Genomic DNA, 144,179 nt, shown 5'->3' on the forward strand with positions numbered 1-144,179 from the left:
TAAAAATTGTCAGACTCCAGCCACCCTAGTCATAGATTGTTCTCTCTGCTACCGCACGGCCAGCGGTACCGGAGCGCCAAGTCTAGATCCAAGAGGCTTCTAAACAGCTTCTACCCCAAGCCATAAGACTCCTGAACATCTAATCAAATTGCTACCCAGACAGCATTGCAACCCTCCCCCCTCTTCTACGCTGCTGCTACTCTCTGTTATTATCTATTCATATTCACTTTACTAACTCTACCTACATGTACATATTACCTCAATTAACTTGACTAACCGGTGCCCCCGCACATTGACTCTGTACCGGTACCCCCTGTATATAGCCCCGCTATTGTTATTTACTGCTGCTCTTTAACTATTTGTTATTCTTATCTCATACTTTTTTTGTTGGTATTTTCTTAAAACTCCATTGTTGGTTAAGGGCATGTAAGTAAGCATTTCACTGTAAGGTCTACACCTGTTGTATTCGGCGCATGTGACAAATAACATTTGATTTGATTTGTTCTTAATGTTATGTACACGGGATGCCAGTACCGAGTCAGTGTGCAGAGGTATGAGGTAATTGATGTAGATATGTACATATAGGTAGGGACAAAGTGACTAGGCAACAGGATGACAATAAACAGTAACAGCAGCGCATATGATGATTTCAAAAGAGGGTCAATGCAGATAGTCTGGGTAGCTATTGGTTAACTAACTATTTAGCAATCTTATGGCTTGGGGGTAGAAGCTGTTCTGGGTCCTGTTGGTTCATTTTAGTCATTTTACATTTTAGTCATTTAGCAGACGCTCTTATCCAGAGCGACTTACAGTAGTGAATGCATCCATTTCATTTTTTTTCATTTCATACATTTTTTTCGTACTTGGCCCAACCCGTGGGAATCGAACCCACAACCCTGGCGTTGCAAACACCATGCTCTACCAACTGAGCTACGGGGAAGGCAAGGTTCCAGACTTGGTGCAATTTTTAGGGTCTTCCTCTGACACTGCTGGGTATAGAGGTCATGGATGGAATGGAGCTTGGCCCCTCTGTAGCACTTTGTGGTCGAATGCCAAGCAGTTGCCATACCTAGTGGTGATGCAGCCAGTTAAGATACTCTCAGTGGTGCAGCTGTATAACCTTTTGAGAATCTGAGGGCCCATGCTGAATCTTTTCAGCATCCTGAGGCAGAAGAGGCATTGCCATGCCCTCTTCACAAATGTGTTGGTGTGTGTGGACCATGATAATTCCTTAGTGATGTAGACACCGAGAAACTTGAAGCTCTTGACCTGCTCCACTACGCCCCATCAATGTGGATGGGGGCGTGCTCGGCCCTCTGTTTTCTGTAGTCCATGATCAGCTCCTTTGTATTGCTGACGTTGAAGGAGAGGTTGTTGTCCTGGCACCACACTGCCAGGTCTCTGACCTCCTCCCTGTAGGCTGTCTCATCGTCGTCGGTGATCAGGCCTACCACCGTCTTGTCGTCGGCAAACTTAATGATGGTGTTGGAGTTGTGCGCAGCCAAGCAGTTGTGGGTGAAAAGGGAGTACAGGAGAGGAGTAAGCAAGCACCCCTGAGGTACACCCGTGTTTAGGGTCAGCGTGGCAGAGGTGTTGTTGCCTACCCTCCCCAACTGGGGGTGAGCTGTCAAGAAGTCAAGGACCAGGTTGCAGAGGGAGGTGTTTAATCCCAGGGTCCTTAGTTTAGTGATGAGATGGAGGGCACTATGGTGTTGAACGCTGAGTAGTAGTGCATGAACAGCATTTTCACGTAGGTGTTCCTTTTGTCCAGGTGGGAAAGGGCAGTGTGGAGTGCAATAGAAATTGTGTCATCTGTGGATCTGTTGGGGCGGTATGCGAATTGGAGTGGATCCAAGGTGAATGGGATGCTGGTGTTGATGTGAGCCATGACCAGCCTTTCAAAGCATTTCATGGCTACAGATGTGAGTGCTACGGGGCGATAGTCATTTAGACAGGCTATCTTGGCGTTCTTGGGCACAGGGATTATTGTGGTCTGCTTGAAACATGTAGGTATTACAGACTGGATCAGGGAGAGGTTGAAAATGTCAGTGAAAACACTTGCCAGCTAGTCAGCGCATACTCTGAGTACGCATCCTGGTAATCAGTCTGGCCTTGCGGCCTTGTGAATGTTCTTCTGTTTAAAAATCTTACTCACATCGTCTACGGAAAGCATGATCTCACAGTCGTCCGGAACAGCTGGTGCTTTCATGCATGGTTCAGTGTTGCTAGCCTCAAAGTGTGCATAGAAGGTATTTAGCTCGTCTGGTACGCTCGCATCACTGGATAGCTCTCAGCTTGTTTTCCCTTTGTAATCCGTGATAGTTTGCAAGCCCTGCCACATCCGACAAGTGTCAGAGCCGGTGTAGTCGGATTTGATCTTGGTCCTGTATTAAAGCTTTGCCTGTTTGATGGCTAGTCGAAGGGCATAGCGTCCAGGTTAGTGTCCTGCTCCTTGAAAGCGGCAGCTCTAGCCTTTAACTCAATGCGGATGTTGCCTGTAATCCATGGCTTCTGTTTGGGATATGTGCATACGGTCACTGTGGAGATGATGTCATCAATTCCCTTATTAATGCCATCAACTGGTCCCGTGTGGCTCAGTTGGTAGAGCATGGTGTTTGCAACGCCAGGGTTGTGGGTTCGATTCCCACGGGGGACCAGTACGGAGAAAAAAAATTATGAAATGTATGCATTCACTACTGTAAGTCGCTCTGGATAAGAGCATCTGCTAAATGACTAAAATGTAACTGAGTCCCAGAAAATATTCCAGTCTGTGTATCTTAGCATCCACTTCATCGGACCACATCCCTATTGAGTGTGTCACTGGTACTTCCTGTTTGAGATTTTGCAGGAAAGAAGGATTGAGTTAGGGTCAGATTTGCCAAATTGAGGGCGAGGGAATGCTTTGTCTGCATCTCTGTGTGTGGAGTAAGGTGATCCAGAGTTTTTTGCGCTTCTAGTTGCACAGGTTCCATGTTGGTAGAAATGAGGAAAAACAGATTTCAGTGTTCCTGCATTAAAGTCAACGATCACTAGGAGCGCCACCTCTACATTAGCATTTTCCTGTTTGCTTATGGCCCTATACAGCTTGTTGAGTGCTGTCAGTGCCAGCATCGGTTTGTGGTGGTCAACAGACAGCTATGAAAAATATAGATGAAAACTCTTGCTAAATAGTATGATTCTATTTCCCCAAATACTTTCCAGCCTACTCATTCCTATGTGGTTAATTGCAAATTGCAATGTCAGATGCCCATTGCCAGTCAATCTCAGGCGTAGTTCATTTAGATTAAACTGCTATGGACAATAAACTGCTGTGGTGCTTCACATTTCTCATGTTTAACAGAATGGTGATATACAGTACCAGTCAAAAGGTTGGACACACCTACTCATTTAAGGGGTTTTCTTTGTGTGACTGTACCGTCACACAAAGGTGACATAATGCTATTGGCGAATTCAGCCTAGATAGATAGCTCCCAACAAGCTAACAGCAGGTTTGCTAACCTGAATCAACAGATTCCTTGACTGTTGCTATAACCTGTTATTGATGACATGCCACCAGCTTTACCAACAGATTGTATTATTTGAGTAGCGGTGTCTGTGTGTGAATGGTACAGAGGGGGAGCTGAGGATGGAGATTGATCAGTCCTGAGACAGTGGCCGTGCCTTTCGTCGAGTGTTTATGATTCTTAAGGTCACCCCTGGCAGCGCCAAAAGGGCACATACATTTTAGGGCCCTCATGAGGAGCAACATGTCTTTTCCTCAATCACTCAGCCCCCCTCCACCCCCCACCGAGCAGAGAGAGCTGCTTTCATCAACCCATCTACAAAGCATTCCTTCTTGATTTGTGTAAAGAATGAAAATTAAAATAAAGACAAAAGGAGACACAATTTATGTGACACAACTTATGTGAACAGATGAAGCTGAAAAGAGGACTTTTATCTTGTCATGGCCCTGCCTACGCTGTGCTCACTGCCTGTCTGTACGTACAAGAAAAGCAAAGCAATTGAACTGCTGTACACCCTTCTGTGTTCAGACGTTCATATGTTTCATTATGTTACGTCTCGCCTATAAACAGGAGGGTGTTTTGTTGATTTTATTTACAGTAAGAATATGAATCATGCATAGATCTAGAAATCACATGCTAACAGGGCTCAGTATTGTTCAGTCCTGGTATGACAATGACATTTAGGCTCCAGCCTGCGTGTTGCTGGGAGAGGATAAATTGTCTTTAAGTTGGCATTGGCCTGCTGCTGACCTGTCCTCCTTTCAAAAGGGGCTGTGTAGGAAACAGCTAACCACCCTGACTAGGCATGCTGTGTTGGAAACCAGCACAAGGACAAAAACAATGAGCTGTTCATCCCGAGACAGCTTCAGGGAACAGCAGTGAGTGGGAGGAGAGTGAAAAGATAACATCACAAAAAAACACAGAGACGAGGAGGAGGAGAACGAAGGAGGAGGAGAACGAGGGAGGAGGAGAGAATGGGCAAGCAGGGATCAGGGTGACCCTGCGCAAGCCACTCGGGAACATGTTCTGCTGAAGCTGGAGAAAAGCCTTAACAAAACTACGCCAATGAGTAATCTCACCACCACCGTCATAAACCCTGGGAGTCGGCCTTGATGCCGACCGACCTCTCTCCACAGAACACGTTGCTCTCCCAGTCCCACAACACAGAAGAATGGGATGACTCTGACTCTGAGGAACCATGTGGTCAAAACGCTCATTAAAGCAGCAGCAGCAGCTCCATCCTGACCTGACAGCAGTCAGTGGGATTAGAGAGACAGGGCTTCCTGTGATGTCCACCTGCCCTCTCATAAAGGCCCCATTAGGACCATGTGAAGAGAGGCAGGAAGGAACATTCGGACAACCACGATCAAATACGCACTGTCTGTCTGTCTGTCACACCTGGGATGACAGGCTGGTTTAGAGGGTCACTAGATGACTAAGCTACCATGTGATGTTTACACCAGGGTTGGGGTCAATTCCACTTCAGTGAGGAACATTGATATTTTTGCTTACTTCCTGAATTGACTGAATTAGAAGGGAATTGACCCTAACCCTGGTTTCCATTGGTCGCTTTGAAGTTCATTCCAAATTCGACGTCATATCAGCCCTTGCATTGTATTCACTCAGTTGATGGCATTTTATTGGCACTGTCTGTTTATATACTGTATATGAAAACAAGATTAACGGTGAGATCATGTATGTTGTTGTTGTTCCATAGGATCCATGGATAGTCCCAACCCATCTAGTGTTTAAATCCATCTAATTGAGATTTAATGCCAAAGCCATCTATCCTCCCTCCTCCCCTGGCCCCTTGTAAACACTGCTGACTTCTCTCTCAAGTCCTTTGTTAGTATAGCAGTGGTTCAGGGTATACAGTCATTTGCATTTTACAGTTGTTAAACAAATACCCACCCATGGGTCACCCTTCTACCACCCACTGTGACCCTGCACGCATTACTAGCCATCCAAGTCACCTAAAGATAAAACCAGTCACATGGTGGTACTGTAACACATACTACAAGAAGGAATACACTCAAAACCAAAAATGTTACTTTAAATAGCCAAAAGATTTAATTAGATATAATCTATGGCACGTGTCAAACTCTTTCCACAGAGGGTCAAGTGTCTGTGGGTTTTCGCTCCTCCCTTGTACTTGATTGATTAATTAAGGTCACTAATTAGTAAAGAACTCCCCTTACCTAGTAGTCTAGGTCTTAATTGAAAGGAAAAACAAAAACCTGCAGACACTAGGCCCTCCATGGAATAAGTTTGACATCCCTGGTCTAAGGGGAGAAATATACCGCTAAAGTACTGAATGAACACAGATCACTCCTCCATAGTATCATGGATGTACCAGGGACCATTGAACTGAGTGTGATGAGACATTTTATGTGGAGCCATTTTGTTTAATTCGTCAAATGGCTCGCCGAAACATTTTGCAGACGGTAGGGCCATAAAAAAACGTTTCACTATTGAACAGAGAGGCCGTAAGTACGGACCAGATGCAGCATAGATTGTCTCATGTACATTAGCTGATGATGTCCGTAGGGGAGTGGGAAAGGAGAGGAGAGGGGCAGTTGTCTAGCACCACAGCCTCTTGACATTATAGGAGATCTTTGTACTAGTATACTATAGAGAAGCCTGTCGTATCGGGGTGTTTGATGTGTTCGACTGGAGATCAATAACAGTCACCAGGCAGTGGAGCAAGTAGACTTGTGTGCTGCAGTGTGCTCTGGGAGTTTCCTCTGGGGAGGAGTAGGTCACAGGGGTGTGTTGCGCAGGGCTGCTTGTGTTGTTTAGGATGGAAGGACAGGCAAGTAGAGTTTTGTGTGTTTGTGTTGCAACTGCTGATGCGTGAAATGGAACTCAGGTAGCCAAGCGGGCCTGAGGCCTTCCCTTTTTCTTCCGTCCACTGATTACTTTACTCCATAGATTTCTTTTCTCCTCTCCTCCAGTGATCTGGGACAGAGGAGAGAGAGGGGGGAGAGGGAGAGGGGTGCAGAGAGAGAGATTGATTGACCTGCATGGTTCTGAGGTTTAACGATTGACAGCAGAACCTTGAGCTACATATGCTCCCTCTTAGTGTGACAGCTAGACTTTATGACCAACATCCTGCTTCTACCAGTAGCTTTGTTTCACAAATGCCTTCAAATGATGCGTTCCTAGACAAACAAATTGAGATGCTAGTAAAATAGGAGATTACCCATTGGTATCATTTTGAATAGCGCATTAAGAATAAATATCTAATAAGTTCCCTTATTATTACAATAATATGCTATTTCACATAATGGTTGTATGCATGGTGTGTGTTTTGTTTAATTTCCCATGCTTTTATCAAGGTCTAGTGACCTGACAGAGCAACAGTTGAAGTCGGAAGTTTACATACACTTAGGATGGTGTCATTAACTTGTTTTTCAACCACTCCACAAATTTCTTGTTAACAAACTATAGTTTTGGCAAGTTGGTTAGGACTTTATATAATGTTTTCATAACCTACATTACTCATCTCATATGTATATACTGTACTCCATACCATCTATTACATCTTGCCTATGCCGTTCGGCCATCACTCATTTATATATTTTTATGTACATATTCGTATTCATTCCTTTACACTTGTGTGTACAAGGTAGTTGTTGTGGAATTGGTAGATTACTTGTTAGATATTACTGCATGTTCGGAACTAGAAGCACAAGCATTTCGCTACACTTGCATTAACACCTGCTAACCATGTGTATGTGACAAATACATTTGATTTGATTTGATTTGACATCTACTTTGTGTATGACACAAGTAATTTTTCCAACAATTGTTTACAGACAGATTATTTCACTTATATTTCACTGTATCACAATTCCAGTGGGTCAGAAGTTTACATACACTAAGTTGACTGTGCCTTTAAACAGCGTGGAAAATTCCAGAAAATGATGTCATGGCTTTAGAAGCTTCTGATAGGCTAATTGACATTAGTTGAGTCAATTGGAGGTGTACCTGTGGATGTTTTTTAAGGCCTACCTTCAAACTCAGTGCCTCTTTGCTTAACATCATGGGAAAATCAAAAGAAATCAGTCAAAACCTCAGAAAAAAATTGTAGATCTCCACAAGTCTGATTCATCCTTGGGAGCAATTTTCAAATGCCTGAAGGTACCACGTTCATCTGTACGAACAATAGTACGCAAGTATAGTATGCATCATAGCGCTCAGGAAGGAGACACGTTCTGTCTCCTACAGATGAACGTACTTTGGTGTGAAAAGTGCAAATCAATCCCAGAACAACAGCAAAGGAGCTTGTGAAGATGCTGGAGGAAACCGGTACAAAAGTATCTATATCCACAGTAAAACGAGTCCTATATCGACATAACCTGAAAGGCTGCTCAGCAAGGACGAAGCCACTGCTCCAAAACCGCCATAAAAAAAACAGACTACGGTTTGCAACTGCACATGGGGACAAAGATCGTACTTTTTGGAGAAATGTCCTCTGGTCTGATGAAACAAAAATATAACTTTTTGGCCATAATGACCATTGTTATGTTTGGAGGAAAAAGGGGGAGGCTTGCAAGCTGAAGAACACCATCCCAACAGTGAAGCACGGGGGTGGCAGCATCATGTTGTGGGGGTGCTTTGCTACAGGAGGGACTGGTGCACTTCACAAAATAGATGGCATCATGAGGATTGAAAATGATGTGGATATATTGAAGCAACATCTCAAGACATCAGTCAGGAAGTTAAAGCTTGGTCACAAATGGGTCTTCCAAATGGACAATGACCCCAAGCATACTTCCAAAGTTGTGGCAAAATGGCTTAAGGACAACAAAGTCAAGGTATTGGACTGGCCATCACAAAACCCAGACCTCAATCCTGTAGAAAAGTTGTGGGCAGAACTGAAAAAGCGTGTGTGAGCAAGGAGGCCTACAAACCTGACTCAGTTACACCAGCTCTGTCAGCAGGAATGTGGGAAGCTTGTGGAAGGCTACCCGAAACGTTTGACCCAAGTTAAACAATTCAAAGGCAATACTACCAAATACTAATTGAGTGTATGTGACCCACTGGAAATGTGATGAAAGAAATAAAAGCTGAAATAAATCATTCTCTCTACTATTATTCTGACATTTCACATTCTTAAAATAAAGTGGTGATCCTAACTGACCTAAGACAGGGAATTTTTACTAGGATTAAATGTCAGGAATTGTGAAAAACGGAGTTTAACTGAATTTGGCTAAGGTGTAAGTAAACTTCCGACTTCAACTGTAGATAAATATATTCATGAGATTTGGATGGTCTCTTCTCATAATACGGTTCGTCTTGCACTGAGACATCTCTTTACATTCATTGTCATCCAAAACAGATTTTTTTCTTCAAGGCATATAATATACATATATATACATATACACAATATTCCGTATGCATAAAATGCATGTCATTACCACAACCTATAGCGATTGCCAACTGTCACCTAAGTGTCAGGGACTTGGCAGTGCAACACCAATTTTTAATTGATCACTAGGGTGCCAGTGAAAAATGTTTAGCTAGTCACGTTTGTTTTTGGTCCACAATTAGCTTTTTTAGAGTAAGTTAGCTCCAAAATGCAGGCTTTACAGCCTAGCTCAGTAATTTCTGTGGTGGTGGGGCAGCCAGTGGAAAATGTGGAGCATAGGGGTTGGTAATGTTCTCTTGTTGCACCGTGATTGGCTCAGTTTTCTGTCACTCATGGGAACACTACGTCACCGCAAAATCTACAGGGAGAGCTCAAAAATTAAAGCCCCTTGGGTGCTGCCATAGATTTACATTAGAAGTGCCCATCCAAGAAGTCTCAAGGTCATTGGCCACAGATAAAATTACATCAAATCATGTTTAGCTTTGATTGGACTGATCATGTCAACATCATACTTTCAAAATCTTAGCTAGCAAGCTAGACAAGCAGTCATCTTCATGAATCAAGTTGACAATCTACTGGCAAATTCTTTTCAATCCTTGTCATATGAAGACAAATTATAAATAAAATGTCTCGGTGCTCATCGGCCATTGGACATAAACATTACAAAACAAGTTGGAAATCGCAAATTCAACAATGAGTGGTTTGGAAGGAATCAGTAGCTAACTGCATGCGTTGCAATAACTAGCCTGCTATTCAGTCGAATGGGTGTGTGGTCCAAGTCTGGGTTTAAGGGTCTCCATTCCAAGCTTAAAAGGATAAACATTCACATGCATCACCATGGGCCAGAAAAGTTTGAATACATTGGCCTTGCTGTCAATCCAGCATGACTTCTGCCACATTCAAAACAAGTGGAAACTTGGAACTGGGAAATCTCAGACTTCAGTGAGTTCAAGACAACTGGGAACTCTGAAAAAAACTAGCTCCGACTGGGAAAATACATTTTGAAAGGTCATCCAACTCAGAATTCCAAGTCAGGAACTCAGGCCTCTATCTAGAGCTTCGACCTGAAGATCACTGACGTCATTATTCAATCATGTTTTTTTTAGAGTTCCCAGTTGTCTTGAAAGCACCATAAATCCAGAGAATGCCAGACTTTGATGACGAAGTTTGATGACAAAATTTGCCCACAAGAAGGATCGCCGCACCACCTTCATGTTCAAGTGAGCAAGTGAGTCCAAAAATGTATTGTATGCTGCTGCACAAATTATGTAATATGCCAGGGAGATATGCATACTGTAGCTAAGAAAGTAATACTACATTTATGTTGTGTAGTAAGCTGTTAGTAGCCCATGTGCCTCACCCTAATAATTTGGTCCCTTTCCCCCTCATAACTTATCCTATGGTTCTGACTTGGTGTACAGGGAGAATACTGTAAGAACAGCCCATGTTCTGAATTCTGTCGCTGTACATTTCAAAAGTGCTGAACAAATAGTTATATTGACTACGTCCATCCTAGCTCGCTCATTAATGTCTTCATCGAAATTACAGATTGCCTCTTATCTGCTCGTCGTTCCCTTATGCCATGGTTTGTACATCTCAATTGTCAGTAGTAACCACGTGTTTAAGTAAGTCAGCCATATCAGCTATGTTTTTTAAAAAGGCAGTAAATGAGGCTGAATGAACTGTTTCGCTGCCAGACAAGGCTTCACTGATAGCCATGTGTAGTGGTGGTAGGGATTCACTCCATGGTGCTGAAATGAAAGCTCTGCTTTTGGGACACCTTCATGTTTGCCCTAACAATTTGTGGGCACCGTTTGTCACCGTTATAGAATAATTAAAGTATTGTTAAGTTTTTTTTTGCCCCACAAAGATTTACATACTAAAATCACCACTGGTAAAACCATTGACAGCCTTTGCAAATAACCATCTCACAATATGGAAGTGGGAGCTAAAGGTTCATGGACTCCAAACCAGTGGTTCCCAAACTCAGTCTGTCTTTAAACTTACTGCTGAAAATTGTAATAGTAGAATGCACTAGGTGCAGTTTCAAAATTGGATAGTGCATCAACAGTTTTCCTCTTATCATGTCAGTCATTGCAGACCTTAGAGAGCTATCTCTGCTACTGAAGCGCCAAATCTAGGTCCAAGAGGCTTCTAAACAGCTTCTACCCCCAAGCCATAAGACTCCTGAACATCTAATCAAATGGCTACCCAGACTATTTGCACTGCCCCCCCCCCCGCCTTTACACTGCTGCTACTCTCTGTTATTATCTATGCATAGTCACTTTAATAACTCTACCTACATGTACATATTACCTCAATTACCTACACTAACCGGTGCATTGACTCTGTACCGGTACCCCCTGTATATAGTCTCGCTATTGTTATTTTACTACAGCTTTTGAATTATTTGTTACTTACTTTTTTTTTTTTTAGATAATTTTATTAAAACTGCAATGTTGGCTAAGGGCTTGTAAGTAAGCATTTCACTGTAAGTTGTATTCGGTGCATGTGACAAATATTTTTTGATTTGATTTATTTATAACGCGTCATAAATTTCCAGATCAACTAGCCCATGTCAGCTAACGTTTTTTAGCTCGGTTTTTTTGCCCATTGATTTTGTTCTAATGTTCGAGTCACTCAAATATCACATGAACAGACATGAGACATAGCAAAATGTGTAGAATTGCAGGAAATTAGCTTTAAAACTGGAAAATGTTCTCTGCAACCCATGACAAAATGTGTAGAATTGCAAAAAATGTGCTTTAAAATGGCAACAAAAAGTAACCATTACATGGCAAAATGTATAGAGATGCAGGAAATAAGATTTTAACCTGTACAATTGTGTAAGGACCGATGCCGGGGATGAGAAGCAGGTACGGGGAGTCAAACATTTAATAGGAACAGACAGGTAACAGGACAGAAACAGCGTCAGCACACGTGTATACAAGGACATATGAACATTAATGCAGAAGCAGAGTACAGAGCGGGGAACCAGACAGATATAGGGATGGTAATGACAGAGGTGATTGAGTCCAGGTGAGTCCGATAATTGCTGATGCTCCTGACGGCGGGAAGGCAAGTGTGCGTAATGATGATGGCAGGAGTGTGCAATGCTGGGGAGCCTGGCGCCATCGAGCGCCAGGGGGGAAGAGCAGGAGCAGGCATGACAGTACCCCCCCCCTCTAGGGGCGCAACCCGGCATCCCACCTGGGCGAGCCTGACGGGCCGGCCGAGGCACGTGCGCTGGACAAGCCGGCTGGGCGTGAACCCCCGATGAGCCGGCAGAGGCGTGAGAGCCTGGCGAGCCAGCTGAGGCATAGGAGCCTGACGATCTGGCTGAGGCATGAAGGCCTGTTGATCCTGCTGAGGCGTGGGAGCCCAATGATCCGGCGGAGGCGTAGCAGCCTGACAAGCCGGCTGAGCATAAAAGCCTGACGATCTGGCTGAGGCCTAACGTGGGTTGAGCGCCTTCCGAGCCAACCGGGGCAGGATTCCTCTCGAGCCAGCTAGGGCGTGACAGCCCGACGAGCTGGGTTAGGCACCACCGGTTCCATTGGTGTCGGGCCCAGGACCCGACGTCACCACCAACCGGAACGTCAGCACTCCCCGATGGCTTCTGCATTTTGTAAGCACCGACGCCGGGGATGAGAAGCAGGTACGGGGAGTCAAACATTGGTCCCATGGTGTTTATACTTGCGTATTATTGTTTATACAGATGAACGTGGTACCTTCAGGCGTTTGGAAATTGCTCCCAAGGATGAACCAGACTTGTGGAGGTCTACAATTTATTTTCTGAGGTCTTGGCTGATTTCTTTTGATTTACCCATGATGTCAAGCAAAGTTTGAAGGTAGGCCTTGAAATACATCCACAGGTACACCTCCAATTGACTCAAATGATGTCAATTAGCCTATCAGAAGCTTCTAAAGCCTTAGCCAAATACATTTAAACTCAGTTTTTCACAATTCCTGACATTTAATCCTAGTAAAAATTCCCTGTCTTAGGTTAGCTAGGATCACCACTTTATTTTAAGAATGTGAAATATCCAAAATAATAGTAGAGAATGATTCATTTCAGCTTTTATTTCTTTCATGTATACTTCTTATTTCTTTGTATTAGGCAGCATTGGGTAGCATTGCCTTTAAATTGTTTAACTTGGGTCAAACGTTTTGGGTAGCCTTCCACAAGCTTCCCACAATAAGTTGGGTGAATTTTGGCCCATTCCTCCTGACAGGGTTTGTGTAACTGAGTCAGGATTGTAGGCCTCCTTGCTCACATACGCTTTTTCAGTTCTGCCCACAAATTTTCTATAGGATTGAGGTCAGGGCTTTGTGATGGCCACTCCAATACCTTGACTTTGTTGTCCTTAAGCCATTTTGCCACAACTTTGGAAGTATGCTTGGGGTCATTGTCCATTAGGAAGACCCATTTACGACCAAGCTTTAACATCCTGACTGATGTCTTGAGATGTTGCTTCAGTATATCCACATAATTTTCATTCCTCATGATGCCATCTATTTTGTGAAGTGCACCAGTCCCTCCTGTAGCAAAGCACCCCCACAACATGATGCTGCTACCCCCGTGCTTCACGGTTGGGATGGTGTTCTTTGGCTTGCAAGCCTCCCCCTTTTTCCTCCAAACATAACAATGGTCATTATGGCCAAAAAGTTATATTTTTGTTTCATCAGACCAGAGGACATTTCTCCAAAAAGTACGATCTTTGTCCCCATGTGCAGTTGCAAACCGTAGTCTGGCTTTTTTATGGCGGTTTTGGAGCAGTGGCTTCTTCCTTGCTGAGCGACATTTCACCTTATGTTGATATAGGACTCATTTTTCTGTGGAAATAGATACTTTTGTGCCTGTTTCCTCCAGCATCTTCACAAGGTCCTTTGCTGTTGTTCTGGGATTGATTTGCACTTTTCGCACCAAAGTACGTTCATGTCTAGGAGACAAAACTCTTCTCCTTCCTAAGTGGTATGACGGCTGCGTGGTCCCATGGTGTTTATACTTGTGTATTATTCTTTGTACAGATTAACGTGTTACCTTCAGATGTTTGAAAATTGCTCCCAAGGATGAACCAGACTTGTGGAGGTCTACAATTTTTTTCCTGAAGTCTTGGCTGATTTCTTTTGATTTTCCAATGATGTCAAGCAAAATTTGAAGGTAGGCTTTGAAATACATCCACAGGTACACCTCCAATTGACTAAAATGATGTCAATTAGCCTATCAGAAGCTTCTAAAGCTATGACATCATTTTCTGGAATTTTCCAAGCTGTTTAAAGGAACAGTCAACTTAGTGTATGTAAACTTCTGACCCAATGAAGTTGTGATACATTGAAATATAAGTGAAATAATCTGTCTGTAAACAATTGTTGGAAAAATTACTTGTGTCATGCACAAAGTAGGTGTCCTATCCGACTTGCCAAAATTATAGTTTGTTAACAAAAAATGTGTGGAGTGGTTGAAAAACTATTTTTAATGATGTATGTAAACTTCCGGCTTCAACTGTAAATTCATCAATATAGTACCAACCAACCTCTTTTGACCTTGGGGGTTTATTTATTTAATGCATTGTACCTCCATTGTACTATTGTAACTCACAATTAATAAAGATGCTACCACATGATCATTTGACCATTTTTCATAATTGTGTGTTACCATGGTAGAATGTATAATTCAGGTTAAAACCATGGTATTTGTCATAGGCGTCGTAAGGATAGGACCAAGGCGCAGCAGGTAAAGTGCTCATACTTAATTTATTCGATGAAAACACTTAAACAAAATAAACAAACGACGAAAAACAGTTCCATAAGGCATCCAGGCTATACAGAAAAGAACCACCCACAAAACACAAGTGAAACAAAATCAACTAAATATGGCCTCCAATTAGAGACAACTACAACCAGCTGTCTCTAATTGGAGGTCATGCCCAAAAACCAACATAGAAATAGAAAACTAGAATTTAATCATAGATATAGAAAACATAGAACAAAACTCAAAAACAGCAAAACACACAAAACAAACACCCCCTGCCACGCCCTGACCATACTATAATGACAAATAACCCCTTTTACTGGTCAGGACGTGACAGTATTTCCATGATGCACACTTACCATAGTGTTAATTAAGCTATACCATGGTATTATGTAGGTGCATGGCAGTATCATCATACTTCAAAGCTAAAACCATGGTACATTTCCATGAATCACATCTTTACCATGTTATAAATGATGTAAAACCATGGGAATGTTTAGGTGCAATGGCAGTAACATGGTAGTACCATCATACTTCAAAGCTAAAGCAATGGTACATTTCCATGATTCAGACTATACCATGGTATAAGTGAAAGTATCATAGTAGTACCATGGTGCAGTACGTTTTTGTAAGGGTTGCTGTTTAGTAGCTAGCCCTATTTAGGACAAAAAAATAATAGGCTTCAAGATACAAAAGATCTCCAATGGTAAAACCTCTTCTATTTTTAGTAATAGATATGGCTACCGGTAGTTGTTTAGCTAGCTACCTAGCTAGTTACATAGCTAGCTAAGTTAGCAAACAGAAACATTATTTGATTTCCCCCCACTGTAACACAGTACTATATTAGACAGCAATACCAATATACGCATCGGCCCCTGATTCAAATGTTTAAGATATACCCCAAACCAATCCAAATGTAACATGCATCGGTTAGAAAATCAACTCAAACGTTTTGAATTGCTGATTCACTATTATTTGGGCTGGTCCAACTCAAGGTTAAACAATTGGATGCAGTCTATCACAGTTTTGTCACCAAAGCCCCATATACTACCCATCACTGCAACCTGTATGCTCTCATTGGCTGGCCCTCGCTTCATATTCGTCGCCAAACCCACTGGCTCCAGGTCATCTATAAGTCTTTGCTAGGTAAAGCCCCGCCTTATCTCAGCTCACTGGTCACCATAGCAGCACCCACCTGTAGCACGCGCTCCAGCAGGTATATTTCACGCCAACTCCTACTTTGGACGCCTTTCCTTCCAGTTCTCTGCTGCCACTGACTGGAACAAATTGCAAAAATCACTGAAGCTGGAGACTCATATCTCCCTCACTAACTTTTAGCATCAGCTGTCAGAGCAGCTTACAGATCATTGCACCTGTACATAGCCCATATGTAAATAGCCCACCCAACTACCCCATCCCCATATTTGTTTTCTTCTCCTTTGCACCCCAGCATCTCTACTTGCACATTCATCTTCTGCACATCGATCACTCCAGTGTTTAATTGCTAAATTGTAATTATTTCGCCACTATGGCCTATTTATTGCCTTACCTCCCTAATCTTACTTAATTTGCACACACTGTATATAGACTTTTCTATTGTGTTATTGACTGTACGTTTATTTATTCCATGTGTAACTCTGTTGTTTGTGTCGCACTGTTTTGCTTTATCTTGGCCACTCGCAGTTGTAAATGAGAACTTGTTCTCAACTGGCCTACCTGGTTAAAGAAAGGTGAAATAAAAAGGTGCCTTAAAAAAATGATCCACTCCCCTCCCCAACATAAAAAAATATTTTCACATGACATTCCCCTTGTACTTAAAATGTTTTTGCACACCCTCCTCCTCATAGAATTAACTCAAAATAATGTTTATGACCACAAATAACAATAACTGTAGCGACCCCGTTTATTAAAAAAAATCGAAATCGACTTTGCTACTTCAGTATCAGAAGTAAAAATACAGCCAGACTGGCCTGCTACTCTGCATTTGTAGACCTTATAAACTGTTGAGGGAAAGGGGATACCTAGTCAGTTGCATAACTGAATGCAATGTGTCTTTTACATTTAACCCAACCCCTCTAAATCAGAGAGATGCAAGGGGCTGCCTTAATCGACACCATCGGCCCCCAGGGAGCAGTTGTTGTTGTGACAGAACAGCTCATTTTTCCATCTTGCCGGCTCAGGGATTCAAACCAGCGACCTTTAGGTTCCTGGCCCAACACTCTAGTCTAGACCCACAACTGATCCAAATGTGATGAAACATTAAAATAACAGGGCTTTTGTGCCATTATTCTAATGACATTTTCACTGCAGCCTATAGTATGATTTTGTACTCACTTTAAAACAATAATGCAATTATTCACAGCATTGTGTTGTAGGCTAGTATAGGTAGGATAGTTGTATTGTCCCCAAACAAGATCAATAGGGGAGCTTTTTGAGCTGCATATCTCGTCTTCGGTGTTCTTTCATGCACAATGTTGCACCAGGCCTCTACGCTGCTATCAGCTATTCCTATTTGTTCTTGTGGATTCATATTGGAAATTGATGCTGTTGTGAATGCTTTTATGTGTGGTATGTGTTGCTAGTTAGTCTATTGCAGATCTGGACAAACGATCCACCTACCACTATTGTCATTATGAATGTTGGACAGTGGAGGAGGTGGTGTAGTGGTGCCAGGAGAAGTGGGTAAAGTCAGTTCTTGCCAAAAATGTCCCAAATGGCCACCCGGCGAAGGAAAGGTGCCCTGTGTGAAACATTATATTAGAAACAATGGCATACACCCTGACTGAACTAAAATTATAAATTCCATATTGGTCTTTAACCTCTACGGGATCGGTGCACCCCCCACCCCACCCCAGGACGGCTGAGCTAATGGCTAATGTGATTAGCATGAGGTTATAAGTAACAAAACCATTTCCCAGGACATAGACATATCTGAAATGGGCAGAAAGATAAAATTCTTGTTAATATAACTGCACTGTCCAAATTACAGTAGCTATTACAGTGAAATAATACCATGCTATTGTTTGAGGAGAGTGCACAATTATGAACTTGAAAACTTGAAAATGTATTAATAAACCAATTAGACGACAAATTAGATGTTCTAAGTCCATAACTATGCTTAAACCACTTTAAGAGACCACTTTTGAGGCCCGGAAAAAATCTAAGAAATGTACATTTCTTAGTGTAGTTGGCACGGGCGTCGTATGAATTGGACCAAAACGCAGCGGGAATGTGAATGCTCATTATCTTCTTTTATTAAATAAAATGAACACTGAACAAAAAGAACGACGAAAACAGTCTTGTCAGTTGCAACAAACACTAAACAGGAAACAACTACCCACAAAACCCCCATGAAAAACACCCCTACTAAATAGGACCTTTAATTAGATACAACGAGGAACAGCTGCCTCCAATTGAAGGTCAAAACAATAAACTAGACATAAAAATAGAAAAACTAGAAAATAGAACATAGAAATACAAAACATAGAACACTACCCAAAAACCCCGACAACACAAAACAAACACACCCCTGCCACGTCCTAACCAAACTACAATAACATATAACCCCTTATACTGGTCAGGACGTGACAGTAGTTACCATTTAATTCAAGTATGCAGGTACCTAGTACTGTTGTTTGGTTAGTGGTATTTCTGTAGCACATGAGATGGAGTTTGCAAAACAAATGGCCACTGGATTGATGAAAATAATCATGATATCATTCTGCCAGGTAGGCATTGTGTCACGTCCTGACCATAGTAAGTTGTTATTTTCTATGGTAGAATAGGTCAGGGCATGACAGGGGGGTTTTCTATGTTAGTTTTTCTATGTTGTTATGTTCTAGTTTTGTATTTCTATGTTGGGTTGTTCTAGTTTTTGTATTTCTATGTTGGGCTTTGTTTGAGATGATCTCCAATTAGAGGCAGCTGGTCATGTTGTCTCTAATTGGAGGTCATATTTAAGTTGGTGTTTGTCCCACCTGCGTTTGTGGGAGATTCATTTTGAGTAGTGTATGTTTCACCTCTGCGTCACGGTTTGTTGTTTTGTCATTCAGTTTATTTATGTATTGCATAGTTTCACAGTATAAATAAAATGTGGAACGACACACACGCTGCACTTTGGTCCGATCATTCCTACGACAGCTGTGACACATTGGCTATTTTGTAGCTAGTTAACATTTAATTGAGAAGGTATTTGGGAAAGCAGTTAATCTACCAGAAGACAGTTATTAGCATCGCTATATTTTTTTCTGTTCCTTAATTGTTTTAAAACCTGGACGTTTTACTTCATATTATGAGGCATGTCTTACCTTGCTTCAAAGTAGCCTATAGCCAAAATCCCACCATAGAAACATAGTGGCAAAGACTTCCTCATATGCGTTCTCCTGTTCTGTCGGTTTTCTTTAACCTTTATTTCATTGTCTAGCAGCCAAAGGCATTATCTTAGTCATATTAGCAACCCATGATAGCTGTTGCATCTTTAGACCCCCCCACACACACACTTTCTACATTTCTTAGGGATATTTCCCATCTCAGTCCATGAAACTGTTCGCATGTGAGTTGCGCATTTTAGAACAGTGTTTTCCTGCAAATTGCTTTTTGGAACATTCGAGGGTAGGCCAACCACTGTGTGCACATTGCTGTGGCTAAAATGTGAATAATGAATAGTTTATCAACATTTTAAGCTAAACATTCTAATCTGTTCCATCAACCTCATTAATTGATTCGGCGTATACCTCCACTACACTGCTTTGATACGCATATTACGTGAGTATACACAATGCCCGCTGAAAAATAAGTGGGTATACGGCATATACCTGCGTATACACTCTACTGCACCACTTGGTAGAGGGCAGGATAGACAGTTCGACTGGTAGACTATATTGACCTATTGTATAGTAAAAGTTAGCGTGCGAAAAAGTGTAGCGCATAAGGGAAGTACCAAAACAACCTTGATATAGGGGAAGTGCATGCAAGCAGATGAGGAAATGTGTCTAGGATGATAGAAGTTATATAGTAAAAGAGCAAATGTAAACCAGGGGAAAAACGCACTACCCTCCCCTGTGCCCAACAAAAAACTACACAAGACTCCCCAAAGCAAAAAAAAAAGTTTGACAACCCTCTCCTATTTTGGACTACCCCATCAACAAATAATTGAAGCTTTCAGTTGGCACTGGTCCGGTGTGCCACTGGCAAATGTATATGAATGTCAAGCCCTGCAAGAGCATGCTAATTTAAAATATGGTTATTAGCTTGGTTCTGTATGGAATGCAGGTCATTATTGTCGCGCAGCGGTGAAAAATTAGTGCGACCAAATCATATGCTGGTGCCATCAACTGAAAAAGTAGTGTAAAGAGTTAGTCTAGAGCCCTGATTATAGAAGAGAAAATCATGACTGTGCCATAGAGCTTCCATAGTAAGATAGTGTTACTGCACATGGTATGTGGATAATACACCAAGGCCAAGGGAACTTCTCACCATTGACCACTAGCACTCACAATCTAAATCACACTATATGGACAGAGTATATAAATGGTAGATGTTGTTCAATGTTACAGAGAAACACATATCAACTCTGTTAGCTAAAATATTGAACTATACGCTGTCAGGCATGCAGGGTGATATTAATCTGATCCCATGCATTGGTCATGCAGCCAATAGCTAAGGTCAAACGCAGTAGTATTATTGGTCCATCATTAGGGCAGGAACCCTGCGAAGGCCACTGTTGTAATTAAGACCTGAGACCTGCGCTTAACACTGGCACACTCTGGCTCTCTAGAGTGATAAGTGCTTGATCCTGATCAATAAGACGCACAGCACTGTTGCCACTTGCAAAATCAATATTGTTATATTTGCTGTTACAATAGGCTTGTCTGGTTGCAAATGAGGTCAGAGCCGCAGAGTTACTTTGGAAGTGTAGCCCTTACCCTAGAGGTCTGCCCCAGTCCACTTTAATGAAGAGGTCAATGATTGTCTGCACTGGTGGCCTCTCCAGCCTTTATAGTATCTCTAGCCTCACTAGCCCCACTATACTGCTTCACTGGTAGCCTTTATCCTTGCTATGATGCTGGGGTTACCCAGAGGAGAGAGGACCTATGGCTTGACTACAGACTACAGACATGCCCCCAGCCTTCCTCTGTGTTGGTCAGACAACATGTTATTATTAGTAAAAAAAATGATGTTAACTCTTATTGTAGGTGGTCAGTCATAATAATCATAATAAAATGAATGGCACAATCCATGCAATAGTAGGGCTATGCATGCATACCCATAGTAATAATACTTGTTTTACATGTAATACCAGGCAACTTTGTTCTAATGCCAGCCAGGGTCAAATAAAGTGTTACCACTATTTTGATTAGCATTTGTAAGAGGAAAGACTATGTAACTATTGTGACCTCAAAGAAATAGATAATGAAACTCATTTTGTCCTCTATTGCCCTTTATACCACGATATACGCTTGTGCTTATTCCAGAAATCATACCAGATATACCCTGGCATTATGTAGCTGAGTGATGAGAAGAAATTGAAATGTTTTTTTGTCCATTGTGTATTTCCGTTTGTGGAATATTTAGATAAAGCCTGGAATAAAAGAAAAAGGGCTACCTATAATTAAATTGTACAAATATTTAGCTTCTATGTGGTAAATGGCATGTGTGTATATAGATTGTGTATAGGCTTGTCTCCCATATGAATCTTCTCTTTGTGCCAGACTGGGTTCAAAGGACTTCTGTTTTTCAGTATTTATTTATCTGTATATGTTATGTATGTATGTATGTATGTATGTATGTATGTATGTATGTATGTATGTATGTATGTATGTATGTATGTATGTATGTATGTATGTATGTATGTACAGTTGAAATCGGAAGTTTACATACACTTAGGTGGGAGTCATTAAAAATTGTTTTTCAACCACTCCACAAATATCTTGTTAACAAACTATAATTTTGGCAAGTCGGTTAGGAGATCTACTTTGTGCATGACACAAGTAATTTTTCCAACAATTGTTTACAGATAGATTAATTCACTTATAATTCACTGTATCACAATTCCAGTGGGCCAGAAGTTTACATACACTAAGTTGACTGTGCCTTTAAACAGCTTTGAAAATTACAGAAAATGATGTCATAGATTTAGAAGCTTCTGATAGGCTAATTGACATCATTTGAGTCAATTGGAGGTGTACCTGTGGATGTATTTCAAGGCCTACCTTTAAGCTCAGTGCCTCTGCTTGACATCATGGGAAAATCAAAAGAAATCAGCCAAGACCTCAGATAAAACATTATAGACCTCCACAAGTCTGGTTCATCCTTGAGAGCAATTTCAAAATGCCTGAAGGCACCACGCTCATCTATACAAACAATTGTAGGCAAGTATAAACACCATGGGGCCACGCAGCCATCATACCGCTCAGGAAGGAGACGCATTCGGTCTCCTAGAGAACGTACTTTGGTGCGAAAAGTGCAAATCAATCCCAGAACAACAGCAAAGGACCTTGTGAAGATGCTGGAGGAAACAGGTACAAAAGTATCGATATCCACAGTAAAACGAGTCCTATATCGACATAACCTGAAATGTCGCTCAGCAAGGACGAAGCCACTGCTCCAAAACCGCCATAAAAAAGCCAGACTACGGTTTGGAACTGCACATGGGGACAAAGATCATACTTTTTGGAGAAATGTCCTCTGGTCTGATTAAATAAAAATAGAACTGTTTTGCCATAATGACCATCATTATGTTTGGAGGAAAAAGGGGGAGGCTTGCAAGCCGAAGAACACCATCCCAAACGTGAAGCACGGGGGTGGCAGCATCATGTTGTAGGGGTGTTTTGCTGCAGGAGGGACTGGTGCACTTCACAAAATAGAAGGCTTCATGAGGAAGGAAAATGATGTGGATATATTGAAGCAACATCTCAAGACATCAGTCAGGATGTTAAAGCTTGGTCGCAAATGGGTCTTCCAAGTGAACAATGACCCCAAGCATACTTCCAAAGTTGTGGCAAAATGGCTTAAGGACAACAAAGTCAAGGTATTGGAGTGGCCATCACAAAGCCCTGACCTCAATCCCAAAGAACATTTGTGGGCAGAAGTGAAAAAGCGTGTGCGAGCATGGAGGCTCACAAACCTGACTCAGTTACACCAGCTCTGTCAGGAGGAATGGGCCAAAATTCACCCAACTTATTGTGGGAAGCTTGTGGACGGCTATTCAAAACGTTTGACCCAAGTTAAACAATTTAAAGGCAATGCTACCAAATACTAATTGAGTGTATGTAAACTTGTGACCCACTGTGAATGTGATGAAAGAAATAAAAGCTGAAATGAATAATTCTCTCTGCTATTATTCTGACATTTCACGTTCTTAAAATAAAGTGGTGATCCTAGCTGACCTAAAACAGGGAATTTTTACTAGGATTAAATTTCAGGAATTGTGAAAAACTGAATTTAAATATATTTGGATAAGGTGTATGTCAACTAAGACTTCAACTTAATGTATATTGTTTTACTGCTCTAGGAATTTAAATATTGTTTGGATAACCTTATTTACTATCATGTATTGATTTTTAACTGACTTTTTTTTCACTCTATGCCATGCGCACTGCAGAGAACACCAGAAGAAGAATTATCATTTAATTACCATAGTGAATTATTGTAATGTTTGTTTCTGTGTTAATTAATCCCATAAGGGATGGGTTGCCAATTGGAGATTTGACTCAAAAATAAAATGTAATTCATTCATTCATTCATTCATTCATTCATTCATTGTATAGCCATGAGCAGTAGGCTACTTACTGTAATGTAGTACTTAAGATCTACTGTAGCGGTGTTCACAGTCTGAAATATGACAGCCACTATTGTCTTCATTAATCCTCTTCACATTTTCTATGGAAGTGTTGGTGGCCTGAGTTAATCTGGATTTAGCAAACATGATGTCCAGTATTGAGAGCCTAATTGTAGTGATAGAGAAATGATCGCAGAGGAACAATGATTTATAGATAGAAATCAGCAGCGTTATGGATGGTGGGCAGTTGAGGGAGAAGGTCAGGAATAGAAGGTCGTTATAGACTCTCCAAATGTATTGGTTTAATGAGAATGTACTGTGTCTTTCTTCAGTGTGATCATAGATCATGCTAATGTTCTTCTTGCTAATGCAAATTTCACCTCTCGTCTCGCCGTACCGTCTCCATATGTTTATTCGGAGTGATATCGATACTGTTCAAATGCTTTCACTAACATACTGTAATATAGAGCATTTTGCAGTGTATATGGGCATTTTGCAGTGTCCCTTTTTCCTGTTATTTCATCTCATTCACATGTCATGGCACTAGATCAAGCCAGATGTTGGTTATTCAATGTATCTGATCCTCTACCACCAGTCTCATGATAATACCTACATAAGCATAGTAGTCTTCCCTGTGGCTCAGTTGGTAGAGCATGGTGTTTGCAACGCCAGCATGGTGTGTGCAACGCCAGGGTTGTGGGTTTGATTCCCACGGGGGCCAGTACAAAAAAAAATGCATGAAATGTAAGTCGCTCTGGATAAGAGCGTCTGCTAAAATGTAAATGTAAGCATGACAACACATTACAACGTGCAGTAATGCCTTTACTCTGAAGCAATTTTACTGAAATAATACTCCTGTTATTTATGTTTACATATTAAAGCATACTAATGCGTTTAGTAAAATGCTGCAGAGTGATTATGTTGATGTTATCTCATGTAGGCTACCGTCTCATGTGGACAACCCATATATAGCTGTAAACACCACCTTTCTCTGACCTCGTCATGCAAAGTAGTCCAGTCAGTCAGAGGACAAACAGGACACACACATGCAGCAGCACAGCCTGCTACCCTCATCCATCTGTCATCCCCTACCCAAACACACACACACCCTCCATTATCACTGGACTTTCATACATTCAAATCAATAATGTAGCACTTAAGACACGAGCGGCCCAAAAGATTTAAACCCTCCATTACCGGCACCTCTATCCTCACAATCTGCCCCAACTTAATTACGACACTGTGCCATAAACTATTTGCTACCTTGAACCATAATGCATTTCACCATTCCCCCATAATTCACCTGTGTTTGCTGCTGCGAGTTGGTGCTTCATCGTGGCAAAATGGCAGGGCTAATAAGGCTCGATAGCTCTCCTTGATTATTATCAGTGACGGCTCGGTCAAGAACCAGCACCCCTCTGCTGGCCCCATATGTGCGTGGGACGCTGTGGCCCCTTGGCCCTGTGGCAGAGCAGCCTCACCCCTCTGACACACACACCACCATGCAGAGAGGAGAGGGGGCTGAGCTGGTGACAGTAATAATGCCCACAGCCACACCCCAGCACCATGGCTCAGCCGCCCTCCGAGGCCCCCAGGCTGTTCTGTCTGTTCAGCATCTCCCTTTAACCTTCATCTGGGAAACAATAAAACAAGAACAGGGAGGAGGAGGGGAGGTTGGGAGGGAGGGGAGTGTGAATGTGCACATGTGTCTGTGTGTGCGTATCTGGTGTGTGTGAGATAGGGAGAGATGCTGGAGACATTTGACATATCTCCTGAAGCCAATGTCTACTTTATTATCTTTGGCAGCCCTTATTGGTCCCGCTAATCAAGTGGAAGGGGGTAGCACTGTGTTGGGGGCTAACACACTGCGTGTGACAAATATATTGTTAACTGGAGGGAGATGGGCGACCTTGCCCATGTCACCTGGGGACCCCACCGGCGCTCGGTCTGCTAGCAGGAAACAACCTTCATATTAAATCTCTGTAGAGGTCAATAAACTAAATCATTCACAAAGGTTATTCGCTTTGCGTTGAAGTCTGCTTTAAAAATAAAGGAGAGAAAGGAGCTAGAAAAGAAGATAGCAAATCTTTTAACTCCTCATCGGCCAAACGAGGCCCGTGTGTGTGTCCTTGTCAGTGTGGAGTCAATTTATCATTGGGGGTTTATCAGAGGAAGATGTAAATCCTGAATCTCTCTCTATTTCCTCACCTCTGTCACTCCGCAATCGATCCATCACCCTGTGTCTGTGTCGGCGTCTGTGTTCGTGTGTGTGAGAGAGGGGGGGTCCTCCAATAGATCCTTTTTTAACATAAAAGGACACAGCTCCACCTACAGTACCAGTCAAAAGTTTGGACACACCGACTCATTCAAGGGTTTATCTATATTTTTACTATTTTCTACATTGTAGAATAATAGTGAAGACATCAAAACTATGAAATAACACTTATGGAATCATGTAGTAACCAAAAAGGTCTTAAACAAATCAAAATAAGTCGCCACCTTGATGACAGCTTTGCACACTCTGAGCATTCTCTCACCCAGCTTCAACTGGAATGCTTTTCCAACAGCCTTGAAGGAGTTCCCACATATGCTGAGCACTTTTTGGCTGCTTTTCCTGCACTCTGCGGTCATCCCAAACCATTTCAATTGGGTTGAGGTCGGATGATTGTGGAGGCCAGGTCATCTGACGCAGAACTCTTATCACTCTCCTTCTTGGTCAAATATCCCTTACACAGCCTGGAGGTGTGTTGGGTCATTGTCCTGTTGAAAAACAAATGATAGTCCCACTAAGTGCAAACCAGATGAGATAGCGTATCGCTGCAGAATGCTGTGGTAGCCATGCTGGTTAAGTGTGCCTTGGATTCTAAATAAATCACTGACAGTGTCACCAGCAAAGCACCCCCACACCATCACACCTCCTCCTCCATGCTTCACGGTGGGAACCACACATGTGGATATCATCTGTTCACCTACTCTGCGTCTCACAAAGACACGGTGGTTGGAACCGAAATTCTGAAATTTGGACTCACCAGACCAAAGGACAGATTTCCACTGGACTAATGTCCATTGCTCGTGTTTCTTGGCCCAAGCAAGTCTCTTCTTCTTATTGATGTTGTTTAGTAGTGGTTTCTTTGCAGCAATTCGATCATGAAGGCCTGATTCACGCAGTCTCCTCTGAAGAGTTGATGTGTCTGTTACTTGAACTCTGTGAAGCATTTATTTGGGCTGCAATCTGAGGTGCATGTAACTCCAGTGAACGTATCCTCTGCAGCAAAGGTAACTCTGGGTAACTCATGAGAGCCAGTTTTATCATAGCGCATGATAGTTTTGCATCTTCACTTGAAGAAACTTTCAAAATTCTTGAAATGTTCCGGATTGACTTACCTTCATGTCTTAAAGTAATGATGGACTGTCATTTCTCTTTGCTTATTTGAGCTCTTCTTGCCATAATATATACTTGGTCTTTTACCAAATAGGGCTATCTTCTGTATACCACCCCTACCTTGTTACAACACAACGGATTGGCTCAAATGCATTAATTTGTGGAATTTCTTTCCTTCTTAACTTTGAACAAGGCACACTTGTTAATTGAAATGCATTCCAGGTGACTACCTCATGAAGCTGGTTGAGAGAATGCCAAGAGTGTGCAAAGCTTTCATCATGGCAAAGGGTGGCTACTTTGAAGAATCTCAAATATAAAATATATTTAGATTTGTTTGACACTTTCTGGGTTACTACATGATTCCATATGTGTTATTTCATAGTTTTGATGTCTCCACTATTATTCTACAATGTAGAAAATAGTAATAATGAATAAAAACCCTTAAATGAGTAGGTGTGTGAACTTTTGACTGGTAGTGTATGTTTTGCTCTATAGAGGCTACCTGCAGTAATGTAATTAAGATATCACATTATTAGCCTTTCACAACAGGACCAGAGCAGACATTGTGCTTTTGAAAACTGTTCTGAATCTTCTTTTCCCCTTCAATTTATGATGGTAGTCACCTATCCGAGGCATTCTATGTACGTCTATGTACGTCTTATGTCTCCTTTGCTATTTCAAAGCTGTATTTGTATCCTGTTATCCTGGCTATTCCTGTTTGCAGAAGCTATAGCCATCATGGATAAAGGTCAGGGTTAGAAAAAGAAACGTCCACTGTGTCAATGGGGCCTGGCCGGGGGAAGGTGGGGGGGGGGGGCGGCAAGCCAGTCATTTATTCTGAGATAAAGTCTTGTAGTGTCAATCCCCAATCACTGGAAATCTGTCTGGAAATTTGACCGATTGCCAGGCCTGTGAAAATACTAAGTATCAAAAGTAAAGGTTTTGGTTGAGATGGGTGGAGAAGTAACATAGATCTCTGTACATTTCACTTTTATGAGTTCTGTCCATCTATTCAGCATGTTCTGTCCTGTAATGTCCTCAAACATGTCTTGTATGTGTGGATCGTTTGAATTCATTTAAAATGTCTCTTTAGTGCATTTTATGTATTATATGGGTGATTTTGCAACGAGGGGCACTTTTGGCATTTCTTATTTTCCCCCAAAAAAGGTTTCTTGAAAAAACCTTTATCAACAGAAATACTTTTCTAATTTTGTCAGGAACCATACACTGGTATTTGCTGTGACTATTTCTTCAACAATACATGGATTTTACTCAGTTCTCCCAAAACACCTTCTGCAAATGTCATTACCATCGCATCATAGAACATAACATTTTTGTTTAACACTGAATGAAAAACACTATGTTTTTATTGTATTATTTGGTTTATCCGTCTATAGGATGTGATACTACCACATTAAGAAATAATACAATAAAGCTACAGTACCATCAACAATGCAATTTCTTGTTTAAATTGTTTTACATTTATACTTTTTACAGTAGTTATGTTGGGAACAAGTAAGTGCTTTACACTTGAAGCAGACAGAAGTGTGATAACTAATGTGTAAATATATTTTTTATTAATAAATATGTGTACATTGTGGTGGAAATGGATATCTACAATATCATTGATTGTTATAAAGACAGTAAAATATCATTTGATAAGCAGTATTGAGCAGGCATAAACCCATTTTATACAAAACGTATTCAAAAAGTTGCTACTTTCTGATGGAAATAACCTGGAAATTGTCATTACCAGCACATTTTGTCATGGTTATGACAGTGCTGGTAATGACAATTTGCAACATTTGGGGATTTAACTGCCAGGTTATAAGGTTTACTTGGCTAATATGATCAGCTAACGTTTGATAAATTCCAACCACAACATAATGAGATGTATTATTTAAAATAGAGGACAATCTAGATTAGTTATAGCCGTTGCGGTAATGATACAGAATATTCTCTTATCTTGACATATTCAAAGTGACTTTTCTTGAAGGTGGAGATATAATATCATACAATGTCATATCCTTGTTTTTCAGTGTCACTTCCCAGTTCTTGTGTGACTTGATGTGTAAAATGTTGAAAAAAACACTATCATTTATAATTTTTTTCAGAGTAAGGGTAATTGCACAATAATGTGAGACAACTGTATTTTGTGTAAAGAAAAGTAACAAATGGCTTATACACATCAAATAGTTATATAGTTTTAAAAAATGCACTCTTTTTCTAAACATGTGCGTTTAATATTTTTAAGTTATCAACACAAAAAATGCTAAGTTTTATACATAGCAGAATATCAAGTCTGGGTGTGAGACAAGGCAAAAACTGTGCAAAACAGTGAAATCCAGACATTAAATGCTTTAGAAAATAAACAACAAAAAAACAACATTTAAAGCTGAAAAAAAGTTTAATGTTATTTTGGTGTCTACTTAATATATGTAAAAGAACAAATATAAATAAAACATGTTCTTCTTTCTTGGTACACAAAAAAAAGCTTATAGTTGCAAAATCGGCCACATATTGTATATATTCTATATTTATGGGATTTCATACTGTGTATATATAGATTTTTTTATCTTCCGTATATAACATTCTATAGTAATCCTCACTCTACAGTAGGTGTTGTAATATTCTAGAGCGCTTAACCATGTGACTTGTTTACCCCGGTTAACCACTGACGCTTTAACAAATCCTCTCATACTGTATAGAACATTATGTTTGTCAATCTTGTGTTTTCCTCAGCTCTCATTCAATCACTGGTATTATTGATTAAACAGTAGGAGCTACAGCGGTACGGTAGGTTAGATTAGTAGGGGCGGACAATGCTGTCCAGATGGTAGTAGAGGTGAATCACAGGACAATGGTAGCTGCCTGGCTGGTGTTGTTCTACCCTTGAGCAAGGAGATCCCAGCGGTTGGTTAGCAGCACAGGGTAAGACCAACACACAACACAACACACTGTCCTGAGAGGTGACTTACAGTATGTTAAAGCAAATTCCAAACACCTCGTCAGTGGTGATTTAGCAGGACATGTTTTCCCATAAACAGAAATATGTCAGTTTGAAATCTCATCTCCATGGAATTGACATTCACGCGCACGTGCACACACACACACACACACACACACACACACACACACACACACACACACACACACACACACACACACACACACACACACACACACACACACACACACACACACACACACACACACACACACACACACACACACGCGCACACACACACGCACACAGTGAGTATTGGACTGGCAATGCACCTCTGCAATTAGACATTGCATAACTGACACCAGGAACTTGCTGACACTCTTGTAATTTTCAGCTAATGCAGCAACTTTTGAGGCATCCTATACATCAAGGGGCTTGTGCTGCTCACCTGGCAAGGCACCACTCCTTTAGCTGCTTCCTTCTTTAGCGTCAGACATTTCACAACTCAAAGAGTCGGGGAAGTGTTTAATGTGACTGTAATGTCTGCTCTGTATCTCTAGTGTTCTCTGGGCTTTGAACAGGCTGGGGTATCAGACACATCAGGGTCATCCCGGTGTTGTCATGAGGAACGCACGCAGGTAGCAATGCAGCTTTAAATTACACTAGCAGACTAGCGTGTGCAAGGAGCCTGACGTGAAAGGAAGACAGAGGTATCAAAAGAGTTGTTGAATAAATGTTACTCCAACGTTATTTTCTGTAGTGGCACATGTAGACACCGGCTGTTTTGCATAGAGAGAAAATGGGGGGAATGGCAGAAACATAGGTATTGTAGGTGGAGAAATGGAGAGAAGAGGAATGCAGATGGACAGATACTAAGGGAGACAAATGCTGTAGCGAAGGGACAGACAATAGAGAGGGGGAAGAGAAGGAGGGAGAGGCAGCACAAGGCTTGGATAAAGAAGCAGTGAGAGATAGGCAGGGAGAGGGGGATGAGAAGTACTTTAACAGTCTGAAGGACGAAGCTAGTGACCCGCGGATCATTCAGAGGATTGCCTTTCAGTTTCACAGCAAGGTCAGGCTGCTTATTTTACCTCGGTGTTTTCACTAATCTGCTTTTTGTCTGACACACACAAACACACATGCAGCAGGCCATGCACACACACAAACACACACACACTGTATACAAACACACGCGCACTCGCTGAAACTAAGCCTGTCTCCTACTGTTTTAAAATAATAACAGCCTTGGTAATATGTATTGTATCTATAAACATTAGAATTGCACACAGAGTCTGTGCACCTACATGAGAATTACAGTGCAGTACATGGCACCTGCCATGAATTTCAATTGATTACCACACATAACACATTCCTCTGTTTGAATTAGAACGGGTTTGATAGCATTTTCAGTGTTTCTTTTCACATTATTACATTACTGTTACACATTTGACTTGAATTGTTAAATCATTTGTTAAAATCTTAATATCATAATAGAATGAGCAACAAAAAGAAAGTGTTCCACATCCAGTATAATATAATATAATATAATATTGACAGTCAGTCCCTTATTAGAGGGATGACAGTGGATCCTGGCTAGCAGCTCATTAGGAGACACACTACATTTCTGTCAACACGTTTAGTAATGATGATCGGGGGGGGGGTTGCTGCTAAGCACTGGCAGTCCCTCAGGGCCTGAAGATGGTGCTGCTGAAGGAGACTGTCTGTGGAGAAGACACGAGCTAGTGCTATGGCCTTTAGGCTTTCTCTTTCTCTCTCTCTCTCTCTCTCTCTCTCTCTCTCTCTTGCTCTTTCTCTCTATCTTTCTTCTCTCACTCACTATGCCTCTCTGTCTGTTTTGTCTCTCTCCCTGTCTCTGTTTCTGTTTCTCTCTCTGAATCGCTCAGCCTCGAATGAAAACCCTACATAGAGAGATTAGCATGTCCGTCCTACAGTCATTACAGTACGAGCACGTATTATTATTTTCCAATGAGGCCAAATCATTCCCGGAGCACAGTTAGTTATCTGGACCCAGTGGGTGTATACACTGCACTGTGGTGTGTTGTTTAAGTTCCATGGGGTGTGTGTGTGTGTGTGTGTGTGTGTGTGTGTGTGTACACTGCATGGCATGTTGTTAAAGTGCCCCAGTGTGTGTGTGTCCAATGCTGATCTGATAATGACTGAGCAGGGTCAATAGTTAACGGCCCCGTGGGAACTGCTGCTGGTGGATGGAGGGGTGGAGGAGGGATGGGTGGAGAAGTGGATGGATTGGAGGGTGGGTGGAGGAGAGATGAGGCCCCAGCTAATCAGCCAGGGCTGGGGAAGTTTAGTCACTGGGTGCTCACTCTACTGTGTCTGTGGGAGGGAGGGAGGGAGGGAGGGAGGGAGGGAGGGAGGGAGGGAGGGAGGGAGGGAGGGAGGGAGGGAGGGAGGTGCCTCTTTCCCTGAGATTTGACAAAAACTCCTCTCCTTCACCACTTCCTCTCATTAAACATCCCTCCACGCTGACATCCCTCCACGCTGGCATCCCTCCACGCTGGCATCCATCCACGCTGACATCCCTCCACGCTGGCATCCCTCCACGCTGACATCCCTCCACGCTGACATCCCTCCACGCTGGCATCCCTCCACGCTGACATCCCTCCACGCTGGCATCCCTCCACGCTGGCATCCCTCCACGGTGACATTTAGAAAAGTTAAATAACATAGTGTTGTTGAAAATATGTTTAAGTAAAAAAATGATGCTGGCAAATCTAGTTCAATAAAACATTATTTGAAAACAGCTACAAGGATGTTTTAAAAGTTTTCTTTCACTCATTGTTGCTAAACTACAGTAGGCGTCATCCAATTGACTTTAAGACAGATTTGGCAATGTATCCTTTAATAGTATATCTATAGCTCATTATACTTGCAAATAGCCTCTGGTGAGTGAGTAGGTTGAAGGCCATAAAGCACAAGGTGAAAGAGTAATTGAATCACCCAAACATAAGTAATTAAACCTCACACACACACACAAGACGGCAGGTCACTGTGTGTCACTGAGAAAACTTCCATTATACATGCAAGGTGATAGGATAGCATTTTTAGCTGGGTTATCTGTGTTGGAGGGTTAGGTAGACGCTGGTGCTACACGACCAGGTTCATGTGGGATATAATATGTACAGTACATACCGCTCTCACAGTGGCCATCCTACACACACGCAACACATTAACACACACACACACACAGCACCCAAGAGGAGAGAGAGAGGGCCATGTGACCTTTGGTAAACAAGGCCAGGGAAAAAGGGAGGGAAAAAACACAATAGGGAACATGCCATGGTATTAGTTATATTGTTCCTGTAGTGAGCTGCGGTGTCAGTATCAGACCTAACTCAGCTAATAAGATGGCTGCAATTCAAGCCTAACAAATAGGTGGAAAAGAAGTAAAGGTGTTGAGATCACGAGACAAGGGCTGGCTGCCACAAAGGAGAGAGAGGGAGGGAGGGAGGGAGGGAGGGAGGGAGGGAGGGAGAGAGAGAGAGAGAGAGAGAGAGAGAGAGAGAGAGAGAGAGAGAGAGAGGGGTGTGGGGTCCACTTGCAAAACAGGATTTCATCAAATGGGACAAACACCCCCTTGAAACCCTGGCATGCAGAGTTCTGTAAGATTCTCCTACATGTCCAGAGGAAAACTACAAACAATGCATGCAGGGCAGAATTAGGCAAATATCCACTAATAATAAAAACTCAAAAAATATCAATTAAGTTTTGGAAACATCTAAAATACAGTGACCCCCTCTCATATCATTACCAAGCCCTGCAATGCCAAGAGCTGAGCAAAGAAAAGAGTCCCCTCATCCAGCTGGTCCTGGGGCTGAGTTCAGTAACCTGTTCTACTAACACACTGAAGCCTCAGGACCAGAACATCCAATCAATCAGAATAAACCAAATTACAACACAGTCAAAACAAAACTACATTGCTTATTGAGAAACACAAGCGCAAACACAAATCAAAATGCAGTGCTATCTGGCCCTAAATCGACAGTACACCGTGGCTAAATATTTGACCATGGTTACTGATCAAAACCTTAGAAAAACCTTGACAAACTACAGGCTCAGTGAGCACAGCCTTGCCATTGAGAAGGGTAGACACAGGAAAACCTGGCTCCCTGTAGATGAAAGGCTGTGCAACCACTGCACAACAGCAGAACCTGAGACGGAGCTGCATTTCCTGACAAAATGTCAAAAATATAAAACAATTAGAGAGTGTCATTTTCCCAAATTTGAAACCCCTATTCAAGGTTTCAAAGACCTCTCTGATGAGGATAGGCTACCCGTCCTGTTGGGGGAGGACGCAGAGAGCTGTGGGTTGGCAGCGCACTGAGGGACAGTGTCTGACAGACCAATCAACCTGCACATGTACTCTACTGTATGCTTATTGTTATTGTTGAATGTATGGTTATTTTGACCCTTGGTTATTGTTGTTAATGTTGTCCCGTTGATAATTTTGATTCTCATTTTTATTTATTTTTATATTGTAAATATCCAAAATAAGCTTTGGCAATATGTACATTGTTACGTCATGCCAATAAAGCGAATTGAATTGAGAGAGAGAGAGAGAGAGAGAGAGAGAGAGAGAGAGAGAGAGAGGGTAAAAGAGAGAGGAAAGGGGTAGAGAGAGGGAAACAGAGATTGGTAGAGAAAGAGACAGTGAAGGGGCACTGAGAAAACATTCCGTGTTGTGTTGGCAGGAGTTCCAGTCAAATCCCTTGGCAGTTTAGAGATTTTTTCTGTGAGGCCCCGCCTTTTCCATCTGATATTCAAATGCAGGGGAACCCGGAGCAGAGCTCCTCCCCATGCCACCTGCAGAACCGCCAGGGATTAGTCAAAGAGCACCAAGTAGGTCAACAAGATGCAAGGCCACTGCACGTACAGGGGGACAGACAGGCAACTCACTCACAAACAAATCTGGTCTAGGCCTGCTTGAGTCACTCCTCAATTCTCTCACACACACATTCATGCGCACACACACGCATGCATAAGCATTTAGACAAATAGTGAACTGTTTTTCAAATTTTGACAGGGATCCGGAAAGGTGCATGTGCATCAGGCAAGAATTTCAAATAACATTTCTTCACAAGCAAGTCTTTATTTCAGGGACAACCATAAGATGGTTTCATGCCAGATGGCCTTGTTTAACTCAAACCAGAGCACTTTGTGTTGCCTTTCCATGCCAATACCACAGGGGAAGTAGAAGTGTACAAAAATAAATGACACACCAACCCCATTGTGACCCGAACATCATAATATCCCTCACTGAGCAGCGAGTGGAGTGCAGATCCTTTCATAGAGATCAGTAACCCTCAGGAGAAATAAAACACGCAAAAGCACCCATCACACAGAGAATGGAGTCTTGAGCCTTGACATACCATCCCACTGGGTACAGACGTCAATTCAGCTTCTATTCTACGTTGGTTCAACGTCATTTAATTTAAGTGATGTGGAAACAACGTTGATTCAACCAGTGTCTGCTCAGTGGGATTAACTTAGAAAATAGCGAGACATTTCATATTTTGAAGTATAAAGCTATGGTGATTAACTCCATATCAATGTGTTGAAAAGATACTTGAAAACATATATAATTTTTTTTAAATCACACAGACTCGTATGCTCCAAAGGTATTTTGATGTATTTGACATGTCGTCGTAACAAACTTGGATTCCAAGACATGTGTTATACATTCCAGAAACAACTGATAGGGATTCTTGTGCAAAGTCAAGGCTGACCTTTGTTTTGCTTCCTACCAGCTTAGATAATCAAATCAAATCAAGTTTATTTGTCACGTGCGCCGAATACAACAGGTATAGCAGTGAAATGCTTACTTACTAACCAACAGTGCAATTGTTAAGTAAAAAATAGGTATTAGGTGAACAATAGATAAGTAAGGAAATAAAAAACAACAGTAAAAAGACAGTGAATAATAACAGTAGCGAGGCTATATACAGGCACCGGTTAGTCGTGCTAATTGAGGTAGTATGTACATGTAGATATGGTTAAAGTGACTATGCATATATGATAAACAGAGAGTAGCAGTAGCGTAAAAGAGGGGTTGGCGGGTGGTGGGACACAATGCAGATAGTCCGGGTAGCCAATGTGCAAGGGCACCGGTTAGTCAGGCTAATTGAGGTAGTATGTACATGTAGGTATAGTTAAAGTGACTATGCATATATGGTAAACAGAGAGTAGCAGCAATGTAAAGATGGGTTGGGGGAGACACACACACATTGCAAATAGTCCGGGTAGCCATTTGATTACCTGTTCAGGAGTCTTATGGCTTGAGAAGCCTTTTGGTCCTAGACTTGGCGCTCCGGTACCGCTTGCCATGCGGTAGTAGAGAGAACAGTCTATGACTGGGGTGGGTGGGGTCTTTGACAAATTTTAGGGCCTTCCTCTGACACCGCCTGGTCTAGAGTTCCTGGATGGCAGGCAGCTTAGCCCCAGTGATGTACTGGGCCGTACGCACTACCCTCTGTAGTGCCTTGCGGTCGGAGGATGAGCAGTTGCCGTACCAGACAGTGATGCAACCAGTCAGGATACTCTCTATGTTGCAGCTGTAGAACCTTTTGAGGATCTGAGGACCCTTGCCAAATCTTTTCAGTCTCTTGAGGGGGAGTAGGTTTTGTCGTGCCCTCTTCACGACTGTCTTGGTGTGTTTGGACCATTCTAGTTTGTTAGTGATGTGGACACCAAGGAACTTGAAGCTCTCAACCTGCTCCACTACAGCCCTGTCAATGAGAATGGGGGCGTGCTCGGTCCGACTTTTCCTGAAGTCCACAATCATCTCCTTAGTCTAGCATACAGTGCATTCGGAAAGTATTCAGACCCCTTCACTTTTTTCACATTTTGTTATGTTACAGCCATAATCTAAAACTGATTACATTGTTTTTTATACCTCATCAATCTCCACACAATACCCCATAATGACAAAGCAAAAACAGGTTTTTAGAAAAATATTCAAATGTATTAAAAAAAAAAAACTGAAACATAGTATTCAGACCCTTTACTCAGTATAATGTTGAAGCACCTTTGGCAGCGATTACAGCCTTTAGTCTTCTTGGGTATGACGCTACAAGCTTGGCACACCTGTATTTGGGGAGTTTCTCCTATTGATCTCTGCAGATCCTGTCAAGCTCTGTCAGGTTGGATGGAGAGCGTCGCTGCACAGTTATTTTCAGGTCTCTCCAGAGATGTTCAATCAGGTTCAAGTCCAGGCTCTGGCTGGGCCACACAAGGACATTCAGCGACTTGTCCCGAAGCCACTCCTGCGTTGTCTTGGCTGTGTGCTTATGGTCGTTGCCCTGTTGGAAGGTAAACCTTCACCGCAGTCTGAGGTCCTGAGTGCTCTGGAGCAGGTTTTCATCAAGGATTGCTCTGTACTTTGTTCATCTTTCCCTCGATCCTGACTAGTGTACAAGTCCCTGGCATTCAGGCCAAAAAGTTCAATCTTGGTTTCATCAGACCAGAGAATCTTGTTTCTCATGGTCTGAGAATATTTAGGTGCCCTTTGGAAAACTCCAAGTGGTCTGTCATGTGCCTTTTACTGAGGAGTGTCTTCTGTCTGGCCACTCTACCATAAAGGCCTGATTGGTGGAGTGTTGCAGAGATGGTTGTACTTCTGGAAGGTTCTCCCATCACCACAGAGGATCTCTAGAGCTTCGTCAGAGTGACCATCGGGTTCTTGGTCACCTCCCTGACCAATGCCCTTCTCCCCCGATCGCTCAGTTTGGCCGGGCGGCCAGCTCTTGGAAGAGTCTTGGTGGTTCTAAACTTTCATTTAAGAATGATGGAGGCCACTGTGTTCTTGGGGATATTCAATGCAGCAGAAATGTTTTGATACCCTTCCCCAGATTTGTGCCTCGACACAATCCTCTCTTTGAGCTCTACGGACAATTCCTTCAAAGTCATAGATTGGTTTTTGCTTTGACATGCACTGTCAACAATGGGACCTTATATAGACAGGTGTGTGCCTTTCTAAATCATGTCCAATCAATTGAATTTACCATAGGTGGACTCCAATCAAGTTGTAGAAACATCTCAAGGATGATCAATGGAAACAGGATGCGCCTGAGCAACATTTTGAGTCTCTTAGCAAAGGGTCTGAATACTCACGTAAATAAGGTATTTCACGTAAATAAGGTACCCAAACAAGGGCACTGCGTTCATCCACCTCTGGCCTGCTGGCCCCCCAACCTCGGCGGAAGCACAGTTCCCGCTCAATCCAGTCAAAACTGTTCGCTGCTCTGGCACCCCAATGGTGGAACAAGCTCCCTCACGACGCCAGGACAGCGGAGTCAATCACCACCTTCCGTAGACACCTGAAACCCCACCTCTTTAAGGAATACCTGGGATAGGATATAGTAATCTTTCTAACCCCCCCAAAAAAAAATATATAGATGTACTATTGTAAAGTGGTTGTTCCACTGGATATCATAAGGTGAATGCACCAATTTGTAAGTCGCTCTGGATAAGAGCGTCTGCTAAATGACGTAAATGTAAATGTAAATGTTGTACACTAGTCAGGATCAAGGCATAGATGAACGGGACTGTGACAGAGAAGTCCGTCACTGGCCGCGGGCAGAGTTTGGTACACCAACACACACACACATTCATCGCACCTCCCTGCTCCGTTATCAGCTACGTTAACAATGTGGGTTGACACACAAGTTAACTTCCCTATCTTAGTACATACAATTCACACTTAATTCTTACCTCCCGTCAGTAACAGTTTATGGTATAAAGAATACACAGACAAGCCTTCCTGTTTAATTTAAACAATGTTTATTGTACTTATCAATGTTATGGATGAGTGCGTTGTTTGGTTCTGTTCCTCTCTCTCCATCTCTGTAGCTTCTGGGTATGCTAGGATAAGGACCAGAGCTACGGTAATCGGGCTGGCTTTGTAGTGCCTGTCCTGAATGGCTCGTTCGTGTGAATGGGCATATTGGAAGACTCCATGTCAGTAGGGATGGGATTTTGTAAATGTTATATTGGTATATTGTATCATGAGAAACATGTTGCAATGTATATAATTCATTATGTTTCGCTGAGTGGAAAATGTAGGCTTTGATGAAGGTAATTGCTTAATTAATTAGTGCTGGGTATGTTCTGATGGGAGGGGCTTCCCCTACAAAAAGAGCCTCTCTTTCAGGTCAAGGGGGAACCATTTTGGATTGATCTGTTGATGGGGCAGCATTGTTTTTAAGCTGTCCCCATAATGTATACTTTGGATGGCAGTACTGTTGTTTTTCTTCTGGATTCACTATGTAAATAAACACCCTTGCACAATAGTACTTTTGTGGCTCCGCCATCTTTTTATTTGATATAGGTTAGGTTTTTCAGTTAATTAAGCCGTCTGGCCTACTCTATGTGACAGGGACAAAGTACAGAGAGATCCTTGATGAAAACCTGCTTCAGAGCGCTCAATACCTCAGACTGGGGCGAAGGTTCACCTTCCAACAGGACAACGACCCTAAGCACACAGCCAAGACAATGCAGGAGTGGCTTCGGAACAAGTCTCTGAATGTCCTTGAGTGGCCCAGCCACCCGATCGAACAGCTCTGGAGAGACCTGGAAATAGCTGTACAGCAACCCTCCCCATCCAACCGGACAGAGCTTGAGAGGATCTGCAGTGAAGAGAAGACAGGTTAAAGAAGGATTTTTTACATTTGAGACATGGATTGTGTATGTGTGCCATTCCGAAGAAGAATGGGCAAGACAAAAGTTTTAAGTGCCTTTGAATGGGGTATGGTAGTAGGTGCCAGGTGCACTGGTTTGTGTGTGTCAAGAACGGCAACGCTGCTGGGTTTATACGCTCAGCAGTTTCCCATGTGTGTCAAGAACTGTGGGAAGCATTGTAGTCAACATGGGCCAGCATCCCTGTGGAACGCTTTCGTCACCTTGTAGTCCATGCCTCAACGAGTAGAGGGCAAAAACGGGTGCAATCCATATTAGGAAGGTGTTCCTAATGTTTTGTACACTCAGTATTGGTAGGGGTAACGTGACTAGGCAACAGGATAGATAATAAATAGTAGCAGCAGCTGATGTGATGAGTCAAAAGAGTTAGCGCAAAAAGGGTCAATGCCAAGAGTATGGGTAGCTATTTGGTTAACAATTTAACCGTCTTATGGCTTGGGGGTAGAAGCTGTTCAGGGTCCTGTTGGTTCCAGACTTGTTGCATCGGTACCGCATGCCGTGCGGTAGCAGAGAGAACAGTCTATCACTTGGGTGGCTCAAGTCTTTGACCATTTTTAGGGCCTTCCTGTGACATCACCTGGAATAGATGATATGGAGGGCAGGGAGTGCAGCCCCAGTGATGTACTGTGCCGTACTCAATACCATCTCTAGCGCCTTGCGGTCGGATGCCAAGCAGTTGCCATATCAAGCGGTGATGCAGCCAGTCAAGATGCTCTCAATGGTGCAGCTGTAGATCTTTTTGAGGATCTAAGGGCCCATGCCAAATCTTTTCAGCTTCCTGAGGGGAAGAGGCATTGTAGTGCCTTCTTCATGACTATGTTGGTGTGTGTGGACCATATTAATTCCTTAATGATGTGGACACTGAGGAACATGAAGCTTTCTACCTGCTCCACTACAGCGATGTGGATGGGGGCGTGATCGGCCCTCCATTTCCTGTAGTTCACAATCAGCTCCTTTGTGTTGCTGATGTTGAGAGAGAGGTTGTTGTCCTGGCACTGTCACTGACCTCCTCCCAATAAGCTTTCTCATCAGTGATCACGCCTTACACCGTCGGGTCGTCAGCAAACTTTATGATGGTGTTGAAGACGTGCACTGCCATGCAGTTGTAGTTGAACAGGGAGTACTGGTGGGGACTAAGAACGCACCCCTGAGGGGCCCCGTGTTGAGGGTCAGCGTGGCGGATGTGTTGTTGCCTACCCTCACCACCTGGGGGCGGCCCATCAGGAAGTCCAGGATCCAGTTTCAGAGGGAGGAGTTCAGTCCCAAGGTCCTGAGCTTAGTGATGAGCTTGGAGGGCACTATGGTGTTGAACGCTGAGCTGTAGTCAATGAACAGCATTCTAACATAGGTGTTCCTCTTGTCCAGGTAGGAGAGGGCAGTGTGGAGTGCAATAGAGATTGCGCCGTATGTGGATCTGTTGGGGCGGTATACGAATTGGAGTGGATCCAGGATGTTTGGGATGATGGTGTTGATGTTAGCCATGACCAGCCTTTCAAAGCATTTCATGGCTACAGATGTGAGTGCTACTGGGCGATAGGGCTGGGCAATATGGCCTAAAAATCATATCTAGATTTTTTCTAAATGATGGGCGATTCCCGATATATACTGTATCTTTATATTTTTATGTTGTCACGGATCCCCCCAGTACTGCTGCTCATTCTGTTCACCAGTTCCGGAGGTCTACATCACCAGCTTTCTAGGCTTCAGTGAATGGTATTCATTATCATCAACCCCGGACTGTCTTGTCTGATTACACACACCTGGTTCCCATTTCCCCTGATTAGTATGTTATATATGTGCCCTCTGTTCCCTCGGTCTTTATCGGTTATTGTTCCCATGTCCGTTGGTCGTGTGAGCACCTATGCGTTGGTGCAGCTGTTATGCTGCGTTCTTTATATATTGTGTATTACGGGTATCGTCCCTTGTCGTTCAACGAGGTTTCCCCTCACATTTTTGTTTGGGTACAGCCCAGTGTTCTTGTATACGTGTTTGTTTTGGGTGTATTAAAAACCCATATTGTTTATTCCTGCGCCTGTCTCCAAATCCTTTATACCAGCGTCACATATGTTTTCTCTAAATAAGCTTTCTTGTACAATTAAAGGTCAAATACACTGCATTTCAAACAGCAGCAATAATCTAATGAATTCAGGGCTTGTGAAATTATACCTAGGCTAAATATAAGCCTTCCACAACCATAAGACCCAGTAATAATGTAGTTATTTTATCAAAATAGTTTAACCTGCTTGTTTTGCAATAATCAATGATCTGGCTTTCAAGTCTGTCTATGAAAATGCCATTTTTGTTATTTAACCAGAGCCATGCATAATGCACATTCACTAATAATGACTAACTTCTTGTAGCAGCATTATAGAAAATGAACACCGGTCACATAAACAATTTCTCAAGCACAAGCCCATGTGCTAGTGAGTAGCCAGCTTATCTTTACATTTCAAGTTTAGCCAACTTGGATATTTTTGTTAGCTAACAAGGTATCACAGTTTAATTGTTATGAACACACCCTTCTGTCTGTCGCTAACTGTTGGAACACTATGCTAGCCTGTCCACTTTATTCAGATGTTGAAATCAAGTGGCCTACCTTATTTCTCAAAATGAGAACAAATTGCCAATTCCTTATATTATTGTGTTTTATGCACATTGCACATTTATAAAACACAGACTAGACAGCTGGTACATCAGTCTTTGGCTAAAATGCTGCGAGCGGTACGTGGTACCACACACGACAAACTGAGAATTAATTTTCCAGAATCAATGTTTATTGATACTCCTGTTTTAGTAGTGTCTGCTCTGCTCGCAATTTGAGTAGTTGAGACATAAAACGGTATCGTTAGAAAGGTTAACTTCTCTATTACAGTAAAATAACGTCTCAATGTGTTTCGGTGTCCATATGACCAATTATGTTGGACAAAACCTCAAATGACAATAGCGGGTTGAAACCACTTGTCAGAGCTCTCATCTTTGTAGTTGTGAGTGGCAGGGAGAGGGGCTTGGTGTGTGTGAGTAAATTGCAAGGTGCATACAGCACAGAAGGAGTGAAGGAGACGAGACCAAAAAGACAACATGAGAACAAGTGGACATAAACAGTCATAAAAACTCAAAACAAATTTTGTGCTAAAACATACATTCGAATTAATCAAATTAATTTGATATATCGTTACTTTGGTGTTCTTGGGCACAGGAACTATGGTCGTCTGATTGAAACATGTAGGTATTACAGACTGGGTCAGGGAGAGGTTGAAAATGTCAGTGAAGGCACATGCCAGCTGGTCAGCGCATGCTCTGAGTATGCGTCCTGGTAATCCATTTGGCCCCGGGGCCTTGTGAATGTTAACCTGTTTAAAGATCTTACTCACATCGGCTATGGAGAGAAAAATCACACAGTCGTCCAGAACAGTTGGTGCTCTCATGCATGGTTCTGTTTTGCCTTCCTCGAAGCGAGCCTAGAAGGCATTTGGCTCATTTGGTAGGCTCGCGTCGGAGGGCAGCTCGCGGCTGGGTTTACCTTTGTAATCTGTGATAGTTTGCAAGCCCTGACACATCTAACGAGCGTAAGAGCCGACGTAGTAGGATTTGATCTTAGTCCTGTATTAACGCTTTGCCTGTTTGATGGCTCTTTGGAGGTCATAGCGGGATTTCTTATAAGCGTCTTGATTAGTGTCCCGCTCCTTGAAAGCGGCAGCTCTGGCCTTTAGCTCAGTGTGGGTGTTGTCTGTAATCCATGGCTTCTGGTTGGGTATTGTACGTAAAGTATGGTCACTGTGGGGACGACGTCGTTGATACACTTATTAATGAAGACAGTGACTGATGTGGTAAACTTCTCAAATTTATTGGATGAATCCCGGAACATATTCCAGTCTGTGCTAGCAAAACAGTCCTGTAGCTTAGCATCTGCTTCATCGGACGCCGGTCAGTGTATCTATGAAAACATTTTTACTTCAAAGAGGGAGAAGTAAAAAATTCAGAACATCTAAATTCTAGATGATTGTGAAACATCTCTGCTAGTCAGTGTTATATCATCTTTGTGTGTTTACTCTGAGCAGAGGCTAGCTTTTCTCTTTCCTGTCCTTTGTTTGTTGCACCAATAAAGTCAGTTTAACTTGTTAATGAGTAATTCTCTCCTTGTGGGATCTGGAACTGTAGAAATAGGGTGACAAAAAATTAAAATGGTTTGAAATTGATACAGTCAGTCAGTCAGTAAGATTGAATTCCAGCCAAATTTAAATAGGTTATGTTTTTTTAAATAAAAACAGTACCTCAGTATATTATATTTCCATACCCAGGCTTTTGCTAACTCAGGTACAAAGGTCAAAGTACAGCTCTATCCATTCTGTTTCTATACATGAGACCCTAACAACCATTATTTACTCATTTGAGTCCGAAGGTTACAGTATAGTGTGACTTCCAACAGTCCTGCTCCTATCCCAGTTCGCACCTGCCTGCCCTTTCAAAGCCCCTCCCTCCACTCCAAACCTTAGGAGACGTTCCGGATGAAATTGGGGAGTAGAGGTTAAAGGTCATGGGTTAATGTCTGCTGACACTCTGGCTCTCTCCCTCAGAGACAATCAGGCGTCTGAATCTAAACTCTCCTCTATTTGCACTACTGGGTTCAGGAGAACAGCCGTGGAGCACCATAGAACTTTGCACTGGGATTCATATCATTCTATGTCTCTTTTTTGTCTATTCATTGAAATATTCAGCTGGAATTAAATTGCATAAAAAACATTTGAGGGACTTGGGGGTTGATTGGATTCTTTAATTCCTGGATGAAAGAAAAAAAGATTCTGATAATAATCTGCCCCAGTAACTGCTCACTGAACCCTTGCTCATGTGTAAGGTGAATCACAGTTGAATGGCTATTTTCAAGTATTTTATGGATGAGAAATTCCACAGTTTAGACTTAGAAAACAACCAGGCTAGTTAATTGTCTAAAGCAATTTGTCTTTTTGACATTGGTAGGTTGGCTACTTTCTTCAAGTTTTAATTAATTGATGAGCAGGCAGTTTGTTAATTAGAGAAAGACTGATACAATTCTACATGAGGATACCAATTATCTTTATGTGATTTCCACATTTTTTATTTTTTTTATTTCATTTTGTATTAATCTATTATTGTTCAGCATTCTTGTATTGCTTTCTTTGGTACCACGGTTATTTTGGTAATGTCTCATGATACAACATCCAAACCTACTACTTTTGGTTATTCTGCATGACAGAGTAAGTCATCTTGGGTGTTAACAAAATTTTAACTAGTGTGTCCAGTAAAACATCAGAGTGCATTTACAAAAGGCCCTTAAACGCCTTGTTAACCAGCCCTCTTAAATGCACCATGCGTTCTCCTCTTTTCTGTCTTTTGTTGTTCGTCAGAATCGCCACACTTCTTCTAACTTCACAGTTATCCTCATGGCTGCCCTGACAGACTTTACCCTTACCACTTCCACCGTAGAATGTAACACACAAAGCATCGTGTCTGTTACCAGAGACTTTGTTTTGTGTGTGTGTGTGATCCTTTTCAGTATTACTGTGTTACATGCAGAGTTCTTAATACAGCCACAAAAACAGCCACAGGCTGTCCTTCCCTTAGGGTCAAAGGTGGAAGTTCTGTGAACCACATTTCTGTGAAAAGCTTGGGGGCAGAGGTCAGGGCAGTTCTGGTGGGGGAAGGAATAAAAGGGAGGATATTGAATCTCCATTCATGTGGCATTTGAGGTCAAAGTTCAAAGATGAAAGGTCACTTAAGTTCAGAGGTTACGAGGGTAGATACCGTAAATTGCTGAGGCCGTTTGCTCCCCCGAACCTAAAGGCTGACATCTCAGTGGTCAAGAAGAACATTCTTGATGTATGGTGCACGTTTAGTAAGACAAAATAAATAGCACAAAAGGATCTCAAAGTTAAGCCTGTTTTCATGTGTAGTATCTAGTCAGACAGTGACAATAAAAAGCCATCAATTTAGACAATACAAGGTTGATATGAGTGCCAATTTGGACTGAACTTTAGTCTCTGAGTCCTACATTAACCTCAGTTACACTGTAAAATGCTAATTAAAGGTAAGACATGCCGTGAACAATGACCTTCTAAGGTGCTATACAATTTATCGCAGTGACAAGTTGAGTGTCAGTTCTGTTTATTAAACTAACATTGAATTAAATGACTATTTAACCATTATGGCGAGGTTACATTCAGTTATGAGGCACATTATCCATTGGTTAACCTAAATGCTGTAGCTGTGTGTGTGTGTGTGTGTGTGTGTGTGTGTGTGTGTGTGTGTGTGTGTGTGTGTGTGTGTGTGTGTGTGTGTGTGTGTGTGTGTGTGTGTGTGTGTGTGTGTGTGTGTGCGCGTGTGTTTGCGTGTGTTTGCGTGTGCACCTGTGTGCGTGTATGTATGTGTCCTGTTAAAAATCTGTCTAACCAATAACATGGAATTAAAACAATAGTGAAAATCAGTGTGGTGGGAGAACTGTATTGCCCCCCTACACACCCACACTCTCACCCTCCAGGCCCCCAGTCTAAAAATAAAAAGAGTTTCTCTGGAAGAAGGGCTGTGCAGAAGAGAAGTAGGTTATGTTGTGTTTTTATTCATGACAGAAAACAGAGATGTTCCCCAGGTCCTCTGAGACATTTTGTTCAAGGCCAAATGAGATAGAAGACTGTGGGCCATCATAGTAGATACCACAGACATTATATCACAGAAAAAAAGAGCTACGGCTAAGTAATAGTGGAAATTCATAACGTACTCTACTAAACTGCCCAGACTATCAGTATAATGTAATACAACCATTAATGTAAAAGCCTGATTGTGCTAATTTTTAAAAGGCAACAAGTTTTTTGTTGTTGATTGTTACATTTTCATTCTATTTCCTTTGATCTCATCCTTGCTGTCTTTCAGAGGTTGCAAAGAGTTTGTAAGTAGTCCCAATTTATAGACAGTTCATTATTTGATAATTATGTATACAACATTAATAAACACATTATTTAAGTGTCTATAAACCATAGGCTATAAAACTGATTGTATACTACTTTTAAACACAATAAACCGCAAACGTTTTCACTAAGTCTAACGATACATTTGGAGAGGGGCAGGGATCGGTCGATAATGCCACTGCTCCTTTAAACTGCTCCTTTAAGGGTGGTGTCAGTGGCAGAGAGGAGGAGTGTCGCCTCTGCTGAGTGCTCCGGAGCAAGGGGATTCCGAGAATAAGCAATTCCGTCTGATTCGACTTCAGGTCGCAGAGCCTGATCACTTCGATCCAAACCCGAGGCATTTTGGAATAAATCATCAATTTTTCATAATTAACCCGCGTTCGAGAAATCCGACCTTTTCACCGAGACTATCCGAAGGATTTCCTCCTTTCGAATGATAATGCACCTTTTCGCTTGAGTGGGGTCCACTGTCAGCCAGTGGGGTAGACAAACCCAAGCAGGTACGTGCCGAGCTAAATGTACAGAATAGGCTGTGAAATGAACGACTCTGTAAAATCCGCGAGGGCACAAACGGGGTGTGTGTCATGGATTTAACATGTTTACAGCATGTTTTTGAGGGTTGAAGGATGTTTGTGTCTCGAGCCTTAGTCTCTGGGCTCATAGCGGTGTGAAAACGCTGCGTAAAGAAGTCGTAATAAACCAGCCAGTGCTGTGGTAATGTCGTTTCCATTTTGTTAAATGGCATCGGGGTTACATTATAGCCAGTTTGAGATTATTTCCTTGTCGACCTTAACAAAACGCATTACCGCACGTAGACATGTAATAGCTATTTGCCATAGAAAGCGCCAATGTTATGTCGCCTAAATCTAATGACTCAAATACGAATCATGTAGCTTGTTCGTGCTGGCTACTTTGCTATTCCGTATTTTTCTCACATTGTTACATTGTCCATTCATTGTTGTGACACTGTTCATTTGTTGTTATAGTGTTTGTTGTTACAATTGTTGCACTGTCCTCGCTGTAGTCTAGCCTACGTGTAAAAATTATAGCCTACAAAATGATAGGCCACGAATACATATGTTCTGTTTAACCTGCATTACAATGCTGCATAGGACTAGTACTAAATGAAAGGCGCATAGCCACTGCCTACTAATACAGATAATGAATATTATTTCTATGAGCATTAGTAAATAGACCCGGTATTGATATTATGACTGTCAACATCAATTTGGCTCTTTCGTAGTCTGCTCCAATGTAGCCAAATTAGTAATCATTTCAGAGTTTTGATTGGTGTAGTTTAACGTTATAAATGCATTATAATGCTTCATAGTTAAAACTGGATGCTGATGATTTTCAATTAATCTGTTGTGCTTCCTTGTTCCTTGTCAAAGGTGACAAAATGTTTGGCATTGCACGCCTCAAATGTTCATTCATCATTGGCACAGTGTCTGGAATAATGTAGGCCTACCGTAGTTTTTTAGTCACTTCATTTTTTGAGTTTTCAATATTCAGTTCATATACCAGATTTTAAATTAGCATTGTGGATTTCTACACAGAAAGTACTGGTGACATTGTATTACTACTACATTATTATTATTATTATTATTATTGTTGTTGATTATTATTATTATTATTATTATTATTATTATTATTATTATCTACATCTTATATATTCTTTAGTTTGCTATGGTTTAATTCAATATCTTAGCAGTAGGCTACTGACAATTGACAGGTAGAATGGATTTGAACTATTCCACTGTTTGGAGTAGTCATCACCAGATGCCCTGTAGCTGCATTTGACCATTAACCTAATGTAGCAGGCATGAAAGAAACGCCTGAAACTAGATCCCCTACATACTGGTCTTGATGAGAAAAAAATGTCAGGGAACATTCTCTTCTGCACTGTTCAACCAATCCAGCAAATGTGGAGGAGGAGTTAATATGGAGTGCCGCCTTGTTAACTTCCAAATGCGGAAGTCCTGTCACAGGCTCTCTTTCCATTTCCCCTGAAAACCGGAACATCCGATTGTTGGGGACTCTGCAGAGGCTATTTGACCATGGGATCGGTGGAGAGGCAAAAAGTCAGGGGTTGAAGATTAGCCAGCGGAGTCACAGGAGAGAGAGAGAGGGCATGACCTCACTGTTATTTCAGGTGTGCTTAGCCACCCTGGCAAAACTTCCCCCCCAACAACAAACCTGTTTACTTTTCATCATTTGGAACACATCAACACATTCAATTGTGTACTAGGCCTACTTTTACAGCAAACCGGGGTGGATTAGCCAAATATAGGCCTGAGCGTTGTTGAAGTGAACTTGGCTGACTTTTGAAAAGTTTAAATACTCAGCCTGTCTGGGGGTCTGGCTTTTAGCCCTCCCTTTCTGGAGTGTTTCAGCTACTTAATTATTTGACCTGATCTTGTACAGGATGTTCAACGGTAGCTGTGTATAGTCCTCTGTACTGGAGCCATAGATAACTAAAACCTCCACATTTAACATGTTCTTGCTCTTGAATAGGCTAATCTGGTGCACATGCCAGCCATATTCCTCCTACACTGAGCTAGTGTACTGTACTCTACACAACTTGTTTTGCTGTAGCCGTGGGTTGTTGTCTAGGGAGCTACTGATGATGATTGATGTGCGGTATCCCGCCACAGAATCAGAGGATATTTAAATTAGAAATATGCAAATGATGTTACATCTGCTGAATGCTCACAAGACTGGACTCTGGACCCTGGTCTAACAGATCAAGGTTCTGTTTCCCCAGGACAACAAACCATCTGTCGTCCCCGAAAATGGGTGTTACAGTGTTGTAACAGTGTTGCTACAGTTTTTGCAATTAATGCACTTTGCTGTAGTGTATGTATTAAAATTAGGGCCAACCCAATTTTGTCGACTGGTTGATTGTTTGGTCGATAGGCTGTTGGTTGACCGAGATTTCTTAAGTCGAGCAGTCGCAAATTCGTTTTTTCATGGTGCACGAGACACCTGTCTGATTCACCCCTGTCTCAGTGGACTAATCCATTGCGGAGGCCACAGGGATGGTACAGTCCATCACTCTAAGACGTCATACTGAAATTGTATATAGTTATATTCTGTAAAAATAATGGTGCAACACAAATAAATCACATATTATTTTATAACAAATGCGTTTTTTCCCGTGTTGGATATGGTCGCTGTCTGAAACATAATCTTCAATGCGTGGAAAATTGCCGCCTTTCCCTATGTTGCTATGTGCATAATAGGAAAGTTAACCAGCATATTGGGATTGAGAACAATGCGGTGGATGCAGCAGCAGCCGAGAAGAGGAAACAGCCCTTGCATTTATTGTCTAAGAAAATTGAGGAGAGAGAAAACCCCAACTTAATTAGGTCTATAATCAATAGCCTAACTCTTAAATGTGCCTGGCTTTATAAATCATCCATAAAAATCTACAGAAATAAGACATATCTTGCTTATGTTGCCTGTTTGAGTGTTTGTTTAATAGCCTACTGATTCCGTCAGCACCAAGCCTCATGCAACGGCAAAATGTCAGATAAAGCAATTTCACAGATTCGCCTGTTTTTAATCTTTGCTATGCTGAAATAAAGGCTTAACCATTTTATTTCATTAAAACAGACTGGTATTGCTTATAATTTATTTAGTGTTGTTTTCACTGTTCCAATCAGGCAGAAAAATATTATTGTAATCTAACAGCATCTGTTTGTCACACATAATATGCACATAGCTCACGCTCTTATACCCTCCTTTTTCTTGATCTGCTTCTTATTGTCATTCTAAAAATGATTATTATGATCGTCATCAATAAGTGTAATTTTCATTACTTAGCCCTTTATTTCAATACTTCTATACGTATCTATATACTGTTTCAATCATTCATGTCATCACACAGCATTATGAGTCATTCATGATTTAAATTCAATCAAGCATTTTAGTTTTAAAATGAAATAACAAAGGGAGTTTTGGATAATTAGCCTAAACAATAAATCAATCGCAAGTCACGAATGCATGCAACTGTTTTTAGTCTTCTGTAATAAAGGCTTTATTCAGTACCAGTGAAAAGTTTGGACACACCGACTCATTCAAGGGTTTTTCTTTATTTTTACTATTTTCTACATTGTAGAATAATAGTGAAGACATCAACATGAAATAACACATATGGAATCATGAAGTACCCCAAAAAATGTTAAACAAATAAAAATATATTTTAGATTTTGATTCTTCAAAGTAGCCACCCTTTGCCTTGATGACAGCTTTGCACGCGCTTGTCATTCTCTCAACTAGCTTCACCTGGAATGCCTTCCCAACAGTCTTGAAAGAGTTACCACATATGCGGAGCCCTTGTTGGCTGCTTTTACTTCACTCTGCGGTCCAACTTACCCCAAACCATCTCAGTTGGGTTGAGGTCGGGTGATTGTGGAGGCCAGGTCATCTGATGCAGCACTCCATCACTCTCCTTATGGTCAAATAGCCCTTAAACAGCCTCGAAGTGTGTTGGGTCATGGTCCTGTTGAAAAACAAATGACATTCCCACAAAGCGCCAACCAGATGGGAGGGTGTATCGCTGTAGAATGCTGTGGTAGCCATGCTGTTAAAGTGTGCCTTGAATTCTAAATAAATCACAGACAGTGTCACCAGCAAAGCACACCCACACCATCACTCCTCCTCCTCCATGCTTCACGGTGGGAACCACACATGTGGAGATCATCCATACACCTACTCTGCGTCTCACAAAGACACTGCGGTTGGAACCAAAAATCTCAGATTTCCACAGGTCTGATGTCCATTGCTCGTGTTTCTTGGCCCAAGCAAGTCTCTTCTTATTTTTGGTGTCCTCTAGTAGTGATTTCTTTGCAGCAGTTAGACTATGAAGGCCTGATTCATGCAGTCTCCTCTGAACAGTTGATGTTGAGATGCGTCAGTTACTAGAACTCTGTGAAGCATTTATTTGGGTTGCAATTTCTGACATTTTCCGGATTGACTGACCTTCATGTCTTAAAGTAATGATGGACTATCGTTTCTCTTTGCTTATTTGAGCTGTTCTTGCCATAATATGGACTTGGTATTTTACCAAATAGGGCTGTATAACACCCCTACCTTGTCACAACACAACTTATTGGCTCAATTGCATTAAGAAGGAAAGAAATTCCACAAATTAACTTTTAACAAGGCACACCTGTTAATTGAAATGCATTCCAGGTGACTACCTCATGAAGCTGGTTGAGATAATGCCAAGAGTGTGCAAAGCTGTCATCAAGGCAAAGGATGGCTACTTTGAAGAATCTCAAATATAAAATCTATTTAGATTAGTTTAACACTTTTTTGGTTACTACATGATTCTAAATGTGTTATTTAAAAGTTTTGATGTCTTCACTATTATTCTACAATGTAGAAATTAGTAAAAATAAAGAAATACCCTTGAATGAGTAAGTGTGTCCTAACTTTTGACTGGTACTCTATATATCTTTTATTTTTCGTTAGAACAGACTCTCTGGTACACTTATTTATTTCGTATTGTTTACACTGTTCCTGGTCAGAAAAATATATAATATTGTAATCTAACAGCAACTGTTTGGCACACATAATACTCACGCAAAGCTTGCTCCTATACTCTCTTTTTTCTTGAGCTCCAGCAGTTTCTACTACTAAGTCAATTGACTTCCACAGAATTGACTTCCCCTTTCCCTCCTGAGCAGCCAGTAAACATTTGCCCGTTTCGAGTTTATTTTTCACGTCCTCCGCACACATTTTGCTGTCACATGTTACTGTGTTTCGGAGTTTGTTATAACTAGTTTATTGATGTGATCATGATAGGCTTGAGGTCAGGCCCTATTGTTCACATGCATGCGATGCATACATGTTTCACATAAAGAGAGCAAGGGTTGAGGGAATAGGGAATGTTTTTCGTAAACAAATGAGTGATTTCGGTGACAGAACTTTTCAGTCAGATACAAGTAAAAAACGAAATGGCTGAAATGGTGTTGCAGCTTCAGCACGAACAGAGCAGTGTGACCATCAGGCTCTATCTTGAGTCATTTATGTGTCTTAATTATTTAATCAAACAGTGTGCTTGAAGCATCAGACAATCTCACTGCATATGTAGTTGATTTTATTCAAACACATATGGTGTGTCTGTCTATATATGGAAAAATAGGTTTAAACATTTCGACCAATCGATTGGTCGAAAGAACAGGATGACTCTCTGTCGACCACGATTTTCTTTTCTCGGGACAGCCCTAATTAAAATGACACAGTATAAAATACCCCTGTAGGTATATTAAGGGTCAATTGTAGAGGAAGGTGTGTGTAGCCTATACTGTGAGAGAGTGTGCATACATGCATGCCTTTGAGTGTGTGCGCTTAAGTTGTGTTTTCATGAATGCTGAGCTACTGAAACGAGCTAGCTGTGTTTGAGTTACACACAATCTCGTGTCAGGACAGTGTAAGGTTGTCTGTCAACAATCTGCATACTGTAAACTACTGTATATGACAGGTGTCACGACGTGTCCACGATAGCTCTGTTCAGACATTGCGAACTTGTGGTCGGAGTATCAGGCTTTAAGGTTGTTGTAGATGGAATCAGAATGCTGATTGTGTTGTAATGACCAGCCTCTTAACTTCCAACAGTTGGCTACTCTTTAGAAATGTGCTTGGGTTAAAATATATCTCTAACAATCAGGGGTTGGAACTGAAATTAGTTTCGTTCTGAACAGAACCGTTATTGTTTTTCATTCAGTCCCACTGAACCAGTTCGACCCCCCCCCAAAAAAATACCTGTTTATATATTCCTTTCTGTTTCTTCGTAGCCCTTTCCTCAAATGACTTAGTGGCACATGGGTGGACTGTTATTAATATTTTTTATAATGAATTTTTACTTTTATTTTTAAAATTACGCAGAAAATCCGGTGTTTCTATGTCAAATGGTTTTGTTATATTTCAGTCTTCTATGACGTATATAAAGTGTAATATTGGGATGCAAACTCAAAATGTAATACATTTCATCTCTATATCTGATGTGGTATAGGTATATTATTATTTTTAAAGCCCATAACCATGTGTGTGAGGTGTATACTTTGGTTTCAAAGTAGATTTGTTTAAGACTACCAAGAAACACTCTGTGTGGCCCTGATTTAGCCCACAGCTGTAAAGGTTAAGCCTCAGATTTCTTTTACATTTAGCTCAACATGAAATTACTTCAGCAATCAGTGCGGATAGAGCAGCTTGCTATGGAGCGGGCAAGCTATAATTTTTACATGCACGATGGACAGACAACTGTAGGGACATTTTGTGGGTGGAAGAGAGGGAGAAGGAGGAGGCTTGAAGCGCTGGGCATCTTGTTATGACATGCATTATCTGAATTAGGCCCTCAGAATTATACCTACGGAGGAGCGGCTTCTATGGAGGAACCTTCGATGTCTTTGAACTTCTGAGAGTTGTCTTAACGTTGGCTAGCTAACAAGCTTGTGTATGAAGAGTGACACCAGATTTAAAAACACGTCTGACCTTTTTGTAATTAATAAATCCAATGTGAAACATGATAACTATAGTATCCTTAATTAGCATTGAAAAAGTGAATCCATTCTTCTCTCCGAAGTGGCGCAGTGGTCTAAGGCACTGCATCTCAGTGCTAGAGGTGTCACTACAGACCCTGGTTAGATCCCGGGCTGTATCACAACCGGCCGTGATCAGGAGTTCCATAGGGCGGCGCACAGTTGGCCCAGCGTCGTCCTGGTTAGGGGAGGGTTTGGCCAGGGTAGGCCGTCATTGCAAATAAGAATCTGTTCTTAACTGACTTGCCTAGTTAAATAAAGGTTTTAAAAATAAAAATGTAAAATCTCTCTTCCTAATTTCTGGATCACGCTTGTAACGTCAATAGGCTAGAGTAGCCTATGCTTCGGAGGGGGAGGGGCAGGTAGCCTACACACACACAGGCAAAGATTTTTATCTGGCAGGCAGACACTGGAATACGTTTCTGAGTGACAGAGGGCATTGCATAGACACTTTGTTGTGTTTTTTGTGGGACTGAAAGTCTGGAATGTAAAATAACATTATTAACCAGTCCCCATGCTTTTAAAATGATGGCTCTGTTCCGGAATAGTATAGATCACTTTCACTTCCGGTTCTGATTCTTTTCCTCTAAAAATGTTGTTATTTTCCGGTTTTTGGTTCTGTTCCCTGAACCGGTTCCAACCCCTGCTAACAATAGGCCTAGATGTTGAATTAGTGATGTAGAAATACAATGTGATGTCGGTCATGCTTTCAACCCATCACACCAACTCTCCTAGGCTATCTACTCCAATCCAGGAGCGGGGTGGAAGGGAGGGATGGAACCAAAGTCAATGGGACTCATTTTGATGACATGGCAGGAGCAGCTAAATGCTTCTTTATTGCTGTGGCTCCTGGAGGCAGGCAGGGTGGAATGACGAAATGGAGGGATGAAAGTTGGAGGGAGGCTGGAGCAGGCAGGCAGCCCTCTGAGATACTGACTGGCCCTGGCTGTCTGGCTCATCTGTTGGATAACTCTTCCTCTCTCACCTCACCTTTCTCACCTCCCCATCTCCACTCCCACCTTACTCCCCTCCCCACCTCACCCTCCTGCACCCTGGCCTTGGAGCACTGACAGGGCCGCTCAATTATCCACACACATTGATTCTTACCGTTTGCGATTGCTGTAAATGATTTATACTTTGCTGAAATTACTCCCAAAGTGATCCACGGAGAGAGGGGAGAGATGCAGGTCAGATAAATAAGCATGTCACCACATGAAAACATGGCACCCCATTTCAGAAACGACAGCTGTGGAACCTAACTGTGACGATCAATGAAGCAGTGGCAACAAGAGAGAAGAACACAGTTACCTTGTACTGTTACATACACAGGCCAAACATAATGTGCGTGGCCATTGTTCTGTCTTTCCTTACTACTGATGATATTCAGATATAAAGGCCATGTTTTGTTGTAGTCTGAAGAAGCCCGAACCTACAGGCTGATGTAAGTAGACCTGACTGTCTCCTTGGGTTGGTTGGGGTGGTCACAACAGAGGAGCAGAGCAGAGTTGACTTTCTCTCCCTGCTGTTGAGATGGTGGCCTCAGGCTGTGGAGGTGCTGCAGAAGGTTTCTCCTACTGTGTGTGTGGTTGGGCAGGGAGAAGGTCTCTTCACTTCCTTTCTTTATCACAAGCAGGCTAATGCCACTGGCATGGTAGTGTGTGGGTGCACTGTAAATGAAACAGGAAAATACACACATGAATACAGTAGAATACATTGTTTCTAACTGAAGTAGTTATAGGCTACGATACATCAAAACATGACTCACATTGCTTTACAAAGTAGATACAACAAATAGGCTACTGGTGTGTTTACAATCAGTTTGAAATCACAAGAAGAGGATGAAAATAGGAGACCAATAAATGGCCTTCAGAAAGGAAAGATAATGTTATTGTAAGCAAAGCCACACTGTTCAACAACTTACAGTATGACTTACAATATGACACCATTTGATAATTACAGAATTTGATAATGACTATCCCAAATTCTTCTAGTTAGCTACTTAGTCTTGTGTAGTTACTAGTTAGTTAGCTGCTAATGCATTAGGCTACCTGTTTTTGTCTGTGTCCTGGTCATCAGGGTCAGTCCTGAAGAGCACAGCTAGGGGGTTAAAGGTTAAAGTCCGATTAGGATGTCAGAAACACCAGAGGATTTTTGCGGACTAAGGGGAGTGTTACTTAACTGTGTCTTATTTTAACCAGGTTATGTGGAGGGACTGAGAGCAGAGCAGAGCTTAGGTCTGGGGGAGAGAGAAGCCGTCCAGGCTAAGTGAAAATGCCACTCATTCCTGACGAGTCCCCGGCCTGGTGAAGGTTAGTGGTTTGTCTTTGTAAGCTGAGGGATTGATGCATGAGCCTGTCTATCGGAGAATTCAAATTCCAAGGCAGGCGCAGTCTCATCACAGCGCTCCCTCCCAGCCAGCATATTACAGGGGCCCTGTCCTTCCCAACTTCTTAACAGCCTGTCCTTATGGGAACCTTGAAGCAGCCCAAGCAAGGACACAGCGTCTGCTGCAAAAAGCCTGTGCAGAGGGAGGCTTTACGTAACGCTGCCTGCCTACCTACCCAGCTCACCTCTGCTTTAAACATGGGTGTATGTGACTCCCTGACACCACATAGAGTAGCGCAGAGCAGAACACATCCCCCAGGCCCCCAGCCCGGCCCCCAGCCCTGCCCCCAGCCCGGCCCCCAGCCCGGCCCCCTGGACAAGGAGTGGGCAGAGAGATCCCGGCAACTTAATTATATCTTTCTCTTTTAAAAGCTTTTGTTTGAAAGAAAATTTCCCAGTCAATTAGCTAAAGAGGAATTTTCAGAATGTATTAATAAATGATGGATATATTGCACAGGAAGATAGTAGAGGGAAGGAGGGAGGAGGGTAGGTGAAGGGGTGCATATACTATACAGTAGGTGCTGTGGGAATGTGACTGAGAGATTTATTTACCTCAAGAAGGGGTGCGTTCGGGAAAATGTTTATTGTATAAAACATTGTCCTTAGAGTAGGTAGCTGTAATGCTCCAAGACCAGGAGCACCGACCAGAGAGTTCATAGTGCACAGTGTGGCGGTCAATATTTTGATTATCGTTCATGTTAACACACGCTCACACGTACACAGACTCACACCCTGTTGTCTTAATCTATGGGCAGACTGATATCTGAGTCATATGGCTTTCCAAGGGAGTGGAAAAACAGAGCTAGGGCCAAATTCAAATGGAGCAGGATCCTGATGACATCACAGTGACTGTGTGTCTGTTTGTGGTAGTAGGAGCTGCTAGCTGGGATTTCCCCATTCAGTCAGTCAGTCACTCACTGCTTGTTTTAGACACACATCCTTTATCCTTTTAGTGCTGTGAAAACAATAACCCGATCCCTATTATGTACTGTACTCCCCAACACCACACCACCAACTGTAATTGTATAACTTTTGGGAGATTTGGGGATTTTAGTGATGAGGCGAGCTGTTGCCAGGCAACAGGGAACCTTGTGCGGGTGGCTGTGCTGTGGAGAGTGCACCATAAACATTTTTGGGTTAAAAACAACCCCATTTGGGTTATTTGGTCACCTAGCGCCGGGTAAATATTGGACAGAACACATGCTTGGTTATTTTGAGCCAGCCATTTGGGTTACGTGAATAACCCAACATGTTGGGTTATTTGGATTACCTAAACGCGGGTTAATTTAACCATCAGTTGTTTTTTTATTCACTTTCATGCTGGGTTGACTTTTCATGCTTGGTTTTATTTAATGTAATCCATAGGTTATTTTCAGGAGGCATGGCCTATTAGGGGCGTGGCTTTCCCATTACATATTTAATATACAATGAATGACATTATTATGTACATATTGTAACAAATGGTAACTCTCCCAACATTGGGATATGCATAGGCTCTTTTAGATCTCATATACTTGTGTAAGACTCATTAATTCTTAAAAGTCTAAGCCGTTGGGGGCGCGGGGGGTTCTAAACTGACATACAGTGTGAAATTGTTTTAAGATGGTCATACTATGGATAATTTAGCTATTTCATTTTGAATTTTAAGACTCCTTTAGGTATAAAACATATATTTTAAAAAGTATTTGATAAAATATTGAATTTGACCTTTACTAATAGACCAGAGAAACGTATTGAATAACACATTCATAAATAGCAAAAAAGACAGTAAAAAAATAAATAAGAAGAAACAAGGTTTTGCAGTGTTTGTCCTACATCTAGGAGATATAAGAAAGCTCAGGAAATATATACTGTATATTTTTTTTACACATATTGAACCCTGTTTGGGGTAGGCACAAAACTACCTTCATACTTCCATTCATTATTTAAATCTGGTACTGGTTACCTTCAGACGAGTCTTGTAACACTTGTGGGGGTCATAGAGCAAAACGGAGAACACCATCGTGTTCGTGAGAGTCTCCCCTTTTGATGCTACAGACGTTTTCGTAAGTAGACCGATTTCCGGAATGTCTCATGGTCTGACAAACACCGCTCCAGCTCTGCCACCTTTCACCACAAATGCGTAAGTGCGACGTCGGCGTATGCAATGCAAAACTGGGGATTTTTTTTATTATGTTACTTAGTGCTTCAGTCAACTCTAGGTGGGGTTAAAGCTACAAAATTGTCAGTGTTTAACCTTAATATATGATAACAATACAACAGAACAGATTAACCGGAATGACATTTACTCTCATGGATGGCCAAAAATAACTATCTGAACGCCACACCCCTACAAAGCCACTCCTACAGTTTTCTTATCTGACCCGCTGCGTCATATTGCAATAATCCAGCATCAAGAACCCAACCTAGATTTTTTTTAAGAAAAACAACCCAACTAAGTGGCCCAATGACTGCAAACCAGCACTTAGACCATTCAAACAACGCAAAATTTTTTTGAGTGTGTAATGGTCGTCATAGTGAATGGACCAAGGCGCAGCGTGTACGTGAATGCTCATGTTTATCAAAACAAAACAAGAAAACGAACAGGCGACAAACAGTCTTGCAGGCGACACACAGCTATGCAAAGAACAACCTCCCACAATTCCCATGACAAAACCATTCCTAATTATAGGACCTTCAATCAGAGGCAACGATAGACAGCTGCCTCCAATTGAAGGCCCCAATCCCAATTACCTAAACACAGATCTAAACACCCTAGAACAGACATAGAAATATACAAACATAGAACAATGACCAAAACCCCGGAATACATAAATCAAACACCCCTCTACATACACACACACCCCGAACCATATAAAACAAATACCCCCTGCCACGTCCTGACCAAACTATAATAACAAATAACCCCTTTACTGGTCAGGACGTGACAGAGTGTGGTGACTGGAGAGGGGTTAAGGAGAAGACCTACAGTATAGCCTACCGCACAGATATGCTACTGAGAGAGACATGTACTATGATATAAAACCAGGGAGAATTCCAGTTTGTTGGTGTTAAAAAAATTATCCAAACAGGTTTCTTTGCCTACTGACTACAAACCAGTAAATGTGTGATTACACTTTTTGTAGTGATAATTGATAAATTACATATATAACATGTTGCCCTTTGCTTTTCAGACAAGAGTTCATATGACATTACAATATTTGGACTGCATAGGCTCTCACACACTGATGAATAGCATTCTTTAATTTCACCGGCGTGTTCCCTCCTCCCTCATCCTGAGCTTTACCTCTGATCTGGGCTTTTACATTCATTAGTAAAGTAGTGATACTAATGTTAAAATACTAATGTCATTGTGGGCATCCTGGTGAGGGGGCTGCCTTGGTAAACAGACAGGGAGAGAGCTGTGGTACACACCCAGGGCTAAGCCTTTCTGCCTGCCCTGTGCAGCGTGAGAGAAAGAGAGGCCATTTGAGAGAGTAGAAAAGATGTCTGTAGGGAGCGCTATGACCTATTACTTAGGGAGAATGGACTGGTGTCTAGAAGATTGCTGGCTCATACTCTGCTGTTCTCCTCTGCCCTTGAGTAAAGGCAATTAACCTGAATTTGGCCAGTAAATATCCAGCAGCCATAGAAATTAAAAAAAGATGTGTGAGACTGATAACCATGGAACTGACTTTGAATAAAAGTGTCCACTAAGCAGAGAGATTAATATTGTTAATAGAACCACTGCTGCCTGTGTATTAGTGATCTTCCTTCCTTCCCTCTTCAGGCTCTGTGAATGCAGAGGAGTAGTGTACTGTAGCGCTCCTCCTCCTCTCTCTCCTCTCTTTCTCCCTCTCTTTCTCTCCCCCCTCCCCCTCTCTCTCTCTTTTTCTCCCTCTGGCATTAAGACCTTGACCTGATTGCTGAAGAGGCTTTTTAAGTAACTCTCCAGAAGGAGATCCAATCATGTGACATCCTTCACCGAACCTCACCCCAACCTCCCCTCCCAACATTAACAGTCCTTATGTGACTAAGAGGGGGCAGGGGGTGACTGACTGACTGTAGCATGCAAGCAGAGCATGCAGCTGCAGGGGTTGTTGTCCTATTGGCTAATCACGCCAGTCCAAGGTCAAACAGGTTGGAGGTCAATGTGTCAGAGCCAGGCAGATACATGGCTTCCCCTAGTTTCTACCCCTCGGATGACTCCTGTCATGATCTGAGCTGGAGCAAACAAACAGCAGCCCCAATAGTCCCCCTGAGCCCAGGGGCCTGCATGCTTCATTGTAATGGCAGCCAATGGCAGGTCAGGCAGGATTAGTCATCGTCTCGACTCTCGATCACCGATCCCAGGATGTGTCAGTTTGAAGGTCAGTCTGTGACTAAAGTGATTCATGTTCTCAATGAACTGGCTGGGGGGATTCATGTTATTGCAGTTGCCTTGAGTCAGTCCTCTTCTCGGCTACAGCAGCAGTAGCTGTCCCACTCATAAAAATGTACCTGCTCCTGCCATACTCCGTCTTTCTTTAATAGAGCTGACTGCTTTTCAGAGTATTTTTAATTGTCATTATAGTTTTTTTCCCCCTTCTGATGTATTTAATATATGTTCTGCCTAGTGAATGGATCAACCTTATCGCCGTGTTAACACCACATTAACACATCCCAATGAAACTTCATGATTTCCATGAAGTGTGTAATGATACATTAGGCAGGAATCTCTCACGCTCAGTATTTTGTCTCTCTCTCTGCCTCCCTCGATTTCTCCTCTTCCCTTTTCTTTACCTCTTCCCTTTTCTTTACCTCCACATATGCAGGCGATGGTTTGAGGTTATTGGACTTTGGATCAAGGGTTGGATTTTTATTTAGAAGTATTTTTTATGGAATAAGGGAAGCTTTATGAAGAGTTCAAAACAAAAACAGAGTTGGCGGAACATCTGTATTTCCTAAGGTAATACTTGAGTTATAACAGATGTGTGTAACATACAGGGGTATTTTCAGAATGTAACCTAAGTATTTTTCAGACAGACAGAAAGACATTTTAATAGAAGTGTTTACATGTAGGGTTCCCAGGCCATGAGTAACCCTTAGCTTGTATAACCTTGTTTCCCATCAAGGTTTAGCTTTAGCGTTGCACAAACACACAGCAGCTTGTGTAACTGTATTTACATGTCAGGGAATGGGGCTAGCGCTTGAGTAGCTAACAAACTGATGCCAATGTACAGCTTGTGTAACATGCTTTGTATACACGTACACAGACAGGCATGCGCACGCACGCACACACACACACACAAACACACACCTGTGGTTGTTAGCTAGCACAAGAGAGCTGTAGCAGCCTAACAGTCCTTGTGTCACTGTGTTTACATGTATAGAGAGAGAACAGACCGGGCTGAGTCATTCCATTTCATCTCAGCAAGCCATGACACCCACCATCTCAGATTGTTCTGAGATGGTTTTTGTAATTAAAAAACAGATACGATAAGCATTCCAGTAACATTATCTTGTTGAAAGACAATTTGAACTCTGAGAAATGAAACAATTTATGTGATTCATATAATATTCAATAAAGTACCCAACATCCGATTTGGACCAAACCTCTTCTTGTCAATGATTAAGACGTGAGGAATCCAAATAAATGGTCAGACGCCACGCACGGACCCTCCCAAACCCCAAATCAATTCCACCCCAATGGCCAGTATACAATATCAGTTCTCTATGTTTGTGTGCACATTCATCTCTTTATTCATACTCTGTAATGTCTTTTTTTGTGAATTTGGTGATGTTTTTTTCCCTGTCCAGAGAAAAATGTTGTGATCCATTTAATAAACAGACCAGCAAAATGTATATGTGTGTGGCAATAGAGGGAACTGTAACGGTCGTCGTACGTAGTGGACCAAGGCGCAGCGGGTTGAGTGCTCAGCTTAACTTTATTTGAACACTTCACGAAACAAAAAAACGATTGAACGAACAGTATTGCAGGCTACACACACAGCTATGCAACAACTTCCCACAAACCACAGGTGAAACAAGGGCTACCTAAGTATGACTCCCAATCAGAAACAACGATGTACAGCTGTTCCTGATTGAGAGCCATACCAGGCCAACAAAGAAATACACAACATAGAAAACCATAGAAATACAAAACAAGAACATTACCCAAAAACCCCGGAACACATAAAACAAACACCCCTCTTACATAAATACATATCCCATTAAACCCCAAACCACATAAAACAAATACCCCCTGCCACGTCCTGACCAAACTACAATAACCATTAACCCCTTATACTGGTCAGGACGTGACAGGAACTGTGCATCTAGTGGGCAAAACCTGGTACTTTCACATTAAGTTATGGGGGAAAATGCAAGCGACTCCAATGGTTAATTTCTCAGAAAAACCTTTGACCATTTTATTTGGATTCCTCACATCTTAATCATTGTTAAGAAGAGATTTGGTTCAAATTTGGACATTGAGTATTATATTTATTTAGTATTACACAAATCTATTCAATTGAAATGGCCAATTTGGGTGCAATCAATTAGTTACATTTTTTACAGTTGAAATGATCTTTCAACAAAATAATGTTGCAGGAATGCTTATCTTATCTGTTTCTAACTACAGAAACCATTTCAGAACAATCTGAGATGGTGGGTGTCGAAATCCTCTTTCTTGTGCTTTTTTAGGTGGAACGACTTGGCAAAGAGAGAGAGAGATGTGGTTTAGCCCAGCCAGGTCTGTCCATCTCTGTCTCTCTCCCTCTTGCTCTCTTGTCTCGCTCTGTGTAAGACACCTGCTGTTCCATTTAGCAGCGTTGACCTTGGTGGTTATGAGGAGACCAGGCCTGACCTACATACACCCCAAAAAGGTTTAGACTGTTCCACTTACTGGCCTTTCCTAGGAAACCTCACCACCCCTCAACCCTCACAGGCCCCATGAACACATCTGACACACATTCAACCCACAAGAGAATAAGGCCATGTTCCTCAGTTCTCACCTGCTGATGTTGCTCATTCACATTAGTGATACATTTCATGTTTTTTCTTCTGGAGAGGAAGTGCCTTATGTTGTGTTTTTGGCTAGGCCAAGCATAGGGAAAAGTGGAACAGCAGCAGGCTTCATGCTGATGACTGTGTCTCTAAGGCTACCCAACAGGTCTGTGCAGCAGCACAGTAGGTAACCATTAGCATGCAGAGGCTTAGCACTTCTGCTGAAAGTTAAGCACCAGGTCAACCTCCTCTCTCTGCTTTTAAAGTAGGATGTCAGGTAACGACTAATGCTATTCAGTATGTATGCAACCACATGGCATAGCAACCGCGCTGCTGCATCCACCGGTATCACTCTTGTCTCTATATACAGTATGCTTGCCTACTCACTGCATGAAACATGGGTCAAGATATAGGCAAAGAGATGCTAACATATAGCTAGCTATCCCATCTCTGAGTGGAATCAATAGGTTTGGCAATGTATCAATTAGTGCTTTGTGAAAACAAATGATCACGTTAGCTGAGGTAAAACTGAGGGTCACAATAAGGGACAAGAGGAGTCTGTTGCTGTTGTCACTACTGCTAACTGAGGAACATGGCTAATGCAGGGGAATATTAAAGAACCCAGCCATGACTGAATGCAGCATAATGAAGAATGAAGAATTACAGTGCCTTCAGAAAGTATTCACACCCCCTTGACTTCTTCCACATTTTGTTGTGTTAAAGCCTGAATTTAAAATGTATTAAATTGACATTTTGTGTCACTGGCATACACACAATACCACATAATGTGAAAGTGGAATTATGTTTTTAGACATTTTTACAAATTAATTGAAAAATGTAATGCTGAAACGTCTTGAGTCAGCAAGTATTCAATCCCTTTGTTATGGCATGCCTAAATAAGTTCAGGAGGTAACATTTGCTTAACAAGTCACATAATACGTTGCATGGACTCACTCTGTGTGCAATAATAGTGTTTAACATGATTTTTGAATGACAACCTCATCTCTGTAACCAACACATACAGTTATCTGTAAGTTCCCTCAGACGAGAAGTGAATTGAAAACACAGATTCAACCACAAAGACCAGGGAAGTTTTCCAATGCCTCGCAAAGAAGGTCACCTATTGGTAGATGGGTAATAATAAAAACAGACATTGAATATCCCTTTGAGCATGGTGGAGTTATGAATTATATTTTGGAGGGTGTATCAATACAACGATACAGATGTCCTTCCTAACTCAGTTGCCAAAGAGGAAGGAAAATGCTTAGAGATGTCACTATTAGGCCAATGGGAACTTTAAAACAGTTACAGAGTTCGTTAATGGCTGTGATAGGAGAAAACTGAGGATGGATTTTTTTTATTTCACTAGGCAAGTCAGTTAAGAAAAAAATATTATTTACAATGACAGTCTACAGGGGATTAATTGCCTTGTTCAGGGGCAGAACAACAGATTTTTATCTTGTCAGCTCAGGGATTCGATCCAGTAACCTTTCAGTTACTGTCCCAACGCTCTAACCACTAGGCTACCTGCCGCCCAATGGATCAACAACATTCTAGTTACTCCACAATACTAACCTAACTGACATTGTGAAAAGAAGAAAGCCTGTACAGAATACAAATATTCCAAAGCATGCATCCTGTTTGCAAAAGGCACTAAAGTTACATTTGGCAAAGAAATTAACTTTATGTCCTGAATACAAAGCATTATGTTTGAGGTAAATCCAACACAACACATCACTGAGTACCACTCTTCATATTTTCAAGCATGGTGATGGCTGCATCATGTTATGGGTATGCTTGTCATAGGCAAGGACTAGGGAGTTTTTTTTAACCTAAAGCACAAGGCCATATATACACTGGAGTTGCTTACCAAGATGACATTGAATGCTCCTGAGTGGCCTAGTTACAGTTTTTACTTAAATCGGCTTGATAATCTATGGCAAGACTTTAAACTGATCAACAACCTACTTGACAGAGCTTGAACAAAATTAAAAAAGAATAGTATGCAAATATTGTACAATCGATGTGTGCAAAGCTCTTAGAGACTTACCCAGAAAGACTCACAGCACTAATCGCTGCCAAAGGTGATACTAACATGTATTGACTCAGGGGTGTAAATACTTATGTAAATGAGATATTTCTGTATTTCTTTTTTATAAAACATGTTTTCACTTTGTCATTATGGGATGTGTGTAGATGGGTGAGAAAAATAATAATTGTAATCCATTTTGAATTCAGGCTGTAACACAACAAAATGTGGAATAAGTCAAGGGGTATGAATACTTTCTAAAGGGCATTGTATGTGTGTTTGCGTGTGTGCGTGGGTGGAGATATCATGAGCTGTCGCGACCCACAGTGACATTGGTGTGACAGTGTCAGGTAGGAATGTGACAAATAGAAAGATGTTCTTGGTATTTAAATCAGTTTTCCCTTAAAACCATAAGAAAATGGCATAAAATTCCACGTGAAATCCTATTGCGTGGAATGACCGTTAGGGGACAATAAAGTTATACCACAGTCATAGAGTAGGCTTAGGCATCTGGAATCTGCTTTGTAGCAGGTTACATTTTGTGCCTAAAACAACTGTTAATTCATGTTGACTCTAGTGTTCCTTCCATTTGTTATGTGTATTATCAACTCACAACAAAAAAGAAACCTAGTCAAGTGATTACAGTTCTTCTCCTTACATTCTTTTCCCTCCATTACATGTCTCTCACTCAATTTCTATCCGACCGCTCCCGCTACAGACACGTGTGCTGCGCACCTGTCATGGCTGTCGTAGGAGAGAGAGGACCAAGGCGCAGCGGGTTGCGTGCTCATCATTATATTTATTAAATAAACGTGAACGGTGCTACACCCCCCCTCCCCAACCCACCTATACTGGAGGTGGCTCAGGTTCTGGCCTACTGTCCTCCAGACTGTAGGCAGGCTTTCTTGACTCCGGACCGTAGGCAGATTCACTCGGTTCCGGGCCGTAGGCAGACTCATTTGGTTCTGAGCTGTAGGCAGACTCACATAGTTCAAAGTTATAGTAAACTTCATTCTTATCCGGACCGCAGGCAGACTCACTCGGTTCGGATCGCGGGCAGACTCACTCGGTTCCGGGTCGCGGGCAGGCTCACTCGGTTCCGGGTCACGGGCAGGCTCACTCGGTTCCGGACAGCGGGCCGTCTCACCTGGTTCCGGACAGCGGGCCGTCTCACCTGGTGCCGGACACTCTGGACGAGGCACTGTTGCCGGACACTCTGGACGAGGCACTGTTGCCGGACACTCTGGACGAGGCACTGTTGCCGGACACTCTGGACGAGGCACTGTTGCCGGACACTCTGGACAAGGCACTGTTGCCGGACACTCTGGACGAGGCACTGTTGCCGGACACTCTGGACAAGGCACTGTTGCCGGACACTCTGGACGAGGCACTGTTGCCGGACACTCGGGCCTGGTCTGACGCACTGGAAGCCTGATGCGTGGGGCTGGTAGTGGAGGTACCAGCCTGGGGACACGCACCTCAGGGCTAATGCGGGGAGCAGGAACCGGCCGAGTTGGAGTGGGCTGACGCACTGGAAGCCTGATGCATGGTGCTGGTACTGGAAGTGCCAGTTTGGGGACATGCACCTCCGGGCTAGTGCAGGGAGCGTGAACAGGCTGAGTTGGACTGGGCTGACTCACTGGAAGCTTGATGCGTGGTGCTGGTACTGGACGTGCCAGCCTGGAGACACGCACCTCAGGGCTAATGCGGGGAGCAGAAACCGGCCGAGTTGGAGTGGGCTGACGCACTGGAAGCCTGATGCGTGGTGCTGGTACTGGACGTGCCAGCCTGAAGACACGCACCTCAGGGCTAATGCGGGGAGCGGGAAACACTGGACCGTAGAGGCGCGCTGGCGGTCTCGAGCGCAGGACTGGCATCACCCCTACTGGCTGGATGCCCACTTTCCCCTGGCACATGCGGGGCACTGGTACTGCGCATACCGGCCTGAAAATACCCGGCCTCGTCACAACACCCATCACCCCAAAGCACGGGACCTGTCCAGTCAATGATTGTTTGGAAAAAACACGGGGATTTGGCTTGGGACTTAATCCTCGCCCAGCCAACCTACCCGTGTGCCCCCCCCCCAAAAAAAAATGATTGGGGTTGCCTCTCCAGCTTCCTCGCCAGCCGTGTTCCCCAGTAGCGATTCCGGTCCTCCCCAGACTTCCTCCATGGGCCCTCTCCAGCCAGAATCTCCTCCCAAGTCCATGACTCACGATATTCCACCTGTTGTCGCTCCTTCCTCCGCTGCTTGGTCCGTGTTTGGTGGGTAGTTCTGTCATGGCTGTCGTAGGAGAGAGAGGACCAAGGCGCAGCGGGTTGCGTGCTCATCATTATAATTTATTAAATAAACGTGAACACGGAAAACAAAGAACGACAGACCGACAGTTTCACAGGCTACAAAAATAACAGCAGTGCGAAATACAACTACCCACAAAATACAAACAAAACCCATACCTATATATAGGACTCTCAATCAAAGGCATCTACAAACACCTGCCTCCAATTGAGAGTCCAACACCCAATTACCTAACATAGAACTACTAAACTAGAGATAACATAGAAATACAGAAAAACATAGAACATAACCCAAAACCCGGAAATAATAAAACAAACACCCTTCTAATCAAACCACCACCCCGAACCAACCAAAACAAATACCCTCTGCCACGTCCTGACCAAACTACAATACAAATAATACCTAAATAGGTCAGGACGTGACAGCACCCAAGCTTCCATTAGGCCTACAAAAATTACTGCCTATAAAAACGTATCTAACTGATGGGATACACAAAGAAAACTGTAGACAAGCTACATTCCGTGCCAAATCACGACCGCTTTATCACAAAATCAAAATGGTCTGGTTGATTAAATGGAAATATGTGTTCTAACCACAAGCTGCAGCTTTGGAATAGATGCTTCTCATCTACTTTAGTTTTTTTTTGCAAACTGCTTTATAGGGGTACTTAAAACCTCTTACATCTAGATGTTCCGCTAGCGGAACGCCTCGCCAATATCCAATGGTAGAGCGTGGCGCGAATTACAAACTCCTCAAAAATCCCAAAACTTCAATTTTTCAAACATATGACTATTTTACACCATTTTAAAGACAAGACTCTCCTTTATCTAACCACATTGTCCGATTTTAAAAAGGCTTTACAACGAAAGCAAAACATTAGATTATGTCAGGAGAGTACCCAGCCAGAAATAATCACACACCCATTTTTCAAGCTAGCATATAATGTCACAAAAACCAAAACCACAGCTAAATGCAGCACTAACCTTTGATGATCTTCATCAGATGACACTCCTAGGACATTATGTAATACAATACATGCATGTTTTGTTCAATCAAGTTCATATTTATATCAAAAAACAGCTTTTTACATTAGCATGTGACGTTCAGAACTAGCATACCTCCGGTGAATTTACTAAATTACTCACGATAAACGTTCACAAAAAACATAACAATTATTTAAAGAATTATAGATACAGAACTCCTTTGTGCAATCGAGGTGTCCGATTTTAAAATAGCTTTTCGGTGAAAGCACATTTTGCAATATTCTGAGTACATAGCCCGGCATCACAGGGCTAGCTATTTAGACACCCAGCAAGTTTAGCCTTCACCAAAGTCAGATTTATTATTAGAAAAATGTTATTACCTTTGCTGTCTTCGTCAGAATGCACTCCCAGGACTTCTACTTCAATAACAAATGTTGGTTTGGTTCAAAATAATCCATCGTTATATCCAAATAGCGGCATTTTGTTCGTGCGTTCAAGACACTATCCGAAGTGTAAATAAGGGTCACGAGCATGGCGCAATTCGTGACAAAAGATTTCTAAATATTCCATTACCGTACTTCGAAGCATGTCAACCGCTGTTTAAAATCAATTTTTATGCCATTTTTCTCATAAAAAAAGCGATAATATTCCGACCGGGAATCTGCGTTTAGGTAAACAGACAAAAGAAAACAAAGCATGGGGTCGACGCGGGCACGAGCCTGAGTCTCACAGTACTGTAACCAGCCACTACCCAAATGCGCTACTTTTTTTCAGCCAGAGCCTGCAAAGCCATGATTCAGCTTTTTGCCGCCTTCTGAGAGCCCATGGGAGCCGTAGGAAGTGTCACGTAACAGCAGAGATCCTCTGTAATGGATAAAGATAATCAAGAAGGGCAAGAAATTGTCAGACAGGGCACTTCCTGCATGGAATCTTCTCAGGTTTTGGCCTGCCAAATGAGTTCTGTTATACTCACAGACACCATTCAAACAGTTTTAGAAACTTTGGAGTGTTTTCTATCCAAAGCTAATAATTATATGCATATTCTAGTTTCTGGGCAGGAGTAATAATCAGATTAAATCGGGTCCGTTTTTTATCCGGCTGTGAAAATACTGCCCCCTAGCCATAACAGGTTAACCAGGTAGGCAAGTTGAGAACAAGTTCTCATGTACAATTGCGACCTGGCCAAGATAAAGCAAAGCAGTTCGACACATACAACAACACAGAGTTACACATGGAGTAAAACAAACATACAGTCAATAATACAGTAGAAACATAAGTCTATATACAATGTGAGCAAATGAGGTGAGATAAGGGCGGTAAAGGCAAAAAAAAGGCCATGGTGGCGAAGTACATACAATATAGCAAGTAAAACACTGGAATGGTAGATTTGCAGTGGAAGAAAGTGCAAAGTAGAAATATAAATAATGGTGTGCAAAGGAGCAAAATAAATAAATAAATGCAGTAGGGGAAAAGGTAGTTGTTTGGGCTAAATTATAGATGGGCTATGTACAGGTGCAGTAATCTGTGAGCTGCTCTGACAGCTGGTGCTTAAAGCTAGTGAGGGAGATAAGTGTTTCCAGTTTCAGAGATTTTTGTAGTTCGTTCCAGTCATTGGCAGCAGAGAACTGGAAGGAGAGGTGGCCGAAGGAGGAATTGGCTTTGGGGGTGACCAGTGAGATATACCTGCTTGAGCTCGTGCTACAGGTGGGTGCTGCTATAGTGACCAGCGAGCTGAGATAAGGGGGGACTTTACCTATCAGGGTCTTGTAGATGACCTGGAGCCAGTGGGTTTGGCGACAAGTATGAAGCGAGGGCCAGCCAACGAGAGCGTACAGGTCGCAGTGGTGGGTAGTATATGTGGCTTTGGTGACAAAACGGATGGCACTATGATAGACTGCATCCAATTTATTGAGTAGGGTATTTGAGGCTATTTTGTAAATGACATCGCCGAAGTCGAGGATCGGTAGGATGGTCAGTTTTACGAGGGTATGTTTGGCAGCATGAGTGAAGGATGCTTTGTTGCGAAATAGGAAGCCGATTCTAGATTTAACTTTGGATTGGAGATGTTTGATGTGAGTCTGGAAGGAGAGCTTACATTCTAACCAGACACCTAGGTATTTGTAGTTGTCCACATATTCTAAGTCAGAACCGTCCAGAGTAGTGATGCTGGATGGGCGGGCAGGTGCAGGCAGCGATCGGTTGAAGAGCATGCATTTAGTTTTACTTGTATTTAAGAGCAGTTGGAGAGTTGTATGGCATTGAAGCTCGTCTGTAGGGTATTTAACACAGTGTCCAAAAAAGGGCCAGAAGTATACAGAATGGTGTCATCTGCGTAGAGGTGGATTAGAGACTCACCAGCAGCAAGAGCGACATCATTGATGTATACAGAGAAGAGAGTCGGCCTGAGAATTGAACCCTGTGGCACCCCCATAGAGACTGCCAGAGGTCCGGACAACAGACCCTCCGATTTGACACACTGAACTCTATCAGAGAAGTAGTTGGTGAACCAGGTGAGGCAATCATTTGAGAAACCAATACTTTTGAGTCTGCTGATGAGGATGTGGTGATTGACAGAGTCGAAAGCCTTGGCTAGGTCAATGAATACGGCTGTACAGTATTGTTTCTTATCGATGGCAGTTAAGATATTGTTTAGGACCTTGAGCGTGGCTGAGGTGCACCCATGACCAGCTCTGAAACCAGATTGCATAGCGGAGAAGGTGCGGTGGGATTCGAAATGGTCGGTAATCTGTTTGTTGACTTGGCTTTCGAAGGCCTTAGAAAGGCAGGGTAGGATAGATATAGGTCTGTAGCAGTTTGGGTCAAGAGTGTCCCCTCCTTTGAAGAGGGGGATGACAGCAGCTGCTTTCCAATCTTTTGGAATCTCAGATGACACGAAAGAGAGGTTGAACAGGCTAGTAATAGGGGTTGCAACAATTTTGGCAGATAATTTCAGAAAGAAAGGGTCCAGATTGTTTAGCCCGGCTGATTTGTGGGGGTCCAGATTTTGCAGCTCTTTCAGAACATCAGCTGACTGGATTTGGGAGAAGGAGAAATGGGGAAGGCTTGGGCGAGTTGCTGTGGGGGGTGCAGTGCTGTTGACCGGGGTAGGGGTAGCCAGGTGGAAAGCATGGCCAGCCGTAGAAAAATGCTTTTTGAAATTCTCAATTATTGTGGATTTATCGGTGGTGACAGAGTTTCCTATCCTACAGGGTCATACAGGTTGAAAATGGCAGATTTGGCCACTGTTAAATGCCTTAATTGGAATGCAGTGACTGTACAGTAACATGCTATACATGACATCAGACCTCAGCCTCTGCGCTTCACAGCTCTGTATGGGTTTTGACTGACAGCCGTTCTGAACTTGAGCACCGCACGCGACAAGAAGTTGCCCCATCCCTCCTGCTAATTGGGCAACTTTTGCAAATGTTTTGTTTCCTGAGTGAGGGGAATGCTGTAAATTAAGATGACCCGATGTATTTTGAAGACATTGAGGATTATAATAAATACTGCTTTGATGTCATACAAGCAAGCCAAACACCTGTGAGTCCATGTGCACATTTCCATATCATAAAACTTACATCATATACAGTGTCAGCATTTATGATCACTATGTTTAATGTTGTTACAAGATGGCATTGTGCCATTTTTTGTTATTTATTTATTATTGAACCTTTATTTAACTAGGCAGGTCAGTTAAGAACAAATTCTTATTTTACAATGACAGCCTAACCCGGCTAAAACCTCACGGACGACACTAGGCCAATTGTGCGCCGCCCTATGGGACTCCCGATCACAGCCGGTTGTGATACAGCCCGGGATTGAACCAGGGTCTGTAGTGACGCCTCTAGCACTGAGTTGCGGTGCCTTAGACCACTGTGGCACTCAGGAGCCATATGCTGGGTTACGATTTCTTAATCTGACCCTGGCACTCATGCGCACCAAAATGATGATATTGTTCCCTGAATTGCATTGTGAAAGCCTAACACTGCAATATCATATTTTGTAATTAGCTAGTCATGTTGACAATAGAACATGCTTTCAAATGATGCCCACCTGACCCAGATTCTGATTTATAATGGACCATGTTTGGATTGCGTAAACAACAACGTTAATTGTGTGATGGCAGGGTTGTGTTCCAAACAAAAATAACTACAAGTGCTTGCTCTAGTTCCTCAACGTCACAGCTAGGAGAGCTCAAAAAATTGCCTTATAGTTAGGGCTGGGCGGTATACCATACTTTACGATGTGCCGGTATTGATGCACGGACCGGTTTGGGCTTTAAACTTTACCTTCTATAACGGTATTTGAATGTTTGGTTTGTTAAATGTGATACACCGTGTGTAAAGTCAATTTTTATAGTTGACTCATCTCTCTCTGCTATCACTCTCTCACATGCCGCTTTCCACACAGACCTAACCCCGCCCTCTTTCACTCAAGGAACGCATTTGTTGTTCCTTGACATTTTGCGCCTGTACTCGAACCCACAAATGCTGATGCTCCAGATACTCAACTAGTCTAAAAAAGGCCAGTTTTATTGCTTCTTTAATCAGGACAACCGTTTTCAGCTCTGCTAACATAATTGCAAAAGGGTTTTCTAATGATCAATTAGCCTTTTAAAATGATAATCTTGGATTAGCTACCACAACGTGCCATTGGAATACAGGAGTGATGGTTGCTGATAATGGGCCTCTGTATGCCTATTTAGATATTTTTCTTTCAAAAACAAGGACATTTCTAAGTGACCCCAAACTTTTGAACGGTTGTGTATGTGTTGCCACCCTAGTTTATTTTTTTTATACTGTGATATGATATTTGGGACATATCGCCCAGCCCTAGTTAGTTGAGGACTCTTCTTTGAGTCATTAAAGTGCATTGAAATTACTTAGGAAATGTGCACACTTTGTAGAGGTGTGTGGCCACTTGGAGGCACAAGTTAGTCCTTTCACTCAAACCCTTGTCATTTTTTTGTCTTATGTTGCACCTACAACACATTTTCCATAGCTACCTTAATGGCTGTTGATAAATGAGTAAAAAAACAGCGTGTGTTTAAATAAGGCAAAGGATCCCATTTAACATTCTGAGTAATAGATGAGCTAATGTTCACCTCTTAGCTGAGGAGGGGTGGGATGGGTGTGTGTGTGTGTGTGTGTGTGTGTGTGTGTGTGTGTGTGTGTGTGTGTGTGTGTGTGTGTGTGTGTGTGTGTGTGTGTGTGTGTGTGTGTGTGTGTGTGTGTGTGTGTGTGTGTTGGTGAACACGGTAGATTGGCTAATGTTTGTGCCTTGGGAGCAGTAGCTAGTTGTTTAATGAAGGCGTGGGAGGATTGCTCTGCCTACTGTACATACTGGCCAGGCCAAGCTGATAAGGGTCAACTCTGTTTCAAAGGCCACAGGAGTGGGATCTCACAACCACTGGGACTCAGGAGGGTAGTCTCTTTCTTTGTCTCTCTTTCTTGACCCCCCCCCTCTTTTTCTTTCTCTCTCTCCCACTCTGTCCCTCCTAGGGCTGTTACGTGACCGTATTACCGCCACACCGGCGGTCACGAGTCATGACGGCAGTCAAATTCCATGTGACCGTTTAGTCACGGTAATTAGGCTTCTCCAAGCTCTGATGCTGCTGATGGTCATTAGTAGCCTACCAAATTTGCTAACTGCCTGGTACTCAGCAATATATTGTCCCTCTAATCACTCTGACATCAATGCAAATGTGTTTTGAAAATGTAATCAAACTTCATGAGAGCCCATGAGCTCATGTTGCGCAACATTTTTATAGGCTATACAATTGCATGATAAAACAGAGTGATGGCCTCTATTAAAAAGAGGAGGATCCCATCAGCTTTCCATAGGCTACTATATTTATTTCTCAACTTTCCTAAAATTAAGCATATTGCTTCTTTTTACAACAGAAGTATAGCATACCTGGCTGTCATGAAAATTAAACACGGGAAAAGCTTCCTCCATTCTCTATTTAAGTGCATAGATGACGTATTTTTTTCCTCTGCTCCTGTTTCGATACAGGTGCATGATAATGGTCCATTATAAATCAAAACTAATTTCACACATATATATTATTTAGTATATGTAAAGACAAGATTAAATCAAGAATAGTGTGATGGGTGACAATATTAGTCTATCATTTGTGAATTATATATTATCACTTGTGAATGATGCCCGCTTAAGGCAAGAAACAGTGCATGCTTTTCTTTGCAACTTTTCATATCATAGTCGCACATCTCATGTAGCCTAGCCAATAGGCCTATATGTTTTGATATGGTTTGTATCTAAAGTGGCCAAATAACGTCTTAAAATGAAGCACATTAATCCACTTTACAACGGGTGTAGAGCTTAACTGTTAAACATAAACTGCATGTGAATTTCAAGTTTTGGGAAGATACTTTTCACCATAAAAATTCAGAAATGCACCTTTATAATAAACGCATTACATGCATTTGTGTTCACTTTTGAGAATGGTGTTTTCCTGCTAATGGAACATTTGCGCTTATAGCCTACTGCAGTGTGAGCATTGCTGCGCTTATAAAGTGAAGAAATAGCCTAATAGTTTAACAACATTTTAAGCTAAACTTTCTCATCAATTGTGTCAGGCTCATTGCTTAAAACAGTTTTTTTGATGCTAGTTGTATTAATTTGGGATCTATTGCAACCCACAACTGTCCCAGACTATATTTGGAATATTTCTTTCTTTCACAGAATAGAAAAGGGAAACGTTTGTACTATGGGGGATAGTAGATTGATATAGGCTAGTGCTTTTGCTGTTCATTAGGCCTACTCATCTTGTTGGCTGATGAAAAGTAAATGTGGACAGTTCTTCCAATATCTTCAATATGCGCCTCGGAATTGGATAAGGAACGCGTGCAGTTGCATCCCCAATGTGTCACTTGTCAAAAGACCCGATCACGTGACTGAGAGCCATGTGAGTGTGAGATGCTTCGGCACACAACCGGAAGAAGGGAATTATAATTATTATATTCAGCCCAAGGGCACAATGGCCACTGGCTGCAAAAGGCATGGATTTTTTAGGGGGCATTACGGCCACACAAAGGGGATGCAGCCTGGAAATTCAAGGCATTATTAAGTGCTTGTCAAATTGTGAATGAGAGACTGATGAAGTGTGTACAGCCTGCGCAAAAAACAAAGCAGAGTTCAGGCCTTTCATGCAACTTTTTTCAAATCACCATTAGAGTGGCATCATGCAGCCTTAAAATATATAAAATCAAAAGATATAGCCCAACATTTGTATCACAATTAAACTTACATAAATAACTCTAAATTAAGCATATAGGAGTACCTGTTTCTTTGTTAACCGCTCAACACAGAATAGCTGCATGTGCGCACTCTCTCAAATCGTTTGGAGAAAATATCCTTATTTTATTCAGCTCTGTTCAGTTGTACTCTTCATACCATAAAATAATATAAAATAATGCCACGTAATTCTAAGAAAATCTTGTCCGCTAAAAGAACTAGTGTAGCCCACAGCCATGTGGCATAGCCAGATCAGGGCCTAACATAAGGACAACTCAGAGTATTCTATTCTGTTCTTCTGAAATAGACTACATTTTCTTCATATCATGGTTTCTTTCGACCTGCCTAAAATAAATAAATAATGGATTTATTGTGATGGTTACATGGATTTATTAGACTTTTTAAAATGTAGATGTTCCAAAGGTCTGCATCAGTGGCTTGTAAGCTATGTGTGGAAGCCAGTAGATGGTAAATGTGTTTATGTTAATTAACGGTCAATTACCGTGAGACCGGCAGTTATTTGCTTGACAATCACCGGCTGACAAAATTTCATGACCACCACATCCCTTAGCCCCCCCTCTTTCTCTCTCACTCCCTTGATCGTATGCTGCAGAACTCCTAGTACGGTCTCAGGGAGTGAAGAAAAAAAGGAAGAAAAGTGGGTCAGGGCGACCTATTTTTTCCCACAGTTCATGAAGGCAGAGGGTGGCGGATTGATCGTCAGTTAGACTGTAGAAGAGGGAGCAGAGCAGAGCAAGGCATGATGGGGAGGCAGGGCCCTGGCTGTTGCGAGATGCAGGCAGAGGCAGCCACTCAGAACTGGGTCAGCGGCAGAGGCTCTGTTTTGTAAACGGCTTGTCAAACTGAGGAGAAAAGCTGCAAATGAACCATAGATTATATGCCCCAAGCCTAGCGCTGAGGAACTCTCCTCACCACTCCTTAGCCCTACATCACACAGAGAGAAAAATATACACACACACACACACACACACACACACACACACACACACACACACACACACACACACACACACACACACACACACACACACACTCACACACACACACACACACACACACACTCACACACACACACACACACACACACACACACACACAGAGGGAGGGCCTACAGTAGTGGGAGTCTGTGAAGTACTACCACCTATAAGCGCCTCTGTTCCCCCCTCTGTCTCCAGTAATAGCGTTTGATTACTGCAATCACAACTGACAAGCTCACAGACAAGCCAGCCAAGCCACACACACACTCAGAAGAAATTAAGCTCTCTACATTTTCTTCTTCTGAACTCAGGTTGTTATTTTTCTAAATAAAACACAGATTTCTCCCAGATCTCCTCTCTCCCTCATCACATTCAGGTCAGGGTATTTACAGTGCAGTTGGCCATGTCCACTGGTAGCCCTAGCAAGCTCCTGATGGATGGGTGATGGTCCAAGGCAGATAGATGCTCACTCCCCCTGGGATAGCAGAATATCAGGATGCAAGATTGGACCTAAACCCAACAACTTCAAAGACAAATTTCTCTGAACAGGGGGGGAAACATAACCAAATTCAATAAGAATACATTACATAGGATAAAGAAACAATACTCTGAGCCGCAGCTCCATACTAAACTCAGCAAAAAAAGAAATGTCCTCTCACTGTCAACTGCGTTTATTCTCAGGAAACTTAACATGTGTAAATATTTGTATGAACATAACATGATTCAACAATTGAGACATAAACTGAACAAGTTCCACAGACATGTGACTAACAGAAAAGGAATAATGTTTCCCTGAACAATGGGAGGGTCAAAATCAAAAGTAACAGTCAGTATCTGGTGTGGCCACCAGCTGCATTAAGTACTACAGTGCATCTCCTCCTCGTGGACTGCACCAGATTTGCCAGTTCTTGCAGTGAGATGTTACCCTACTCTTCCACCAAGGCAGATCCGGGCTCTTCGCTGGCCATGGCAGAACACTAACATTCCTGTCTTGCAGGAAATCACGCACAGAACGAGCAGTATGACTGGTGGCATTGTCATGCTGGAGGGTCATGTCAGGATGAGCCTGCAGGAAGGGTACCACATGAGGGAGGAGGATGTGTTCCCTGTAACGCACAGCGTTGAGATTGCCTGCAATGACAACAAGCTCAGTCCGATGATGCTGTGACACACCGCCCCAGACCCTGACGGACCCTCCACCTCCAAATCAATCTGGCTCCAGAGTACAGGCCTCGGTGTAACGCTCATTCCTTCGACGATAAACGCGAATCCGACCATCACCTCTGATGAGACAAAACCACGACTCGTCAGTGAAGAGCACTTTTTGCCAGTCCTGTCGGGTCCAGCGACGGTGGGTTTGTGCCCATAGGCGACATTGTTGCCGGTGATGTCTGGTTAGGACCTGCCTTACAACAGGCCTACAAGCCCTCAGTCCAGCCTCTCTCAGCCTATTGCGGACAGTCTGAGCACTGATGGAGGGATTGTGCGTTCCTGGTGTAAGTTGTTGTTGCCATCCTGTACCTATCCCGCAGGTGTGATGTTCGGATGTACCGATCCTGTGCAGGTGTTGTTACATGTGGTCTGCCGCTGCGAGGACGTCTCACAGTACGGATATTGCCATTTATTTCCCTGGCCACATCTGCAGTCCTCATGCCCCCTTGCAGCATGCCTAAGGTACGTTCACGCAGATGAGCAGGGACCCTGGGCATCTTTCTTTTGGGTTTTTTCAGAGTCAGTAGAAAGGCCTCTTTAGTGGCCTAAGTTTTCATAACTGTGACCTTAATTGCCTACCATCTGTAAGCTGTTAGTGTCTTAACGACAGTTCCACAGGTTAATTGTTTAAGGTTCATTGAACAAGCATGGGAAGAAGTGTTTAAACCCTTTACAATGAAGATCTGTGAAGTTATTTGGATTTTTACGAATGATCTTTGAAAGACAGGGTTCTGAAAAAGGGACGTTTCTTTTTTTGCTGAGTTTACATGTCAAACATGGAGAACTGATACTATATACTCGTTGTTGGGGTGGGATTGGGGTGGAGTGTGGAGGGTCTGTGGATGGCTTTTGACCACTTAATTTCTTACTCATTTTTAGAAAAAAAGTTTGGTCCAAATTGGATGTTAGGTACTATATTTTTTGAATATTATATAAATTCTACAAATTAAAATTGCCAATTTTTGTGCAATCAATTAAATTCTCAGAGATCACATTGAATTTAAAGAAAATAATATTATATGTTTCTAACTACAGAAACGATTTCAGAACAGTCTGAGATGGTGGGTGTCATGGCTTGCTGAAATGACCCAATTGCAAGAATGCACTCAGTGTTCTAATTGGCTGGTGACGAATCATGATGGCATGTACAGTATCTACAGTATGTACACAGACAGTTAGGGTGTACGCTTTCATCTGATGTCATCATCTTACATCCAAGGCAATCCCCCCATCTCCATTTCTATATTGAGGGGCTTAATTAAGAAGGCCCTTAATGTTATGTGAGATTGACTAGTTAGCAATTCCAGCCCATACTGATTCCTGTCATATCCCCATTTAAACCCGGTAAAATATGTGCTACATTCACTATAGGTTTTATTGTTATTGATTTCAACACACTGTTATTCATTTACTTGGCATCTTTTATGTCTCCAAAAAGCCCAGGCAACATAATTGTCTGACTTTGTAGGGAGCTGAGCTGAGCTGGGACCTTGGAACTTGAAATCAGGGCTTATCCATGTATTGAGTTTTTGGACCAATTCAATATTCAGACAGTCCAGCAGCTCTCACTCATATTTCGCTATGTGGAACAGGTTTGCTTGTAATGAATCTTTTAGGCATTGTGGAGGATAGGTTCTGCACTCTAGTCTGGTCCTCCACAGGGGGATCTATAGTAGGCTGGCCACCTTCAGGTCTGAGGAGAATCTCGTATTAAAGTAGTAGTAGTGCTTGTTTTCCACTGTTTATTATAACTGTTTAAAGTTCAATTCCACCACTTTTCAACCTCCTATTCATTATCTCCAGCACCAAACCAGTGTCTACAGGATGTGAAAACAGCATGTTTCATTTTACATTTTTTTTTACATTTTAGTCATTTAGCAGACGCTCTTATCCAGAGCGACTTACAGTAGTGAATACATACATTTCATTTCATGCATTTTTTTAATTTTTTTTTGGTACTGGGCCCCCCGTGGGAATCAAACCCACAACCCTGGCATTGCACACACCATGCTCTACCAACTGAGCCACAGTTTTGTGGTTAAAAACATACATAAATGGTCCTAAAAAATTATCTGAGATTTGTGATGTCTCTACTTCTCTAAGACATCACAGGGTAGGATTAAAAATAAAAATCACTGACTTTTAGGGAGGGTATTTTCATGCTCCCCACGTTACGACGAATCTCATAGTGTTTTTAAAATGTTGAAACTTTTGATGATTTCATCGGGTAGAACTTTTTTAATTCACATTTGTTTTTTACAAAACATAGAAATGTGCCGTTTTCACGTATGTAGACACTGGTATTGTGCTGGAGATATTGAAAATGAGGTTGAAATCAGCATGTTGTTTGTGCAACAGTATCTTCTAAATCAGAGAGGAATTGGCTAAGCATGAATATGTTAGCTACATGAAGTAAGAGAAAACATTTAATGTAGCCAAAGATTATAGGGTCCCACTCCCCTGGGAAACACTAACCACCATGTCACAATAATGCCTCCATAGAGATCCTATTAGTATTTTAATTCCTAATTCTATGAACGCCACCCTGGCTTTTAAATTTAGTTGTCATGTCAAACAACACTGTTTTCAAAGTGCCCACTATTACATTCTAACTATAGTCAAATCGCAATTGCAATATTTGGTTAAAGCCCCCCTGTAGTCGTTGTAATTTAATTTTTTAAAGCATCACTCTATGTCTAATCAATCACTGTGTGTGTTTATTTAATGAAAATAACACCAAAATATGTTTTTATCATATATTTCCCTGAGCCTTCTTTGGCCCTAGAAATGCTCAGTCTGATCATGTGTGCATTTAAAAACAAATGTAAATATATTTACATACACAACCCTTATTGTCTGATAGGATGGTCTAACTCTAGCAACAAGATCTCATAAGCTGTGTTCGAATACCCATACTAACATACTGTATACTACATACGCTACCAGTCAAAAGTTTTAGAACACCTACTCATTCAAGGTTTTTTCTTTATTTTTACTATTTTCTACATTATAGAAAATAGTAGTCTAAGCAGCACGTAGTCTAAGCAGCACGTAGTCTGAACAGCACGCTCTGGCTCAGATCCTCATGGGTTTGCGCTGGGTGATAGTTTTTCTTTTTTTGTGAGCCCCAGGGAAGGCATATATCGATGTTATCAAGACCTTTTCAAATGTCCTAAATCGCGTCTATTTGTAGTGACCAGCCTGGGTCTAGAGCCCACCCCTTCACCCAGATGACCAATCATTGGTGTATTGTAATCAGATGTATTTATTTATTTATTTTACCTTTATTTAACCAGGTAGGCAAGTTGAGAACAAGTTCTCATTTACAATTGCGACCTGGCCAAGATAAAGCAAAGCAGTTCGACACATACAACAACACAGAGTTACACATGGAATAAAACAAACATTCAGTCAATAATACAGTAGAAAAATAAGTCTATATACAATGTGAGCAAATGAGGTGAGATAAGGGAGGTAAAGGCAAAAAAGGCCATGGTGGCAAAGTAAATACAATATACCAAGTAAAACACTGGAATGGTAGATTTGTAGTGGAAGAAAGTGCAAAGTAGAAATAGAAATAATGGGGTGCAAAGGAGCAAAATAAATAAATAAATAAATACAGTAGGGGAAGAGGTAGTTGTTTGGGCTAAATTATAGATGGGCTATGTACAGGTGCAGTGATCTGTGAGCTGCTCTGACAGCTGGTGCTTAAAGCTAGTGAGGGAGATAAGTGTTTCCAGTTTCAGAGATTTTTGTAGTTCGTTCCAGTCATTGGCAGCAGAGAACTGGAAGGAGAGACGGCCAAAGGAGGAATTGGCTTTGGGGGTGACCAGAGAGATATACCTGCTGGAGCGCGTGCTACAGGTGGGTGCTGCTATGGTGACCAGTGAGCTGAGATAAGGGGGGACTTTACCTTGCAGGGTCTTGTAGATGACCTGGAGCCAGTGGGTTTGGCGACGAGTATGAAGCGAGGGCCAGCCAACGAGAGCGTACAGGTCGCAGTGGTGGGTAGTATATGTGGCTTTGGTGACAAAACGGATGGCACTGTGATAGACTGCATCCAGTTTATTGAGTAGGGTATTGGAGGCTATTTTGTAAATGACATCGTAGAAGTCGAGGATCGGTAGGATGGTCAGTTTTACGAGGGTATGTTTGGCGGCATGAGTGAAGGATGCTTTGTTGCGAAATAGGAAGCCAATTCTAGATTTAACTTTGGATTGGAGATGTTTGATGTGAGTCTGGAAGGAGAGCTTACAGTCTAACCAGACACCTAGGTATTTGTAGTTGTCCACATATTCTAAGTCAGAACCGTCCAGAGTAGTGATGCTGGATGGGCGGGCAGGTACGGGCAGCGATCGGTTGAAGAGCATGCATTTAGTTTTACTTGTATTTAAGAGCAGTTGGAGGCCACGGAAGGAGAGTTGTATGGCATTGAAGCTCGTCTGGAGGGTTGTTAACACAGTGTCCAAAGAAGGGCCAGAAGTATACAGAATGGTGTCATCTGCGTAGAGGTGGATTAGAGACTCACCAGCAGCAAGAGCGACATCATTGATGTATACAGAGAAAATAGTTGGCCTGAGAATTGAACCCTGTGGCACCTCCATAGAGACTACCAGAGGCCCGGACAACAGGCCATCCGATTTGACACACTGAACTCTATCAGAGAAGTAGTTGGTGAACCAGGCGAGGCAATCATTTGAGAAACCAAGGCTATTGAGTCTGCCGATGAGGATGTGGTGATTGACAGAGTCGAAAGCCTTGGCCAGGTCAATGAATACGGCAGCACAGTATTGTTTCTTATCGATGGCAGTTACGATATCGTTTAGGACCTTGAGCGTGGCTGAGGTGCACCCATGACCAGCTCTGAAACCAGATTGCATAGCGGAGAAGGTGCGGTGGGATTCGAAATGGTCGGTAATCTGTTTGTTGACTTGGCTTTCGAAGACCTTAGAAAGGCAGCGTAGGATAGATATAGGTCTGTAGCAGTTTGGGTCAAGAGTGTCCCCTCCTTTGAAGAGGGGGATGACAGCAGCTGCTTTCCAATCTTTTGGAATCTCAGACGACATGAAAGAGAGGTTGAACAGGCTAGTAAATAGGGGTTGCAACAATTTCGGCAGATAATTTTAGAAAGAAAGGGTCCAGATTGTCTAGCCCGGCTGATTTGTGGGTGTCCAGATTTTGATGAGCATGCATTTAGTTTTTATTTACTCAGAGTCAGAATTCAGACTCACTGGATTTGGGAGAAGGAGAAATGGGGAAGGCTTGGGCGAGTTGCTGTGGGGGATGCAGTGCTGTTGACCGCGGTAGGGGTAGCCAGTTGGAAAGCATGGCCAGCCGTAGAAGAATACTTATTGAAATTCTCCATTATAGTGGATTTATCGGAGGTGACAGAGTTTCCTATCCTCAGTGCAGTGGGTAGCTGGGAGGAGGTGTTCTTATTCTCCATGGACTTTACAGTGTCGCAGAACTTTTTTGTCCCATCTGAAGATAGATGGGCAATCAGTTCACATGTGGTGTGCAGAGCACACCTGGGGGCAGAAGGTGGTCTATAGCAGGCGGCAACGGTGAGAGACTTGTTTTTAGAGAGATGGATTTTTAAAAGTAGAAGTTCAAATTGTTTGGGTACAGACCTGGATAGTAGGACAGAACTCCGCAGGCTATCTCTGTAGTAGATTGCAGCACCGCCCCCTTTGGCCGTTCTATCTTGTCTGAAAATGTTGTAGTTAGGGATGAAGATTTCAGAGTTTTTGGTGGACTTCCTAAGCCAGGATTCAGACACGGCTAGAACATCCTGGTTAGCAGAGTGTGCTAAAGCAGTGAATAAAACAAACTTAGGGAGAAGGCTTCTAATGTTAACATGCATGAAACCAAGGCTATTATGGTTACAGAAGTCATCAAAAGAGAGCGCCTGGGGAATAGGAGTGGAGCTAGGCACTGCAGGGCCTGGATTCACCTCTACATCACCATAGGAACAGAGGAGGAGTAGGATAAGGGTATGGCTAAAAGCTATGAGAATTGGTCGTCTATGACGCCCAGAATAGAGAGTAAAAGGAGCAGGTTTCTGGGGGCGATAAAATAGCTTCAAGGTATAATGTACAGACAACTGTATGGTAGGATGTGAATACAGTGGAGGTAAACCTAGGCATTGAGTGATGATGAGAGAGATATTGTCTCTAGAAACATCATTGAAACCAGAAGATGTCATAGCATGTGTGGGTGGTGGAACTGAAAGGTTGGATAAGGTATAATGAGCAGGGCTAGAGGCTCTACAGTGAAATAAGCCAATAAACACTAACCAGAACGGCAATGGACAAGGCATATTGACATTAAGGAGAGGCATGCTTAGCCGAGTGATCATAAGGGTCCCGTGGGTTTCAGACAGCTAGCCGGGCCATAGGTAGCAAGCTAGCAGAAGATGGAGGGAGGTCTGTTTTTAGCCACCTCGTGCGTTTCCGTCTGTAGATTAGTGGGGTTCCGTGTGGTAGGGGGACCAGTCCAATTGGCAAAATAGTGATAGTTATAGTGGCCCAAGAAAATTGTCCGATAGACCTATTCAGATAGCAGCCGATAAGACAGCTAACGATTAGCGGGCCGCAGATGGGTGTTCAGGTTATGTCGCGACGGAGGGGCCAGTTGGATAACTCCCTCGGGCAGATAACGTCGGTAGTCCAGTCGTGAAGGCCTGATGGGGCTCCGCATCGGCAGGAAAACGGGTCCGGATAGGTGATTGTAGCCCAGGAGTGGCTGATGGAACTCTTCAACTGGCTAGCTCCGGAATAATTGATGTTAGCTCCGGGACCGACGTTAGCCAATAGTCACTCGGGTAGCAGCTAGCTAGCTGCAAGATCCAGGTGTAAATGTCCAGAGCCTGCGGTAGAAATCCGGGGATATGGAGAGAAAATAGGTCCGGTATGCTCTGGTCTGAGTTGCGCTGTACAAAACTGGCGATAGATTTTTGAGCTAAGGGATAGCTGATGACCGCCAACCGTGGCTAGCTGAACTCCAACGTTAGCCAGTGAACTGGCCAACCTCTGGCTAACCTCTGGCTAGCTTCTGTTGTAGATTTCAGATTTCAGATTTGAGGTAAATAATACTTTTTTTTAAATTGGTGAGGCGGGTTGCAGGAGAGTGTTTTGAGGTTGAGTTTTTAGAAAAAAATATATAAAAAATATGCGAAGAAAAGATGTAAATATATATATACATGGGACACAACAAGACGAAGGACAAAGACATCTAACTGCTACGCCATCTTGGATAGATCACATTGTGACATCATTATGTCAGCTAAAAGTTCCATCCCACCAGAACAGGCTGAAATTCCAGGCTTTAAAAAAAAAAAATTACACCTCTTACACAAAAATATCATTATTTTCACAATTTCAGAGTGTTATTTCAACGTCATAGTGTGGAAATATTATTAAGGAAACAGGAAAATCTAGTTTTTAACTGCGCTGTTCATTTAAAAATAAGTCCTAGATGTTTTGCCAATATCATGTGGAAATCAACTTTTACTTGAAGTTTGATTGAACGATATAAAACCATCAGAATGGAGAAAGCCCTATTGAAATCACTTAAAATGTATGTTCTAGGGTCATGCACAACTCATAAAGCAAATGTATAACTTTTATTATTTAAAAACATAAAGTACCGTCAAACTGTCCAAGATTTGGAAAATATTGTGATATGATATTTTGACCATTTCGTCCAGCCCTAGTCTGTGTGTGTTTCTATATTTGTGTGTGTGTATATGTGTGTGAAGGTGAGACATGCTGAGCAGTAAACCAGTTAGATCCAAAACAGGGCCAGACCGGGTCTCTCCAGCCAGTACCAGAGCAGTGTTTTAGTGAAGGGGCCTGGCCGCCATGACGCTGCTAGCAGATGGTTTCCAGCAGCCCTGCCTGCATAGGACATGTGATAACATTACAGTCATGAAAGGTCAGGCGTGAAGGGAGCTGCAGGGAAGGGGGCTGGGCCAGTGGTGAGGAGAAGGGCTAGGCCTCTTTCTGTTGCTCTTCAACACAAACACTGACACACACTGATACACACTGATACACACACACAGTCACTACTATGATTCCTGGAAGTCGTATTTGCATTAAAGGCAAAAAGAACACTGCATTTCCTTTCAGTTCATATATTGAACCAGCAGTCTCTTGGTGCAGTGTAAATATTAGCTGGTTGACCTGCTCTTGCATCATATTGAAAGGGAGCGATGCTCTGCGCTATTTATCTGCATGTTGATAAAAGCATCTGTGTGCTTTCCTCTGGCTTATGTTGAGTTCCAAACTCAGGTGAAAGTAGAAGTAATGATTGGCTAGTATGACAGTACAGAATGAGAGAAGGACTTTGTACAGTGAACCATGGTGTTGTTTACCCATGTAAATGTCACATATTTTCACCATGACCTAGCATTCCTGTCAGTCACCATGAGCAGCCTGTTAAAATCTACTTCTCCTCCCCTTTCTAAGTTAGTTAGAGAGGCTGCCTCTTCAGGTGATGATTTAACACAAGGCTGCCAGATCTCTTAAATAGAGACAAATGGTATGTTTGGAGCTCCAGTACAGAGCCCTTTGTGCCAACAGCCTGGAAGGGAAGGGGGGGAAACAGTCTGGGATTTCCTGGTATGTAAATAACACCTCAAGTGGACTGCTGCTTTGTTGTGGGTCAGCTAGCCAGCTATCTCACTGCACACACACACACACACACACACACACACACACACACACACACACACACACACACACACACACACACACACACACACACACACACACAGGTGTGTTCTAAAAACACTCCTCTCCTGAAATTACATGGGTGCTCCAGCCAGAAGAATGAGGAGGAGGTGGAGGGAGGATTAAAAATACATCCACATGACCAGGCCAGTCAGACATTTTGAAATTCTGTCTCTATCTTGGTCCGATAGGGAGGTTAAAGATACAGCATCCTGATAACTATCTTCCCCTCGGGGGGACAGATAAGAGCAGCACAGATTGAATAAAAAAAGAGCTGGGGAGAGAGGGAGGGAAGAGAGAGGGACGGAGGAGATCTGAGATGTCTATCAGGCTGCAGCGTGAAGTTTTTTTGGTCTTGCAGATCCAGTTCAAGGACACCCTCAGGCGAGGCCGCGGCAGATCTCTCGCCGTGCCAACAATGCCTCTCAAGGTCATATGAGCCAGCCCTGTGACATTAAACAGGAAGGGGGAGGGGTGACAGCAAATGGGGGGGGCATAGAAAATCATCACTTACCCAGCCACCCACACAATGAAAAACAACCTTAAACTTCTAACAAGGGAAATACATGAACTAATAGTACAGGTAGATAGCAATGAAAACGATACTACAGAGATACAAAATAAGTTAGAGGAAAAACAAAAAGAACTGGAGGAACTTATTCAAGAACGATCTACTGTAATCTATTACAAAAATAAAGCAAACTGGCTGGAATATGGATAAAAATGCACAACATTCTTCCTGAATCTCACACAGGAACGCTAACAAAAATTATTTGCAGAAACTCGTTATGATTCTCCAAATGATATTAGAGGAAACTAAATATTTAAAGCAGATGTTCTCTTTTCCGTCACATCTTCTCCCACTGAATGACGATTACTGTAAGGAATTCTTCCCAAATAAAAAATAAATAAATAAATTAACAAATGTACAGAAAGATCAGTGCGAAGGCCAAATTACAGAGGAATAACTTTTTGAGCCTATTAAAAATCCTTTCAGTCTGGAAAACCCCCAGGGCTTGATGGAATACCGGTAGAGCTATATCAAGCCTTTTTTTTACTCAAAGCTCCATTGTTAACTTGTTTTAACTACTCCCATAGAAATGGTAGTCTGTCAGGTACTCAGCAGTAAGGTCTGATTTCACTATTATTAAAACAAGACCCAGATGGCAAATATAAAGATCCACTCTATCTTAAAAACTGGAGGCCTCTTACACTTCAATGGTGTGATGCAAAAATACTAGCGAAATGCATAGCACTCAGAATTAAAAAGGTTTTACCAGGTATTGTTCATCCTGATCAGACAGGTTTTTTACATGGACGATACATTGGAGATAATGTACGACAACTACTAGAAATAATAGAACATCATGAAACATCTAAAAAGTGGATTTTGAAAAGGCCTTTTGATAAAGTAAGATTTCATTTTATTTATAAATGCCTAGATTTCTTTCAATTTCGGTGATTTTCTTATAAAATGGGTAAAAGTAATGTATAGCAACCCCAGGTGTAAAATGGTAAATATCGGCTACTTCTCAGAGAGTTTTGAATTGTCAAGAGGAGTAAAACAAGGCTGTCTGCTGTCACCATATCTATTCGTTATGGCCATCGAAATGCAAGCTATTAAAATCTGATCAAATAACAACATTAGAGAATTAGAAATACAAGGCTTAAAAACAAAAGTGTCCATGTATGCCGATGACCCAAGTTTCATATTAAGTCCGCAAGCTAGATCCCTGCAATGTCTCATTGAAGATCTAGATAACTTTTCTGGACTCTGGACTAAAACCTAATTATGATAAATGTACAATATTACGTATTGGCTCTTTAAAAAATAAAACTTTTACATTACCCTGCAGTTTACCTATAAAATGGGCTGACAGTGAAGTAGACATACTTGGTATTCATATCACAAGATATATAAATGAGCTCTCCACAATGAATTTCACTAGAAAACTTGTAAAAATAGACAAGATCCTGCAACCATGGAGAGGTCAATACCTGTCTATTTATGGAAAAATTGCCCTGATTAACTCCTTAGTCATATCTCAGTTTACTCACTTACTTATGGCGCTGCCTACTCCTGATTATTTGTTTTTCAAATCATATGAGCAAAAAATATTTGACTTTATCTGGGACACTAAACCAGACAAGATAAAGCGTGCCTATCTATATAATGAATATGAATTGGGTGGATTGAGATTAAATATAAAAGCACTAAACCTCTCCCTAAAAGCTTCACTTATTCAAAAGTTTTACATGTACCCTAAATGGTTCTCAAGTAGATTATTAAGAAAAGCTCATCCATTGTTTAAAAATTTAGTTTTTGCCTTTGTGCAGATTGCCATGTCTCATTTTCGATTAATTGAAAATGAAACTCTTTTTCAAACAAGCTGACTACAATTTCAAATTCACCCCCCTGAAAAGATAGAACAAATAATACAACAAATATTATGGCTGAACTGTGCTGGTTGATAAAATACCTGTATTTATAGGAAAGATGTTTGAAAAGGGTATTTTGTTTTTAAATGATATTGTAAAGTTACAATATTGTAAAGATTTATTGTCACGTCCTGACCAGTAAAGGGGTCATTTGTCATTGTAGTATGGTCAGGGCGTGGCATGGGGTGTTGTTTTTGTGTGTTTTGAGGTTGGTTTATTTAGAGGGGATTTGTTCTAGTTTTCATTTTCTATGTTCGTTTTCTATGTGTGGCCGAGTATGGTTTCCAATCAAAGGCAGGTGTCTTTCGTTGTCTCTGATTGGAAGCCATACTTAGGCAGCCCTTTTTTTCCTTTGGGTTTGTGGGTGGTTGTTTTCTGTATAGCTTGTGTGCCTTACAGAACTGTTTTGTCGTTCGTTTATTTTGTTTGAGTGTTCTCTCATAATAAAAAGAAGGAAGATGAGCACTATAACCGCTGCGACTTGGTCTGTCCCTTACGACGCCTATGACAGTTATGTATTTCATGCAGTTATCAGAATTGTATGGGAAGGTCTCCTCAATCCAAAATGACAACCAACTGATTACAGCATTACCCCAAAAATGGAAGAGGCAGGTGGCAGTGGGAGGAGGTAGGGAACTGGTCTATCTGCCCAATATAAATGATCAAAACTGGCAGAGGAATAAAAATAGCATGAATCGGAAAGTATACCAGTTTCATTTGAGGACCAGGATGTTGACAGCTGTGCCATACAGATTGCAAAATAGTTGGGAAGAAATGTGTGATGTACCGATTCCATGGTACAGTGTGTATGAGTTGATGTATAAAACAACACAAGATTTAAGACTTTTCAGCTAAAATTATTAGATTGAATTCTTGCCACCGACAAAATGTTGAATATTTGGGGCATACAATCATCACAGCTCTACAGATTTTGTTGTGAGGATACAGAATCAATAGACCATTCATTTTGGTATTGCCCTCAGGTAGCCTGTTTCTGGTTTCAGGTTCAGGAATGGCTGAAAATGATTGATCTAAAATGGACCCTAGAAATAGTACTGTTGGGAGATCTGGAGAGACCGGGTCAGTCAATTTCTAATATACCTATACTCTTAGTAAATGTATTTGTCTTCAACTCGCAATCTGTGGATTCTATTCGATTAGATAGATTGAAATTGTATGTTAAATATCACAGCATAGTTGAAAGATATATGGTGAGTAAAAATCTAAAGAGGTTGGCCAGCAGAGATAGGTGGGATGGGCTGAGGGAAGCTGAGGGTTGGGATGTGGAATTGGAGACAAGTTGGAGTTGAGTTGGTGGGTAAAATGCCGGTCAAAGATTAAAGTAAAAAAATAATGTAAAAATAAACATAACAAAAGGTATGTTTGAATGACACTGAGGGACAGTGTTTTTTTTTTTACAGCTAATGTCACGCTTGTCGTCGTAGAGAGGAAGGGACCAATGCGCAGCGGGTTTCGTGCTCAACATATTTATAAAATAATGCGAACACCACGGAAGAAAACAATAAAGAAACTAACGACATGAAACAGTGAAAGCAGGCTCAACAAAAAGCAGTGCTCTCAAACAACTACCCACGAAAAACAAAGACAAACACACCCTACTATATAGGACTCCCAATCAAAGGCAACTCAACACACCTGCCTTCAATTGAGAGTCCAACCCCAATCAACTAGACATAGAAACACAGACATAGACCAGTGACAAACCCCATAATACATACATCAACTACCCTCTGCCACGTCCTGACCAAACTACAATAACCAAATATACTCTATACTGGTCAGGACGTGACAGCTAATGCCTGTTTGTCTGAGGCTGATGCCGTGCAGGTGTTTGTACACATGCATATACACACACTCTCATTCAAATGCACACATGTGCATATACACAGACACACACGCATGTAAATAGTGCCATACATGCACTCAAACATATTCAGTTGGCCTTGCTGTTATGATTTTTGTTGTCCTTGATCTCTTTTGTTTTTTGCATTATTGTTTTTTGTTATTGTCTTTCTCTTTTGTTAATTTTGTTGGTTGTTGGTGCATTGGGGACGAGGGCTTGGGGACGAGGGCTTGGGGGTGGGGAATGGAATTATTATCATTTCTTTGGCAGGGGGGGTCTCAGATGGTTGAGGGGCAGCTCTTGGGTAACCGTGGGGGGGATCTTGGGGGGCTGGTGGTTGGAAGCTTGGGCCGATGGCTGATGGATCGCTGGTTCAGGTCCCTGTTTTTGACCTTGTGGGAGATCTGTGGACCTGCCCTTGAGCAGGGCATTGACCCTGGTTGCTTCTGTGTGTCGCTCTGAATGGGAGTCTGTTAGATGACTAATGTGATGTAGTTGTTGAGCGGCTTCACTGCTAGTATATTGTATGTTTTAAATATTCAATAAAATAAAGTAAATAAACTCCCTCCATCTTTCCATTGAGTTAACATCCCAACATGTTGGTCTAGAGTGTGTTTGGTTGGGGTGTGACTGAGGTGGTTTGGTCACCATGAGTAGCCTTGCCTGAGACCTGAACAGTTGCATTGGCACCCTGAGTCATTAACCAAGGTGTTGACTTGGCGGCCTAATACACTCTTCTGGCATACACTACAGGAGACCCAGGTGTGAACCTTGTTGGTCACAGGGCATTTTAAGGGCTGTAATGAGTGTCTTTTTCTCTCTGAGCCTCAGAGCCTCAGAGCCCAGAGATTTCTTGGATGACTACTTATCCAACTGTTGTTGTTGCCAGCCACACACAGACAGAGCCATGTTAGTGTGATAAATCAGGTGAGGGAGGGATAGGAAAGTAAGTTATTTAATGAGACAGGGGTCCAGCAGCGGTGGCCTCAAATCCTCATCTGTTAACTTTTTTATGGCTGGTAGGAGTCAGATTGTTGAGGAGATAACCCATCCATTGCACTCTGTACAGACTGAAGCTGCTGACAAGACAGGGTGCCTATCCTTGCTTCAACAGGGTGCCTATCCCTGCTTCAACAGGGTGCCTATCCCTGCTTCAACAGGGTGCCTATCCCTGCTTCAACAGGGTGCCTATCCCTGCTTCAACAGGGTGCCTATCCCTGCTTCAACAGGGATCCTATCCTTGCTTCAACAGGGTGCCTATCCCTGCTTCAAACAGGGTGCCTATCCCTGCTTCAACAGGGTGCCTATCCCTGCTTCAACAGGGTGCCTATCCTTGCTTCAACAAGGTGTCTATCCCTGCTTCAACAGGGTGGCTATCCCTGCTTCAACAGGGTGCCTATCCCTGCTTCAACAGGGTGCCTATCCTTGCTTCAACAGGGTGCCTATCCTTGCTTCAACAGGGTGCCTATCCCTGCTTCAACAGGGTGCCTATCCTTGCTTCAACAGGGTGCCTATCCCTGCTTCAACAGGGTGCCTATCCCTGCTTCAACAGGGGGCCTATTCTTTCTTCAAGGGGGTGCCTATCCCTGCTTCAGAAAACCTTGATGTTTTTCTGAAGTAAGACTAGGCTCTTTCTCTTTTAAGCAGCTCCATTATTAAGAAGCATTATACCAAAACAGAGTAAATTAACCTTGCCGACCCAGACAGAATCAACTCTTATATGTACAACAATCTACCTTGTGGGGAGTGTATCGGATGAGCTATACCACCTGTGGGTCCCAAGAGGGAAATTAAAAGGTTCCCCATCAGAGGTTGTGAACCCAACCATTCCTGTCAATCAGCAGGACTTGATTTTTCTCACCTTAACTTTCATCTCAGACAGAATTTATTGGATAAATGTCCCTAGATCTTGTGATGCAACCCGTTTGAACACTAACCCCGCAAAGCTGGATTTAAAGTTCAACTGAGCCTTAGCGACCTTTGACACATTGGGCAGGGCTTTAGACAAAAATAACCATCTCAGTGGCTTTATGGTTAATGTCCGCCCTGAGACTGGACGGTTGGATCCCCGGGTGAGTCATACCAAAGACAGGAAATGGGACTCGATGCCTCTCTACTTGGCACTCAGCATTAAGGAGATTGGGGTTAAGGCCCTGCGATAGACTAGCGTCCTGTCCAGGGGGTGTACTTGTACATCAAGCTGCCTCACGCTATACAGAAACAGGAGATAAGCTCCTGCCCTATGGGCTGTTCTGGCTCGAACAAGGCTACTTACTTAGACAAAAAGCGGGAAAAAAGTATTTGGTAATACTTCATTGGAATAGTCGCCAATAGGTTTATAGATGTTCAACTAAAGGTCAACAAACGTAGCTACTTTTCATACTAGCAAACCGGTCGTGCTGCAACCGAACCCCACTCCCCTCTCTCAGTCAGACTCACCTGTTCCCCATCCAACTGGCATAGAACCACTTTAACTCTTTCTTCTAATTAAGCGGAAAAACATTTAGACTAAACAATCAATAAGGAGCAGTGGTGAGAGGTGATTGGCCGGGGAATAAATCTTGCTGCTTCCTGTCTGCCAGGCAGTCCTCTGTATCATTTCTGCTGATTACTTTTCCCATTACTCAAAACAGATGTGTAGGGAGGATGATAAATGATCCATTAGGGTCTGTTTGTCAGCCATTTGATATCTGGCGTACTTCAAAACACACAGGAAAGTCCTATGTCAGCCAGTCTGTCTGTTGGGTCTTCCTCAGACTTTCTCCTCACTCCATGGGCGTATACACACTAGCATGGCTTGTTAGGAAGATGGTTTAGTGGGGATACATTATGCGATAGCTACCATTAAATGGTGTTTTTGGGGCTATAAAGAACAACCTACGATCAACTTACAACCAAGGGAGAAAGCCTGGGGTAACTTGCTCTTCTTTCTAGACTAGTCTCCTTCTACCTCTCCTTTATCATGTCATCACATCTGCAGGCTATTGATAGAGGGGAGACATTGTCATTGACACATCTCCTGGGGGGAGAGAGAAACAGAGAGGGGGAACTGGTTGAAATGTCAAACTCAATCCCAGTGGAAAGGCTGTCAGTGAGCTCTGAGAAAGCCCAGTGTTTGTAAGAGGGAATGGGAGAGGTGGTGATTTGATAGTAAACGCCATTAAACACAAATAGTTGTTCAGAACCCTCCGTGCCCCATGCCTCCCCCTTCTCACATGACATAATTCATACATGGCTGTCCTGCAGTTGCCCCCTACCCTACCAAACTCAAATCCCCATGTTTGTGGACTGTGGGCTGATCCTGCAGCCTCCCTCCAGCCCTATCTCTCTCCCCTGCTCCGCTCCGCTCCGCTCCGCTCCGCTCTGCTGTGCTGTGCTCTGTCTGTCTGTCTGTCTGTCTGTCTGTCTGTCTGTCTGTCTGTCTGTCTGTCTGTCTGTCTGTCTGTCTGTCTGTCTGTCTGTCTGTCTGTCTGTCTGTCTGTCTGTCTGTCTGTCTGTCTGTCTGTCTGTCTGTCTGTCTGTCTGTCTGTCTGTCTGTCTGTCTGTCTGTCTGTCTGTGTGTGTGTGTGTGTGTGTGTGTGTGTGTGTGCGGTACGTGCGTGTGTGACGGCTGCCTAATTGGGAATTCTCCACTCGTCGGAGCGGCTGCCTCTCTTCTCTCCTCCAGCCTGGGCTGCTGACGAATGGCAGTGGATTACAGATGAGGACACGGTGACCCGCCCGACCTTGCTGCGGGGGAGGGCCGAGCAAACGGGGAGGGCCGGGCGAACGGCGTCGGGTCACCGGAGGATGAGGTCGGGGGAAGGTGGGGACTCTGCCAGGTGGCCGCGCTGCGGATGACAGAGTGTCACATGACAGTGGCCCCATGTCACTATGTCAAGGGCACGAGCCCCGCTGGCACGACCACTGCAGCATTTTCCCCTTCTTTTATTTATTTATTTACCTACTCCCCCACTCTCTCTCTCTCTCTCTCTCTCTCTCTCTCTCTCTCTCTCTCGTTCATTTCCTTTATATATTTATCTATTCCCCTCTCTTTCACTACGGGTGCGCCTGGCTTCCGGCTCTCTTCGGCTGGGGTATTAGTCGGTTAGGCGGCAGCAGCACAGGAGATGCCAGATCCCTGAGTGTGTTGAATTTTAATTTCAACGCCTGTCCCCTCCCTCCTGCCCCCTCCCCCATCCACCCCCTCCCTTCCACCCCTCCCCTGCTGCTGTGCGTGTGAGACTGTCAAGGTGAGGTTGCGTCCTCTTGTTAAGAGCGATTAATGGCACTCGTTATGTACATAATGAAATATCCCTGCTGATGCATAGGGTGGCGTTCTCTCTCTCCTATCTGTGCTCTACAGATGGCCTGTCTCTGTGTGCACACAGCACTGGGACTGAGGACACACTGCTCCTGCCTCCAGGCAGACAGACAGACAGACACACAAAAGGAACTTTGATACTGTGGAGTCAGACAGAGACAGACAGATAGACACACTAAAGGAACTTTGATACAGTGGAGTCAGACAGAGAGACACACTAGACTAGACAGAGAGATACACTAGACTAGACGAGAGATACACTAGACTAGACAGAGAGATACACTAGACTAGACAGAGAGATACACTAGACTAGACAGAGAGACACACTAGACTAGACAGAGAGATACACTAGACTAGACAGAGAGATACACTAGACTAGACAGAGAGATACACTAGACTAGACAGAGAGATACACTAGACTAGACAGAGAGATACACTAGACTAGACAGAGAGATACACTAGACTAGACAGAGAGATACACTAGACTAGACAGAGAGACACACTAGACTAGACAGAGAGATACACTAGACTAGACAGAGAGATACACTAGACTAGACAGAGATACACTAGACTAGACAGAGAGACACACTAGACTAGACAGAGAGATACACTAGACTAGACAGAGAGACACACTAGACTAGACAGAGAGATACACTAGACTAGACAGAGAGATACACTAGACTAGACAGAGAGATACACTAGACTAGACAGAGAGATACACTAGACTAGACAGAGGGATACACTAGACTAGACAGAGAGACACACTAGACTAGACAGAGAGACACACTAGACTAGACAGAGAGATACACTAGACTAGACAGAGAGATACACTAGACTAGACAGAGAGATACACTAGACTAGACGGAGAGATACACTAGACTAGACAGAGAGATACACTAGACTAGACAGAGAGACACACTAGACTAGACAGAGAGATACACTAGACTAGGAACTTTGATACTGTGGAGTCAGATAGAGAGAGGCACACTAGACTAGGAACTTTGATACTGTGGAGTCAGATAGACAGACAGACACACTAGACTAGGAACTTTGATACTGTGGAGTCAGATAGACAGACAGACACACTAGACTAGGAACTTTGATACTGTGGAGTCAGATAGAGAGACAGACACACTAGACTAGGAACTTTGATACTGTGGAGTCAGATAGACAGACAGACACACTAGACTAGGAACTTTGATACTGTGGAGTCAGATAGACAGACAGACACAGTGGAGGACCTTTGATACTGTGGAGTCAGACAGAGACAAAGAGTGAGACCCCTTCATAAACTATCTCTGTAAAGGAAAACAAATTGGAATGATTGTTCATGTCAATTCATGGTTGTTGAGTTTGTGCCCCTTCATTTGAAATACATACAACACCATGCAGCAGTGTTTGTGAAATGTGTTCAGAGGGAGAAAGAGAGAAATAGAGAGGTGGTTTAAAGGTGTAAATGTAGATCTAATGTTGTTGGGCTGTGAGTGAGTTCTTTTATAACGAGAGAGTGTTCTCCTTCTGCAGCTTTTTGATTTGACCTCCTTGTGTGTTTGCGTGTCTGTGGTTGTGTGTGTGTTTGAAGTGTGAGACACTTCTGGGTTGCTACAGGTTTTATTTTCACCTCGTTGTGTGAGTGGGTGTTTCTGTGTGTGTGTGCGTTGTGTGTGTGGCTCAGCTATTTAGTCCCTGAGTCAAGCTGTGTGAGCTCTTTAATCCCACGGCCCGGTGCACGTGGGCTTGATTAGTGGCAGCAGCTATCTGTGCAGAAGACACCCTTCTTTAGCATTTGGTCAGATCTGGGGCGCAGGGGGGTGTCATGTTATGAGAAAGGTGAGTGAGGAAGGGAAAGGAGAGAGGGCGAACAGAGGGAGGGAGGGAGGGGGGGAGGGGAGGAGGTAAAGGGTCTGATTATTATTCTGCAGGAGTGCTCCTGCCAGTAGAGCAAATGGATTACTGCACTTTACCTGTATCAGCCTCCACAGCTAAGGATGACAAGGTAGGGGCGCGTGATGCGTGTCTGTTTGCCTCGCAATCAGAGAGGACTTGTGTTAGCTAGTGTAGAGCACTGCCTAGTGTAGCATTCACTACAGACTGCTACTGAATGAATCATCCTGTTGGTATTTCTACTGTAGGCCTATTTAATACCTCATAGCCTAGTCTGCTGTTTCTCCTCCCTCTTTCCCTTCTATTAATACAAAGTAATAGGCCTCATGGTGGGTGGGTTGCAGTGTTTGGTGTTCAGTTCTTTTCCTTCTGTCTATCCTAATGGCCGGGAAACGACAACAGTCCTGCTACTTACACATCCCTAGTGACTTCCTGATCTCAAAGGCTCAGGACAAACAAACAAACAAGCCTTCACATTTTAATTGTGCTGTCCTGCAACTGCAGTGCTTCAATGGTTGTTGGGGGGGGGGGGGGGGACTTGTTCTTATGGTGTTCTGGCCTACAGCCCTGGCCCATGTAATCCAGATCTAGTTAGATGAAGGACTCCGCAAGAGGACGAGGACATTTCAAGGTGATCCTGGTTAACATGGAGGACTGACAGTTACTGGCATTATTAGGACTGATTCAGGACCAGGGTTGGGATCATTCCCATTTCAATTCAGGAGATTCTGTGAAATTCCCAATTCAACAGCTGAATTGTGCTATTCATTTTCAATTAGGATTTTTCACATTCTTGAACTGTAATTTCCCATTTACTTCCCGAATTGAAATGGAATTGATCCCTAACCCTGGTCAGGACAGTATGAAGGGATGTGAAGCTACTAGCTAGCAGAAGCACTGTAGTATAATAGCAGTAAAGAGTCTGTGGTTCAGCTCGAGTTGGAGCACAAGGAGTACTGGGTCAAGCTTGGAGCTCTAGGGGAGGGTGTAGTCCTAATCATGTTGAGGTGTCCTGGGATGTTTATTGGCATATGCTGGCTTCTGGCCTGCCAACAGGATTGGTGCTGTTACTGTGCTGCCTGCCTGAGATTTTCTCCCAAAACGTTAACCTTAATCATTTTATCCTTTAGTGGGTTAAGTGCACTTAATTGATTAAAGAGATTCATTTCATTGTGTGACTTTGAATGAGATGGTATTCTTAGTTATGTCAAGAGACAGAACAGGGAGAAGAGCAGAAAGAGAGGGAAAAAACAGAGCCTATTCTGATGAGTGAGTCTAAAGAAAATGTCCTGGTATAGCACATTGTACCCAAATCGTACCCCGCCCATGCCTTTTTCAGAGCTCACTGTGGGCAGAAGCATTAGAATGATTTAAAAACTCCTGATGAAGTAGGTCAATGGAGGCATTATGAATGGGAAAATGATTGGCGAGTAGGCAGAGATGTCCCCTCTTTTTCTGTCACTTAGTCCTCTGTCCCAAGTTGGCCATCTTATTCACAAAGCATCCCAGAATTACTCATCCTATAATCAGCAGACTACTCCTTTAACCCAATAAAGATCCATCCTGCTGACTCACACACAGAGAGAGTGAAGCTGTTTAGGATAGAAGCCAAGGATATTATGGAAATAGTTCATTAAAGGACAGGGTTTTTTAACATGGTTTAGTAGCCAATGTTCTGGGCAGCAGCAGCCTGTCAGAGGGAGGGACAGATGATTTCAATAGGAAAGTGGTCTATTTCCCTCAGCCATCATCATGATCGCCAGCCCAGAGTGGTCTGGTTCAAATACCTTCAAAGGGCTTCTAGATGACTAGATGTGTCCTTTGGCTTCATGGTCTTGGACTAATCAGCTGTTATGGCTTCCAGTTCCTCCAACCTCATGCTGAGGTTGCTTCACATGAAAAATGGCTTGTTCCTTTGGATGGGGCGATAAAAAAAGAGTATGTATGTTGAATAGACAATGTTAGCATAAGATTAGCATGGAGGCCCAATAGGAATGAATTGGTCTAGATTGATAGTGGCCACAGCTCATTAAGATAAAGGAATGTCTTGTGTGTGTGTTTTAATCAACACACTAATTGTCCAGCTCTCTTTCTCTCTCAGGAAATAGCCCTTGGGTGGGTCTTCTACCGCCACACAAATATTTACTATGGACACAAACATTTTGAAAGCTTAGCTGTTCTGTTGTAGACTCAGGGCCCGGGGCGGCCACTCCATTTCAGGTCTGGCTCCCATGCAGGCCAGGGCACAGGGGGGAAAAGTGATATCATCCAGGGTCATCTGGGTTCGGCTGTGTCCTCCCCTTTCCTCTCCCCTCCTCTCTTCATCCCGCCTCTCTTCATCCCTTTGCTAGGCTCTGAATCGCTTAGATGACTCATCAATGTGCATGAATTATTTTCTGTTCTCCCCCCGAGAACTCTTTGTACTGATGAGTACAGAAGTTAAACCTCCCTTTCCTCTCCTCCCGTGAAGGTCTGACACAGGCCACGAACTGTAAATGGGGAACTCTGTTCTGTTCATGTTGGTTTGTCAGAGCCAGTGATGTTAGTGTTAGGTCACCACGCAATGTTCATGTTCATGTGTCAGACTGACTGGGGAGTATGACTGTTCCAGCAGGATGGTGCGTGTGGATGAGGTACAGCTTTGTGGTATTTTAATATCCCTTGTGTGTGTGTGTGTGTGTGTGTGTGTGTGTGTGTGTGTGTGTGTGTGTGTGTGTGTGTGTGTGTGTGTGTGTGTGTGTGTGTGTGTGTGTGTGTGTGTGTGTGTGTGTGTGTGTGTGTGTGTGTGTGTGTGTGTGTGTGTGTGTGTGTGTGTGTGTGTGAGAGAGCGAGCGAGCATGGGGGAGTCTGTGCACTATGCATGAGTTGTTTGGTCAATGCATCCTTAGAATTGGGTCAGAGTGCCCTAGTTTGTGTGTGCTTGTGCGTTTTCAATGTAACTTGGTCCTGCATGACTTATCTCTAACCCTCTTCTTTGGTTGTGATCTCACACTGTTCAGTGGCCTTTTATGCTCTTGTTTACCTCTGCCAACGTGAGACAGAGCTTTTAATTTGACTTTCCTACCGCGTGTAAGTTCACTTGTATTCTCGGTTTGAACGATTGCATTTGGTCAGGTTGGCAGCTTGTTTTTTTGTCTTATTTAATCATGTCAGGCCTGGCCATATTGAATTTACAAATGGCGGTCACACTGTATGTGTAAGTGAGGTACCCTGTTGAGTATGTGCAGCAGGCTGGCCTGCAGATTACATGATATAATGGTGTTTAGGCACTGCCTCTCCTTTTCAATTCCTTTAACCTTGACTCCCCTTTAATGCAGGGAGAACACATCTGCCAGGCTGGTGTCAGACGTTAGTGATACACACCGCTCGGGCTGCATTGTCACTTTTTATTAACGCCCAGAGCTTTGCATGGACACCAGCTGTTGCGTCAAGTGGAAAGCCTTGGCGGTGTGAATGACCTTGACTTTAACTGCCTGCTCCTGTGGTTCTTCCCCCTTTTCATTATTTTGTTTTGACTCTTACATTTTAAATGGGTTAAATGGATTACCATTCCTGACAATGAAGGTAATTTAGGAAGGGGGGGGGGTTAGGGGATGTTGCGATTAATCTGACGCCCAACGTGAATGAGGGGGATTGAAGGTCAGACTTGGATATCTAATCCCTGACATCTGCATTGGGTTGTAATCACAACAGTTTTCTGGTAATTCCACAGAGGAAATGGCTGAAAGGTCACTAACCTTCCTGTTCCTAGTGCCTCTGGAGAGGAGGAGAGGGGAGAGGGAGGAGAGGGGAGAGGGAGGTGAGGAGAAGAAGAGAGCAAAAAGAGAGGAAGGAGGAGAAGAAATAAGAAAGTAGGAGAGAAACCGGTCGGTCGGGGAATGATAAAACTCTCGTCTCCACAGCTGGCCTCCCTTTTGCCCATGGCCACTGTAGAAAAAAACTCTTTAAAATACGTTTGGATGTCATTGCGTGACATTGTCAAATATAATGGATAATCAATCACCGTGGTAACTGGAGTCGATGGAGAGCGGCTCATTGGCCCTTTGGTGTCTCACCATGGAGATGGGGGAGGGGTCAGGCTTTTGGGGGCCAGGAATGAGATGACATGTTAACAGATGTGTAAGATAATATTCAATATGTACAACAGGCAAGATAATGTAATAGTAATACACACGCCTGTATCGCCTGTGCTGCTCCTGAAAGCAGAGAGGGGGGTCTGGGCTTTAAGGATTAGACTTAGAGGACAGGCTCCATTTATTAAGGTCATTTATTTGTTCACAGTGCAACATGCACGCTCATTTACAGCACACTAGGGCTGCGTGATAGGGCCAGAGGATTTTAGGCTTGACTCTGACCTTGACTTTAACCCATCAAAATATTATAATCAACTGGAAATGAAGAAGTAATACAGGGTTATAAGGCCCATGAAGTGGAAAGTATAACAAATTGAAATCTAAAATAATAGGAGGACAAACCTGACAGTGAAGTAGTTATATTTGTAGAACATTGCATAGGAATCTAAATCCTCTTTTGTACTCTTGTGCTTGACCAGTGATTTGCATTTGCATAGTTATTTGCTGAATTCCAGCATTCACTTCCAGCATTTTAATTAATTTCTTAATTTCCTGCACTAATGTATCATTTACATACTGTCAAATCAAATCAAATCAAATTAGTCACATGCGCCGAATACAACTTACAGTGAAATGCTTACTTACGAGCCCCTAACCAACAATGCAGTTTAAAAAAAATACGGATGTGAATAAGAAATAAAAGTAACAAGTAATTAAAGAGCAGCAGTAAAATAACAATAGCGAGACTATATACGGGGGGGGTACCGGAACAGAGTCAATGTGCAGGGGCACAGGTAAGTTGAGGTAATATGTACATGTAGGTAGAGTTATTAAAGTGACTATGCATATATGATAACAACAGAGAGTAGCAGCGGTGTAAAAGAGGGGGGGGGGCATGCAAATAGTCTGGGTAGCCATTTGATGAGGTGTTCAGGAGTCTTATGGCTTGGGAGTAAATACTGTTTAGAAGCCTCTTGGACCTAGACTTGGCGCTCAGGTACTGCTTGCCGTGAGGTAGCAGAGAGAACAGTCTGTGACTAGGGTGGCTGGAGTCTTTGACAATTTTTAGGGCCTTCCTCTGACACCGCCTGGTATAGAGGTCCTGGATGGCAGGAAGCTTGGCGCCGGTGATGTGCTGGGCCGTTCGCACTGCCATCTGTAGTGCCTTGCAGTCAGAGGCCGAGCACTTGCCATACCAGGCAGTGATGCAAGCCACCAGGATGCTCTCGATGGTGCAGCTGTAAAACCTATAGAAGATCTGAGGACCCATGCCAAATATTTTCAGTCTCCTAAGGGGGAATAGGTTTTGTCGTGCCCTCTTCACAACTGTCTTGGTGTGCTTGGACCATGTTAGTTTGTTGATGATGTGGACGCCAAGGAACTTGAAGCTCTCAACCTGCTCCACTACAGCCCCGTCGATGAGAATGGGGGCGTGCTCGGTCCTCCTTTTCCTGTAGTCCACAATCATCTCCTTTGTCTTGGTCACGTTGAGGGAGAGGTTGTTGTCCTTGCACCACACGGTCAGGTCTCTGACCTCCTCCCTATAGGCTGTCTCATCGTTGTCGGTGATCAGGCCTACCACTGTTGTGTCATCGGCAAACTTAATGATGGTGTTGGAGTTATGCCTGGCCGTGCAGTCATGAGTGAACAGGGAGAACAGGAGGGGACTGAGCACGCACCACTGAAGGGCCCCTGTGTTGAGGATCAGCGTGGCAGATGTGTTGTTACCTACCCTTACCACCTGGGGCGACCTGTCATGAAGTCCAGGATGCAGTTGCGGAGAGAGGGGTTTAGTCCCAGGGTCCTTAGCTCTGGTGTTGAACGCTGAGCTATAGTCAATGAATAGCATTCTCAGATAAGTGTTCCTTTTGTCCAGGTGGGAAAGCGCAGTGTGGAGTGCAGTAGAGATTGCATCATCTGTGGATCTGTTTGGGCGGTATGCAAATTGGAGTGGGTCTAGAGTTTCTGGGATAATGATGTTGATGTTGATGTGAGCTATGACCAGCCTTTCAAAGCACTTCATGGCTACAGACGTGAGTGCTATGGGTCGGTAGTCATTTAGGCAGGTTACCTTAGTGTTCGTAGGCACAGGCACTATGGTAGTCTGCTTATAAGATGTTGGTATTACAGACTCGGACATGGAGAGGTTGAAAATGTCAGTGAAAAGACTTGCCAGTTGGTCAGCGCATGCTCGCAGTACACGTCCTGGTAATCCGTCTGGCCCTGCGGCCTTGTGAATGTTGACCTGTTTAAAGGTCTTACTCGCATCGGCTGCGGAGAGCAGTTTTCCGGAACAGCTGGTGCTCTCATGCATGTTTCAGTGTTATTTTCCTCGAAGTGAGCATAGAAGTAGTTTAGCTCGTCTGGTAGGGTCGTGTTACTGGGCAGCTTGCAGCTGTGCCTCCCTTTGTAGTCTGTAATGGTTTGTAAGCCCTGCCACATCCGACGAACGTCAGAGCCGGTGTAGTACGATTCGATCTTAGTCCTGTATTGACACTTTGCTTGTTTGATGGTTCGTCGGAGGGCATAGCGGGATTTCTTATAAGTTTCCTGGTTAGAGTCCCGCTCGTTGAAAGCGGAAGCTCTACCCTTTAGCTCAGTGCGGATGCTGCCTGTAATCCATGGCTTCTGGTTGGGGTATATACGTACGGTCACTGTGGGAACGAAGTCATCGATGCACTTATTGATGAAGCCAATGACCGATATACTCCTCAATGCCATCGGAGGAATCCCGGAACATGTTCCAGTCTGTGCTAGCAAAACAGTCCTGTAGCTTAGCATCTTCATCTGACCACTTTTTCATTGAGTCTTTGGTGCTTTCTGCTTAAATTTTTGCTTGTAAGCAGGAATCAAGAGGAATTATGGTCAGAATTATGGTCAGATTTGCCAAATGGAGGGCAAGGGTGAGCTTTGTATGCGTCTCTGTGTGTGAAGTAAAGGTGGTCCAGAGTTGTTTTTCCCTCTGGTTGCACATTTAACATGCTGATAGAAATTTGGTAAAACGGATTTAAGTTTCCCTGCATTAAAGTCCCCGGCTACTAGGACCGCCGCCTCTGGGTAAGCGTTTTCTTGTTTTCTTATGGCGGAATACAGCTCATTCAATGCTGTCTTAGTGCCAGCCTCTGACTGTTGTGGTATGTAAACAGCTATGAAAAATATAGATGAAAACTCTCTAGGTAGATAGTGTGGTTTACAGCTTATCATGAGATACAATAGCTCTAGACTTCCTTAGATATCGTGCACCAGCTGTTATTTACAAAAATACATAGTCCGCTGCCCCTTGTCTTACCAGACGCCGCTGTTCTATCCTGCCGGTACAGCGTATAACCAGCCAGCTGTATGCTGATAGTCACAACTCCGTGAAGCATAAGATATTACAGTTTTGAATGTCACGTTCGTAGTTTAATCATGCGCGTAGGTCATCAATTTTATTCTCCAAAGATTGCACGTTTGCTAGCAGAATAGAAGGAAGTGGGGGTTTATTCGATCGCCTACGAATTCTCAGAAGGCAGCCCACCCTCCGGCACCTTTTTCTCCTCCTCCTCTTCACGCAAGTCACGGGGATCTGGGCCTGTTCCCGAGAAAGCAGTATATCGTTTGCGTCAGGCTCGTCAGACTCAATAAAGGAAAAAAAGGATTCTGCCAGTCCGTGGTGAGTAATCGCAGTCCTGATGTCCAGAAGTTATTTTCTGTCACACTTTTCTTTTGTCTTAGTGTGCCTATATTTCGTCAAAAAATGTTTCCTCGACAGAATAATTATTGTCCTCTTTGACTGTGCATTTTTGACTTCAATTGCAGTTCTTCTCTATTTGGCAAGGTTGCCCTACCGAAGTTTTTGACTGGCACTAGCAAGTTAGTCAAGGAGCCAGGGCTGCTGTATAGAAGCACGGTTTCGACTGCTCCTACAGTCTTGCCTCGTTACTGCAGTTTTAACTGACGCCCTCCCCAGAAAGACAATTTCCATAGACGGCCACATACAGAAGCCAGATTAGACCATTCCTAATAACACACTTTAGTCATCACCTTCGTGCACAAAACATCTACTGAATTATTAAAATAATTGTCGCTGAAGCCGATTTGTTTTCCATCACTCACAGCCGAAGATATTAAAATGATATATTCATCCAATGTCTGGCATGTTTTTGGATGGTAGTGTGCATGTGAAGTTGGGCCCTGTAAACCGGATGCAACCCGAATATACACGTCCATGAATCAGCATATGCGAACGTGAGTAAATTACGTTGAAAACAATGGTCAAACATCTTGGACACAGTCTCTAGTTCTTATTATACCTCAGTGAAGTTAGCTAGCAGTTCTAAGCTGTTAGCAGTATCTTACTAACGATAAAAACGGATGATTGCCATAATGTTTTCCAGTCTTTACTGAATTATTTAATGTAACAAATCAAACATTAAAACACCGTTATAGAAAGTAAAGTAAAAATCCAAACCAGTCCGTGAATGAATACCGGTATATCGTTTTTTACAGTTTACTGCCCACCCCTAGAGCACACGCTTTCTCTTGCTGCTGCCACTGAAATTCCAGGGCTTTTTGACCTCAGCTCTGTCATGGCTGCTGTCAAGGGCCCTGTCCTTCATAAAGTCCCAGCTAACCCTGCCTATCCACAAACAGGACAGGGCCACTACCTACACTTAGATTTACATTTTTTATACTTTCCACTTTATGGGCCTTATAACCCTATATTACATCTTTATAGTTGATTAAAATATTTTGATGGTTTAAAGCTAAGGTCAGAGTCAAGCCTAAAATACAGTCACCAGCAGAGACTAGGTTCTGTTTTGAGTAAATTCCAGTTCAATAATTTTTTAATTTTTTTTACATTTTAGTCATTTTTAGCAGATGCTCTTATCCAGAGCGACTTACAGTAGTGAATGCATACATTTCATACATTTTTTTTAATTTTTTTATTTCTGTGCTGGCCCCCGATTTTCAGGTACTTCCACATTTGTGGACATTTTTTCCATGGTCTCGTTCTTGAACCCAATGTTATGACACACACAGGTCACTAGCTAAGTGACTAAACAATATTGATGGTAAACATTTGTTTACGTGTTTACTGCCCCTTCCAAACACTACGTTCCTTTTTAATTGAGTTAAGCCCTTGGGTCGGCCAGCACGGCGGGAAAATAGCCCTAATCCTGCCATCTAAGATTAGCAGGACAGCAGACGTCAGCTTGTCCGTCGCTCCAGTCCAGGCTGAGGTGACTAGGTTGGCTTTTGTTGTTGTTGTCAGATTTGGGTCAGCTTAAATCTGGCCTTGAACTGTATTCGACACTGATGGGCCAACCTCAATTAAGTCATTTCTTATCTTGGCCAGATGTGGTCCTTCTAAACCTTGAGTTACGGGCTGGGGGTGGGATGGCTCATCAAGAAGGCTTTGACTCAGACAACTTGAAATGACACACTTCTTATTCCTTTTCCTGTTCCATCCCAGTATTTCATCGCAGGCTCTCAGTTCAGCTATCTGATCAACTGTAATCCCACAACTAATCCTTGCTCATTTTTAAGGTGCCATTAAAGGTGCCACTTTGGTGGCCTTTACGGTCGTGCCAACCTGTGGGACCATCCCAGAAGATGGATTTCACTCAGATTATAGACAGCCTACTGTATTGTGGTTGTCAGCCCTGGCTGCTTCATTCCACATATTATTATATAGGTTAGACTGACTGCATCATTACTGACCTCCAGTCATCATAATGGGCTATACTGTCCTGTACCAATGTTGGTCTGCATCATCACTGACCTCCATAATTAAGGGATAAGGCTAAATCCTATCTGTCCATTCGTTGCTGCATCATCACTGACCTCCAGTCATCATAATGAAGGGCTGTCCTGTCGCGTTGGCCCTGTAGGTCCACTCACGCCAAAGGTGGAACAGGCAGGCCGCTTCAGGGAGAGACTTTGGGGGTCAATCAGGCAGCTGAGGTGAGGTGGCGTTGGAAAATCTCTGTATTAATTAACCTTTATGGGCTGAGCCCTGACTATGGGACGTGTCCCGTAACCACAGAGACCAGCATGACAGGGTTCATACCGCTGGTCTCTCAGGGCCACTGTCATGGCAACCGGCAACGGCGGTCAGTTGCCTGAGTGTCAGTGTCTTGCCCTCCTGACCATGGCACAGCCACAATGTGACAGGTGCACCGGATCCACACACACACATACACACAGACACACACACATTTGGCAGATCAACCGAGCCATATTCTGTCTCTTCTCTGTGGAGGCCAATGTCAGTACTGAGGGAACATGTGCTGCCGTTGTACATAATAACCAGGCTCATGTCAAGTCAATGCAGTTCTGGTTTTTAGAATACCTTCAGGGCTTTTTTTTAAATGTCACTGACACTAAGAATGGAAGTGCGGGGTCTATATATTGTCCAGACAGGGATCAACTGGGGCAGGAGAGGGATCTAGCTGGGCAGGTGGTGATAATGCCAGAGCTCTCTATAGGCACCAGGGCAGCCAGGACTGTACCCAGGTGGGAGAGCATTCAGTCATTATACCCTCTGTGTGTGTGTGTGGGGGGGGGGGGCACTGAGTACCCAGGTGCTGTGTGAGAACGGAGACATGATAGTGTGAGATGCTCAAGTGCAGGAGGAGTGGTAGTAGGGAGGGAGGGGGATAATCCACTGAAATGACAAACTGCATAAGAAATGATGCACAACTCTCACAGGCCCTTCACTCTTGAACGACAGCGCAGAGACATCGCCACGAGGGGTTTACGGCTTGTAGACCTGAATGTTTTCGAGGTGGTGGGCTTGAATTTCCCATTTGAATAAATTCAGACCCTAATCTACATTTGTCGTTGTCGGTTCGGTTGAAAGAAAAAAGAAATGTGTGCAGTCAAACTGAAATGTTGCTAAGTAACACGGATGGTGGACAAGGTGTTGAAATTAATGTGATGTAGTGCTGCCGTGCTGCAAATCCCTGCTTCTCATGCTGTTTCTCCTCTCTCTCTCTCTCTCTCTCTCTCTCTCTCTCTCTCTCTCTCTCTCTCTCTCTCTCTCTCTCTGTCTCTGCTCCCATAGATCCCCGTCTGAGATCAATCTCGCTGACTCCTCACTCCTCGCCGCTCACTGAATAAGCCTATACCGGGCATTCTGGGAGCATCCGGTGTTCACAGGCACACAGGAATGGCAGCGAGGGCCGGATGAGAGCCCCCAAATGGCTCCCGTCATGGCCACAGTTTCTGTGTATTAGTGGCTTTTTCCACTGTGGATAAGGGATGACTTTACATTGAGCCCATGGATTCCAGTATCTGTAAAGACTAGAACCTGCCCATGTGCATACTTACCTCTTATCAATATCTGAAAGTACAGTACCTGATGACCTAGTGGACCTTGTTATTCCCAGTAGCAGTGCTGAACCATACCAGGGGATCCTAGTATTGAACATGACTCATGGGGAGGAGCCTGGCCCTGAGACACACACGGATTCAGCTGTTCTAACTTATCTGGAAGGTTTACTGATGCATCCCGTGGCGTCTGGGCCTGGGGCCACGGCAACCCGGAGATCAGAGGCTGCCCGAGGGCACGGCAACCAGGTGGAGCAGGTCAACAAGATGGCCCGGCCCTTCCAGCTGCCCAGCCACGGCCCCGCCATCGTCACTGTTCAGAAGGCCGGGAACGGCCCTGCCCTGCACCATGGGGTCTCCCAGAACCTGAAGAAGGCCCGGCTGCTCCGCTCAGGGGCCTGGAATGAGCCTGGAGCCCAGAGGCTGAGCTCCCCCCCTGTGGAGCTGCCCAGCCAGGGGGGTGGAGGAGGCCTGCAAAATGGGGCCTTGGAGGGCTCTCCTCACGCTGGGGAGAGCACCCTGCTGGCCTCCCTGCTCCAGTCCTTCAGCTCCAGACTGCAGAATGTAGCCATGTCGCAGCAGTCCACCAAACCCCCCAGCGAGCGCTCCCCGCCCACCGAGCCCCCTCCTGCTCCAGACAAGGAGCGGCTCCCCTGCTACGGCATGGCCTCCAGCCGCCTCAAGGGCCTGATGAGGAAGAGCAAGATGCAGAACCACAGTAGCACGCCTTACAGCCGGCAAGGACACGGCCACAGCCAGGACAGGCCCTCTGAGTCCCCCTGCTCGGTACAGAGCAGCACCCCTCCTTCTACCCCTACCGCTGCTGCTGCTTCCACTGATGCTCAGTCCTGTGCAGAACGGCTCAAGGCTGTGGCCAACCTGGTAAAGATCCGCTCCAGCCCCGCCCCCTCGCCCAAGCCCAGTGTGGCCTGCAGTCAGTTGGCCCTGCTGCTGTCCAGTGAGGCCCACCTGCAGCAGTACACTAGGGAGCATGCACTCAAGGTCCAGCACTCGGGCCACTCGGCCAGCGAGAGACTGGCCGCCATGGCAACGCAGCAGACCCAGGACAAGAGGCCGCCCAGTGTGGGAGAGGCTCCGCCCACCAGCACCAGCACCACCACCGTTGCCCCAGACGCGCTAAGCTCCTTAACTGCCCAAAACAGGACAGCGACAACAACACTCCCCCGACTGGCACTAAACTCCAGCTCAAGGCAGCGGAGCCCCTCCTCCCTGCTGCCAGCCCACAGTTCACCCTGCCCCACCCCTCTTCCTCTGCCCCTCACCCCCCACACCGACACCCAGACCCAACCCCAAACCCCCACTACTGAGAAACGTGGCTTTGACTCGCGCCCCGCCAGGCCCCCCCAGACCTGCAGCAGCCTGCTCCTGCTGCTCCTCAACAACCACAACAACCAGAAGCAGCTGACTAAGAACGGGCACCTGGAGGACGACTGTGGGGTCCTGCCCCCTAGCCGCGGCTCCTCAGTCACCTCCGACAGCGAGTGCTCCGTCCAGGAGAAGAGCCTGGCCAAGAGAGAGGAGAGCTGCAGCGACGCAGAGAGCTCCTACTCCAGCTGTTCTCCCATTGACCTCTCTATGAGGAGCAGGGCCAGCACCAGAGCCCCAGAGACCAGGCCTAAAGCCACCTCCCCCTCCACCTCTGCTTCCTACTCTTCCTCTTCTACTGCTTTCTCCTCCAGCTCTTCTTCTGCTATCTTCTCCTCTGCCCCTACTGTCTTCTCTTCCTCCACTGCTTTCTCTTCCTCCTCTACCGTTCTCTCCTCTTCCTCCACTGCTTTCTCTTCCTCCTCTTCCTCCTCCTTAGACAAACTCACTGAGTCCCTACTAAACAAGTGGAAGCCAGATCCCTCCGGTCCGAAGGTCCCCCAGGTTAAGAAGGAGATTGAAATGAGCCCAGACCTTAAGTCCCACCCCAGGGTCACTCTCATGCAGCTCCTTCTGGAGCGCAAGAATAACGACAAGGTAAACAAAATTGTGGTTAATCCAGATTTGCAGCATGATGCAACCCTGTCCAGTCTGTCACGGGGCCCACTTAAATCACTGGCCCCCTGGGAGGAAGTAAGGACACAGAGCCCTCTGGACAGATCAGGCCTTCCATTGTACTCTCTCAGCCGAGACCCCAGCAGCACCCCATCCCCCTACCCCTCTCCCCATGTCCAGTCCAGCCCTCTGGATCTATGTAAGTCTAAACCCTTCCCTGCTGAGAAAGCTGCAGATGAGCCGGCGTTCAGCGCCAGTAAACTGTTACAGAACCTGGCCCAGTGCGGCACTGCCTCGCCCTCCCCACCCATGGTTCCCAGCAAAGTACCCAGACGGGAGCTGGAGGTGGGTGGTGGCAGGCCTCTGGCTCTGCTGGAGAGGCTCAATGCCCCCATCCAGAGGAACACAACAACTACCCCCCTCTCAGAGAGGCCCTCGGGCAGCGGCACACCGTCGTTCGGTCGCCGGGGGGAGGTGTCACCCACCTCGTCCCAGATCGAGAACCTTTTGGAGCGTCGCACAGTACTGCAGCTCCTGCTGGGAGCGAGCTCCTCCTCTGCCTCCTCCGTGGCCTCAGCCACCCACAGAGACAGAGACAGGTCTGGTGGGAGGTGCAGTGTGGAGACGGCAGCGGGGAGCTGCTATGAGAAGCCCCCTGGCACTGTCATCTGTGACAGATCCAAGGGGCCCTCGGCAGCAGAATTCAAGGTTAAAACTGAACCGGGGGAAGAGGTCCTAGGCCTGTTGTCCTCTACAGTGTGTCAGGATGTGACGAGCAGAAAGAGACGGGGAGGAGGGGGAGGAGGGTATGACGACAGGCACAGCCCGCTCTCTGAACCCCAGCAGGACCTAAAAAAAGAGCCCCGGCCCACAGAGGTCATTGCTAAATATGGCCTCCTCAGCCAGCTCCTAAAACAGCAGAGCGCTACCTACTACACCAGCCCTACACAGCCACACACAGATCGCCGGCCCAGCCCTGTCCCTGTGAAGGAGGAGCAGAGAGACTACCACCACCAGGGGCCCAGCCCTAAAAAGAGACGGCTCTGCTCAGAGCTGGCTATGAGCCTGAACAATGGCAGCCCTCAGAGGGCCGTGGTGGACATTGGAAGCAGCCACAGCAGCCTGGTCCATAGCCAGATACAGGAGGAGCCTGATTACCACAGGGGCCTCAGGAGCCCTAATGAGGAGGAGGCCCCAGCCAGGAGCCTCAGCAGTGAAGCTCTTCTCCCTAGGGAGAGCCGGGGCTTCAACGTGCTCAAACAACTGCTCCTGTCTGACAATTGTCTGAAGGAGCTGTCCCAGCCCCGGGGAGTCCCTAGCCCCTCTGTCCCCTCTGTGCTGCAGACCAACGGTAAAGCCAACGGGAGCGTCCTCAACCTCAATCAGTCAGGCTACAATCAACACGACCTCCTCAACCTGCCTACCCTGCCCTGGCACCACCCCCATAGCTCCCTCAACTCAGGGCCACCCAGCCACCTCAGACCCCTGCCCACCCCCCAGACAGGGGACATCAGTCAACGCTCCCCCTGGGGGCGACACACAGCCCCCCCACCCCGTCAGGACTCGCCCAAACGGTACCCCACCCCGGTGAAACGGGAGCCGGAGAGCCCGGTGCAGTGGGCAGGTCGAGACCAGGCGGAGGAGGGCTGTGACTTGAGCCCAGACTCCCCCCGGCTCACCCGCTCCAACCCCATCCTGTACTACATGCTGCAAAAGGGTAGCGCTCAGCTGAGGAGGGAGGGGAGGGACCAGGCGGAGGGGACCCAGGGGTCAGGGCCAGGGGGAGTGAAGGTGAAGGAGGAGCCAGGTAATGATGGCCATGATGCCTATGAACACAAACTGAGCTCTGCCACCACCCAGCACTCCTCCCTGTCCCCTCCCTACAATAACGACAAGCACAGCCACAAAAACGACAGGCTGAGCGACTCATCTGACAAATGGTAGTTTTAATGACTTTCATTAACTAAAACATAAAAAATTGCCAAATTCATTTGTAGTTAGATGAGAAGAAATAACAACAAGGAATGCAAGAGTGAGGATTTTGAATGAAAAGAACCGAGCAAATGAATTCAAGGCATTCTTTTCATTACTGTATCATAATTATCGATGGCTCGGTTTACGGAATGGGTGGTACGATATAGCTCTACTTCAACAGATTGTCAAATCACTTGCACCAAAATTAGGTAATTGTCAAATTTGAACATGCCCACTGGTGATTTCCATACAGTATGTATTTCACATTCTTAAATGAATGAAGAAAGCACCTTTCAAAGAAGTTGTCTGGTTTTACTCCAATGATTTGTGTCTGTATTGCACACATATCACTATTCGGTGTCCTCTTTGTTGGCACCTGTAAAACATTGATCAAGAACATTTCCAGCTACCTTTATTATTGATGACTCCAAAAATCACTGCATCTTTATTTATTTTCCCAACAGGAAGTTTTCAGATCGACAGAGAGCATACATTTTTGATCAAACCCTAAATATAGTCATACCAGGGCAAGCACAGCAGTACATTAAAACATACACGATAGAGACATGTTTAAAGGAACATCCTGTGAACAATGTTCATAATCAAATCTACTAAAGGTACCTACAGTTCAGTTCTGTTAGAGGGCTCTGTATTGGTTGCTCCTGCACCGTCTCCTCAAGACTGATTTCATTCTATGATCATCAGTGAGTCGACTATGTCGACTGACAGACAGGGCTCATGTGGTCACAACGCATTGCATTTTGCTTTGATATGTAATGAACTTGTTGGGGCTACGTTTTGACAGTGCAGATGCGGGGTGACGTCTTAATAGATGGTAATACAACTGGTAATACAGCTATTACCGAATAGTAGTAGTAGAGGTTATTTAAAAACCTTTGACGAGCCTACCTGTGGGACAGTGAGTTGTGGGTGGCAGTAGTAGTTGTATACCAGTGGAGGCTGCTAAGGGGAAGACGGCTCATAGTAATGGCTGGAAAGGCGCAAAAGGAATGGGATCAAACACATGGAAACCATGTGTTTGATGTTGTTGATGCCTTTCCACATATTCCTCTCCAGCCATTACCACGTGCCCGTCCTCCCCAATTAAGGTGCCACCAACCTCCTGTGTTGTATACAGGTTCTGGGCAACAGTTAAAATACTGCAGCATCTGCATAACTATTAGTTCCAAATGAGTTCAAAATGAATGGTTTTGAAATATAAATGCATATTCTGAAATTTAAAAAATGCAGTCTAATTTGATATTGTACCCCTGAGTTTGCACTGTCAAAGTTGAGCTGTTGGTGTCCTTAAAAATAATATGTTTATGGCATGTAATGAAAAAATGTCAGTGTTGTTATCCATTGAGAATTTGACAGTTTGTAAAGCTTATCTTGTGTTTCTTGATTCTCGTGCTTTATAGACACCTTTTACTTTCTTGGCGGTTTCTTAGCTCATATTAAAATGTCAAAAGAATTGCATGGAAATAAAGAGGAAACCACAGGTACATTTTAAAGCAGCTGGATATGACGTGAACCTGTCACCCAATAATCATTGAGACATTGTTGGTGTCTTGAGGGCTTATCTGATCTCTAGCTCGTTATTTGGATTGTACTGTATTTGATCAGTTTCTGGTTTCAGTTTCCCACACTGCTGTCATCCATTTAGTCTTACATGTGATCTTTTTTAATACATATACATATGAAGTACATATTCAGTACGTTTCTTCTATTATTAATAGATTTTCACAATGGTTAAATATATTTGTGTAAATAGTACTTTCATTATGAAAGATAACTATTTTGTATTGGTGAAGAAAAATATATTACCCTAGTTTTTAATGCCCGGAAAAATGTAAATATGAATTCTATGCGTAATAGTGTACATACATACAAATGACAGAGGATGCTATGCCCATTTTTTGGTTGGTTTGTTCTTTGCATGTGTCTCTATGTGGTAAAATGATAATCTATCCTGCGCTGTGTTGTGTAATAGTGTCTGACTCTCCTCACTGCTGCCTGTTGCATGCAGACGCATGGGAACTACCTGTGTATCCCTACTGGTGATGGGGTAAAATGTCAAGTCTTAAAATAGGTATTTTTATCACAGAGAGAGAGACGGTCATTTAGAACATGAACAGTCCCTAAATAACCACAGACTGTTGAGAAAGTGGAGAAAACGTGTGAAAATAAACGTGCATTGAATATTTTTGTGATTTTATTTTCTGTTACTGGTTGATGACAGAGCGGAGGTATGAAGTACAATCATAGACCTACTGGCATTGTGCATCTGAAACATACATTTGTAGCAAAACGAAAGTGTTTCATTTTTCCATGTGACAACCTGAAACATTATTTCATTTTTTATGTTTGCATTTTTTTGGGTGTTCATTTGCACTGATATCTCCAAAATAAAGTACTAAAATTCTTGACTGAGTTATGTTCCTGTTTCATTTATGATATTCACCTTACCTAACTATAATAACGTATTATATTACTACGGTATTTGATATGATTGATTTCGTTGTTTATTCCTTAAATTGGTCTATATTCCCGTACACATATTGTCAGTGTGAGTCAGTTGCTGTTCAGCTTCCTCATACATGGTGCATTCTAAGCCCTGAGGACGTCATCTATAACTTTGACTCTGAGTTCTCTGTTGGTCACTTCTCTGCCAGATCTTAACAAAGGCAGGAAAGGCATTAAAAGGAAGGAGGACAGGAGTGGAGGTCAGTAGATGTGCCCTGGATGCATGCACCATGGTATACCCTTTGAAGCTGAATCCACATCACATCTCTCCCTCAGACTAAAATAGATCACATTATATTATCGCCATAAAACACCTGAAGTCCTGTTTTCAGACATCCTGATGATCCCTTTCATGAAGCAACAGCTCTGCTCAGGGACAGAAAACACCCTGTACTTAGAGAGGAAGAGAAAGAGGAGAGGGGCTTTTTAAAGGTGAAAGGAAGTTCAACCCAAACTTTCTGAATGTTGAAGTCCAGTGGGTGAACAGTCGGGGTTTTGTCCGTCTGCAGACAGTGCACTTTTGAAATCCTGCTCGGTTCATCAGCAGTCCTAGCCTGACTAGCTTTCCCTTTATATAATCCTCCCATGACTGGCTGCACTCTCTTTAAACTTTCAGTAGCCTTTCCCCTGGGTGAACTTCTACTTCCCAAGATCCTTATCAAGCCCTGAATGGCCAATAACCCCTCAATTTCATCCCACTGCCAAAACAGCAGTGAGCATAAAGGAGGCACAAGTTTAAACCGAGGTCAAGGTGTAAAACTTGACAATCAGTTGTTTGTCTGTGCTTCACCCTTTTATTCCCTGACCTCGACATGGGGCCAGAAGGATGCATGCAGCACAGCAGGTCACCAGTGATTCAAATTGAGTCAAACAACTTGGCATTTCTCATAGGCTAGTCAGAAGCCTCAAAAACAAGTTCCAGGCATTGGTTGTTTCAGTAGTGTATATTTGGTCAAAACTCGGTCCAGAGCATTGTTCACATGAAATTCTAAACTTTGTCAAGGATCTGCACAGCTTCCCACTACAAGAGGGTACTTCATCTGTACAAAAGTTCACAAATGTTTTCAAACAAACACTTTTTTATTGGGATGATGCTCATTAAAACTGTTGTTTTTATTTTTTGTATTATTTTGATTTATCAAATGGTTTTGTTTACTCACATGGGGACCATGCAGGGCCAACATGTGTCTTTGGTTGTCATAGTGATTGTTCTGATGAATCTCCCCATAGATGTTCAGTCACCCCGCTCATGCTAGTGTTTAGGGTTGTATGTTACTGGAAACTTTCGAAGTCTACCAGTAAACTAGCAAAATTTTGGTAACTTTCAAAGATTTTATGTTAATCTATCACAAGACGTCTAGTGTCCCCTTTGGGTACTTCAGATGATCACAGGTGTCTGTTATTATCTCTCGCCCTCTGTGTGACCTTATCACGTGAAATATATCAAATAATCAAATAAGATGATTAAAACAAAAATTTGAATGACAAAACTGTAAAACATTATCCTAAACATAAACCATCAACTTAGTGAATACCACTTGTCTTTAATATGAGGGTTTCAGCATGAAATATGCTCTTTTTTTTTACACACTTTTATTTATTTTACTATGTCCGTATGTCTATGCTGTAAATGTTTTGGGGACAAACTGCTGGTAGTTGTAAAAAACGAATTCAATAGTTGAAGAGTTGCAGAGTTAACTGAAAATAATGTAATTGTTGATTAGATGCTTTTTTTCATTAATTAGGTGATTTTCTCTTGAACCGTATGGTCTATCCACTAGAAACTCATGGACAATATTTACACGGATATAAAAAATGTATACTATATGAATACGTTTTTTTAAGTATTCAAGTATAAATGACCAAAGTTACCATAGATCAGTGGTTCCCAAACTGTGGGTCGGGATCCATTTGTGTTCATTTGGCCGCAGGATGACATTGATATTTATTTTGTATATACATTTTGGGATAGAAAAACACTTTCAGTGTAAACGTAAACTTCTAAAGTCAAATAGTAAGTAAGTAGATGTAACGGCTGTCTTCTGTAAAAATGGACCAAGGCGCAGCAGGTATGTGAATACTCATCTTTAATTAAAATAAAGGAGTAGAGCATCCACTTAATAATTCAAACAATATATAAGACAGGAACCGTTTTGCAGGCACACAACACGCAGTGCAAAAACAACTACCCACAAAACCAAGTGACAAACATACTCCTACATATATGACTCCCAATCAGGAACAACGATCCCCAGCTGTTCCTGATCAGGAGTCACAAGACCAACACAGAACAATCACACACACAAGACTGCCACGTCCTGACCCCAAAACTACAACAACAGCTCCATCTGCTGGTCAGGACGTGACAGTACCCCCCCTCAAGGTGCAGACCCCGGAATGCACCTAACAACGAAAAAACACCAACAAACAAAATCCCCAACAAAACCCATAAACAATAACCCCTAAACAATAAGGGAGGGAAGGGAGGGTGGCTGCCGTCAACGACGGCACTGTGCTACACCCTCCCTCCCCAACCCACCTATCCTGGAGGTGGCTCCGGTGCAGGACGTGGACCCTGCTCCACCCTCGGCGTCGCCCACTTCGGTGGAGCCGATAGCTGCGCCAGGCAGACGGACCCCTCGAGCCGGGCCGGAGGACAGGAGGGCCCCTCGGGCTGGGCCGGGGAGCAGGAGGACCACTCGGGCTGGGCCGGAAGGCATGCGGGCCACTCGGGCTGGGCCGGAAGGCATGCGGGCCACTCGGGCTGGGCCGGAGGGCATGCGGACCACTCGGGCTGGACCGGAGGGCAGGAGGACCACTCGGGCTGGACCGGAGGGCAGGAGGACCACTCGGGCTGGACCGGAGGGCAGGAGGACCACTCGGGCTGATCCTGACAGGCCGGGCACCCTGGCAGATCAGGGCAGGCGGGCACCTCTGGCAGAACCGGGCAGTCCGGCCACTCTGGCAGAACAGGGCAGTCCGGCCACTCTGGCAGAACAGGGCAGTCCGGCCACTCTGGCAGAACAGGGCAGTCCGGCCACTCTGGCAGAACAGGGCAGTCCGGCCACTCTGGCAGAACAGGGCAGTCCGGCCACTCTGGCAGAACAGGGCAGTCCGGCCACTCTGGCAGAACAGGGCAGTCCGGCCACTCTGGCAGAACAGGGCAGTCCGGCCACTCCGGCAGTTCAGGGCAGTCCGGCCACTCCGGCAGTTCAGCGCAGTCCGACCACTCCGGCAGTTCAGCGCAGTCCGACCACTCCGGCAGTTCAGCGCAGTCCGGCCACTCCGGCAGTTCAGCGCAGTCTGGCCACTCCGGCAGTTCAGCGCAGTCTGACCACTCCGGCAGTTCAGCGCAGTCTGACCTCTCTGGCGACTGTTGACTGGCGGGCAGCTCTGACGACTGTTGACTGGCGGGCAGCTCTGACGACTGTTGACTGGCGGGCAGCTCTGACGATGACTGTTGACTGGCGGGCAGCTCTGACGATGACTGTTGACTGGCGGGCAGCTCTGACGATGACTGTTGACTGGCGGGCAGCTCTGACGATGACTGTTGACTGGCGGGCAGCTCTGACGACTGTTGACTGGCGGGCAGCTCTGACGACTGTTGACTGGCGGGCAGCTCTGACGACTGTTGACTGGCGGGCAGCTCTGGTGACTGTTGACTGGCGATGCTGGGTTGACACACTAGACTCCTGATGCGTGGGGCTGGTATAGGACGTGCCAGCCTGGAGACACGCACCTCCATGCTAGTGCGTCTGGCGGGAAACACCGGACCGAAAGGGCGCACTGGCGGTCTTGAGCGCAGGGTTGGCATCACCCCTTCCGGCTCGATGCCTACTTCGCCCTGGCACATGCGGGGCGCTGGTACCTTGCCTACCGGCCTGAAAATCCCAGGCCTCACCACAGCCCCAACCCCAAAGCACGGGACCTGTCCAGTCTGCCCTACAAGGGTACGGGGAGCTGGCCTGGGGCTGTAATCTCGCCCCGCCAAATAGCCCTTGTGCCCCCCCTAAAAAATTCTTGGGGCTGCCTCCAACATTCCTCCCTCACTTGCCTCTGTCCTCTTCTCCGCTGCTTGGTCCTTTGGTGGTGGGTAGTTCTGTAACGGCTGTCTTCTGTAAAAATGGACCAAGGCGCAGCAGGTATGTGAATACTCATCTTTAATTAAAATAAAGGAGTAGAGCATCCACTTAATAATTCAAACAATATATAAGACAGGAACAGTTTTGCAGGCACACAACACGCAGTGCAAAAACAACTACCCACAAAACCAAGTGACAAACATACTCCTACATATATGACTCCCAATCAGGAACAACGATCCCCAGCTGTTCCTGATCAGGAGTCACAAGACCAACACAGAACAATCACACACACAAGACTGCCACGTCCTGACCCCAAAACTACAACAACAGCTCCATCTGCTGGTCAGGACGTGACAGTAGAAAAGATAATAAACCTATACTTGCCTTTGGAAAGTATTCAGACCCCTTCACTTTTTTCCACATTTTGTTACATTACAGTCTTATGCTAAAATGGATTTTAAAAAATCCTCAGCAATCTACACATAATACCTCATAATGACAAAGCGAAAACGGGTTTTTAGGAATTTTTGCAAATGTATTAAAAATAAAATACAGAAATACCTTATTTACATAAGTATTCAGACCCTTTGCTATGAGACTCGAAATGGAGCTCAGGTGCATCTTGTTTCCATCTATCATCCTTGAGATGTTTCTACAACTTGATTGGAGTCCACCTGTGGTAAATTCAATTGATTGGACATGATTTGGAAAAGCACACACCTGTCTATATAAGGTCCTACAGTTGACAGTGCATGTCAGAGCAAAAATCAAGCCATGAGGTTGAAGGAATTGTCCGTAGAGCTCTGAGACAGGATTGTGTCGAGGCACAGATCTGGGGAAGGGTACCAAAAAATGTCTGCAGCGTTGAAGGTTCCAAAGAACACAGTGGCCTCCATCATTCTTAAATGGAAGAAGTTTGGAACCACCAAGACTCTTCCTAGAGCTGGCCACCCGGCCAAACTGAGCAATCGGGGGAAATGGCTTTGGTCAGGGAGTTGACCAAGAACCCGATGGTCTCTTTGACAGAGCTCTAGAGTTCCTCTGTGGAGATGGGAGAACCTTCCAGAAGGACAACCATCTCTGCAGCACTTCACCAATCAGGCCTTTATGGTAGAGTGGCCAGACGGAAGCCATTCCTCAGTAAAAGGCACATGACAGCCCGCTTGGAGTTTGCCAAAAGGCACCTGAAGACTCTCAGACCATGAGAAACAAGATTCTCTGGTCTGATGAAACCAAGATTGAACTCTTTGGCCTGAATGCCAAGCGTTACGTCTGGAGGAAACCTGGCACCATCCCGACGGTGAAGCATGATGGTGGCAGCATCATGCTGTGGGGATGTTTTTTGGCGGCAAGGACTGGGAGACTAGTCAGGATCGAGGCATAGATGAACGGAGCAAAGTACAGAGAAATCCTTGATGAAAACCTGCTCCAGAGCGCTCAGGACCTCACACTGGGGCGAAGGTTCACCTTCCAACAGGACAACAACCCTAAGCACACAGACAACGCAGGAGTGGCTTCGGGACAAGTCTCTGAATGTCCTTGAGTGGCCCAGCCAGAGCCCAGACTTGAACCCAATCGCTGGAGAGACCTGAAAATAGCTGTGCAGCAACGCTCCCCATCCAACCTGACAGAGCTTGAGAGGATCTGCAGAGAAGAATGGGAGAAACTCCCCAAATACATGTGGGCCAAGCTTGAAGCGTCATACCCAAGAAGACCTGTGTGGCTTAGTTGGTAGAGCATGGTGTTTGCGACGCCAGAGTTGTGGGTTCGATTCCCACGGGGGACCAGTACGGGAAAAAAAGTATGAAATGTATGCATTCACTACTGTAAGTCGCTCTGGATAAGAGTGTCTGCTAAATGACTAAAATGTAAGACTCAAGGCTGTAATCGCTGCCAAAGGTGCTTCAACAAAGTAAAGGGTCTGGAATACTTATGTAAATGTGATCTTTCCATTTTTTGTTTTTTATAAACTTGCTAAAATTGATAAAACCCCATTTTTGCTTTGTCATTATGAGGTATTGTGTGTAGATTGATGAGGGGGAAAAATGATTTAATGCATTTTAGAATAAGGCTGCAACGTAACAAAATGTGGAAAAAGTCAAGAGGTCTAAATACTTTCTGAATGCACTATATTTTTCAATAATAGCATATAATCTTTGGGAATTTACAAGCAACAAAGTAAAAGCTAGACTATCAGGCCCCCATTGATTTTGTTATCATGTCTGAGCATAAGAACACAGCATTAGCCATGCCAAAATGCATAGAGTTATGGGAAATTAGTTTAAAAAACTTCTCTCAGATCCATGGCAACATTTATAGAATTTCAGGAAATTGGCTTTAAAACTGCAAAATGTTCATTCAGCTTCATGGCAGGACATGTGGAATTGCAGGAGATTAGCTTTGAAACGGCAACATTTTCGCTACGCTGCAAAGATTAAAAAAAAATATATTGTGTATGTTTTTTTAGAGCCCTACACAGGCATTCATTTTAAGCCTGAGCCCCACCCATGCCGGCAACGTTCAGGTCCTACCCTACCCAGGCCCGATTGCGTCTGCCAAATTTAAGGCTCGGCATTGCCCGAAATATTTTCCTCTGTTAGTAAATCCATTAGCTGCTCTCTGTCTGTCACTCGCCCCTGGGTGCAGCTCGCTGTGCATGTGCTCTGCTCATGGCATCTCTGATTCTGTGAGTATCCATAGAAACAGCTCCGCTTGAGCTGCTCTGCTCAATGAAGAGACAGGGAGAGAGCAGTTAGCTGTCAGCTACTTTTCTTCACTCATCTCCGATAAAACTCAAGGAACATTATTTTCTGTGAGATAATCTCTCCTGTTTTATATTTGATGAGGATGAAGCTCTTCTGACACCATGTTGTGATCTTAGTCAGATATGACTGTACTGTGCAGCAGAGCACAAGCAACTGGCTCAGCTTCAAAATGTTATTGATCAATTTAGTGATACCCGAGCCCTACACTAGTTCTTTTTTATTTTTTTAAACAGGCCCTACCCGGCCCTAACCCGATGTATAGTGTCTGGCCCGTTGGGCTCGGGTCGGGTAACAGAGCTCTGTTTTTTCATCGCTCAACCCTTATGGTGGGTTACCCCACTATAAGGGTGGGTCACGAAGCCAAAAGGTTTGGGAACCCCGGCCATAGATTACCTGTTTTATTACCAAAATTACAGAAGATTCCTGTAACTTTGGTAAATTACTGTTAGCTTTGCAGCTCTACTAGTGTTTGAACTTTGAGCATATGGTTTGACCTCCCATGTTATGTACACACACAACAATTAACATTTTACGTGTCATGTGACATCATTTAGACCAAGGGTGTCAGGTGCTCCTCCTGATGAGAAGTTTACAATTAGAATTAAATAAGTATAAAAAAGAGTAAGCATAAGAAACCTTAAAATAAAACGTTTAACGTTTTCTCTTTTATAAACAATACAAAACATACACACACAAACGACAACATCATACGAACATCAACTATGTCACAGCTGCCCAGACCCACTAGCACACACTCCCCATCTCCAGCGTCCACATCACTTTCCGCAACATGGCCTGAAACTGCACCATTTTGTTTATCTCCATAGCCCACACACTTTCAATATTTAAATAATAAATCTTTTGATTTTTCCATTGTGTTAATGATGGCGGATTGATTGGTTTCCATGTTTTTAGTATACTTTTTTTTCAAGATGATTGATAAGAGAATTGTCCAACCCATCGGGTATGTCACTACACCCCCAAATGTCATGTCTTGAAATATGCAGACAGGCGGATTAAAAGTACATTTACAATGTAATACTTCTGACAGCAAACTTCCGGACTTTATAGCATTCCCAGAAGGCCCATTCCCAGTATTATTGAGTAATTATTAGTTTTACGCTTAAGACATTACTCTGCCATTTGTGAATTTTGTCTCTTGTATAATAAATAGAAAGTATTTAATTTGATATCTTTTAAATTATATGGTTTTAATACTTCAATGAATGGATGTAGTTGGAAAGTAAAACTTGAAGTGAACCAACATAAATAATAATACAAAAAGTAGAATCAAACAACTGGGCGAGGAAAATCCTGTTCATTTTGCTGCGCTAACCAGTTTCCCCAATGGGGCCTTGGCTTTTGAAGATGTACCTCTTGTGAAGTCTGGAGCCTTAAACGCCAAAGGTCATGACCTCTGAACCTCCCCTCGGCCTGACAGCCCTCTGTTTCTCGGCAGCCGAGGATCATGTGTTGCCCTGCAGCTGTGAGCCGGCCCCCCCTCCACTTTATGACCCCGTTTTTCAAAGGGCCTCTGTAAATATGACAACTGGCAGCATGATTTCAGTTCTTTCTTTTAATCACACCTGATAGCCTTTTGACCCTTTGACCTTCTCTGCTCCCCAGGCCTCTCTGTGGGGGCGCATAAACGTTTGGGTAATTACTTAATGTCATAAATGAGTAATTATCTTGATGTGTGGAGTGGAGCTTTAAGATGAGTTCCGTGATTATTGTGATAGTGGAGCAGACTGAACATCTAATGGTCTATTAGTACTACTGGATAAATACTCTGTTTACTAAGACAGTCGGTTTACTGTGTCAATGAAACCAGTCTCAAAGACACACAGAGTTAACATTTGTTCATTATTGATGAGGTTAAAAATAACACATTTTGTATAGCCTGCATATTGATGGTCAAGTGAATACATGTAAACTGAGTGAGTGAAATATGAACGATCCCTAAGAGCAGTCAGAGCCTCAGTGCAGCAGCCTGCCTGCCTGTCCGTTTCAGGGATCTTGGCTGACATTGAAATAGTATGTCTGACATCTGCAGTGTCAGACAAGCACAAGGGTAAATGTTTTACAAACTGGATGGGGAGAGCTAGTGGTGTCACTCTCCTGTCTGCTAATGTCTTCATCACAGGAAAGTACTCAAATCGAATTATTTCCTCAACCAAACCCTTTACTGCTATTTATGCTCTCCGGGGTGAGTATATTCCTAGAAAAAGCACTCAATAACATCTACAGATTGTTTATGCTAGGTAATCCACAATTATCCTAACCAAATTGTAAAGTTCAAAATTGTCCAGAACGGAAACTGCACAGTGCTTGATTGTGGCTATGTGTCCCCATTATTCTAATGAAACACTTTTGACCTATTTAACCTCCCCTTTCAATTCTCAAAGCATTCTCTAAGCATTTTCAAGGAAACGGTTTTCTTGTAACTGGCTGTGTAGTTCAACCACATATGACAACACTGTGCCGATCTATGGGCTCATGAACTTCACAAATAAACATTTCTCAAACACCCTAGTCGAATGAGAAAGGGCGGTTCAGTGTCAGCCGGTCTTGCTGAGACCAGATTGAGATGTGAATTTTGTGCAGGTGGAGTCCAAGGGCCATTTAGGGGAAACATGTCAAATGTAACTCTGTTGTTGGGGTTGAGGGGAGGGACAGAGCCTCAACTTTATTTACTGCATCTGGTATTCAGAGGGGATTTTGATTCATCTCCACCATACATAGCTCGCATATTTATAGGTTATTGTTGAACTGTAAAGATGTGCAGTCAGAGACAACTGTGTGGGACATTGGAGGATAGGAGAACACACTGATATACGTGATTCAAATCAAATCACATTTTATTTGTCACATGCGCAGAAGTAGACCTTACCGTGAAATGCTTACTTACAAGCCCTTAACCAACAATACCGTTTTAAGAAAATAGAGTTAAGAAAATATTTACTAAATAAACTAAAGCAAAATAAAAAGACATTTAAAAAAAGTAACAATAAAATTACAATAATGAGGCTGTATACAGGGGGTATCAGTACCAAATTAATGTGCAGGGGTACAGGTTAGTCAAGGTAATTTGTACATGTACGAGTGACTATGCATATATAATAAACAGCGAGTAGCAGCAGTGTAATAACAGGGGGGGGGGGGGGGGGGTCAATTCAAGTCGTCCAGGTGGCCATTTGATTAATTATTCAGCTGTCTTATGGCATGGGGGTAAAAGCTGTTAAGGAGCCTTTTTGACCCAGCCTTGGCACTCCGGTACCCCTTGCTATGCGGTAGCAGAGAGAACAGTCTATGACTTGGGTGTCTGGGTCTTTGACACTTTTTGGGGGCTTCCTCTGACACCCCCTAGTATATACAGTGGCAAGAAAAAGTATGTGAACCCTTTGGAATTACTTGGATTTCTGCATAAACTGGTCATGAAATTTGATCTGATCTTCATCTAAGTCACAACAATAGACAAACATAGTCAGCTTAAACTAATAACACAAACAATTATATGTTTTCATGTCTTTATTGAACACACCGTGTAAACATTCACAGTGTAGGGTGGAAAAAGTATGTGAGCCCTTGTATTTAATAACTGGTTGACCCTCCTTTGGCAGCAATAAACTCAACCAAACGTTTTCTGTAGTTGCGGATCAGACCTGCACAACGGTCAGGATGATATTTTGGACCATTCATCTTTACAAAACTGTTTCAGTTCAACAATATTCTTGGGGTGTCTGGCGTGAACTGCTCTCGAGGTCATGCCACAGCATTTTAAATTGGGTTAATGTCAGAACTCTGACTGGGCCACTCCAGAAGGGGTATTTTCTTCTGTTGAGGCCATTCTGTTGTTGATTTACCTCTGTGTTTTGGGTCGCTGTCCTGTTGCATCACCCAACTTCTGTTGAGCTTCAATTGGCGGACAGATAGCCTTACATTCTCCTGCAAAATGTCTTGATAAACTTCATTTTTCCATCGATGATAGCAAGCTGTCCAGGCTCTGAGGCTTAGCAAAGCAGCCCCAAACCATGATGCTCCCTCCACCATACTTTATAGTTGGGATGAGATTTTGATGTTGGTGTGCTGTGCCTTTTTTTTCTTCACACATAGTGTTGTGTGTTCCTTCCAAACAACTCAACTTTAGTTTAATTTGTCCGCAGAATATTCTGCCAGTAGCGCTGTGGAACATCCAGGTGCTCTTTTGTGAACTTCAGACGTGCAGCAATGTTTTTTTGGACAACAGTGGCTTATTCCGTGGTGTCCTCCCATGAACCCCATTCTTGTTTAGTGTTTTACGCATCGTAGACTCGTCAACAGAGATGTTAGCATGTTCCAGAGATTTCTGTAAGTCTTTAGCTGACACTCTAGGATTCTTATTAACCTCATTGAACATTCTGTAGTGTGCTCTTGCAGTTATCTTTGCAGGACGGCCACTCCTAGGGAGAGTAGCAACAGTGCTGAACTTTCTCCATTTATAGACAATTTGTCTTACCATGGACTGATGAACATCAAGGCTTTTAGAGATACTTTTGAAACCATTTCCAGCTTTATGCAAGTCAACAATTCTTAATTGTTGATCTTCTGAGATCTCTTTTGTTCGAGGCATGGGTCACATCAGGCAATGCTTCTTGTGAATAGCGAACTCACATTTTGTGAGTGTTTTTTATAGGGCAGGGCAGCTCTAACCAACATCTCCAATCTCATCTCATTGATTGGACTCCAGATTAGCTGACTCCTGACTCCAATTAGATTTGGGAAAAGTCATGAGCCTAGGGGTTCACATATTTTTTCCAACACACTGTAAATGTTTAAATTATGTATTCAAAAAAACAATAATTGGTGTGTTATTAGTTTAAGCACACTGTGTTTGTCAACTGTTGTGACGAAGACGAAGATCAGATCACATTTTATGACCAATTTATGCAGAAATCCTAGTAATTCCAAAGGGTTCACATTATTTTTCTTGCCACTGTAGGACCTGGATGGCAGGAAGCTTGGCACCAGTGATGTACTGGGCTGTACGCACTATTCTCTGTAGCGCCTTTCGGTCAGATCCCGAGCAGTTGCCATACCAGGCGGTGATGCAACCGGTCAGGATGCTCTTGATGGTGCAGCTGTAGAACGTTTTGAAGATCTGGGGACCCATGCCAAATAATTTCAGTCTCCTGATGGGGACAAGGCGTTGTCGTGCCCTCTTCATGACTTTCTTGGTGTGCTTAGACCATGATAGTTTGTTGGTGATGTGGACACAAAGGAACTTGAAACTCTCCACCCACTCCACTACAGCCCCATCGATGTGAATGTGGGCGTGTTCGGACCTCATTTCCTGTAGTCTATGATCATCTCCTTTGTCTTGCTCACGTTGAGGGAGAAGTTGTTGTCCTGGCACCACAATGCCAGGTCTCTGACCTCCTCCCTATATGCTGTCGCATTGTTGTTGGTGATCAGGCCTACCACTGTTGTGTCGTCTGCAAACTTAATGATGGTGTTGGAGTCGTGCTTGGCCACGGAGTCATGGGTGAACAGGGAGTACATGAGAGGACTAAGCACACACCCCTGAGGGGCCCTCGTATTGAGAATCAGCATGGCAGATGTGTTGTTGCCTACCCTTACCACCTGAGGGCAGCCCGTCAGGAAGTCCAGGATCCAGTTGCAGAGGGAGGTGTTTAGTCCTAGGGTCCTTAGCTTAGTGATAAGCTTTGTGGGCACTATGGTGTTGAACACTGAGCTGTAGTCAATGAACAGCATTCTCACATTGGTGTTATTTTTCTCCAGGTGGGAAAGGGCAGTGTGGAGTGTGATTTAGATTGTGTCAGCTGTGGATCTGTTGGGGCGGTATGCGAATTGGAGTGGGTCTAGGATTTCCGGGATGATGATGTTGAAGTGATCCATGACCATCCTTTCAAAGCACTTCATGGCTACAGGGTGGTAATCATTTAGGCAGGTTACCTTCGCTTTCTTGGGCACAGGGACTATGGTGGTCTGCTTGAGACATGTAGGTATTCCAGACTGGGTCAGGGAGAGGTTGAAAATGTCAGTGAAGACACTTGCCAGCGGCCTTGTGAATGTTGACCTGTTTAATTAAAGGTCTAGCTCACATCAGCTACAGAGAGCGTGTTCACACAGTCATCCGGAACAGCTGGCGCTCTCATGCATGCTTCAGTGTTGCTTGCCTCGAAGCGAAGGTAAAAGGCATTTCGCTCGTCTGGTAGACTTGCATCACTGGGCAGCTCGCGGCTGGGTTTCCCTTTGTAATCCCTAATAGTTTTCAAGCCCTGCCACATCCGACGAGCATCAGAGCCGGTGTAGTAGAATTCAATCTTAGTCCTGTATTGACGCTTTGCCTGTTTGATGAATCATCTGAGGGCATAGCGAGATTTCTAATAAGCGTCCGGATGAGTGTCCCACTCCTTAAAGGCGGCAGCTCTAGCCTTTAGCTCGGTTGCTGTAATCCATGGCTTCTGGTTTGGATGTGTACGTACGGTCACTGTGGAGACAACGTTGTCAATGCACTTATTGATGAAGCCTGTGACTGAGGTGGTGTATTCCTCAAAGCCATTGGATGAATCCTGGAACATATTCCAGTCTGATGAGCAAAACAGTCCTGTAGCGTAGCATCCGCATCATCTGACCACTTCCATATTTGAGCGAGTCACTGGTACTTCCTGCTTTAGTTTTTGCTTGTAAGCAGGAATCAAGAGGATGGAATTATGGCCAGATATTCCAAATGGAGGGCAATGGAGAGCTTTGTATGCATCTCTGTGTGTGGTGTAAAGGTGGTCTAGAGGTTTTTTTCCTCTGGTTGCACATGTGACATGCTGGTATAAATTAAGAAAAACGGATTTAAGTTTGACTTCATTAAAGTCCCCGGCCACTAGGAGCACCGCTTCTGGATGAGCATTTTCTTGTTTGCTTATGGCCTTATACAGTTGGTTGAGTGCGGTCTTAGTGCCAGTGTCGGTTTGTGGTGGTAAATAGACGGCTACGAGAAATATAGATGAAAACTCTCTTGGTAGATAGTGTGGTCGACAGCTTATCAGGAGGTACTCTACCTCAGGCGAGCAATACCTCGAGACTAACTGTCACGTCCTGGCCAGTATATAAGGTTAATTGTTTTGTAGTTTGGTCAGGGCGTGGCAGGGGGTATTTGTTTTATGTGGTTCGGGGTGGTGTGTTTTGTGTAAAGGGTGTTTGATTTAGTAATTCCGGGTTTTGGTTTATGTTTAGTATTCTATGGTTAGTCTAGGTTGTGTGTTTCTATGTTTGGTTGATTGGGGTTGGGACTCTCAGTTGAAGGCAGGTGTTGTCTATCTGCCTTTGATTGAGAGTTCCATATATTAGGGTGTGTTTGTATGTGTGATTGGTGGGTGATTGTTCTGTGTTTCGCCTTGTGCCTTACCAGACTGTTTTTGTTGATCGTTCGTGTTTTTGTTATTTTGTATGTTCGTTTTGAAAGATAATTAAAAATCAAGATGAGCATTCACGTACCTGCTGCGTTTTGGTCCACATTTTCTGATGACGATTTCGCATTATCGTCAGAAGACGAAGACAACAACTGTGACAGAATCACCCACCACCAAAGGACCAAGCAGCAGAGGAAGGAGCAGACGGAGTTCGAGTTGGACTGGCGGGAGAAGTGGACTTGGGAGGAAGTTCTGGACGGGGCCGGACCCTGGCATCAGGCTGGGGATTATCGACGCCCGCAGGGGGGAAATTGAGGCAGCCAAGGCAGAGAGGCGGTGGTACGAGGCCAAGTACGCGCTGAAGGAGAAGCACGAGAGGCACCCCCAAGAAAATTTTGGGGGGGGGCACACGGGTAGTTTGGCTAGGCGTAAGAAGAGCCGGAAGCCAGCTACTCGTGGTTATATGGAGGAGCGTATGGGGTGGAGAGCGCTATGTTTCGCTGAGGAGCGCACTATCTCACCCATACGCACGCACAGTCCGGTGCGCGTTATTCCAGCCCCTCGCAGGTGCCGTGCTAGAGCGGGCATCCAGCCTGGTAGGAGGATGCCTGCGCAGCGCATCTGGTCGCCGGTACGCCTCCGAGGACCAGGCTACCCAACTCCCGCTCTACGCACGGCTACCATCAGGCCCCTGCACAGCCCAGTCTGCCCTGTACGAGCACCCCGCTCGTACAGGGCTACTAGTTCCATCCAGCCAAGGCGGGTTGTGCAGGAGGTAAGATCTAGACCGGCTGTGCGCCTCCATAGCCCTGGGTTTCCAGCTCCTGTCTCTCGTGCGGACCCGGAAGTGCGTCAACCCAGTCCGACTCGTCCTGTTCCCGCTCCCCGCACTAGCCTGGAGGTGCGTGTACATAATCTGGTAATCCCAGTACCAGCACCACGCACCAGGCTTCAAGTGCGTCAACCCTGCCTCGCCAGTCAACAGTCTTCATCAGAGCTGCCCGCCAGTCAACAGTCATCATCAGAGCTGCCCGCCAGTCAACAGTCATCATCAGAGCTGCCCGTCAGTCAACAGTCATCGTCAGAGCTGCCCGCCAGTCAACAGTCATCATCAGAGCTGCCCGCCAGTCAACAGTCATCGTCAGAGCTGCCCGCCAGTCAACAGTCATCGTCAGAGCTGCCCGCCAGTCAACAGTCATCGTCAGAGCTGCCCGCCAGTCAACAGTCGTCAGAGCTGCCCGCCAGTCAACAGTCGTCAGAGCTGCCCGCCAGTCAACAGTCGCCAGAGAGGTCAGACTGCGCTGAACTGCCGGAGTGGTCAGACTGCGCTGAACTGCCGGAGTGGCCAGACTGCGCTGAACTGCCGGAGTGGCCAGACTGCGCTGAACTGCCGGAGTGGCCAGACTGCGCTGAACTGCCGGAGTGGCCAGACTGCGCTGAACTGCCGGAGTGGCCAGACTGCGCTGAACTGCCGGAGTGGCCAGACTGCCCTGAACTGCCGGAGTGGCCAGACTGCCCTGAACTGCCGGAGTGGCCAGACTGCCCTGAACTGCCGGAGTGGCCAGACTGCCCTGAACTGCCGGAGTGGCCAGACTGCCCTGAACTGCCGGAGTGGCCAGACTGCCCTGAACTGCCGGAGTGGCCAGACTGCCCTGAACTGCCGGAGTGGCCAGACTGCCCTGAACTGCCGGAGTGGCCAGACTGCCCTGAACTGCCGGAGTGGCCAGACTGCCCTGAACTGCCGGAGTGGCCAGACTGCCCTGAACTGCCGGAGTGGCCAGACTGCCCAGACTGTCCCGAATTGCCAGACTGCCCAGACTGTCCCGAATTGCCAGACTGCCCAGACTGTCCCGAATTGCCAGACTGCCCAGACTGTCCCGAATTGCCAGACTGCCCAGACTGTCCCGAATTGCCAGACTGCCCAGACTGTCCCGAATTGCCAGACTGCCCCGAATTGCCAGACTGCCCAGACTGTCCCGAATTGCCAGACTGCCCAGACTGTCCCGAATTGCCAGACTGCCCAGACTCTCCCAAATTGCCAGACTGCCCCGACTGCCCCCCGGCGAAGCCAGAGTGGCCCGACTGCCCCCCGGCGAAGCCAGAGTGGCCCGACAGCCTGGAACGGCCGGAGCCAGAGCCACCTCCAGAAATAGGTGGGTTGGGGAGGGGGGGTGTAGCACAGTGCCGTCGTTGACGGCAGCCACCCTCCCTTCCCTCCCTTTAGAAAAGGGGACTTTTTGTTGGTGTTGCTTGGGGTTATTTTTTGTTAAGGTGCTTCTGGGGTAGCACCTTTAAGGGGGGGGTACTGTCACGTCCTGGCCAGTATATAAGGTTAATTGTTTTGTAGTTTGGTCAGGGCGTGGCAGGGGGTATTTGTTTTATGTGGTTCGGGGTGGTGTGTTTTGTGTAAAGGGTGTTTGATTTAGTAATTCCGGGTTTTGGTTTATGTTTAGTATTCTATGGTTAGTCTAGGTTGTGTGTTTCTATGTTTGGTTGATTGGGGTTGGGACTCTCAGTTGAAGGCAGGTGTTGTCTATCTGCCTTTGATTGAGAGTTCCATATATTAGGGTGTGTTTGTATGTGTGATTGGTGGGTGATTGTTCTGTGTTTCGCCTTGTGCCTTACCAGACTGTTTTTGTTGATCGTTCGTGTTTTTGTTATTTTGTATGTTCGTTTTGAAAGATAATTAAAAATCAAGATGAGCATTCACGTACCTGCTGCGTTTTGGTCCACATTTTCTGATGACGATTTCGCATTATCGTCAGAAGACGAAGACAACAACTGTGACACTAACATAATATTCAGAAAACAATGTTCCGTTCATTTCATAGAAAAGTGCCTGAAAGTAAAAATATAAATAACACTGAAAAATACCAACACAGGATATCATTCATGAAAAACATAAACTGTAGTTTGTTGCATTGAGTGGGAGTAAGTTAAGGTTTCAACAAACAGTCTAAATCTGGTAGTTGCAAGTTTTGTAGGATTTTACAGGACATAAACCTCAGCTGTGTCCTTTATCCAAACTCAGATAGCTTTAACTAGTTAATTCATTCTGTTGTCATAAAATCAATACTCACCTTGATCTCAGATCTCAATAAATGTGGAGAGGGTAAGGGGAATGTCAACTCTGAAGAGATCTTTCTTGCCAGCTAAGCTCTGTCATTTTCGTCAGTCCTACTCCCCGTTCTATTTTTATTTAACCTTTATTTAACTAGGCAAGTGTCACGTCCTGACCAGCAGATGGAGCTATTGTATTCGTTTTGGGGTCAGGACGTGGCAGTTTTTGTATGTGAATGATTGTGTTGTTGATTGGGACTTCCAATTGAAGGCAGGTGTGTTGAGTTGCCTTTGATTGGAAGTCCTATATAGGTGTGTGTGTGTTTTTCTTTGGGGTTGTGGGTGGTTGTTTTTGCACTGCGTTTAATAGCCTGCAGAACTGTTGCTGTTGTCACCTTTATTGTTTTGTTGAGTGGATGCTTTACTCCTTTTTTTTGGAAATTAAATATGAGTATTCACATACCTGCTGCGCCTTGGTCTTCTCTCCATGACAACTGTTGTTACAGAACCACCCACCAAAGGACCAAGCAGCAGAAGAGGAGGAAGCCATGGGAGAAAAAAATGGAGGAATGGACCTGGCAGGACGAAAGACAATTCTGGGAGGACAAGTTAAGGGAGCTAATTGAACCCGAGAGGCAGCCCCAAGATTTTGTTTGGGGGGGGCACACGGGTAGTTTGGCCAGGCCAGGGAAGAGCCGTAAGCCAGCTACCCGTGACTACAGGGAGGTGCGTATGAGGTGGAGGGCACCATGTTACGCTGAGGCACGCACCATCTCGCCTATACGGACGCACAGCCCAGTCCGCCCAGTACCAGCGCCCCGCACCGCAGGTGCCAGGGCAAGGTGAGCATCGAGCCGGAAGGGGTGATGCCAACCCTGCACTCAAGACCGCCTGTGCGCCCTTTCGGTCCGGTGTGTCCCGCTAGACGCACTAGCATGGAGGTGCGTGTCTCCAGGCTGGCACGTCCAGTACCAGCCCCACGCATCAGGAGTCTAGTGCGTCAGCCCAGCCTCGCCAGTCAAGAGTCACCAGAGCTGCCCGCCAGTCGTAAGTCACCAGAGCTGCCCGCCAGTCAAGAGTCACCAGAGCTGCCCGCCAGTCGGAAGTCGCCAGAGCTGCCCGCCAGTCGGAAGTCGCCAGAGCTGCCCGCCAGTCGGAAGTCGCCAGAGCTGCCCGCCAGTCGGAAGTCGCCAGAGCTGCCCGCCAGTCAACAGTCACCAGAGCTGCCCGCCAGTCAACAGTCACCAGAGCTGCCCGCCAGTCAACAGTCACCAGAGCTGCCCGCCAGTCAACAGTCACCAGAGCTGCCCGCCAGTCAACAGTCACCAGAGCTGCCCGCCAGTCAACAGTCACCAGAGCTGCCCGCCAGTCAACAGTCACCAGAGCTGCCCGCCAGTCAACAGTCACCAGAGCTGCCCGCCAGTCAACAGTCGCCAGAGCTGCCCACCAGTCAGGAGTCACCAGAGCCGCCCACTAGTCAGGAGCCGCCAGAGCCGCCCGCTAGTCAGGAGCCGCCAGAGGGGCCCGGCTGCCCGGAGCCGCCAGAGGGGTCCGGCTGCCCGGAACCGCCAGAGTGGCCAGACTGCCCGGAACCGCCAGAGTGGCCAGACTGCCCGGAACTGCCAGAGTGGCCAGACTGCCCGGGTCTGCCAGAGTGGCCCGACTGCCCGGGTCTGCCAGAGTGGCCCGACTGCCCGGGTCTGCCAGAGTGGCCCGACTGCCCGGGTCTGCCAGAGTGGCCCGACTGCCCGGGTCTGCCAGAGTGGCCCGACTGCCCGGCCCAGCCCGAGTGGCCCTCCTGTCCTCCGGCCCAGCCCGAGTGGCCCTCCTGCCCTCCGGCCCAGCCCGAGTGGCCCTCCAGTCCTCCGGCCCAGCCCGAGTGGCCCGCCTGTCCTCCGGCCCAGCCCGAGTGGTCCGTCTGCCAGGGTCAGCCCGAGTGGCCCGTCTGCCCGGTGCAGCTATCGGCGCCACCAAAGTGGGCGACGCCGACGGTGGAGCGAGGTCCACGTCCTGCACCTGAGCCACCTCCAGGATAGGTGGGTTGGGAAGGGAGGGTGTAGCACAGTGCGTCGGTGACGGCAGCCACCCTCCCTTCCCTCCCTTCTTGTTTAGGGGTTAGTGTTTATGTTTTTTTTTGGGGTGTTTTCTGTTGGTAGGTGCATTCCGGGGTCTGCACCTTGAGGGGGGGGTGGTACTGTCACGTCCTGACCAGCAGATGGAGCTATTGTATTAGTTTTGGGGTCAGGACGTGGCAGTTTTTGTATGTGAATGATTGTGTTGTTGATTGGGACTTCCAATTGAAGGCAGGTGTGTTGAGTTGCCTTTGATTGGAAGTCCTATATAGGTGTGTGTGTTTTTCTTTGGGGTTGTGGGTGGTTGTTTTTGCACTGCGTTTAATAGCCTGCAGAACTGTTGCTGTTGTCACCTTTATTGTTTTGTTGAGTGGATGCTTTACTCCTTTTCTTTGGAAATTAAATATGAGTATTCACATACCTGCTGCGCCTTGGTCTTCTCTCCATGACAACTGTTGTTACAGCAAGTTAGTTAAGAACAAATTCTTATTGTACAATGACGGCCTACCCCGGCCAAACCCTCCCCTAACCCAGACGATACTGGGCCAATTGTGTGCCGCCCTTTGGGACTCCCGATCATGGCCGGTTGTGATACAGCCTGGGATCAAACCAGGGTCTGTAGTGACACCTCTAGCACTGAGATGCAGTGCCTTAGACTGCAGCGCCAATCGGGAGCCTATATTTTGATGAGAAATTCACTGTTATGTCAATAAAAATGTGCAGGGAATAACATAAATGAAAGGAGGTGTGCAGTTTAGTATCTCTGTTACACAATAGTAGCAGACTGTCAGACTGAGGCTGACTTCCAGTATGTTTTTTGCAACAGTTGAAGTAAACCAGCTAGCCATAGCCTACAACATGGAATCTTTGGAATACCATGAACTTGGTCAGGTATGCCATTTGTTTTATAATACAGTAATTTAATTGATATTTGCCACTGTACTGTGGCTTGCGAAAGTATTCACCCCCTTGGCATTTTTCCTACTTTGTTGCCTTACAACCTGGAATGAAAATGTATTTTTGGGGGGGTTTTATCATTTGATTTACACAACATGCCTACTACTTTTACGATGCAAAATATTTTTTCTTGTGAAACAAACAAGAAATAAGACAACAAAACAGAACACTTGAGCGTGCATAACTACTCACCCCCCCAAAGTCAATACTGTGTGGAGCCACCTTTTGCAGCAATTACAGCTGCAAGTCTCTTGGGGTATGTCTCTATAAGCTTGGCACATCTAGCCACTGGGATTTTTGCCCATTCTTCAAGTAAAAACTGCTCCAGCTCCTTCAAGTTGGATGGGTTCCGCTGGTGTACAGAAATCTTTAAGTCATACCACAGATTCTCAATTGGATTGAGGTCTGGGCTTTGACTAGGCCATTCCAAGACATTTAAATGTTTCCCTTAAACCACTAGAGTGTTGCTTTAGCAGTATGCTTAGGGTCATTGTCCTGCTGTAAGGTGAACCTCCATCCCAGTCTGAAATCTCTGGAAGACTGAAACAGGTTTCCCTCATGAATTTCCCTGTATTTCGCGCCATCCATCATTCCTTCAATTCTGACCAGTTTCGCAGTCCCTGCCGATGAAAAACATCCCCACAGCATGATGCTCGGGGTGATGTTGGATTTGCACCAGACATAGTGTTTTCCTTGATGGCCAAAAAGCTAAATTTTAGTTTCATCTGACCAGAGTACCTTCTTTCATATGTTTGGGGAGTCTCCCACATGCCTTTTGGCGAACACCAAACGTGTTTGCTTATTTTTTTCTTTAAGCAATGGCTTTTTTTCTGGACACTCTTCCGTAAAGCCCAGCTCTGTGGAGCGTACAGCTTAAAGTGGTGCTGTGGACAGATACTCCAATCTCCGCTGTGGAGCTTTGCAGCTCCTTCAGGGTTATCTTTGGTCTCTTTGTTGGCTCTCTGATTAATGCCTTCCTTGCCTGGTCCGTGAGTTTTGGTGGGCGGCCCTCTCTTGGCAGGTTTGTTGTGGTGCCATATTCTTTCCATTTTTTTAATAATGGATTTAATGGTGCTCTGTGGGATGTTCAAAGTTTCTGATATTTTTTTATAACTCAACCCTGATCTGTACTTCTCCTCAACTTTGTCCCTGACCTGTTTGGAGAGCTCCTTGGTCTTCATGGTGCTGCTTGCTTGGTGGTGCCCCTTGCTTAGTGGTGTTGCAGACTCTGGGGCCTTTCAGAACAGGTGTATATATACTGAGATCATGTGACAGATCATGTGACACATATTGCACACAGGTGGACTTTATTTAACTAATTATGTGACTTCTGAAGGTAATTGGTTGCACCAGATCTTATTTAGGGGCTTCATAGCAAAGGGGGGGAGTAATTATTTTCATTTCACTTCACCAATTTGTACTATTTTGTGTATGTCCATTACATGAAATACATGGTTGTAATCCAACAAAATAGGAAAAACGCCAAGGGGGATGAAAACTTTTGCTAGGCACTGTATCTGCTGTTAAATCAGTGACTGAATCAGACATTATTAAGATTAATTTGTAATACTATGGTAATATCCTCCTCACTGTAGCGATACTACGGCTCTCGACCAGAGATCTGTGGTGGTTTAAAGACCAGTGCATTATGCATGTCACCATCCACCCCAATAACACAGAGCACTTTTGATGCACTTCGACAAGTCCACCACCAAAATATGTCTCTCTATTGTCTATACTTTGCAACTCAATATTGTCAGTTCCTAATGCCTGATCCTATTTGGCAATTAATTAACATAACTGATGTTGTAACTGAGTAATTGAACAGTAATGATAACAATAACAATCAAAATACCTGAGCCCCTAATACACTTTTTGTAAATGCATTACTATTCAATTCCAAACTGCACTCAGTGTCAGTAGAAGTCAGGATTGATCTATTGGTTGATTGGTTATTTCCATCAATGCATCAGTGTCTACCATCATGGGTGCTACTATGCTGTTCTGTAGGTACTCTGGTTGTGGGCTGGTGGTTCCTGAGAAGCTACAAGGCTGTAATGTGCTGGATCTGGACAGTGGCTCTGACAGATACCGCTTCATCCTCATTTAGCTAGTGAGCCAGACTGGCCATGCCCTCGGTACTGACAGGACAGCAGAACTGGTAGGCCTACAGTCACACAAGACATTTACAATGTTCCCCCACAATTTCCTATCTGATATGTTATTACAAAAGAAACTCTGACAGTCATTTACATTTTGCAGGGCTAGATGCCGAAACTGGATGAGAGGGCCATACAGAATGGTTCCCTGGATGTCCTGGTGTAAAGCTGTTCCTTCGTTCTGCACCCTCAGGCTTGCTTTCTGCTAGGGATCTATTTGAGTGTCTTACTGAAGCAGATCACACACAACACATATCCAGTGACACTTCCTCCTCTCCATCTCCTTTCAGCTAATAGTATGTTAAGGGAAAGGCCTTATCTATTTACCATTTATTCACTGATTGACTCACAGATTAATGAATCACTGATTGGTGACCTAATCAGTTCCCAGATACCCTGACTGACAGATGTCTCTGCCTCCTTCCTGCATGCCTGTCTGTGTGTATGTCTGTAGGTCAAACTGTGCCATGTGTCTGTATCCTGACAAAAAGGCTGTTCTCAGGGAGGCCTTCAGAGTGCTCTAAGTAACCTTCACACTCTCTGGTGGTCAGCCAATATTTCAGTAGCATCCGGCATGCCGCACCTAAAAATATCAAATATTGATTAAGTAGTGGTGCTCAAAATTGGAAACAAGACTACGTGTTTTATAATGCTACTTGATTTACAAAGTGGCTTCATTTTCATTAACCATTTGCTTTTCCTCATTTATCTTTGGTGGTATGTGAAAATATCGTTACGCAACCCGCAGTGTGAAATCAGATACTCTATCGCCATCTGCTGGACAACCTTCTTAAACTTTTGTTTATGGGGGTATGGTGTGATTTGCCTTCACTTACAACATTGTAAAACATATATTTTTGTGAAGATTAGGACCAAAATAAATGACCCAAATAAAACAATATTTGTTCTATGATTTCCAATTCAATTGTAAAAGAGTTTTCCATGCAGATCACAAAAATAATATAATCCTTAATACTGTATATTCCCTGATCATGTGATCTTCCTATGATAATATAGTATTTTGTCTCTTGAGCCATCTTATCAGGACTCTGATAATTCATGTCAAATCGTATGTATTTACAGGAGGGTGGGAAACTTTACTTCAGCGACATACACTGAGTGTACAAAACATTAAGAACACGTTACTGATATATTGAGTTGGATTTAACAAGTGACTTCAATAAGGGATAATAGCTTTCACCTGGTCAGTCTATCACGGAAAGAGCAGGTGTTCATAATATTTTGTACGCTCAGTGAATATTCCAGCAAGTCTGTTCTGGAACATCTGAAACATGACCCAGTTCTCTGAGGTAAGAAGCCTTGATTTATGAGTAACAATTGACAGAGCTGAAAGTATAATGTATGCTATCTGACAGGAACAATTATGACAGAAGTGGGACTATAGCACATGTTAAAGAGCCTTTATTCCACCAATGTCACACTCTAGGATGTTGAGCCAATGCAAGACCCAATAACTCACTGTCCTAGATACATTACATTATCAACAACATAGCAGTGGAGGGGGGTTGGAGATGGTTGGGAATTGATTATCTAATGTCATGTTTTCTGTGTGTTGTAACAGGAGAAGGTTTAAGTGGTGCCCTCTACTGGTGAGACCTGATCTTTCTAATACCCGAGGTGGGCTTCAGTACTCCATACCTGGTCACAGTTTTGCCACTGAACGGCTGTGTTTTGTGTTTCTGCTTGATTCCTACAGACAGACATAGAGGTCAAAGTGGATGCAGAAATGGCAGCCATGCTTCAGCATTCCTGATTCTCCTGACTTCTCCATCCAAAGCTCAGGCAAAACTGCACCAAGACCTAAATGGGGCCCCCAGGTAAACACTCTAGTATCTCACCTGAGGGGCTATCCAAAAACTATCATGCATTTGTATTTTTCCACCACACTAAATACAGACCATACCATTATGTGATACATTGCATATAGAGAAAGACAAAGCAATTCTAGTCAGAAATTCTTAGCAGTGAATTTAATAAATCCTCATATGTTTATCCTATGGTCTTGTATCTGGAAGGACTTCTCTGTTATGAAGTAGCACAGTACAGTACTGTTCAGCACCTTTACACAACTCAGAAGGTCACAGCATCATTTTGAGCAGGAGGCTATCCACACAGCTCATCCCACCCAATGTCTCAAAAGCCCTACTGTCGAATAGATAGATATATGCATTCATCTGCAAGCACCTGTAACTAAATCTCTCTCTCTCTCTTTATCTCTCTCCCTGGGTTTCTTCTTCTTCTTTGATATCATGGCGGTCCGCAACCAATCGTTTAAGTGCATGCCCGCCACCTACCCTGCTGGAGTGTACGATCAATCATGATCTGCCCAATTTTTCAATAATAATAATAATCCCTACTAACTTCTACCACATTTCCCCCCCTCCCCAAAAAAACACAGTCCCCAACCTCCCTACCCCATTAAACTTGATCTATAGCATGCTGAAACACTCCACCCTTAGGATTGTTCAGCATCTCAACAAACATTTTAACAGTAACATCTGTTACCCCAGTATCTCTTTTGTCGCTTTACCAATAAAAGCTATGAAGTCAACTTTATTAATTATCAAAGTATCCTTTGACACCGCACATTCATGAGTGCAAGATTTCTGAACAGGCCTCTAAATAATGCCAGGACCAGCAGAAACACCAGCCCCGACATTAGGTCCACTTACTACAGGAGCGGCCATGGAAGCTCCATCATTCCACAGTGTAGTTCCACCAATCTGTCTTACAGTCTCTACATACGATACATCATGACTAATTCTATATCTCTGAGACTCTCTAGCCTCTCTCTGCACCTGGCATCCACCAAATGCTGCACTATGTTCCCCCCAACAATTACAAAATGTAATCTTCACATTGCTCCCACATTCACCGTAATCATGTTCCCTTCCACACTTGGCACATCTTTTCCTTACTTTATAAAGAACAGCTACATATCCCATTCTTTGGCATTTAAAACACTGCAATGGGGATGGGACAAATTCTCTGACATTGAAACTAAGGAATCCTATCTGTCCTTTCCCAAGCATAACCTTGTCAACCCTCAGCAGCACTGATAGGCTTTCACTTCTTTGACCTCCTTTCCTACTGATCAACCTTTTGGCCTTCCTCCGATCACATTTTCTTTAATATCATCTGTGGACATAGATATTGGGACCCCCAGTGATGATTCCCCTCAATCTAGCATAAGCACCAGGGACATGGCTTTTAATCTTCTTTCCCTTTAAGCTTTTCCATTTTCAGAATCTTCTCTTGCTGAGCCTGGCAACCACACAATATTAACAATCTACAATTTCCAATTAACCAAGCTAATTTCACTCCACCTACCTCTTTCTTTACTGCATTATATAGTCAGATAGGGTGTAAGTGAGGCCCTGTAGTCTCATCAAACACTATCACCACTTTCCACTCCAACACATATTACTCTTGCTTCCTACCTTGACCCTCTTTATGCTCCTTTACTAGACACTCCACTGCTTCCTGTATCATGATCTCTCTACTTCCTATGTCTTTCCACTACCGGACATTCCGGTCCTTGACCCTCGTCCTCCCGCTCCATACCATCAGAACTGACACTCATATTGTTCGAATTCCAGCACAGCTGTTGCTTCACCAACTTTATCTCAATTTCCTCCATTTCGTCCGCACTACTCGCCACCATGTCCAGCCCAATGAAAACCTCTCACAGTGGCTCCTCTGGCTCCTCTCACTCTTCTTCTTCTTCTTCTTTAACGTTTTATGGCAGACGACACCTATTGGTGTATTGCCGCCACCTAATGTACGGGGTATTAAAACAAAACAAAAATAATATATTCCATTGTGGGTCTCTCTCTGTGCTTTTCGGAGCTGCCGCCTTAAAGCCCCTTCCTACTTCAAAGCCAGAAAAGTATGACACAACCAATTGAACAGTGACACTGTTTTTTTCAGGAAAATGTATATAATTTACATACCAGTGAATTCGTTACCAACATTTTGTCTTTGTATTTGCTGTGATCTGCAAATATATCACATGTGGGCTCTGTTAAGTTGTTAATAAATTGATAATAGAAACGGATTATGAGTTTGGTCCCTAACCTTACGCCACACATTTAGGGCATTTAACATGTATTCTAACAAATATACAAATCTTATCAAGGCTGTCTTTCTCTCTGGGAAAAATACAATTATTATATTCTGCTCTATTAATTTATAACACACATAATATTACCCTTATTTATAGTCATTTGTAATCACACAAGACACAAATGTGTTAAAATCTTTAATAGTGAAGCTGACATGTTGCCTAAATCAGAATAGTTGGTTTGAAATTATTTAGTTTTCGAATGGCAAGAAATGGAAATGGAAAGTATTCAACATTGCAGAACTGAAAGTTGTTCATTGCGTCATTCTAAAGCTAGATCCGTGACGTAAATGCAGTCCAACAAGGCAGTACAAATCGAAAACAGAAAAGCGATCGCGTGGTAGCAACTCCATAGGTTTTTTCACGGTCTTTGCCTATGTTTTCCTCCATGCCTGCATTTCCCATGGCGACCGCTATCGCGCTGAATAACTGGGGGACATCTTAACTGTTATTTTACTTGGCTATAACTCGTTTTTTTAGCTTAGGTTTTAATTTATTTTCGTTTCATTCTCAACCGGCCATGACCGTGGAGCAGAATGTCCTCCAACAGCATTCTCAGAAGGTATGTCTACATAGTGGCAATGTTTTCGTTCTCCGCCTGCTTGCTAGCAAATCTGGCAGGGAAAGATAGCTAGCTTATCAAATCAAATGTAATTGGTCGCGTACACATATTTTGGAGATGTTATCCCGTGTGTAGCGAAATGCTTATGTTATGTTCCTAGCGCCAACCTAACAATACCAACAAATCCCAAAAGTAAAACGAAAGGAATGAAGAAATATAGAAGTATTAAAACGAGCAATGTCAAAGTCTAGGATATAAGGATATAACAATATGTATATGCTGGTGTGTAGACACGTTATGGGCAGTAGTTATGTTAATAGAAAAGGTGTGTACAGCAATAGTTATATTGCTAGGATAGGTCTCGACTAGAATAGTATATAACTTATGAAGTGGGTAAAATAGTATGTAAACATTATTAAAGTGATTTGTTGTTTTCCAAGTGTGGCGTCAGATCGTTGGATCTTTTCTCAATCGAGTGCAGGATCTCTTAGTATTTACAAATATGCATCGTTAAATAATCCCCTTGTCAAACAAATCATGAGGGCAGATTGCTAACGTATCTAACTAGCTAACGTTGGCTAGCTTGGTACATTGCCAACAAGTTAGCTAGCGCGCTAAAGTTACAGGTAGCCCCACTAACGTAAGTTTACAAACAGTGACACGCCTATTTGAGGGGAACAGTTAGCTTGCTGGGTAGCTAGCTAATGTCGTCAATTTAACATAACCAAGGTCGTTACTGGGTGCCTAAATGTTTGCTAGGTCAAGTTTAGACCGTTTTAGGCCAGTGTGATCTTCTCGTCTTGTGAGCTAGCTAGCTAACTAACTTTAACCAGCTAAGACGTTAGAAATCATTGGGTTAGTTGACTGTTGATGGGTTATAAGATAGCAAGTCACTGTTGGTTTCGTCATACAAGTCAGCCACACTTGACCCAGCACATGATCTGTTTGTGTGCCTGAGTTGGTTTGCTAATGTTACTAAAATTACTGTTGTGATATGTTTGTTTACGTGCTGTGACTGCCAGGCAGGAGTGGCAACGATGAGTCTGAATGCAACTGCATTACTGTAAGCTTCCTGAGAGAGGCAGTAGGTTGGCTAATTTTGACCGGTTACGTTGACGAATATATATTTGACAAACACGTATCTAGTACAACTATGCAGACGGCTATGAATCATTGTTGTGATTTTAAAATGGTAAACGCATCATGACCACACTACAATCGGATTTGGGGGAAGAAGACCAACATGACTTCCTCGTTTTAATTAGGTTGTTACAGGTCAGATTGAGCCATAGGTTCGGGTGTTCACAAACATTAGCTATATGAAGCAAACGATACAATGATTTAGTGAGCTGGCTGCTGACAGTGTAGTCCTCATACCATAGCAGCTGTTTACTTAACTCAATTCTTTAGGTAAGATGACTACCTAGCTGCTGTATTACACAGTCATGGGATTTGTCTGAGGGTGTTACTATCGCTCAGATTACCATCCAGCACCACATCATTTGATTAGTGTTGATGATGATATGATTTGGCAACATTAGAGACCATACTCTCTATTGACTTAGTTCAGAACAGCAGGAGGTATGTTATGGTCATGTTTAGTGATGCACCGATATGACATTTTTGTCACTACAGTCCCTGGTTCGAATCCAGGCTGTATCACATCTGGCCGTGATTGGGAGTCCCATAGGGCGGCGCATAATTGGCCCAGCGTCGTCCGGGTTTGGCCAGGGTAGGCGTCATTGTAAATAATAATTCGTTCTTAACTGACTTGCCTAG

The 144,179-nt window shown here is 43.8% G+C and overlaps 2 protein-coding genes across 8 annotated transcripts in view; both read left to right on the forward strand.

Annotated features, from left to right (window-relative positions):
• Positions 1-46,610: 46,610 nt before the first annotated feature.
• Positions 46,611-115,097, forward strand: LOC106603552 (nuclear receptor-interacting protein 1). 3 transcript variants are annotated; one of them, XM_014197393.2, is made up of 3 exons: positions 46,611-46,904; positions 56,150-56,260; positions 108,424-115,097. In XM_014197393.2, exon 3 carries the CDS (start codon positions 108,789-108,791, stop codon positions 112,632-112,634), a length of 3,846 nt encoding a protein of 1,281 aa, XP_014052868.1. In that variant the 5' UTR covers positions 46,611-46,904; positions 56,150-56,260; positions 108,424-108,788; the 3' UTR covers positions 112,635-115,097. The 3 variants fall into 3 exon arrangements, with proteins under 3 accessions (XP_014052868.1, XP_014052869.1, XP_014052871.1); XM_014197394.2 differs by lacking the exon at positions 56,150-56,260; XM_014197396.2 differs by lacking the exons at positions 46,611-46,904; positions 56,150-56,260 and adding an exon at positions 104,886-105,027.
• A 27,038-nt stretch (positions 115,098-142,135) lies between these two features.
• The window catches only part of usp25 (ubiquitin specific peptidase 25), a 65,674-nt gene continuing 63,630 nt past the window's right edge, over positions 142,136-144,179 (forward strand). For all 5 annotated transcript variants that reach the window (XM_014197388.2, XM_014197392.2, XM_014197390.2 and 2 more), the window contains exon 1: positions 142,136-142,400. In XM_014197388.2, the coding sequence (XP_014052863.1) occupies positions 142,359-142,400 (42 nt within the window). In that variant the 5' untranslated portion in view covers positions 142,136-142,358. The remainder of the gene's footprint in view (positions 142,401-144,179) is intronic.

This window comes from Salmo salar, chromosome ssa04, assembly GCF_905237065.1.
Source record: "Salmo salar chromosome ssa04, Ssal_v3.1, whole genome shotgun sequence".
NCBI lineage: Eukaryota > Metazoa > Chordata > Actinopteri > Salmoniformes > Salmonidae > Salmo > Salmo salar.

Bases quoted from the DNA above. Each gene is read 5' to 3' on its own strand.
- LOC106603552 (XM_014197393.2), top strand. From the start codon at position 108,789: ATGACTCATGGGGAGGAGCCTGGCCCTGAGACACACACGGATTCAGCT.